General features: G+C 39.2%; 1 protein-coding gene, 1 long non-coding RNA gene and 1 pseudogene across 2 annotated transcripts; 2 read left to right on the top strand and 1 right to left on the bottom strand.

Annotated features, from left to right (window-relative positions):
• The first annotated feature begins 27,442 nt into the window (after positions 1 to 27,442).
• HNMT (histamine N-methyltransferase) lies at positions 27,443 to 120,162 on the top strand. The gene is made up of 7 exons (XM_027561727.1): positions 27,443 to 27,543; positions 79,167 to 79,313; positions 88,769 to 88,821; positions 104,828 to 104,935; positions 106,364 to 106,494; positions 111,571 to 111,664; positions 118,808 to 120,162. The coding sequence occupies exons 2-7, from the start codon at positions 79,177 to 79,179 to the stop codon at positions 119,161 to 119,163; spliced, it is 879 nt and encodes a 292-aa protein (XP_027417528.1). The 5' UTR covers positions 27,443 to 27,543; positions 79,167 to 79,176; the 3' UTR covers positions 119,164 to 120,162.
• On the bottom strand, positions 71,300 to 72,263 carry LOC113904597 (annotated as a pseudogene).
• Positions 120,163 to 129,936: 9,774 nt separating the features above from the next.
• Positions 129,937 to 132,901, top strand: LOC113904570. The gene is made up of 2 exons (XR_003514575.1): positions 129,937 to 130,531; positions 130,935 to 132,901. It is a non-coding gene; the product is annotated as an uncharacterized LOC113904570 (long non-coding RNA).
• Positions 132,902 to 144,179: the final 11,278 nt, after the last annotated feature.

Genomic DNA, 144,179 nt, shown 5'->3' with positions numbered 1-144,179 from the left:
ACATCTGAATGAAGAGTTCCAAAGAATAGCAAGGAGCGATAAGAAAGTCTTCCTCAGTGATCAATGCAAAGAAATAGAGGAAAACAACAGAATGAGAAAGACTAGAGATCTCTTCAAGAAAATGAGAGATAACCAAGGGAACATTTCATGCAAAGATGGGCTCGATAAAGGACAGAAATTGTATGGACCTAACAGAAGCAGACGATATTAAGAAGAGGTGGCAAGAATACACAGAAGAACTGTACAAAAAAGATCTTCACGACCCAGATAATCACGATGGTGTGATCACTCACCTAGAACTAGACATCATGGAATGTGAAGTCAAGTGGGCCTTAGAAAGCATCACTATAAACAAAGCTAGTGGAGCTGATGGAATTCCAGTTGAGCTATTTCAAATCCTGGAAGATGATGCTGTGAAAGTGCTGCACTCAATATGCCAGCAAATTTGGAAAACTCAGCAGTGGCCACAGGACTGGAAAAGGTCCGTTTTCATTCCAATCGCAAAGAAAGACAATGCCATAGAATGCTCAGACTACTGCACAACTGTACCATCTCACATGGTAGTAAAGTAATGCTCAAAATTCTCCAAGCCAGGCTTCAGCAGTACATGAACCGTGAACTTCCAGATGTTCAAGCTGGTTTTAGAAAAGGTAGAGGAACCAGAGATCAAATTCCCAACATCCACTGAATCATCGAAAAAGCAAGAGAGTTCCAGAAAAACATCTATTTTTGCCTTATTGACTATGCCAAAGCTTTTGACTGTGTGGATCACAATAAACTGTGGAAACTTTTTCAAGAGATGGGAATACCAGACCATCTGATCTGCCTCTTGAGAAACCTATATGCAGGTCAGGAAGCAACAGTTAGAACCGGACATGGAACAGACTGGTTCCAAATAGGAAAAGGAGTACGTCAAGACTGTATATTGTCACCCTGCTTATTTAACTTCTATGCAGTGTACATCATGAGAAACGCTGGGCTGGAAGAAGCACAAGCTGGAATCAAGATTGTCGGGAGAAATATCAATAACCTCAGATATGCAGATGACACCACCCTTATGGCAGAAAGTGAAGAGGAACTAAAAAGCCTCTTGATGAAGGTAAAAGAGGAGAGTGAAAAAGTTGGCTTAAAACTCAACATTCAGAAAATGAAGATCATGGCATCTGGTCCCATCACTTCATGGCAAATAGATGGGGAAACAGTGGAAACAGTGTCAGACTTTATTTTTGGGGGCTCCAAAATCACCGCAGATGGTGACTACAGCCATGAAATTAAAAGACGCTTACTCCTTGGAAGGAAAGTTATGACCAACCTGGACAGCATATTGAAAAGCAGAGACATTACTTTGCCAACAAAGGTCCGTCTAGTCAAGGCTATGGTTTTCCCAGTGGTCATGTATGGATGTGAGAAGTGGACTGTGAAAAAAGCTGAGTGCTGAAGAATTGATGCTTTTGAACTGTGGTGTTGGAGAAGACTCTTGAGAGTCCCTTGGACTGCAAGGAGATCCAACCAGTCCATTCTGAAGGAGATCAGCCCTGGGATTTCTTCGGAAGGAATGATGCTAAAGCTGAAACTCCAGTTCCAAGGCCCACCTCATGTGAAGAGTTGACTCATTGGAAAAGACTCTGATGCTGGGAGGGATTGGGGGCAGGAGGAGAAGGGGATGACAGAGGATGAGATGGCTGGATGGCATCACTGACTCGATGGACGTGAGTCTGAGTGAACTCCAGGAGTTGGTCATGGACAGGGAGGCCTGGGCTTGCTGTGATTCATGGGGTTGCAAAGAGTCAGACACGACTGAACTGAACTGAAGGGCTTGGAGCTGATTGATGATACATTAAAAACTGACAAATATAGACATGATGCAAAAGAATATGTAGCTCATGGCTGGGGACAGAATAGACATTCAACAAACATCCTTTCATTACTGTTTTCCTCCTTTCCCAATTACTAACTTTTTAGAATCCTTGAAAACATTTTACCAATTTTTCAACTATTCAAAAACTTAAAGCAATGTCTGATTCAGAGGATAAATACTGACTTTAATTTTTGGAATTAGATGCAGTTTTGTGTATGTCAGGGCTTCTCTGGTGGCTCAGACAGTAAATAATCTGCCTACAATGCAAGAGACTCAGGTTCAATCCCTGGGTCAGGAAGATCTCCTGGAGAAGGAAATGGCAACCCACTCTAGTATTCTTGCCTGAAGAATCCTATGGACAGAGGAGCCTGGTGAGCTAAAATCAATGGGGTCCCAAAGAGTCAGACACGACTGAGCAACTAACACTTTCACTTTGTATATGAGATGGGAATCTCTTCTATTTCTGAGCAACATTGATGCACATCAGTTAGAATACTTACTAAATCACCACCTGCACTACTTATGGCACTAAAATTCACTGTCTTGGTTAGTTTGAGGACTTTTCTAACCCATAAATACTAACAGCAAAGTGTGGCTTTCACATACTTGTATGTATAACTTAAAGACAATTTGCAATGTCATACTAAATAAATTGGGAGTAAAAAATTCAAAGCTCAGTAACTTTTCATACATGTCCATCATTTTGATTATCAACTGACTTTTAAAGAGTATCTGAATAGAAAAGTTACTAAGTACAATGGAATAAAAAGGGATCTTTCACAATTTGCCAAGTTATGCACCACTTATTTTTCAATAAGCATCTTGTTTTATTTTAAATAAGAATAAAGGCAAGAAGCTTCTTCATGCATGCTGTTTCTAATCACTGTTTAAAGACAGACATGAAGAGATGATTATAGAATCACTGCAAAAACGCTGTTCACCGAGGTCACTTCCTCCAGGGGTAAGGTCCAACCTTGTGGTCAATTGTGGTGGGTCAGTAGATCAAGATGGAGGTGTGGTGGGCAATTTAAGTATGAAATTAGATTTCCAGTATAATCAGTCATCTAATTGCACAGCCAAATGTATTCTGCATTTGCACATTTAATTAATTATGTCTTAATTGAAAGCATTCTACTCATAATGATTTGTTCTAATTTTCTTTTAAATCAAATTACCAAGGGAAAAATTTAGTTTGGGAATTCATTTATAGAAGAGTTTATATATGCATATATTGTAAAAATAATGAATTTTCAAAATGTTTCTTAAAAGGAAAAGTCTTTCAGTTTCTTCATAGGTGCAAAGGAAAACATTAAAGACAATCCAGATAAATAGATTTCATTTGAAGGAGCATCTAACCTTGAAGATGGAAAGAATATTCCTTTTACTGTTTTAGATGTGCCCATTATAATATTGGTCTAATTAGTCTTTTAGCTACAACTAAGATTCCTGGGTCAGTGCAAATGGCCTTGTTTATTTAGAAGGGAAATCCTCTGAAAAAGTGTCTCATTAGTCTGGGGTTTCAGGCACACACAGTCTAGTCTACAAATTAAAACAGTCATTTAAATGGCCTTTATGAAAATTGTGCCTCATAGGGCACTTCCACATGAAATGAGGTCTTTACTTCCACATCTAAGCAGTTCCAAAAAACCAGAAAAGGTTGATTTTGTATATTTAGACATGCTACAGTTGATAAATCCTAATATTCAGATATTAACAGTTGGATAGGTTCTTGCACTTACTGTGATTTTAGTTTTAAAGCCATCTATTAACAGTATTACAGAAGAAATGTCAGAAAATGCAGAAAAAAAGTGTTTCCAGTTATGTTTTTTGGCATATAATTGGAAAGAAGTCAGACTAAGCTTTTAAAATTAATTCCATATAATGTCACACAAACTACGTCCTACAGGATGCTCAAAGAGGTCAGTTTGTGATTCATTTGAGAGACATAGGTCTGAAATTACAGACTTGTACATAAAACAGTTTAGCTTAGGCATTTAATTTAGCATCCATTAAAGCTTCTCTTCCATACTGATCCTTGCCCTGAACAAGATGTCATTTCATAAACCTAATTAAACATGGTACTTACTGTGGCTTAAATGCCAAGACAGATTTAATGTATTGTCTAATTTCACAGATCAGCAGTGTTTCTCTCCCTGCATCACTTGTCCATGACAGTAACATAAGTGAACAGTCTGTGTCAGTGGATGTGCCAGAATGAAAATAATAAAAATATGGCTGTCTTGAAGGTAAGACCAGTTGGGAGTTTCTCCTTCAATGTGTCACAGAGTTGTTGGATATAATATGAAATAAATACTCAAAATACATAGATTTCAGCCTTTTTGAAATAAGGCAGAATGGCTCCTGGAAGACAGAAAGTCTCTCTCCAAATTGTTGAATTAAAATGCTTAATCAATAAATAAACTGGTGATATTTTCATCTACATCTGAGTTACTTTTCCAATGTGGTACATTTTCCTGATTAGAAGAGGCTTCCATTTTATTTGCTTAAATAGAGAGAAGTCAACACAGAACTGTTTCATTTTTGTCTCACACTGTCTCACCCCTTCTCTTCTCCATCCAGGTCTTACCCATCATAATGTTGATATGAACTATGTCAGGTAATGTTGATTGTCTAGTTAATAACCACAATCTCTTATTCGCTTAGTTTATAATAATCATATTTTGTGCACATTGCAACAAGTTTACAGAACTTGGACTCCTCTCCCAATCTGAGGGGATGAACCATGATTGGTCTAAGCCATGACTGTTGTGGTAGATTGTCTTATCGGTTCATAATTATTTGTTTCCTCTTTACACTGGTCATAGACATTGCAGAGTTTGGGCTGTACGGGGATGGAACTCATGACCTTGGCATTACTAGCACCATGCTCTAACCAACTGAGCTAACGGCCAGGTACTTGGGCTTCCCAGGTATGGGTGTCCCAGGTGGTGCTAGTCGTAAAGAATCCACCAGTCAATGCAGGAGACCTAAGAGACATAGATTTGATCCCTGAGTTAGGAAGATCCCCTGGAGAAGGGCATGACCACCCATTTCAGTTCTTGCCTGGAGAATCCCCATGGACAGAGGAGCCTGGAGGGCTGCACTCCACGGATTGTAAAGAATTGGACACGACTGAACACACATGGTCATCTAGAAGTGAGATAGCGCCTGTTCTAAGCAAAACTTTTAAGAAGCATCATGTATTTCCTTGCACTGAATTATAAAAATTGTATGTCCTAAGTAGTCTCTGTACATTAACCCAGGTCCAAGATAGAAAGACTTATGAAACACACTTAAACCTCACCCACAGTCTGATGTAGAACTGCTTCAACCAATCCATAAACTCAAAATCAAGAAATAGAAAATATGTTTCTTGACATATTAGTGTGTTCCTTTAGTTGCGTTATTGGAGCACAAACGAATATAAATGTTGATTTAATTCCTCCTTTTCTTTTGTGAAGGAATGAAAAGCAAGCATACTAAAGATAGCAGTGTAGAAAGACAGAGAAAACCCTGGGTGTTTGATAACGTTGTTGAAATGTTGCAGAAAATGTGGTATTTGCCATTTCAGAGGTCTTGTTACATAGAAAAATGGGAGGACTTGATTTCATATTGCCACTATTAAGAAATTCTCTTTTACTCTTCTATTACTTGCAAACAAATCACCAACTTCTATTACTGGCAACCAAATCACCCAAATAATATTATACATTTCTAACAATACACTAAGAAATACAGACCACATGCACACAGAAATTTTTGACTAAAGTAACATACTACATATATTGTGCTATATTTCATTTAAAAGTGCAAAATTATATTCCTATTACCATGGTACCTATACACTGTAAGACCAACATCTTTCATTTTTTTTTAAGTAGCTGCCTAGTATTTTCTATGCATGAATATTCTATACCTTTGTATTGAATTAGTAAGATAGAAGATCAACCTCAGTGAATCATCTGAAAATAAGTTTTTAAATGTATAAAAAGATTTTAAAACTTAAGAAAAAATTAAATGACATGGAAATTAAACCCATAAATCACATATCCACCTAAAGGAGTCACCAAGGGATAGAACAGGAAAAATAAGGAGAAGGAAACACTCAAAAAAATAATAGAAAAAACTTTAATAGGTATAACAATAAAGAAACACATCCTACAATAATAAAGAAACACTGAAACACTACCCACTCAGTGCTAAGTTAAATGACCCTAAAGGCAGGTATGCCTTTTGAGTACATGTATGTGCACATACCTGTGTATGTATACACATAACATTTTAAAAGTTACTTTTATCAACATATCATATATGTACACATAATGATAAAGTTTAAGCTTGATTAATTTTTACAAAGTGAGTAAAGCCATTTAACTATCTGTCAAGTCAAGAAATAACATTTAACCTGCAACTCTTACCCTATGGCATGCTTCATGTTCACTCTGTTATCAGCCCTTTTTTCTTTTCCAAAGGCAACTATTATTTTGATTTCTTACACAAAAGATTAATTTTGCCTGGATACTGAACTTTATATAAATGAAATTATCTATCTATCCATGTATGTATGTGTGTGTATATATATATTATATACATCAAGATGTGTCTATATATTATATTATATGTAATACATATATATTTTATATAATATATATATTATATTATATACATCAAAGTGTGTCTATATAATACATATAATATAATATATAGACACACCGAGGCCTTACAAATAGCTGTGAAAAGAAGAGAAGCGAAAAGCAAAGGAGAAAAGGAAACATATAAGCATCTGAATGCAGAGTTCCAAAGAATAGCAACAAGGGATAAGAAAGCCTTCCTCAGCAATCACTGAAAAGAAATAGAGGAAAACAACAGAATGGGAAAGACTAGAGATCTCTTCAAGAAAATTAGAGATACCAAGGGAACATTTCATGCAAAGATGGGCTTGATAAAGGACAGAAATGGTATGGACCTAACAGAAGCAGAAGATATTAAGAAGAGGTGGCAAGAATACACAGAAGAACTGTACACAAAAGATCTTCATGACCCAGATAATCATGATGGTGTGATCACTCACCTAGAGCCAGATATCCTGGAATGTGAAGTCAAGTGGGCCTTAGAAAGCATCACTATGAGCAAAGCTAGTGGAGGTGATGGAATTCCAGTTGAGCTATTTCAAATCCTGGAAGATGATGCTGTGAAAGTGCTGCACTCAATATGCCAGCAAATTTGGAAAACTCAGCAGTGGCCACAGGACTGGAAAAGGTCCGTTTTCATTCCAATCCCAAAGAAAGGAAATGCCAAAGAATGCTTAAACTACTGTACAATTGTACTCATCTCACAAGCTAGTAAAGTAATGCTCAAAATTCTCCAAGCCAGGCTTCAGCAATACATGAACCGTGAACTTCCAGATGTTCAAGCTGGTTTTAGAAAAGGCAGAGGAACCAGAGATCAAATTGCCAACATCCTCTGGATCATGGAAAAAGCAAGAGAGTTCCAGAAAAACATCTATTTCTGCTTTATTGACTATGCCAGAGCCTTTGACTGTGTGGATCACAATAAACTGGAAAATTCTGAAAGAGATGGGAATACCAGACCACCTGATCTGCCTCTTTAGAAATTTGTATGCAGGTCAGGAAGCAACAGTTAGAACTGGACATGGAACAACAGACTGGTGCCAAATAGGTAAAGGAGTACGTCAAGGCTGTATATTGTCACCCTGCTTATTTAACTTATATACAGAGTACATCATGAGAAACGCTGGACTGGAAGAAGCACAAGCTGGAATCAAGATTTCCGGGAGAAATATCAATAACCTCAGATATGCAGATGACACCACCCTTATGGCAGAAAGTGAAGAGGAACTCAAAAGCCTCTTGATGAAAGTGAAAGTGGAGAGTGAAAAAGTTGGCTTAAAGCTCAATATTCAGAAAACGAAGATCATGGCATTTGGTCCCATCACTTCATGGGAAATAGATGGGGAAACAGTGGAAACAGTGTCAGATTTTATTTTCCTGGGCTCCAAAATCACTGCAGATGGTGACTGCAGCCATGAAATTAAAAGACACTTACTCCTTGGAAGGAAAGTTATGACCAACCTAGATAGCATATTCAAAAGCAGAGACATTACTTTGCCAGCAAAGGTTCGTCTAGTCAAGGCTATGGTTTTTCCTGTGGTATGGATGTGAGAGTTGGACTGTGAAGAAAGCTGAGCGCCAAAGAATTGATGCTTTTGAACTGTGGTGTTGGAGAAGACTCTTGAGAGTCCCTTGGACTGCAAGGAGATCCAACCAGTCCATTCTGAAGGAGATCAGCCCTGGGATTTCTTTGGAAGGAATGATGCTAAAGCTGAAACTCCAGTACTTTGGCCACCTCATGCGAAGAGTTGACTCATTGGAAAAGACTCTGATGCTGGGAGGGATTGGGGGCAGGAGGAGAAGGGGACGACAGAGGATGAGATGGCTGGATGGCATCACTGACTCGATGGACGTGAGTCTGAGTGAACTCCTGGAGTTGGTGATGGACAGGGAGGCCTGGTGTTCTATGCTTCATGGGGTAGCAAGTAGTCGGACACGACTGAATGACTAAACTGAACTGAACTGACTGATGTATACAATATTATATATATATATATATATACACACACACACACCTTGATGTGTATACACACACACACACACACCTTGAAGATGGTTTGGCAACTCATTCCAGTATTCTTGCCTTGAGAATTTCATGGATAGAGAAGCCTAGCAGGCTATACAGTCCATGGGGTCACAAAGAGCTGGACATGACTGAAGTGACTTAGCATGCATGCATACATCTATTTTTTTCTTTCAGATATCTTCACTTAGTAGATTATTTTTGATATTCATCTATGCTATTTTACATAACAGTAGTGCATATTTATTCATTGTTCTGCAGTATTCCATGTACAAGCCAACAATTTATTGTTTTTGTTTCCAATGGCTATTTGTATTGCTTTCAGTTTTTGGTTATTATAAATATTATGCTTTAAATATTCCAATCTATTTTTATGTGAAAATATGAATGGATTTCCAGCTAAACAGCAGAAACTCTGTCTTTATCTCTGGGGAAACTGGATATCTGGATTTTCGACTCTTGGCCAAGATAACAGCAGTGAGATTTAAAATGTGCAATTTAAAGTCAATAAGCATCTTCTAGTGACCTTCAGGGTGAGGTATTTTTGTTTATTTGCTTTTGGTTTGGTTTCACTGCTGGTTTATAATTAGTCTAATTGGTCTGACAACCTACCTTGATTACACAGTCAAGGGGTTATAAAAGGCTGGCTCAATGTTTCTCCTGTGAGTTCTCCAGAAAGCAGGATTCCTAGGACAGATCTTGGTGGTTCAAGCTGGAGACAGAGTGCAATCTGTGTGAGTGAATAAGGTCAGCCCTGTAAAGCTTGCTTGCAGGATGTCTTTCAGGCCCTCTGTATATTACATCCTTTGCATTTAAATGAACATCTTATATGAGTAGGTTCTGTGGAATGTGATGGTTCCTAATGTACACATATACTGAGTTTTAGAAGATAAAGCTTAGGTTTCCAAATGTTGTGCGAGCTTATGCTCCTATCAATGTGTTAATGTTCCAATTTCTCCACATTCTTATTACTCAGTACAGTCTCTTTCTCGCTATCTCTCTCTCCCTTTTTCATTATCCAGTTGTAGCTCTTTAAAAATTTTTTAACTTAGAAATGATTTCAAACCTAGACAAAAGTGGAAAGTAAAATACAAGAAAACTTTTCTTCAACCATTTGACAACACACTGCTGACCTGAAGCACAATACTCCTCAACATTTACTTTGGGGTATATTTCCTATAGGGTAGGGAAGCCTGGTGTGCTGCCATCCATAGGGTCACAAAGAGTTGGACACAACTTAGTAACTGAACAACAACAATATTTCCTACAAAAAAGATTTCTCCTATGCACAACGAATTATCCGCATTGGTGTATTGTCACTGCTGCTGCTGCTGCTCAGTCGCGTCAGTCGTGTCCGACTCTGTGCAACCCCATAGACAGCAGCCCACCAGGCTCCCCTGTCCCTGGGATTCTCCAGGCAAGAACACCGGAGTGGGCTGCCATTTCCTTCTCCAACGCATGAAAGTGAAAAGTGAAAGTGAAGTCACTCAGTTGTGTCCGACTCTTCGAGACCCCATGGACTGCAGCCCACCAGGCTCCTCTGTCCATGGGATTCTCCAGGCAAGAGTACTGGAGTGGGGTGCCATTGCCTAATACCCCGCTATTACCTAATCCTCAGTCCCCGGCATTCTACACTAAGCTACCCCTGTATACAAGGACTTCCCTGGTGGCTCATCGGTGAAGAATACACCTGCCAATGCAGGAGATGTGGGTTCTATCCCTGAGTTGGGAAGATCCTCTGGAGAAGGAAATGGCAACCTACTACTGCCTGGGAAATCCCATGGACAGAGGAGTCTGGTGGACCACAGTGCATGGGGTCACAGAAGAACCGACACGACTTGGTGACTAAACATTGAAGGGAAACCCCTTTACACTCACCCTTCTCGCTCTACTGTGACTCCACCATCCCTCAGCTGTCACACTCAGGCTGTGGTCTGGAGGTTGTCGTGTCATGTTATAATACTCTTTTCTTCCTTCCTGAGCTAACCTCATGTGGGTGCCTGCTCCAGCCTGTTCCAACTCTGACACTCCCCACCAAGCCACACCTCTGGTAATGCCTTTTTCATCTTGCCGGGTTCTAGCATCCCTCACTGGCTTGCCTCCATTTCTCCACTGACCCCTTCTTTCTCCCCTTCCTTGGCTCCAATAGCTAACGTTAGGTATAGCCCTGCAATACAGATGCCCTCCTCACTCTGCTTGAACTCTAAAACCCCACATTGAACTTCTTCCACAGGGACACTTTTTTATTCCCCTTTTTCTTCTGAACCTCCACTCTGTGCCACTGCCCTGACTGGGGCTCTTCTCTCACTGGCCCCTTGAACAGAAAAAACAAATGCTAGAAAATACTTCTATCTGGATGGGCTCCTTCCCTGTTTGGACTGACACTGCATAGAGGGTCACCTACATGCACTGAAGCCCTTACTTAGCTCTGGCTTCAACCCACACAGGCATCCTGCATGTGTAGACACCATGCATTCCTTATTCTGTCCCACCTAATGATTTTAGGACTGAATTATACAAGAAAGGAAGAAAAAAAAAAAAAAAAGGGAAGGAAAGAGAAGGCAATGGGGAAGTGGAAGAGGAAGACAGAAAGTTCCTTTTGGTTTTACTTTACGACTTCCTCATTAGTCATTAGGTCAAGCACATACCCTGAGTTTATTGACCAGCTGGTATCCCACTCAGTGCAGTGCCTATTAAAGGTCTCTTGCCCAACTGTCAAACTTTTTTTTATTGATCTGTAGGAATTCTTTATCAGAGAAGGTGATGGCACCCCATTCCAGTACTCTTGCCTGGAAAATCCCATGGATGGGGGGAGCCTGGTGGGCTACAGTCCACGGGGTCGCTAAGAATTGGACACAACTGAGCGACTTCACTTTCACTTTTCACTTTCATGCATTGGAGAAGGAAATGGCAACCCACTCCAGTGTTCTTGCCTGGAGAATCCCAGGGACAGCGGAGCCTGGTGGGCTGCCATCTATGGGGTCGCACAGAGTCGGACACGACTGAATCGACAGCAGCAGCAGGAATTCTTTATATATTCTGGATATGAGACTTTTATAGTTACATGTATTGTATATATCTTCTTCCAATATGTGACTTGACTTTTCAGGCACCAAATTGAATATATTTTTGAATAGAAGCACTGAATTTTAATGTAGTCCAAATTATAACTTTACATTTGCTGTGTAACAGTGCTTTCCTTTGTCGTTTTTATTTTATTTGTTTTGTTTTAAAAATCTTATATCAACATCACAAGGGTATTCTCACATATTACATTCTAAAATACTATTTCCCGTTTCATATTTAGATCTAGAATTCACCTCAAATTAACTATTGCATATGAGACACCAGTCAATTTTCTTTTTTTCTCCACATACAATTATTTCACCCAACGCTACTTTTTAATAAACATACCTTCATTTTCCACTGCTTTACAATGTCGTCTTTGTTATAAGTCACATATCTATGTTTATGTTGATTTCTTTCTGTCTCTTAATTCTGTTCCTTTGGATTGTTTATCTCTGGAGCTTTTTATGAGGGAAGGATGGATTAAAATTTAATTTTGAACTAATTTAGACTTATAGAACAATTGTGGGAAATTCCATATACCCTAAAGTTTATGTATATCCCACACTAAGCTTTCCTGAATGTTTTTTTTTTTTTTATTTTTTATCTTATATAACCATAGGACAATCATTAAAACTAGGAAACCAGCACTGGTAAAATATTATTGACCTTAGTCAAATTTCATGTGTTTCTCCAGACACAGAGAACAGACTTACGGACGTGGGGTGGGGGGTGGGGTGGATGGGATGAGGGAGAGGGTGAGGGAGAGAGTAAAATGGAGATTTACAGTACCATATGCAAAATAGACAGCCAATGGGAATTTGCTCTATGACTCAGGGAACTCAAAGAGGTGCTCTGTGACAATCTAGAAAGGTAGTGGGTGGGAGAGAAGTTGGGGAGGGAGGGGACATGAGTGTACTTATGGCTGATTCTTGTTGATGTATGACAGAAAACTACACAATTGTGTAATTAACCTTCGACAAAAAATAAATAAACAAAATGGAAAAAAATTCCATCTATTTTTCTAATAACATCCTTTCTACATTCCAGGATTCCACAGAGGATCCCACTTTGCAATTAGTTGTCATGTCTTCTTAGTCTCCTCTAATCTATGACCTCCTCCATTTTTCTTCATTTTTTTAGAATCTTGCCAACTTGAAGAGTACTAGTTAGTTGTTTTGTAGGCTGTGCCTCAGATTTTGGTTTGTCTAATGTTTCCTCATGATTGGATTGAGGATATGAATTTTGAGCAAGAATAATCAAAAGTGATGTTCCTTTCTCAGTACATCACAGTAGGTATAAAGTGATAGTGATGGTTTGTCTTTTTACTGATGGCATTTACCTTCATCACTTCCTTGGCTAAGGATGTATCTGCTAGATTTCTCTATGTTTAAAGAGGCTATCTTCCCCATTAATATACTGAGATACTTCGATATGGTGCAAAAGTCCTTTTACCTCAAACTTTTCCCACTAATTTGTATATTAATTGGTAGATCTTATCACTAATGATTATTTTGTACAGGTTGCCTAATGGGGATTTTTCCATCTTCCTCTTTATCTCTACATATATTTAGAATTTTTCTTAAGCAAGAGCTATCTTACTACTCTCTCCATTTATGTATTTATTCAATTATTTGTATGATTAGAGACTCAAATATTTATTCTATCAATAACCTCAGATATGCAGATGACACCACCCTTATGGCAGAAAGTGAAGAGGAACTCAAAAGCCTCTTGATGAAAGTGAAAGTGGAGAGTGAAAAAGTTGGCTTAAAGCTCAACATTCAGAAAACGAAAATCATGGCATCTGGTCCCATCACTTCATGGGAAATAGATGGGGAAACAGTGGAAACAGTGTCAGACTTTATTTTCCTGGGCTCCAAAATCACTGCAGATGGTGACTGCAGCCATGAAATTAAAAGATGCTTACTCCTTGGAAGGAAAGTTATGACCAACCTAGATAGCATATTCAAAAGCAGAGACATTACTTTGCCAACAAAGGTCCGTCTAGTCAAGGCTGTGGTTTTTCCTGTGGTAAGGATGTGAGAGTTGGACTGTGAAGAAAGCTGAGTGCCAAAGAATTGATGCTTTTGAACTGTGGTGTTGGAGATGACTCTTGAGAGTCCCTTGGACTGCAAGGAGATCCAACCAGTCCATTCTGAAGGAGATCAGCCCTGGGATTTCTTTGGAAGGAATGATGCTAAAGCTGAAACTCCAGTACTTTGGCCACCTCATGCGAAGAGTTGACTCATTGGAAAAGACTCTGATGCTGGGAGGGATTGGGTGCAGGAGGAGAAGGGGACGACAGAGGATGAGACAGCTGGATGGCATCACTGACTCGATGGACGTGAGTCTGAGTGAACTCTGGGAGTTGGTGATGGACAGGGAGGCCTGGCGTGCTGCAATTCATGGGGTCACAAAGAGTTGGACATGACTGAGCTACTGATCTGATCTGATGGAACAAAATCCAATAATATCGTTATTTATTGTATTGCTCAAATTGCTTGAGCTTTAGCCTTTAGGTGCCCCTTCAGGATGTCTGCTATGTTCTTTCAACAAGTGCCCATCTTTTTCTTGTATTTTTTAAATACTGTAGAGCTTCCTCATTTTCTAGGACCATGAGATGTTCTGGGCTCATCTTACGTTTTCCCTACCTGGTCCAGGAATTACCATTTTTCAAATAAGCACTGATACCCTTCATTGAAAAATGGCGTTTAGATACCAAGGTCTACTGCTAGGTGTTCTACTGAAATGCCATTGCTTTTAGTCCTCTCGCTGGAAATATCTACACACATACACTTTCCAAGGCATACTGTAAGGCTAAAATGATGAAACTTTCTCTGCAGAGGAGCTGGCCATCTCCTCACACTCTCCTCCTTGAAATCCTAACAGGATTTCAGGCCCAATAAAAGATCCAACTTTTACAATGTAAATTTGGGGACCTTCTCATACTTGGAACTATAAATATATGCCTCCAAAATTAACTCAGGAAACTTTTACAAGGAGACCATCATCATGTGTAGTCCCTTCTTCCTTGAGGAGATAAGTTATTCTTGCTTCAACTTTGTTAAATAAATTATGTGTAACTCTGTCCAGACTATTTAGTCACTTTTTATGCTACCTTACATTCATGGAAATCTGATAATGCTTACTTAGTGACATGTTCTCTCTTTTATACTGGTTCAGAGGGATCTTTTGTTGGCAGAGCTGTTTATCTCCTTCAATCACATACATACACCTGTGTTTCTGAATCTTCGCTTTAAAGAGATGGACAATGACTCTAGAAAGTTAAACACTGGCTGAAAGGCACTAGGAAAAGAAGAATACAGAAGAAAACAGATTTATAGATTTGGCGGCAAAAATGGAGGAGTTTTTCATGTGAGGCACCAATTATTTCTAAAAAGTGGAAGATAAGTCATTTATGGAAAGTAACAATAAAACTGGAAGAAGTGAAGGTTTACAAAGTTATAATAGTTATTATACATAACGTGAAATAGAGTTTACTTTTAAAAAACAGAGTATACATGGTTGGTGAGCAGTCTTTTGAATGAGTTCACACTGATAACACAGCATAACCTATTTCTTGTTACATAACAAATCACCCCAAAGCAGGCTGTGCTCTGATGCTTGTCAGCTCTCTCCTATACACCGTGGCCCATGGTTCACTACTCTGGCTGCACCTTACATTCACCCAGGCATCTTTGAAGGAATGCCAACAGCTGGGCCCCACTGCCAGAGATTCTGCTGTATAGTAAGTCCCCTACATACGAATGAGTTCCATTCCAAGAGTGCACTCAAGTCTAATTTGTTCATAACTCCAACAAAATTAGCCTTGGTACACAACTAACACAATCAGCAACGCAGTAATAGGTTTATAATACTTTTCACACAAATAATACATAAAAAACAAACTCAAAAAAATGAAGAAAGCAGTTTTAATCTTACAGTACAGTATCTTGAAAAGTATAGTAGTGCAGTACAACAACTGGCCTACAGGGGGTGGCATTGAGTGAACAGGCAAGAAGCATCTGGGCTGGAAGAGGGAGACGAGGTAGGAGATAGAAGAACTGCAAGATTGTCAGCAATAGGAAATGGAGGACAAGCTGCAGTTTCACTCACGCCTGACCTTGATGGAACTCACATTCACATCTTTGAAATTTCACAACTTGAAGAGCTGTATGTAGGAGACTTAGTATAATTGTCCTGGAGTATGATATCAGTCTCCAGAGTTTCAAAGCTCTCTAAGTGATTCTAAAGCACTCTGAAGTTTCCCCCATAACAATGCAATGTCCTCTCATTTTTGTCCAGCATGGACTATAGCTATTCATCACCTGTGAGAGTTTTTGAAAGGCAACACCCCTGCATATTATCTGGTTTGTACAATCAGGACAAAAAGTTATATGACTACACAGCTTCCAGGGTCCAGAAGCTTCTAAGGGATACATGGCAGATACAGACTTGCAGGATGAAGAAATTTATTCTTTTTTTCATTCACTCAATAGATAGTAACAGTCTGCCACATGTTAGGCCAATGAAGGAAAAAAGAAGTTACAAGACTGTATAACCAGTACAATGGTTTAGTGACCATAAGAGTATACTGTAGAAACATCTAGACAAACTTGAGAGGAGGAAGAGAAAGGGATGAGGAAGCACTGTAGGCAGTAAAGAACCCAAGGTTCTAAACTGGCTTCCTGAGTCCAGACTTCTTGAGTTGTAGAATTAGAGTATCACAGGGGATGTTAGTGATCCTAGTCTAATCACCCACTTTTACAAATTAAGAAACAGAAATCCAGCAGTCTTAGAGCTGAAGTGAGTTGTATAGGCCTCATAGCAAGTCAGTGGCAGTGCCAGGATTAAATTAGAATCTAGTTCATTGGCTACAAGCCCAGTGATACTCCTCCGATAAGTGTGGTTCTAGGATCCTGTGAGCACAGGAGAAGGTAAGGCAGCAATAGAGCTGCTGGTGGCCATTGAGGCCTGAACCTGCATCGTGTATCCCAGGCACATGGTACAGCTTTTGGAAAAGTACAGAAGGAAGAAAAGTAAATAAGATCAGAAAAGGAGGACTTTGGAACCTTGTGTCAGAGACAAATGGAGAGGTATTTGGGGGCATAGCAGGCAATGAAGACCCAGAGAAGACATCTACCATCTGAGGTCACACCTAGATAAATTCACAACAGGTCTTAAAAATAAAATCCAGTTCATACAGAGTCAAGTGAAGAGAGCATTTCTCAATTTTCTGTGTTTACAGTTGCTTAAAACCTGACCATATCAGGCAAAAACATCATCTAATGGGGCCATTCTAGAGTTTCTAGTTCTTTTTACTTACCGACCACAGAGGGCTAATACAGAGGAACTCTGTCCATTCAGTTAGTTAGCTTTGGATTCCCCAGTTTCCACATTTGTAATTATAACTCAGGAAACTTCTTTGGTTGGACAAAGATGAAGAAACATTAAAACATAAAACATTTCCCAAGTGTCCACTAGTTCACCCAGTAAGTAATTTCTTCACTACACACCAGGGGTCAGTATTGGCTTATTAATTTACATGAACTATTAATTTTTATTTTCTCAGTTTAATAACAATAAGAAACAAAATTTTAATGATCATTGTTAAGTTGGAACTTTGGTATTAAAAAAAGTCCTTTAAGCAAGCATCGTCTGGGTGGATATGCACAGATCATGAATGACTTAAGAAAAAGAAAAAAAGGACAAGACAAAGCATGCAATGAAAGTGGCTTTTGTTCTTTAGAAAAGCATTCATAACTCATTCCAGGCATAATAATTAAGAATCTTTCACATGATAGTTACCCTTATGTGTGAGAAATGTTCATAACGAATAATATTAACTTGCATGTTTAAAAGCTATTGGAAAGATAACCATAATGTCTAAACACTTAACCCTCTGGTGTTTAGGGCCCAGGGAGTAAGAATCTTATTAAACTCGACATATGTACAATTCATTCTACCCCTTGAATAATATATCAGTTTTAGATGGCAAAAGTTATAGATAATTTGGACAAATAAGACAGGGGTCCAGCAGTATACTAATGATTGTGGTACTCAAAGAATTTAAAAGATTTAATGGAGAGAAGAAAAGACAAATCTGATAGTGGTCTACAGATATATTAAAGGCTTTCTACAGGAAGTGAAGATAGATCTGTGTTATGTTGCTTCAGTCAGCAAGGGGTGGAATGATAGAGATTACAACTCCACATGAGCTAGAATTTTTTAAAAACTATAGCCGTTCCAACACTTTTGCCCAGGGTGCCATAGGAACAGTTCCGGCATGGTCTATCAGAATAAACTAGATGCTAAAATCTTTGCATTTTTAAGGTTATATGAGTATATGATTGTATATGATTGCAATGCCAAAGAGTAAACATTCTTGCAGATTCCACAAATTCTAAGCCTCCTTCCAGGCATATATATTCCTACTATTATGTGCCACCTGCTTTAAAACGTCTCCCTTAATCCTCCAGAACACAGTAAATACTCCTCCAGGACACCATACTTACTTCTAATATTTTAACCATATATTGCTTTTTGTCATCTTTTGGAACCTATTATACATTTCTTTATTATTCAGCTTTAGGTTTCTATATCTTAGGTACAAAATAGGTTCCTCTGTGTGAGTTTATCCTCTATAATACTTACTAGAATACAGTGGAGTTGGTAGAATCTCAGATAATATTTGTGGAGTGAATAGATTTCTTTATCTACGAAGTAACAAGTAAACACACCCACTTTCCCTGCCTCTCCATGTGGTTTCGAGGGTCAAATGAGATAAAGTGTCTAAAAGCACTTTGAAAAGTATAAACTGTTACACAAATGTAAGGGATTATTATTTCAGAGGGGGTTCTCTCAGTTAAAACCTTCCATGTCAGGTTGAAAATAATGGCAATGGAGGAATGGTTTTTGAAAAACTCAATCTGAAAAGGAACTTGTCCCTTCTGGGTGCAAATTATAAGACTCCTGCAAAAAACTGTTTGTGCATATTTTTTGTTTGTTTCTAAATAGCATAATGAGCTATGGTCTTTCAGGGAGAATGTTGCTCTGATAGAAGTAATTCACAATGTAGAAAATTGCCCTTGTGTACTTTCAGAAAGGAATTGCAAACAAATGAGCTATTTTGTTTTCTCAAGCAAAGGGACTTACCGGGCATGGGTGGCAGCTGTTCAAGTCCATCTGGTCAAGAATTCACTAAGATCATAATGTGAAAGTAGCTCAAATAGAGATTTGCACGACAGTCTGCAAATGTTCCTTTAGAGACAAAATTGTTTCTCAGGCCAATAATCTGCATTTTTTTTAAGTCTCTAAATATGGGTTTCTGGAATAATTCATAACAGCTTTAAGGGACAATTATGGTACACTGGGAAAGTCACCCACATTGCATGACCTACTTGTTCTCTTGGCTTGTGAGCATTTGTTTAGACTCAGCCTTGATTATATCAGAATTTTAAAAACAAATCCTTATTTTTTTTTAAGGACAACTTTTCTAGACAAAATATTGTAATCAAATAAAGGATGTGGTTAAATTTTTGAAGACCCTTATTAACTCTGAAATGATATTTTAAAACTTAAATAAGACATGTATGCTCATAAACAAGGGGGAAGGAAAATAATTAATTGAAAATTCATAAAAACTTATTAGGAAATATGCAAATGAGAAAGAGAAAAATGACAGAAGTATGGCCTATAATATAATCGATTTTATTTATATAACCCCTTCAAATATTTCTAGCACTTTAACATGCTTTTTCTTTTTTAAACATTTTATTGATGATAGTTGATTTATAATGTATTAATTTCTACCATATAGCAAGTGAATCAGTTACATATGTGTGTATTTTCATATTCTTTTCCATCATGGTTTACCATAGGATATTGAATATAGCCCCCTGTGCTATACAGTAGGACCTTTTTTGTTTTACTTTCTGGCCATGCCCCACAGCGTGTGGGAATCTTAGTTCCCTGGCCAGGGATCAAACTCATGCCCCCTGCATTGGCAAGGGAAAGCATAGAGTCTTAACCACTGGATGACTAAGGAAGTCCAAGGACCCTTTTCCTTATAAGATTATATGAAGAATGTTGTAAGGTAGAGGGTATATGTTTTACAGATGAGCAAACAGATGCAAAACGGGTTGAATTACTGATCTTGTATTTCCACAGCTGAAGTACAAACATACTCTGGGTTGTCCTTTATGTCTGGGGCCACTGCTTTAGTCCTATTTGCTACAATTCTCCAGAGTACTTGACACTGATCCCACCACCTCTGAGCCCTCTCCTTATCCCCACCGTCCTACCTTCTCTAAGCCAAAAACCTGTCTCTTTTCTTCAGAATCCTCATGAAACTTCAGGAACATAGATAGGCAGGGAGCTTATTTCCAGGCTTGTTTCAGAATTATCCTCCAGTGGACTAGGGCTGCTTTAGAACTGGGAAGAGGAGCCAAAGTGCACGGGAAAGTGGATATTAGTTCTAGAGTTTGAGTGAGAGGCACTGGGGCAATCTCATCTCTCCCTAGGATGTCCTAAAATCCCTGATATATCCATCTCAAGCTCAAATACCAATCCATCAGCCAAAGGCCATGGCCTGTCTTTGCAACTCAGATTACAGAATACCTCATAAATTCTTGGACAGGCACTCTTCACTCAGGGAATTCCAGGGATTTCTCACTTGTCTCCTCAATAAATTAGGAGGTACAGTATAGGGACATCTGGCAGGCATTTCCACTGGAAACCCAACCTCAGCCCACTAGTGCTTAGGGGTTAATGCTGACTTTTGAAAGTTATGGTAGGTTTATCATCAGGGTCTCTTACTGCCTGTTCCAATAAGCACTGCAATCAGATCAGAAAACTTTCATCCCTTCAAGATATCCAGCTCCAGCTAATCCAGAATGGTGAAATGAAATAAGCTGACGATAGATTCAGATGTTTGTGGGGAAACATAGATTTGGTAGCAAAGTGACTGAATTTGCAATTCCCCATTCTATAGTCAATAGGGTTCAAGTAGATCACCTGTGGATTGAGGGAGCAGAAGTCAGGTTCAGAGGTTATCTATTATAAAAGGCTCCTATTGACTTCTTAGGGCCAGGAGATGCATAATACTCATCTCTGGGAGGGGGAAGGTCTGGGCTTTTGAAGCAAGGGTGAATGTCTAGGTGTGACTCACAGTTCTCAGAAGGGACCCCTGGATCCAGGCCCAGTGTGTTAACAAAAACCTGGCATAGCATAGGATTTTGCTGCTGCTGCTAAGTCGCTTCAGTCGTGTCCAACTCTGTGCGACCCCACAGACAGCAGCCCACTAGGCTCCTCCTTCCCTGTGATTCTCCAGGCAAGAATAATGGAGTGGGTTGCCATTTCCTTCTCCAACGCATGCATTCATGCTAAGTTGCTTCAATCGTGCCTGACTCTATGAGACCCTGTGGACAGCAGCCCACCAGGCTCCTCTGTCCACAGTATTCTCTAAGCAAGAATACTGGAGTAGGTTGCCATTTCCTTCTCCTATCGGATTTTGAGCAATATTAATAGAATGAATGTTTATGGAGGAACAACTATCTGACCTATATCTTGGTAAGCAAGATACTTAGAATTCTTCAAACATATTTCAGTTGTTCGCCTATTTATTCTGTCATCCAGAATGAGCTCTTCAAAAAGGAAACTATGTCTTGCTCATGTCCATCTCCCAGTGGCCAATATAATTCCAGACATCCAATAAGCAATCAATGTTTTCAGAAGGAACAAACCAGGTAAATCTACTTACTCATTGTCCTATATCTCAGGTGAAGAAGGGCCAGGATTTGGAAAAAGACTCAAGCACTACATTGGATCTGGGTGAATGGATCCCATAACAGAGGTAAATGGAGACCAAAGCAGCATGTCCAATACAATAGCATGATAGCAGGCAATATTCCAGGTAAGTAAATATCAACAAAGGTTTACAAATGAAATGTTGGCCTATCCACACAGATGAGTGGCTTATGAATTACAGGAAGTATAAGCAAATTGGAATGAGGGGTATCTGTCATTACAGAGTAGGGTCCAAGCCAAAGGTCTAGGATCTAGGACTGCATTTCCCCTTCCAGAGATGGGTGATGGCAGATGACAAAAGAGGACCTTGGGAAGAGGGATAAAGCTGAAGCTTAGTCACCAAACTTAAATGTTTAGAGAACAGGGAAATAAGGCAGTGTGAGACAGATCTATTTAGCAAGACTAAGATATGACATTAGAGTAGAGGCAAAGAAAGCAGGATCGAACCACAGCTTCCAGACATGTCGCCATGTACATCTCCCAGCAACGTTTCAGGGTTAGTGTGGAAAGTCAAGTGAAGTGAAGTGAAAATCTCTCAGTCTTGTCCAACTCTTTGCGATCCCATGGACTGTAGCCTGCCAGGTTCCTCTGTCCATGGAATTCTCCAGCCTAGAATACTTGAGTGTGTAGCCGTTTCTTTCTCCAGTGGATCTTCCCGACCCAGGGATCAAACTGGAGTCTCCTGCATTTCTGTGGAAAGTCGAGGCAGTAGTAAAACTGCAGAAGGGCTTTACATGGCCACAGCTCAGGTAAGATAAGAGACTAGAAACCATCCCTGAACCAACATTTGCAGTACTGGATTTGATTTGGGATGTTTGTTCTAACAAACACCAATTTAATTTCCTGACATTTTCCAGGATGTTTACAAAACCTAATTTCCTTGGAAAGGATTTTTAAACATTAATTATATTATAGAAACTTATTTCACTGTGCACACTTTAGAAAAAGGTGTATTTATAGAGTTGGAGCTTTCTCTACGAGAGAAAGCAGGAGGAAATGTCTTTACAAAGTGTCTACTCCAGCTACTCCTTACATATGTATTCTTAAAATAATTACTTGACATATTTATATGTACATCTTTAGTTTAATATCTTACCTAATTGCCCAACAAGCTAATTCAATGTTGTTGGTGATGCATTAAATGAACAAAAGATAAACTGGGTAATAGAGAATGCAGGGAGCCTAGTGGCCCATGAAATCATTGGATTTGCAAAGTGATTTTCTTCTCAGTGCTGTGCACTATCTGAGAATAAAATCTGTTGGCAAAGCACTTTAGTAGCATCCAATGGATTAGAATATACAAACATTAGGAATGCTGCACGGGGTCAAACCAATGTTCCATCCAGGCCAGACTATTACAGAAGTAACATAAGATGTTTTTGGAGATCAAAGCTTTCTGGTGCAATACCAGTTTATAATGATAGGAGTATTTAATGTATCTTCCTAAAATCCCTTTGTGAACCAACATGTAACCAATATACCATTTTATACAAACACCTGAATTTTACTTCTATTTTCCCCCTTCATGTTGTAAGTTTCATTCCCCTTTTTCTACTTTCAGACTTCTAGACATTTATACTGTTTCCTTAAAATACAAATTCTTCCTGGTATTTCAAACTGTCCCCATCCCACTTAACTCTGCAGCAATAGTTCTCAATATAATATCTCAATATTCCAGCAGCAGAACTAGCTGGAAAATTATTATTAGAAATGCAGGTTCTCAGGCCCCACTCTGGGCCCCAGAAAATTGGGGCTGGGGTCCTGGAACCTGCATTTTATCAAGCCCTCCAGGTGATTCTGTAGTATGCTCACAGGTAAGAGCTACTGCTATACAGCAAATTTATTCATCAATGTTCTGGCAAAAACATATGTATTTACTCTTCATATGTACCTTGGTAACTTTTGATCTTTCAGTTGTCAACAAAAACATTTAAAACTTCATATATTGAAATACAAAATGAAATTGGAGGAGACAATATTGGTAGTAAACAACTATAAAGCAGTTAGTCATTAAGTTCAGGGAAAGCAGGCATTACACCTTAAGAACACAATTAGCATCACATTTTAAAAACATACCCACAAAATTGATAATATAGAGTGAAGATCCTTAATCACAAAGACAGGACATTCATTATATTATAGTATATGCTATGCTATGCTATATGCTAAGTCACTTCAGTCATGTCCGACTCTGTGTGACCCCAGAGACGGCAGCCCACCAGGCTCCCCCGTCCCTGAGATTCTCCAGGCAAGAACACTGGAGTGGGTTGCCATTTCCTTCTCCAATGCATGCAAGTGAAAAGTGAAAGTGAAGTCGCTCAGTCGTGTCCGACTCTTCGCGACCCCATGGACTGCAGCCTACCAGGCTCCTCCGTCCATGGGATTTTCCAGGCAAGAGTACTGGAGTGGGGTGCCATTGCCTTCTCTGATTAGTATATAATATAGTATAAAATATAGTATCATTATATAAAGTCACATTCATTATATCCAAATCCCTTTGATCAAAGAATAAATTATTAAATCATTTTGGAGACATTTTCATAAAAATGAAAATCATAAATGTGTTTCAAAAATAATGAAGCAAACTGAGATACATATTAAATAATTATCATTTGAATATCTGAAGTTGCCAGAAACATGTGTCCTTATTAATCTATTTGTCCTATTTGAAACATAATGTCCATTATTTTTTTTTAATAATTTTATTGTGATAAATATATACAACATAAAATTTACCATCTTAACCCTTCTTAAGTGCATAGTTCAGTAGTATTAAACATTTTCATCATGCTGTATAACCATCACCACCATATTATCTCCATACTTTTTATCTCATAAAATTCAAACTCTATATTCATTAAACAATAACTCCACATTCTCCCAAACTCTATCCCCTGGCAACCGGCATTCTACTTTCTGTCTCCATGATTTTGACTACTCTAAGTAGAATCATACAGTATCTGTCTTTCTGTGAATGGATTATTTCCCTTAGTATAATGTCCTGTATGTTCATCCACTGCATAGCAATTGAAGAATTTCCTTCCTTTTTAAGGCTGAATAATATTCCACTATACATATAAATATTTTGTTTATTCATTCACGCATCAATTAATACTTATTTTGCTTCCACATTTAGCTACTGTGAATCAGGCTACTATGAACACGGGTGTACAAATATGTCCCAGAGACCCTGCTTTTAATCTGGAGGGTATGCATCCAGAAATAGAATAGCTGGATCATATGGTAATTCTATTTTTAGTTATTTGAGAAACTGCCATACTGTTTTCCACAAGGGCTCTACCATTTTAGATTTCCACTCATAGTATACAAGGGTTCCTCTTCTACATCCTTACCAATGCTTGTTGTTATCTAGTTTTTTTTATAGTTGCTGTCGTTCAATCGCCAAGTTGTGTCTAACTTGATAGTAGCCATGCTAATAGGGGTGAGGTAATATATCATTGCAGTTTTGATTTGCAGCTGCCGTCCATGGGGTCGCACAGAGTCGGACATGACTGAAGTGACTTAGCAGTAGCAGTAATTATGTACTAATTATTGAAATCAGGAAGTGTGAGTTCCAGTTTGTTTTGTTCAAAATCGTTTTGACTAAGGTCCACTAATTTTTTAAATTAATTTTAATTAATCTTTAATTAATTTCCATGTTAATTTTAGGGTCATATTTTCTAATTCTGCAGAAAAAAGTCATTAGGATTTTGAAGATGTTTACATTGAATCTGTAGATTGCTTTGGACAGTACTGGCATTTTAACAGTAATAAGTCTACTACTTGATAAACATAAGATGTATTTCCATTTATTTATGTCTTCTTTAATTTTGTTCAGCAATGTTTTATAGTTTCCAGACTAATTATTTTTTTTACTGTACAGATCCCTTAAATCATGTAGAAAACAAACAGTCCAGTTACAAACCAATGTTACAATAATAAAACTTTTTACTATAAAGTTTTTACATTATTATTATATGTGTAATATAAAGCATTATATGACAAAGCTTTTATAATCACTCATGTAGTTACCATTGCTGAAATTTTTATTTCTTGCAACTTTGCTGCTGCTGCTAAGTCACTTCAGTTGTGTCCGACTCTGTGCAACCCCATAGATGGCAGCCCATCATGCTCCCCCGTCCCTGGGATTCTCCAGGCAAGAACACTGGAGTGGGTTGCCATTTCCTTCTCCAATGCATGAAAGTGAAAGGTGAAAGTGAAGTCACTCAGTCATGTCAGACTCTTCACGACCCCATGGACTGCAGCCCACCAGGCTCCTCCATCCATGGGATTTTCCAGGCAAGAGTACTGGAGTGGGGTGCCATTGCCTTCTCCCTTGCAACTTTGAGTTTTTGTCAAATGTCCTTTCATTATTTCACTTTGCAGGAGTCTTGAGCATTTCTTGCAGGGCCAGTCAAGTTAAGGAACTCCTTCAACTTTTGATTATCTGTGAGTTTCTTAATTTCTTCCTCACTTTTGAAGGACAGTTTTGCTGGAAATCTTGCTTAACAGGTTTTTGTTTCCTTTTATATTGGCCCACTGCCTTCTGGTCTCCGAAGTTTCTGATGAGAAATCTGCTGATAATCTTATTGAGAATCCCATACATGTGATGATTTGCTTCTCTCTTCCTATTTTCAAGATTTTCTCTTTATCTTGGTCTTTCAAAGGTTTGATTATAATATGTCTCCATATGAGTCTCTTTGAGTTCATTTTGTTTGGATTTCACTGATCATCTTGGATGTTTATATTCAGGTTTTTCATCAAACTTGGGAAGTTTTTAGGCATTATTTCTTCACGTATTCTGTTTTCCTTTTTTCTCTCTCTTTTCTTCTGGAGCTCCCATGATGCATACATTAGGCTCTGTTTACTTTTCTTCAATCTTCTTTCTTTATGTTTCTCAGACTAATTAATTTTCATTGTCCTAGCTTCAAACTCATTGAGTCTTTCTTTTGTATGCTCAAATCTGCCTTTGAATTCCTCTAGTCACATTTTCAGTTCAGTCATTGTGCTTTTCACTTCGGAATTTCTTTTTGGCTTGTTTTAGATTTTCTATCTATTTCTTGATATTTCCATTTTACTCGTACACTTTGCTTGTTTGTTTTTTGTTTCTTTGTTTTTTTTCTTTCTCCATATTGTCCTTTAGTTCTTAGACTGTTTTAGAGAAGTTATTTTAAAGTATTTGTCTAGTATATATGTCGTTAGATCTTTCTCAGGGACAGTTTCTGTTTATTTTTTCATTGAAAGGACCATACTTTCCTACTTCTTTGTATACCATGCAATTTTTTTGTTGTTGTTGAAAACTGACAATTTGAATCTAACAACACAGTAACTGCGGAAATCAGGTTCTCCCCCTTCCAGACTTTGTCGTTTTATGTTGTTTCTTTGTGTTTTTTTTGATTGTCTGATTGTTTGGTCTGTCTTTGTGCTGAGGGTCAGGTATGAACTTAAGGTCTTTTCTGAGCCTTTTCCTAGGCATATATGGCACTTCCTAGTTTTCCCAGGATATCAGTTCAGTTCAGTTGCTCCGTCATGTCTAACTCTTTGCAACCCCATGGACTGCAGCACGCCAGGCCTTCCTGTCCATCACCAACACCCAGAATTTACTCAAACTCATGTCCATTGAGTCGGTGATGCCATCCAACCATCTCATCCTCTGTCATCCCCTTCTCCTCCCGCCTTTAACCTTTCCCAGCATCAGAATCTTTTCAAATGAGTCAGTTCTTCACATCAGGTGGCCAAAGTATTGGAGTTTCAGCTTCAACATCAGTCCTTCCAATGAATATTCAGGACTGATTTCCTTTAGGATTGACTGGATCTCCTTGCAGTCCAAGGGACTCTCAAGAGTCTTCTCCAACTTCCCAGCATATAGGGTTGTTTTTGAATGTCATTGTCTTTAATGTCTGTCTCCCAAAAGCAAGGAAAAGAAAATGAAGGACAGACTAAAACAGCATTAGCCCTTTAAATGCCCTGGAAGTCACTTCAACAGAGAGGGAGGGACTTGTAACAAAGGAGTAGGTGGGTAAGCAAATGCTGCTTGCCTCTGTGTATGCACTTCTGTGGTCAGAAACAGCTAGCAGTGATCAGAGCACAGATCCTCAATATTTGGAAGACAGGATCACCTTTGTCTGCCTAGTCTCCAACTAGCTGTGTTCAAGGTACTGTGCACTGTTGTCAGCCACGTGATTGTGGTGGGGATGGGTAGGTACTACTGTCCTATGTGCTGATAATTGTAATTAACTGCAATTTACCATCTAGGTACTCCCCTAGAAGTTGTCTTCGACAGACTCCAGAGTTCCAAAATTGTTAGACAGATTCTGCCAGTACAACTGCTGTCTAGGTAGAGAGATAGATTCCTGGTGTTTCTCATTCTGCCATCTTCCTGTTTGTTAGCTTTTAAACATGCTCCAGAAGCTGATGATTTTGGATCAGATTTCACAATGACATTATCTCATGTGATCATCAAGGTGGCAATTTTTACACATAATGCTTTTATTTTTTAGACTGAAATGAAAACTTCATAATCATTGTCTTATTCTGAATTATACTCTCATTACACAAGAGAACTCTGTTTTCATGTTCAGTTGATATTTGTTGAAAGAGAGAATGTGTGCTGGTGTTCTAATGAGCATTTCTGGGGTCACCCTGACAAGAACAGTGTGCCAATCCCAGACCAGCTACATCACAGATTAAAATAATGGCGGAAAAAAATATCTTCTTGAGTCAATATCCTTGCAGAACCAAGTACTCAGTCAGCAAGTGAAGAAACTGGTGCAAAACATTGTTAAATTTAGTGGGGAAAAAGAGTTGTAATTTTCTCATATTCTTTGTCACCCACTGTCTGACATGTTTTTATCCACTCAGTTGTTCTCCAGATTTCAAAAAAGATTTCTAATAATAATATAATATTCACATAATAAATGTGAATAATTCTATCATCAAATTGTTCATGTTCTTTAAATGTCTGTTCTTAATAATTATATGCTAGACTTTGAATGTGAAGATAATACCTCTGATGCAGCATTCATAATGGATATATGCCTTGAGTTATTGTGTTTTGCTAGAGGAGTAGTTTGTATCGATCCCTATCACCACAATTTAAGTTATCATGTGACCAATAGTACCACCTGCACAATGCAAGTGTGGCTTGAAACTTATACCAAATATAGGACTGATCAAACAAGCTGATGTGAGAATTCAGCAAAGGGCCTTTGGCCTCACTAACTACAGGAACTGGCAAAAGGCAGTGGTTCATCCATCACCCATTAAATAGATACTTTATTTTCAGAAAAATTCAAAGGACAAAAATAAAGACTATGTGCTACCATAAGTCTGCTGCTCTGGATACTTGAATGACAAAAGATAAAATCAACGGGCTGGGAGCTTTGCAATGGTCAGGAAGAATTAACAATGTGTTCAGGCAATAAAAGAATAGGAGAAAAGAATGTCCTGGTGACACAAGAACTTAGAATACCATGGAGCATTCTGAAGAAAACAGATGAAACTACAGGATTAGAACAAAGGGAGGTCTTTCTGAGCAAACTGGAGGTACTGGACTTGAAATCCAAGTTTAAGATTAATTCAACATTCTTCTCACACATACTTTTTAGGTATGAAAATTTTAGTAGTAGTAGTAGTGTATGTTTACAAATGTAAACAAATGTGGCTCAGCTGGTAAAGGATCTGCCTGCAATGTGGGAGACCTGGGTTCAGTCCCTGGGTTGGGAAGATCCCCTGGAGAAGGAGAAAGCTACCCACTCCAGTATCCCGGCCTGGAGAATTCCATGGACTGTACAGTTACAAAGAGTACAAAGGGTTACAAAGAGTCGGACACAACTGAGGGACTTTCACTTTCCCAAAGATGTATAATCAAGAATATCAATCCCTGAAATTAGGGTTGTTATAAACCCTGCCTCCTCTAGATACTCCTGTATCATGCTGGTGCCTCATGTGTAAATATTAACAGTTCCCCCATTAGTTCACAAAAGTGAACGGTGTCTTGGTGTGCGTGTGTGTGCGCACGTGCACGTGTGCATAAAGCTTTGGTTTTTGTTCTTTTTTGTTTCTTTGCAAAGTTGGAATGATAGTATACATGTGGTCCTAAAACTTTATTCAATGAATATGAATCTTAGAATCTCTATTTTTTAGTTATTCAAGATAATCCATTTTAACCTACTACTTACTCTCCATTAAATATAGTTATTTAATCCTCTATTAAAAACATTTGCATTGTTTCAAATTTTGCATGACTACAAATAATTTTGCCATGCATAATTTTTTGCCATAACTTCATGCACATCTTAGTATTTCTGTGGGATAAATTTTTGGAAATGGTATTATTAGACTAAAAGCCTAAATTATAATTAATATTCATACAGTACTCTTGCCTGGAAAAGCCCATGGATGGAGGAGCCTGGTGGGCTACAGTCTATGGAGTCACAAAGAGTTGGACAGGACTGAGCAACTTCACTTTCTTTTCACTTCTCAATATTCTCAAGTATTAATTTGGAATCTTCAATTAAATAACTCACAAACTACAACTGTTTCCCTTTAATAATATTTCTATTTTAAACTTAAGAGTTTCATTCTTTAAGTCCACAAAGATTTCAAAGATTGCTAGGCTTCTTTATATATAAAACTAAAATAACCTATCAAACTAAGCTGTTTCATGTACCATAAAATTCATGAATCCTTGGCTTTTATGACTCTGTGAAGTCAGTTAAATAGTCTTCCTTGTTAAACTAGGAGGAATGGTAGGAAGAAGTAGAATATTCTGGAATCAGTTTGCTGGAATCAGTGCAGTGTGGCTGCACTGTTGTGTGTGAAGCATGTGCTGGCTCTGACTCAGAGATACCCACACGGTCATCTTCCTGTTGCTCTGGTGCCTGAGTCTGTTCCAGTCCATTAAGACATGCGTAAAAGGCACACAGGCTGAAACTCCATCCCTTTGTTCCTTTATTTCAGCCTTACTAATTTGCTTCCTTTCTTTTCCCTTTATGTATTCCTCCTTCCTTCCACTTTTATTCCACCCCCAGCTTTTTCCTAAATCATCAAATATATACCAATAAAATGACAAGTATGGGTATTGAAGAAGATACAAGTGACTAAGATGGAGCTCTTGCCCTTGAAAAGCCCACGGTTTAGTCAGGGAGACAGACACGTAAATAAAGAATTAGACAGCCTGATGAGTGCTATAATTATGTATCTAATATCATTAGCAAGATAAAGAAAACTGAGCAACTAATTTAGCTAGGAGGAATCAAGACAGCCCTACAGAGGAGACAGTACTTCTGATGTGTCTGGAAGGTCACTCCTTTCAAGCATGGGAGAGGGCTATTTGGGGACATGGACAGATGGGCCCTAGGCTCAGGACTTCATCAAACACAGGCTGCAACTGGAGGGCAGGTGATGTCGTTCTGCCCTCAGTCTCTAACCCACTTAACACAGACAGTAGTAATCAAGTTGTAATACAGAAGTTTTTCTTGTACCTGAGTATGTCACTGCTACCTGAGGGGGAAAATGCTCCTGAAACAATGGAATTTTAAAAAATGAAGTAAAAGAAGAGGAAGAGGATGAGATATGTGGAGACAGTAGCATGGATGCATATACACTATGCCCCATAGTGTATTACACTATGTAAATAGACAGCCAATGGGAATTTGCTATAAAACTCAGGGAACTCAAACTGAGACTCTGTAATAACCTAGAGGGGTGGGAATGGGTGGGAGGGAGACTCAAGAGGAAGGGGATATATGTACACCTATGGTTAATTCATGTTGGTGTATGACAGAAATCAAACTGATATTGTAAACCAATCATCAATCGATTAAAAATAAATAATTTTTTAAGACAACCTTGGAAAAAAAAGAATGAAGTAATGCCATGCATAGCAACATGGATGGACCTAGAGACTGTTATATTAAGTGAAGTCGGACAGAGAAAGATGAATACCATATGGTATCATTTACATGTAGAATCTAAAATAAGACACAAATGAACTTACCTACAAAACAGAAACAGACTCACAGTCATAGAGAAGAGACTTGTGGTTGCCAAGGGGCAGAGGTGTAGGGGAGGGATGGATTGGGAGATTGGGATTAGCAGATGCAAACTATATAGAATGGATATACGTATCCATGTATAGAACAGATAAACAACAAGGTCCTGCTGTGTATCCCAGGCAACTATATCAATGTTCTCTAATAAACAATAATGGAAAAGAATATAAAAAAGAAAAAATATATAAAAGTACATATTTATGTGTATATATATATATATATATAACTGAATCAGTTTGCTATATAGCAGATTTTAACATAATATTGTAAACCAACTATACTTCAATAAAATAAGTTTTACAAAAAGGAACAATGCATCTAGCTTCTATTGGTTTCCTGTCTTTGTAAAAATAATCTCAGAATCTTGATTTCCTCTCTTTAGAAGTATAATATTTAAATACGTAAAATTTTTTAATCCATCATTTTTGACATTTGTAAGGATTTCTTCATAAATTAGACCAAATGCTTGCATATTCCCATTTTATACACACTGTTCTTCATTCTGGCTTATTCCCAAAGGTCAATACATGGTAAATAGATAGGTGCCAATCATGTTGCCAAGAAGGAACATGGTGAGGCTCATACAGGTAGATGTGTAGCTATAGACATCATTAGAATTGCTAAGCAAAATCACCAGACTGTATCCTACCTCTAGAATGAAGTTTCTGAGACCTATCAGTCTGTGTGCATGAGTGTGTGTGCATGAGTGTGTATGCATTTCCTTCTAAGGAACTGAAAGTGTTTCTCAAACTTTGGGTATTTCACAATAAGTTTAGATATCATTTTTATTACTCATTCAATTTTATGTAATTTGTTATTTAATCATACTGCCTTCATACTAGAGGTAACCTAGTTATATTAATCTGGACAGATTATGCTATGGTAACAAATCCTCAAATCTCAGTGGCTTTAAAGCCTGAAGATTTGTTTGTAGATCACACTGCAGGGAAATTGCATGTCTGTAGGGGCTTTGCTCTGTATTATCCTTATTGAAGGGCTAAGGCTAATGGAGGTTCTACCATCTGGAACATTTCCAAGTGTGGCAGTAGGGGAAGAAGGTTCTAGATCATCTCAGCTGACAATTGTGTGGCCAGAAATGGCACACATCATATCTAGCAGTAATCCATTGTCTAGAATTAGTTGCACAGCCATGCCTAATTTCAAAGGGAGGAGAAGCAAATGCCTGGAAGAAAGCGTGTCAGAAATAGTTTTCTAGGGAGCAGGTGAGGTGCTCATGGCCTGTGACCAGGGCCTGATCCAACTGGGTGAAGTGTGGAGTTTCCAAGGAAATCAAATGGTGCAGTTGGAGTGCATAGCATACCCTGTGTGACTCTGGGTATATGGGGAAGTCAGTGCAGGTCCTGATGGAGGGGTAGGGAGAGGATGGGATGGGATGTACTGAACATGGGGACGGGGAGTGGTTCAGAGAATGGTGGAATCAGCCCTGAGGAACTGCAGCTGAGACCACTCTTCTCAGAGAAAGTTCAATTTCTAGGGATCTCAGGACTTGCAGGGGAGGCCTGGGGTTGATCTGGGTTGCCCTGGTTCTAGAGCTCTTAATTTCAGACTTGTGGGTAAGGAGTCTGGCTCATACCACCTAGCATGCAAACCCCAATACTGGTGGATACCTCACCCATGCCCTACTTGTCTCAGAGGCTCAGCCAGCTGCAAGGAGGGCTGGGGCTGTGACCCAAAGACTGTGCAGGGAAGAGACTGCCCAATGCCAGAACAGGGGAAGGAACTGCACACATGTGGGTGGTAAATCTGTACCTTTCAGGACCCATAGGACCTGCAGGTGGCACACAGAATTCTAGTGCAGAAACCTGGGGGTCCAATCCTCCATCTGCCAAGGCCCGAGGCCACAGCAACCTGAACACACTTTTCCATTGCACACTCTTGGGGCCAGCAACTGCAAGATGTCTAAAATTCATTCTGGGAGACCAACACTGCCTGTTCCTTAAGCCTTTCCCCTGAAGTGCAGACTTAGGGCATTGCTGTCTCTTTCTGATGGTAAAACCAACAGGATTTCCTCACAGTTGGGACGAGGATGTCAGAGAAACAGAGGTATACAGGATGATGCCAAGGGTTTGGGCTTCAGTAGGTGAAAGTGGGGTGGGACTAGGGTGAGGGGAGTGAGGTGCTGAAGACATAGATTTTAAGGAGGCACTCATTTTCAGGGTCATGCAAAAGCACTGTTGGCAGTTGCACAATGCTCTGAAAATCTTCAATTTCATATCTAAGCAACTCACTTGCTTCACCCTGGCTCCAGTCCTGGCCCCAGTAGAATGGTGTCACCAAGAACTGAGTTGGGGTACGCTGTAAAGAAGCAGGTTTTGTGAGAGTGCAGTAAATAGAAGAATTCTGGTTCTAGACATGTTGACTGTGAGATGGCTCTTGAAAATCCAACTGGAGGTAGCAAATGGTCAGTGCAATCACTGATTCTGTATCTCAGGAGAGAGGTCTAGACTAAAGTTATACATCAGGAAGGTATTATAGGGTTAGATAAATGCATGAAAGCAATGAGTATAGACAGATGGATAAGAGGTTCAAGGAGTGATCCAGGAAATATTTTCACTTGTTCTAAGAGAGAAGAGGATCCACCAAAGGACCTAGAAGTAGAGGAGTCAGTGAGAGAAGGAAAACTAGGAGTGCAGAGTCCTATAGACAAGTGAAGAAAATGCTTCGAGGAGTAGGGAATAATCAATCATGTTTCATGTTGCTATATCAAGTTAGATGAGGATTGAGGCTAGAACACTGGCATCCCTAACATGGAGGTCATTGATGATGCTGACTAAAAACATTCAGAGCTGGGAACAAAAGCATGAACAGAGGACATTGATCAGAGAGAGAAGAAGGAGAAGGGGAGTTCAAATTAGCAAGTATTGACAACTCTTTGAATGAACAGAGACATGGAGAGTCTGGAGAAGGAAGAGAACGTAGTTGGAGAAGGCAATGGCAACCCACTCCAGTACTCTTGCCTGGAAAATCCCATGGATGGAGGAGCCTGGTAGGCTGCAGTCCATGGGGTCGCGAAGAGTTGGACATGACTAAGCGACTTCACTCTCACTTTTCACTTTCATGTATTGGAGAAGGAAATGGCAACCCACTCCAGTGTTCTTGCCTGGAGAATCCCAGGGACGGGGGAGCCTGGTGGGCTGCTGTCTATGGGGTCGCACAGAGTTGGACACGACTGAAGCGACTTAGCAGCAGCAGCAGCAGCAGCAGCAGCAGCAGCAGTTTCTCCAGCTTTCCAATCTCTCAAGTCCAGGTTTTGCAATGGGTCTTCTGAAATCCTGAGTTTTCAGCAGGTAGGGATTTGAAATTAAAAACACATTATTCTAATGGGTGAGAAAACTTCTACAAGAGAGTTTTTTCCACCAGGACATGTGTAACAGGAAGTGGTAACATGTGGCAATTCAACAAGGATCAGCAACTTTTTCTCTGAATTTGTTTGATTTGGCAATCATTTGGCTCTGCAACTGAATCATCATTTACCATTTTTTTTAAAGTCTCACATGCTGATGCTAGTTAAGACCAATACATTTTACCCTGCCAACTTCTGCTTATGACTGAGGATCTAAAAGTGTGTTCAGAGGTACTTTGAACAGACTCTTTGAAGATAGTGCATCTTTCAGTAGATCCACAGAATGGTAAATATAACTTGATAATCATGCCAAACATTTCTTTGCATTGTAAAATTGAATCAGCAGCTTTGCATAATAAAGGGCTAAAATTATGAATCACATAAGATTTGCCTGAAAGTTGATTGTTCAGGCTCAGAATTCTCTGCTGAATACTCTTATGCTTGCTTTTGTATTTATCCATTTTCATATGACTGCTTACAGCAGACGTTTCGTTTGCTATCGATTCCATAAAAAATAAACTGCAATAAATACGCCAAAGCCACTCCAATTGCATCTATCATATCACATGTATTATATAGATACATATTTTACCATCATAATTGACATACCAGCAGCTATAAACTTGGTTCTTTGTGGATGCATTAGGAGAAATACTCCTTTATAGAATGTAACATTTTATAATTTTATTCCTTTATTTTTTGCAGTGCTTTACAAAGCAGTTATAAAATTAGGTTCTTTGTGCTGCAAAATGGGCTATCACCAGGGTCGAGGCATAAGAGAAAAGAAAGGAGAGTTAGGATTATGTAGTATTTTTACTTAAAGTGTAGGTAAATTATAGCCCCATGGAAACTCCTGAGAAAGAATCTAGAAAGAGCAAGATCATGGAAAGTTAGTTTTCCTCAAGTAAAAATTCTGGAACAGAATTATGAAATTGCTACTTACAAATTTAATCATCTACCTTCTTATTGAATGAGGGAATTATGGAAGAACCAGGAGTGATCTCTGAATTCATCTTATCTGATCTCATTGTGCAGATGAGAAAGTTGAGCACAGTTATTCTGCAGATCACCGTCAGGTGACCTAAAAAATAATGGAATCCAGGTTTCTGATACTGTTCCAATGCCCATTCGGATGGATATGATCCATCCGACAACTGTTCTGCACGTCCACCTACTACCACATACATTTATCAAGTACCTAGTAGGTACAAGAGCCATTCAATCCCTCTCTGAAGGGTACATACTTGAGGAAAAATACTCTTTGCCCTTAGGAAAACGTCCATTATCAAAGGAGAAGATAAAAATTTCAGTATCAAAAACACAAGATTCATTTTGTTAAGTACTATGGAAGTGATATAATGGTTTTAAAATGGAAAGATAAAATGAAGTTTGGGAAAACCAGTGTAAGTTCCTTCAAGGAGCAGCACTTAACTTACAATGTAAAGGTAAGTTTTCATTAAAGAAAGATGGGGCGGGGGGCACTTTCCTCGTGGTCCAGTGGTTAAGACTTTGCCTTCCAACATAAGGGGTGTGGGTTCAATCCCTGGTCAGGGAGCTAAGATCCCAGATGCCTCACAGCTAAGAAACCAAAACATGAAACAGAAGCAATATTGTAACAAATTCAATAAAGACTTTTAAAATAGTCCACATAATTTTTTTTTCTTAAAAAGAGAGAGATGGAAGAGAGATGGGGAAGAGGGTGGTGAGCCTGGCAGATGGATTATCATTAGCTTGGATGGGAAAGCACACAGTGATAAAGAAGAGAAAGTCACCTTTCTCTTTCTCTGACTGGATTATCACTTACCTTTACATTTTCCTATTAGTTTACTTCATGCTCATAATTTATGGCCATTTGAGGGGGAGGCATGCTGCGTGGCTTGCAGGATCTTAGTCCCCCCACCAGGAATTGAACCCATGCCCTTGGCAGTGGAAGCATTGAGTCCTAATCACTGGACTGCCAGGAATTCCCAAATTAAGGCAATATTTTCAAGGAGCTTAAATATTAGACTAAAGATCCTTGTCTTAAACAGTAACTTACCAAAGTCTCTAAGCTGAAAATAACCTGATCACCATCCTCTGGACTTGGAGAACAAAAACAAGGTGTGCATGCTTTATTAAAAACTTAGAACGCACTCTGAAAGGAAACAGGAAGAGAACCTATGTGCCCAACCACTTGTGTTGGTCATTCATTTGCTCCAGGAGATGGTGACGAACAGGGAAGCCTGGAGTTCTGCAGTCCCTGGGGTCATGGAAAGTCGGACATGACTGAGCGACTGAATAACAACAAAGGCGGTAGCTTGGTAGTGGTCACATTTCCCCTCGGGTTTCAATTTTTGTGCCATCTCTGCTGGAACATGTATCTGCCATTATATTATAATACAGAGTATTTTCACTACTCTAAAGGGCCTTCCCAGGTGGCGCTATGGGAATTCTCAGTGCTTTCTCTATTCATCCTTCTCTCCATCTCCCGCCCCTGGAAATAGCTGATCTTTTTACTATCTAAATAGTCTGCCTTTTCTAGAATGTCATATAATAGAATCATACGATATGTATTCTATTCATATTAGCTTATTTAACTAAAGAATAGGCATTTAAGTTTATTCCATGTCTTTTCATAGCTTGATAGTTTATTTCTTTTTAGCACTGAAGAGTACTCCTTTTTTGTGATATACCACAGTCTATTTATCCATTCACCTACTGAAGGGCATCTTGGTTGCTTCCAACTTTGGGTAACTACGAATAAGTTTCTATAAACATCCATTGTAGGGTTTTATGCAGACATACATCTTCAGCTCCATTGAGTTAATACCAGGAAATGTGATTTTCACGGATCATATGGTAAGCATGTGTCTAGTTTTTTAAGAAACTGCCAAAATGTCTTCCAAAGTGGCTGTACCATTTTTCATTTCCACCAGCAATGGATGAGAGTTCTGTCACTCTGCATTCTCATCAGCATTTGGTGTTGCCAGTATTCTAGTGTCTAATAAGTTATTAATAGTTATACCTTCTTATTGTATCAATTTGCATCTCCCTGATAACATATGAGTAGAATATCATTTCATATGCTTATATGCTATCTGTATATCTTCTTTTTGGAGAAGAAACTCTTTTTCAACACACTCCAGTATTCTTGCCTGAAAAATCCCAAGGACAGAGGAGCCTGGTGGGATACAGTCCATGGGGTCACAAAGAGTCAGACACGACTGAGCAACTAAATACATGTTTTCTTTGGTGAGATGTCTGTTAAGGTCTTTGACCTATATTTTAATCAGGCTTTGTTTTCTTACTGTTGAAAGGTAATCAGTTACTCTTTCTAGCATGCCAACTGTCCCCAGCAGGGATCTGGTACTTGCTGGTGAAATTATTATTCCTACTTCACAGCTGAAGAAACCGAAACTCCAATATTTTCATAAACTTGCTGAAGATCACATAGATAGGAGGGGCAGAGATTAAAAATTGAAATTCCATTTTGTCTATCTTCAAAGTCTGGATTCTGTGATGGATTCATTTTGATATTTGGCAAAACTAATACAATTATGTAAAGTTTAAAAATAAAATAAAATTAAAAAAAAAAACAAAACAAAGTCTGGATTCTAAAGTAACAATTTCTCTCTTTTTGGTAGACACACAAACCCTAGGGTATGTACCACATTGCCATTTCTCTTCTTTTTTTTCCTTTTTATTTTATTTATTTATTTTTTAGCTTTACAATATTGTATTGGTTTAGCCATACATCAACATGAATCAATGCCATTCTCCCAAATCATCCCACCCTCTCCCTCTCCCACAGAGTCCAAAAGACTGTTCTATACATCTGTGTCTCTTTTGCTGTCTCACATACAGGGTTATCGTTACCCTGTTTCTAAATTCCATATATATGCGTTAGTATACTGAATTGGTGTTTTTCTTTCTGGCTTTCTTCACTCTGTATAATAGGCTCCAGTTTCATCCACCTCATTAGAACTGATTCAAATGTATTCTTTTTAATGGTGTAGTAATACTCCATTGTGTATATGTACCACAGCTTTCCTATCCATTCATCTGCTGATGGACATCTAGGTTGCTTCCATGTCCTGGCTATTATAAACAGTGCTGTGATACAGTGGGCCAGGCAGACAGTGCTTTTGGCTCCTAAAGTCAAAATGGCTCTTATGTCAAAGGACAAAGGGAGTAAGATGGGGGCTTGCACCCCACCTGTCACTTATGTTGGTTGATGAATCCAGTTTGGCTGTTATATTTGCTCAATTTCTCATAGTCTGTGAAGCAATGGGACCTTTATAAGTCTGTACAAAGAGTAAGTTTTGTGGGACTTCTGTAGTGATCCAGTGGCTAAGACTCTGCACTCCCAATGCAGGGGGCCTGTTTCTATCCCTGGTCAGGAAACTAGATCCCACGTGCTGAAACTAAACACTCACATGCCACAATTAAAGATCCTACATGTCACAACTAAGATCTGGCACAACCAGGAAAATAAGTAAATACTTTTAAAAATGAGTTAAGTTTTGCAGTTGTAATTTCCCCTCCTTCTCCTTGTACATTTCTTAAATTACTAATTAATGCATCAAAGAGTAAAATTCTTGGTCCTATTTTTGGGTAAATATGTAGTGTTGAGTGGAGGAAAATAAGGGCCCAGTAGAAACTTGGTCTCAGTGAACTTTAGTCTTTTCAGGAATGTCAGCCACAGGAACAGGAATTGTGAGAGGCACTCTCAGGGATCCTCAACTATAACAGCTGTTTTTAAGTGACATGATTACTACTGTAAACAGCTGTTTTTAAGTGATATGATTACTTTTAATTCTACCATAAAACTTCCTCCAGCACCAGATTCATCAAGAATAATTCAGCAATATAAGTGCACAAGCCCTGGTTTGTTGTCCAGGGCTCACAGACATATAATTTTTGGAAAGCACAAAGACAAACGTGTTAAGGTAGACAAGCTCACCTGATGCAGGATGCTAAAGCTCATTCCCTTCTCACTTCAATTCCATGGTATCTCTTTACCCACATGATGTACAAAAATGCATTATGAAATTAAAAAACCTAAGAAATTAAAGGACTTCCCAGGTGGTGTGGCAAAGAATCTGCCTACCAATTCAGGTGATGCAAGAAGCAAGGGTTTTGATCCTTGCTTCAGAAAGATCCCCTGGAGAAGGAAATAGCAACCCACTCCAGTATTCTTGCCTGGAAAATTACACAGACAGAGGAGCTTGGTGGGTCACAGTTCATGAGGTCTCAAAGAGTCAGATATGACTGAGCACACATACAACAACAAGAAATTAAATGGAAAATCATAGTAGGAGTAAGGAACAGTAAGGCAGGAAAGACAAATGCTCTGATGCTTCTGAGATTTGACATCCTGGGATCCATCTGAGCAAGTTCAGTTCAATTCATTCAGTCATGTCTGACTCTTTGTGATCCCATGGACTGCAGCACGCCAGGCTTCCCGGTCCATCTCTAGCTCCTGGAGCTTGCTCAAACTCAAGTCTATTAAGTCAATGATGCCATCTAACCATCTCATCCTCTGTTGTCCCCATCTCCTTCTGCCTTCAATCTTTCCCAGCATCAGGGTCTTTTCCAAGGAGTCAGTTCTTTACATCAGGTGGCCAAAGAATTGAAATTTCAGCTTCAGCATCAGTCCTTCCAATGAATATTCAGGGCTGATTTCCTTGAGGATTGACTGGTTTGATCTCCTTGCAGTCTAAGGGACTCTCCAAGAGTCTTCTCCTACACCAAAGTTCAAAAGCCATCAATTCTTTGGCTCTCAACTTTCTTTATAGTCCAACTCTCACATCCCTACATGACTCCTGGAAAAACCATAGCTTTGACTAGACAGACCTTTGCTGGCAAAGTAATGTCTCTGCTTTTTAATATCCTGTCTAAGTTGGTCATAACTTTGGAGAGACTTTATTTTGGGGGGCTCCAAAATCACTGCAGATGGTGACTGCAGCCATAAAATTAAAAGATGTTTGCTCTTGGAAGAAAAGCAATGACAAATCTGAGCAAAGCAAGAGGGAAAACTGGACTAGCCAAGTGCTGCTGAGAGAGAGAGCAGTTCTCAGTTCTGCACTGTCCTTTTCTGTGAAGAATCACAGAAGACCTGATATGGAGGAGAAATGAGCAGTGTGGTTTGTAGGAAGAATCTAACACAATCCAGCACTTGCAAGCAGGCTAAGCACTGACTTGGAAAGGCCAAGGAAGACAGAGCTTTATAACAAAGGTAACAAAAAGGAAAATTCTGAAAGAGATGGGAATACCAGACCACCTGATCTGCCTCTTGAGAAACTTGTATGCAGGTCAGGAAGCAACAGTTAGAACTGAACATGGAACAACAGACTGGTTCCAAATAGGAAAAGGAGTATGTCAAGACTGTATACTGTCACCCTGCTTATTTAACTTATATGCAGAGTACATCATGAGAAACACTGGGCTGGAAGAAGCACAAGCTGGAATCAAGATTGCTGGGAGAAATATCAATAACCTCAGATATGCAGATGACACCACCCTTATGGCAGGGAGCAAAGAAGAACTAAAGAGCCTCTTGAAGAAAGTGAAAGAGGAGAGTGGAAAAGTTGGCTTAAAGCTCAACATTCAGAAAATGAACATCATGGCATCTGGTCCCATCACTGCATGGCAAAAAGATGGGGAAACAGTGGAAACAGTGTCAGACTTTATTTTGGGGGGCTCCAAAATCACTGCAGATGGTGATTGCAGCCATGAAATTAAAATACACTTACTCCTTGGAAGGAAAATTATGACCAACCTAGACAGCGTATTTTCTGTTGGCTGCTGAGGACCATATTTCCTTTTCTAATCAGAAATTCAACAATTGACCATAGATGCTCTTGTCACTAAATAAAACTTGGGCATCATTAATCAAATATAAATTAGTTAAAAAAAGAAAAAGGTGTAGTGGGATAGATAGTGTCTTCCCAAAATGTATGTGTATCCTGAACATCAGAATGTGACCTTATTTAAAAATAGTCTTTGTAGATGCAATTAGGAAGTAACAAAGAATCTTGAGATGAAATCACCCCAGATTAATCCTAAATCTAAGACAGGTTTTCTTTAAAAAATGAGGGAAGGACACAGAGACACAGGAGAGAAGGCAGAGACTAGGTTTATCTCTATATAAATACCTTCTGGGGCTTCCCCCATGGCTCAGTGGTAAAGAATCCACCTGCCAATGCAGGAGACATGGATTTGATCCCTGGGTTGGGAAGATCCCTTGGAGGAGGAAATGACAACCACTGCAATATACTTGCCTGGAGAATCCCATGGACAGAGGTGCCTCGCAGGCTAGAGTCCATGGGGTCACAAACACAGTCAGGCACAACTTAGAGACTAAAAACAAAGACAAAACAAAACACCTCTTATCCCAGAAACTCTCCATCATCCGCCCCTACTGCCACCAAGATCTTTCAGTGTTCATTCAGACTTTTCAATCCTTCAGAAGTATGAGATGAAACTCCAGAGTATGTTGCTGCTTTGAATTGAGTTATGTTCTAGGCAGTATCAGTCTCTTAGGCAGGGAAAAAAAATCTGAAGTAAATGTACACTTCCAGATATGTATCACCCAGAAAATATCATTCTGGATTTTTCTCACATGCCTCTCAAGAGTGATGATGCTACATATCCCTCACGGTGTCATTTCTTGTTTCTAAATTAACCTGCTTTATTATGTCTCAGGAATTCAATTTTCTGATTAAGTCTTCACTTTGCTCTTGTTGAACTGTAATGACTTTAGGATGACTGCCCTTCTTGGGGATGATTTGATGATCTAATTCCCACAGTGGTGGTGGAGGCTTTAGTTTGGGAGGTCTAGATATGCGTGTTGCATCTTACTCCTCCAGGAGATAAATTTAATGTTTAGAAAATGTGGTCTTTCATGGGACATGGCTGTCAACTACAGTTAATCTTAAGAGCTGATTCTTTTCTTTTTAATTACAAGGTAAATACAAAAAGTGTTTCTAGTTAAGTACTGTTATTTTTGAGATATAAGATCTAGGCTTTGGAAACTGGAGACAAATTGCCCTAAGGCCTGCATGACCTGATGAGATGTGTTAGTTATCATGAAAATAAAATATCAGTTTCTTAGTTTTATCATATTTATACCACAACTGAGAAACCTTAACATTTGTAAATACATGTTCACATTGCTCATAAACCCACATACACATGTCTTACATATAACTATTTCAATATAGCTTCATTTAACAGATGAGCACACTGAGGCTCAGGTGGGTTATGGGACTTACCCAAGGCTACAAAGGCATACATTAATGCCTTTAGCATCAATGACAGCTTAACAGAATACCTTGAGCTCTTGTTTCTCAAGCTTTTTAAACAAATATTCACTTCTGAAAAACAGAAATGCTTTGTGAATTTGCATGGAGTTTCTTATAAACAAATCCTCTCACTTCCCCCATAGTTCAGCTCCTTTAAAAATCACTGGTATACTTAGAAGATGGCTTATTTTCTCTGTACATTAATCAGACTGAGCTTTTATTTTCTGGGGATGAGAAATAGATTTATTTTAAAATTTATATATTCTACCCTGATCCTTCCTCCATTACCCTCAAAATACCACTTAATGGGGCTTCCCCGGAGGTCCAGTAATTAAGAACCCACCTGCTAATGCAGGGAACAAGGGTTCAATCCCTGATCCAGGAAGATCCCACATGCTGTGGAGCAACTAACCCCATGAGCCACAACTACTGAAGCCTGAGCACTGCAACTACCGAAGCCCATGCACCTAGAGCCCATGCTTTGCAACAACAGAAGTCACCACAATGAGAAGCCCATCACCCCAAGGAAGAGTCGCCCCCACTTGCCATAACTAGAGGATGCACACACACAGCAATGAAGACCCAGCACAGCTAAAAGTAAGTAAATAATAACTAATTAACTTTCTAAAAGTTTAACTCTTCTCTCTTTAAAAATCTTAAAAAAAAAAACACCAGTTAAGAATGGTACCATTTTAATTACAAAGTTCTTTAGTTATACTTACAGCATATTTTTTATTTATAAATGTTGAGGTGATGGGTCCAACTTATATAGACAACTGCTGATGATTGTTACAAACACATGTAAACTTTTAAATACCCTAGCTCCAATTTTTGGTTCTTCAGTTATATATGTCCCAATTCAGCCCTGTGCTGGAAGTCTGTTCAGACTAAGCCAAGTTAACATTAGGCCTTTAAATAAGATGGCTGTTCAGGAGTATGTTGTTTAACTTTGACTTCTTTTTTAATTTTCTAATTTTCCTCCTGTTATTGCTTTCTACTTTATGCCATTTGGTGGTAAAGAATACTTGATATGATTTCAGTCTTGTGTTTGATAAGACTTGTTTTGTGACTATCAAATGATCTATCTATCCTGGAGAAGGTTCCATGTGCACTTGAGAAGAATATGTATTTTGCTTCTGTTGAATGGAACCTCTGTATGTCTGTTAGGCCTATTTGGTATATATTGTAATCAAATACCAACATTTCCTTATTCTTTTTGTCAGGATGAGTTATCTATTGTTGAAAGTGTGGTGTTAAAACCCTTTACTATTATTTTACAGCTATCTATGACTCCCTACAGTTCTGTTAATATTTTCTTTGTATATTTAGGTGATTCAATGTTGGATGCATATATATTTTCTATTTTATATCCTCTTGATGAATTGACCCCTTTATCATTATATACTTACTTTGTTGACTTTCTGTTTCTATATTATATTATAAAACTATAATGATCAAAACAGTACAATACTAGCATAAAGCAGACATACAGACCAGCTGCAATGTCCTCTTCTTATTAGGATCAGTCCTACTGAATTAGAGCCCTACCATAAGACTTCATTTGACCTTAATTACTCCCTTAAAGGCCCTACATCCAAGTAAAGTCACATTGAGGGTTAAACCTTCAAAAGATAATTTTTTTCATGGGAAAAGGCCACAACTCAGTCCATAACAATGATGTACACAGTCTTTCAGAGATCCAGAGTAAAAGAGAATCCAATATCTTCACTGTGCAGCTTCCATGGTCTCCCTGAGTGTCAATACCAATAGTAATAACAGACAAAAAAGGACTGAGGACAGGAGGACAGTCATCACTTTTGCTCATATCCTACAAGCCAGATGCAGTCATATGTCACCTAACTGCAGGGGAGGTTGAGAAATGTTGTCTAGAATGTGCCCAGGATAAAAGAAATCTCTAGTACAGCCCTTAGGTACTCTTCAGTTCAGTTCAGTCGCTCAGTCGTGTCCGACTCTTTGCAACCCCATGAATCACAGCACGCCAGGCCTCCCTGTCCATCACCAACTCTGGGAGTTCACTCAAACTCATGTCCATCGAGTCGATGATGCCATCCAGCCATCTCATCCTCTGTCATCCCCTTCTCCTCCTGCCCCCAATCCCTCCCAGCATCAGAGTCGTTTCCAATGAGTCAACTCTTCGCATGAGGTGGCCAAAGTACTGGAGTTTCAGCTTTAGCATCATTCCTTCCAAAGAAATCCCAGGGCTGATCTCCTTCAGAATGGACTGGTTGGATCTCCTTGCAGTCCAAGGGACTCTAAAGAGTTCAGATGTGGTTAAAAAAATAATAAAAAGAGTATTTTTTTATTAGCTCTTCCAGAGCTCTAGCTCACATTGCTTTCAAGTTCTTTTCCCAAAATTTTCCACCTGCTTTTGTCTACAGAGTTTTGTGAGTCAGGATATGCATTAGCAATGTGTTCATATGGGGGAAAGGATATGTAAGACCACATAGATTTTATGTTTCAGATCTAGAGAATAATAGATGTCAGCTTGAGTATGTATGTACAATTCTGGTAAAGAACATCCAGCTCCTTTTTTTCTTTTATTAAATTGAAGTATAGTTAATTTATAATGTTCTGTTCATTTCTGCTGTACAGCAAAGTGATTTTCACACACATATGTATGTGTGTGTGTATACATATATATGTGTGTATATATATACATTTTTAATATTCTTTTCCAATATAGTTTATCACAAGATATTGAATACAGTTCCCTGTACTACACATAAGGACCTGTTGTGCTTCATCTGCTTTCATCCAAGTCATGAAACCCTCACACTGCATATGCAGAGTTACCAGATTTGTGTACAGTATCTCTGTGTACACAAGAAAAGCGAAGCAAGCCCATGTGTGTGCTCCACATTTTCTGTCCTGGTGGAAAGGGGTGGGAGAGAGCTAGAATAAGACCATGGAAAGGGGCAGTGAAAAACCAGAGATAACTTCTGTCATCCCCTCTACTATTTTTCCAAGAAATTCCATGAAAAGCTTAAGAACCCTACAAAGCCCTGGCTTAGACACCTTTGACACCTTTGATACACCTCAGTATCAAAGCCCCAAGCCATTCTCCAATGCCACTGGGGTCCTTTCAGGGCACCACTCTCAGTATAAGCTACTGGATGGGTCAAGTATGCAGGGGATGGCCTAGTGTCACTAAGATAATGTGATAATCCTGGTGTCCCAGCCTCACTGGTCCATCTGAGGCAGAGAGGGCTAGGTGTGCCATTCATTCCATGATGAGAAATTCAAAAGAACAGACTCCCCGTTCTAGTTAATTCTCCTGATTGAATTATACTCAGTGTTTTTTGCTCTTCTCTAAAGGGTACATTGGTGTTTGAGTGAACTCCGGGAGGTGGTGATGGACAGGGAGGCCTGGCATGCTGCGATTCATGGGGTTGCAGAGAGTTGGACACGACTGAGCGACTGACTGAATTGAAAGGGTACATTAATGAAGGCCCATTTTTCCCCCAACACTCTACAATAGTGTTGTACAATAGTCTAAACATTTCAATTTTTGGTTTCCTGAATACAGTAAAATTCCATGACCATGAGGTCTTTCTCCCCCCACCACACAATCCCCTTTAACTATGCTTTCAAAATAAGCCTTTTTAATCACTCTGAAGTGATTCTGTCTTTAGGCTGTCAGTAAAAACAAGCTGGCCTCTTTGACTCAGTTTGCTGAGATATGAGTGTACCAAAATGTATTGCCAAAGAAATATTGGCAATATTTCTTTTGTTCTATTGGCAACAGAAACATTGCCAAAGTTGCTCTTTTTTGATTTATGTTTGAGCCAGAAGAGTCCAAGGAGAATTCCACTTGTGTAGGTTGCGTAAGAGCTGACAGACAAAGCTGAACTGGATAATAGTGTAAGGAAAATGAGAGAAGCATGAAGTGCAATAGAGGCCACAGATACTGCAGGAGAGTGAGGTTGTGACAAGGTGAAACAAGAGGCTGCAAATTTATTAAATTTATTAAGTGGCTCAATCCTTACTGAGAGCTCTCTGCCCTATCTCCTTCACACAGATGCAGATTTTGCCTTTAGTTTTACAAAGATTAGAGCAAGAAAGAAGCTGCTTTAAAACAGATGGAAAACATCATTTTCAGTGAACTTGCTGTAGTATATCCTGACGTACCCCATTATGGACCATGCAGCATTTTATTCACACATGATGCCAAGTATTTGCATGCATGAATGCGTGCTAAGTCGCTTCAGTCATGTCTGACTCTTTGCGACCCTATGGACCGTAGCCCTCTAGGCTCCTCTGTCCATAGGATTCTCCAGGCAAGAATACAGGAGTGGATTTCCATGCCCTGCTCCTCAGGATCTTCTTGACCCAGGGATCAAACCAGCATCTCTCATGTCTCCTGCATTGGCAGGTGGGTTCTTTACCACTAGTGCCACCTAGAAAGCTCTGCCATGTATAGTATAGTACAGTAGGAGCTATACTATAGTATGGTAGGAGCTTAATAAATGTCTGCTGCATTGCCCAATTTCCTATGAATTCATTATGGGGAAATAACCCATACTATACGTCATTTCTTTTTTTTTTTAATTTTATTTTTTAAATTTACAATATTTTATTGGTTTTGCCATATATCAAAATGAATCCACCACAGGTATACATGTGTTCCCTATTCTGAACCCTTCTCCCTCCTCCCTCCCCATACCATCCCTCTGGGTCGTCCCAGTGCACCAGCCCTAAGCATCAAGTATCGTGCATCGAACCTGGACTGGCAACTCGTTTCATATATGATATTATACATGTTTCAATGCCATTCTCCCACATCATCCCACCCTCTCCCTCTCCCACGGAGTCCAAAAGACTGTTCTATACATCAGTGTCTCTTTTGCTGTCTCGTATGTCATTTCTGTGCATAATTTAAGTTTTATACTTTGAACTGATAAACCCAAAACATTTTATAAGCCAATCACCAGACTCATTTTGTCCACTCTACCATCTCTAGGCAGAGCTCTGCTAAACCTATCTTGATTAAATAGAAACATTTATATTGGGTTGGCCAAATAGTCATTCAGGTTTTTATAACATCTGATGGAAAAATCCGAATGAACTTGTTGGCCAACCTGATAAATGACTTTATGATGGTTGTAGCACAAATTGCTCTAAGTAACGGAAAGCGGTATCAATCAGCAGTTACTTTTAGGAAAGTTCTCCAAGTTAACTTGGATTCCAAACATCTAATGCAGAAGAGTGTGTGCTTCTCTCTTCCTGTGTACTTAGCTTTTAATGATTAGGAAAAGAACTAAGCTGTGCATGAAGCTTGCCGACCACACAATGTGCCTTTTCAACTTCGGGCTGATCAAGACATGAAAAGATAATAATTTGACAGCTTTTCTATATAAGTGCTTATTTTCACAGCTTTGCTTCAAGACTTAAGCTCCTCCACTGATTATTAATTGCCAGGAAATGTCTGCCCAGTCTATCATAGTGTCTTAATTAAGCAAAAGCACAGAAATTACATGGGGCCAGAGGCCCATGGCATTCACCAGGTGTAATGAATTCTTAAGAAGCAGTAGCTATAGATTTCCCAGGGTGTGCTAATTATACACATGAGGTAGAGGACAACAGCATTAAGGATTCTTTTTTTCCCCTCCTTTCTACCAATCTCTTCTAAAACATACTAACTCTTCAATCTTTAACTCTCAGTTTACATGTCTGCTTTCCAAAGAACTTTCCAGTTTTCATTTTCTGCCTTCCATTAGGGCCACATTCAGTGACCCTCCTCTGTGTTCTGCCAGTAAACAGCATTGCCATTGTTCTAACCACATGCTCTGTTCTTAGGATCTTGTAATCTGTTTGTCACCCCCCAGTAAGTCAATGGCCCTGTCCATCCCTTACATTAAAATATTACAAGAATTATATAAAATGCCCAGTCCACAGTTATCTCTCTGAAAACTGACTAGTGAAATGAAATGTACAAAATCACCATTGTGAGCTCCCCAGAGCACTTTAGAAACAAGAGGAGCAGGAGTTGTTTATTTTTAACTTTGAAAAATTATGCTTATGAACAGAACCTGCACTGGGCAAACCTTCAGCTAACTGCCTATTTTTGCCAAGCTGGGAACTAAAACACTGTGGATGACGTTTCCCAGTGGGCTGCTGCGTTTTTCCATAACTCACTCCTCATAGAACTTTACCAACAGGTGGGGGGCAGAGACGGACCCACTGGTGAAGAGCAGATGCCCAGAAGGCCTAAGGCATGTCTGACACATGCATGTTGGAGAAGAGGGAGAAAGGGAGCAGCAGTTCCTGCCATGACATATTTAAGAGCCTCAGGAGGTGTATGGCTTAAAAATGACTGATCCTAAGAAATCGTTGCTGTAAATGGTGTGTGGGATGTGCCCTTCTGTCCACATCAATGCAGTTGGTAAACACAGAGAAATAGCGTCTTCCCTGAGTACTTGAAGTTCAGAGAAATGTCAGGAGTAAGAAAGTGCAGATGGGATCCCTGCACAACCTGGAGCTCTCGCTTGAAGCCAAGAGAGGAAGCAGCAGTTAAAAGTGAATAGGCTGGGGCATCAAGCAGCAATGATATGTGACTTGGTGCTTGTCTCAAGGAAGGAGATGAAATGTTCACTGCTTTTGAGAAAGTCAAGTGCTTACTTTCTGAGGACCTGGCCTTCCAAGAAGAAATAATTGAGCTGCACTAGATGAACAACTTCTTTCTCCAAGAAGCTGAGGGTATGGCTTCCTGAATCTTGAAAAAGAAAAAGGAAGTGTAGCCACTAATGTTCAAAGAGAAGGAAAGCCAGAAATGACCACATCGGTGACTTGCAGAGCTATTCCCGGGATGTGCATGTGTATGCGGGATATGCACCCTGAGGAAAGGCACTGACGCTATTCAGGGAATATTAATTTGGGTAATACTGGGTGAATTTCCACTCCCTTTGGCATTTGAAACAACAAAAGCTATTGGGTTGACCAAAAAGTTCATTCGGGTTTTTCCATAAGCTATTATAGAAAAGCCTGAATGAACTTTTTGGCCAACCCAATATTAATCATGTATTTTAAGCAAGGTAGTTAGGGATTACAAGAAGCGAGAGACATTCTCTGTCCTAAAGGACCTTAAGAACTTTTGTTAAGATTGTATAAATAGATTAAAACTAACTATGGATGTGAGTTGGACTGTGAAGAAAGCTGAGTGCCGAAGAATTCATGCTTTTAAACTGTGGTATTGGAGAAGACTCTTGAGAGTCCATTGGACTGCAAGGAGATCTAACCAGTCCATTCTGAAGGAGATCAGCCCTGAGATTTCTTTGGAAGGAATGATGCTAAAGCTGAAACTCCAGTACTTTGGCCACCTCATGTGAAGAGTTGACTCATTGGAAAAAGACTCTGACGCTGGGAGGGATTGGAGGCAGGAGGAGAAGGGGATGACAGAGGATGAGATGGCTGGATGGCATCACTGACTTGATGGACGTGAGTCTGAGTGAACTCTGGGAGATGATGATAGACAGGGAGGCCTGGCGTGCTGTAGTTCATGGGGTTGCAAAGAGTCGGACACAACTGAGTGAATGAACTGAACTGAACTGAACTGAACTGAACAAACCATGGTGCATATGCTTGGCATAGAATGGGTGGTAGGTTAATACTTACATGGATTTATGCTTAGTGATAAATGGTAAAGTCTAACTGCTAGATATTACTAGATGTTAAGTACAAAGTATCACCTACATTTTGCTCAGTCCAGCAAAGGGTGAGGCCTGTTTTTGGCACTGCCTCCTCCTTAGATCTGTACACAGAGTCCCTGTGGTTCACTGTTTTCAGGGACCTCTGCCCTTTGGTCTCATGAGGCCTATTTTAGAACCTGACCCCTTGGCTCCATCCTGCTCCCTTAGTCTGGCAGCCCATTGCTGCTATTCCAGTTTACCCACCAAAAGAAACTAATCTGTGTGATTGTGAAAGTCTGTACTAATAGATAGATAAGACTGGGATCATGAGTGATGATTATGTTTAGACAGAGATTGATTAGATCTAATGCAGAAAGAAGATACCATGCTTGGAGTCAAAGTACTATCAAAGTACTTTGTCAAAGTACAGAAGTGCAAAGTACTATCTGGGTCAGTCTCTTAGGAGTGCATGCCCTTGGGTAACTCACTGACTCAGAGAGTCCAGATTTCCTCATCTTTGTAGAACAGGAATCCCAAAAATAGTGTAGGCTTTGCCAGGCCAGTGGTGTGAGTAGACAGCCTTGAGTTCATACTGCATGAACACCAGTTTGACTCAAAACACACATGTTCCTGGAAGTCCTTCACTGGTGAATGTTGACAAAGTCAAGTAAAATACAGGTTATAGCCAATGATTTGACTTCATTTGGGCCAGTTTCACGGAAACTTGGGAAATGCAGGTTACATATAATGGGAAAATATATAATTTTTCCCATAAGGTAAATATTATGACCATCTAATAGAATCTCATTGATTGCCCAAACATTTCTTTTTTTTTTCACTCTTGGCAGATTTATTGAGATACAACTAACAATAAGGTATACATGTTTAAAATGTGCAGTCCCCAAACATTTCCTGAATCTATTTTATTAAAATCATTACAGAAAACTTTTTGTTGATAGTAAAAAAGAAGGCTTAGGGTATAGGGAGTAATCTGAGCTTTGTATTCTTAACCTCAAGGCAGTGGCCACACATTCTATGTTTCCTCTGGAGGTCACCCCAGCCATCAGCTTTCAGCACCTTGACACATTGATTCCATTCTATTTATTTATATGCCCTCCACAACAGCTCATAAAGTGACTTATGCAGTTCTCTACAGATGTGCCAAGTGAAAAATGAATAAAATTATAATTAGAAGTCCATAACAGCAAGAAACAGTCATACTAAGGCAGGCAACATGGTGTTTGCTGAGGAATTGCTTAGGAGCCCAGTTTGGAAATGCTATACTCATGGGTGTGCCATTAATTAATGAACAGCCAAATGCTGAGTTCAGGAACAAGAGAAGACAATTATTCCTCAGCTGCTGGTGAGGCAGTTCTTTCATCAACACGTAAGCCCTGCGTTTAGTCTTGGTTATTTCCATTTTAATAAAAACAACCTTGGAGAATCAAAGAGAAGAGAAGAATATGTTCTTTATCCCTGACAGTTTGGTTGTCTCTTAATATGAGGTTCTGCCACCTTGATGCAAAATCCTAGTTGCCAGTTTTGTTTACATTTGCAGGTACCTTCTTCTTAGCCCTCTAAGTGATGGGAGAGAGGTTGTGGGTACTCCCACCAGGCCTCTTTCCACACTATGTATAATTAGATTTTAGTCTGAGATCAGAGGGAAATGGGTAACTGGGGCAAAATATGACCAAGCCAGCCACTTTGGCATATGACTCAGATTCTTAACTCAAATGAACTCAGCCTCTCTTGCAGAGAATCCTGCCTCTGCGGAACTTCGTCTGCCCCTCCCACTGGTTCCCCCACTACTAATGGCCCTTTGCACTCAGCAGTCTTCTTTGTCACTATGTTCTTGGTAGACCCACTGACTCTTTTCCCTTTAGATCTCTGACTAAGGATTCTGGTTTCCAGCAGTCTTTGCAAGATTTTGCAACTCTAAAAGAAATGCTCTTAAGTTAATAGTTATCTGTGGATTGGCAAGAACTGAACCATAGTGGGATAGTTTTGCTGACCCACATCAAGGATTCAGTCAGAGATAAGCTGGAAAATTAAAGGCATTTGTTTGTTTGTTTGTTTATTTAAACACCATGCATGGAGAGTTCAATCAAGATAATTGAGATGCATCTGTATGCTGAAAGCAGTCCTGTAAGTGCATTTGAGCCCTGAGAGGGGAAAAGATGACACAGGATGGAACCTTCTTTGTCCAAGTGATGATGCTAAAGAACCTCAAGGAATTTGTTATCCTTGTCAATGCTGTTTTCACCAGGGGCTTAGGGTGGACATGAGGGAGGTCAGCCAGAGTCTGAGTTAACTCAGTGACCCTCCACAGTACTGACACAAAGCCAAAGAGGAGTTAAGACTGGTCCAAGTTCAGTGAGTAGAGAAGGCTGGGTATTCTTGAAAAGCAGAGACCATATCCTGTGGGAAGGAGAGACTTCTGGGGATCAAGGGTTATGGACAAGGACAGCAGGGGTAGGGTAAATGCCCTAAAGCAATCAAGGGAAGGAATAAATAACAAATACAATATGGCCTTTTTTAGTTTTCTCTTGTTGCCGTAACAAATTACTACACGCTTGGCTTAAACAACATGGATTTTTGATCTTACAGCTGAGTCATCCAGAAGTTCAAAGTGCATCTCACTGGGCTAAAATCAGGTGTTGACCAGGCTGCCTTCCTTTCTGGAGGATTTAGGAGAGAGTCCATCTTCTTGCCTTTTCCAGCTTCTAGAGGTGTCTGCATGCCTTGGTGCATGGCCCCCTCCATCAAATTCTTCTCATGATGTCATTTCTCTGTTTCTACCTCTTCCACTTTTTGGTTTTTTACCTTTTTGCTCTGCTTTTGAGGACACATCCTTCATTTTATTTTCTGACATTTCTATTGCATTTATGTTGGCTATCATATTTTTAATTTCCTTTGTCGTAGCACCCTAGTCCTATGGATATAATAACTTCTCTTATCCATTGGAGATTGCTAATAATTGTATTATTTTGCTTTGTAATCTTTCTTCCTTTTTTGGATGATCTCTATTTCCTCCATGTTCTGCATATTTAACCTTAGGTTCCTGGGCATCCTTTCTTGCCTTGCTTCCAGAGCAGTGACTGGCAGTCAGGAGCTATAACCCTGGGTAAAGGTGGAGAAATAGAGATTTCTCTTCTAGAGAAATAGAAGAACCCCAGAAATTATTTCTGCATATCATCAGTACAGGGATCCTTGATTAAAAAAGAAAGTAAAAATTTGGTAAACCTCCCTGATAAAATCTACTAGCAGGCAAACTCTCCCTATGCACCCTGAGTGAGACTCTAAGACAATATTTAGAAGCTCAGGATTTATGGGTACAGGCATGTTGATATCTACATAAACTCTGTCTTCATTCTCTAACCTCATAAGAAAGTTATGTCTAGGTCTATCACACACTTATGCAATTTCTTCCCAGAATTATCCTTCTGAGATGTGATAGCTGCTATCTATTCAAGCAGCTATCAACTAAAAGAATATCTAGAACACAGAACTGAAAGACAAAGTGTTTGATCTGAAGAAGCCCAAGCTGCAGTGACACTGATATGCATTTAAACTGATATAATATACATTGTTTTGATAGAAGTATAATGAGGAGTTGATAAGAACCTAGCAAGATGAAAACAAAATGCAATCACTGGTGTCACAGAGGGAAGAAATGTCATCTCTGTTTGGGGAAAATTTCAGAAGGCTTTCCGCATGAGGAACCTTGGAACAAGGAGTTTCTGAAAGAACAGTGTAGATAGTAGGGTGAAATTTTCAAGCAGCAGGTAGCATTAAAAAAGGTACCAAGAAATCTGAAAATGGCCTGTTATTCTTGGAAAATGATAAGAAGTTATGGGTGATGGAATATTGGCCTTGAGGGTAAACAGTCACTCTCAGAATCAAGATCATCAGCAGTTATGTACTTATATCATAATGTTATTATACTTCAGAAAAAATCAATTGTGAACTTATTCCTTGAAAGATTTTGGGCTGCTCATTTTCATTTTCTCTCTCACTGTGCCTCTGTCTGCCCACTTATTATTTCTTTCCTTAACTACACTGGTTCTTAATGTCTTCCACTACTCAATAATTCAGGATAGATATGAGGCTTATTGAATCAAAAGGAAAGAGAAAGGGGATTTCCCTGGTGGTCGGGTGGTTGGGACTTTGCCTTCCAATGTTGGGGGTGCAGGTTCAATTCCTGGTCGAGGAACTGGGATCCTACATGCCTCATAGCCAAGAAACCAAAACATGAAGCAGAAGCAATATTGGAAGAAATTCAATTAAGACCAAAAAAAAAAAAAGGAAACAGAAATGAGTAATTCAAATATATGTGATGGGATCTGTGGATTTAATTCACGTCTACTGCTATCAGAAATATTGTTGGATTCCAGCTTTGGCTATGAATTTCATAAGAAATCATTAAAGTATAGATATTTACGGCTAGCATAAATTTTTGCCATTATGGATGGCATCACCGACTCAATGGACGTGAACTTGGGTGAACCCAGAGACGGTGAGGGATGGAGAGGCCAGGTGCCCTGCAGTCCATGGGGTCGCCAAGAGTCAGATATGACTGGGCGACTGAACAATGACAACATTTATGGCTAGACAGTCTTTACAGACTCAGTTCAGTTCAGTCACTCAGTCATGTCCGACTCTTTGTGACCCCATGAACCGCAGCATGCCAGGCCTCCCTGCCCATCACCAACTCCCAGGGTTCACCCAAACCCATGTCCATTGTGTTGGTGATGCAATCCAACCATCTCATCCTCTGTCGTCCCCTTCTCCTCCTGCCCTCAATCTTTCCCAGCATCAGGGTCTTTTCAAATGAGTCAGCTCTCCGCATCAGGTAGCCAAAGTATTGGAGTTTCAGCTTCAACATCAGTCATTCCAATGAACACCCAGGACTGATCTCTTTTAGGATGGACTGGTTGGATCTCCTTGCAGTCCAAGGGACTCTCAAGAGTCTTCTCCAACACCACAGTTCAAAAGCATCAGTTCTTCAGTACTCAGCTTTCTTTATAGTCCAACTCTCACATCCATGCATGACCACTGGAAAAATACTAAGTATGTTATAATGTCGCACAAGGTGACCTGACTCTTAATCCTTGTGCTCCAAAAACTTAGATCTCTTTGTATATCAGCTCAGCGTTCTTTCTATTCTGTTTCAACCCTGCTTAGGTTTATAGGATCCAGAATCAATAAGATTTCTTCCTTCAACGTAAACAATATCACAAGCTACTAGGTGGCAGTGATTGTTTAAAGTGGATGAAAGTCAAGAATATTCTGTACTCATTGTACCTCTTTTCAGTTTGGTCACATTTGAAGACTCTTACATGTTTTAAAGCTTCATCTGAAAATCTAGCCAGATCTTTGTTTTCTATATGCCATTGTCTCAATTTCTCAGGTAAGGAAATCTGAATGATATTTCACCCTTCTAATTCTTTTATTATTATCCAATTAATCTTTACTTCTCACTAAAACAGTGCTGTTATATGAATCTTCTCAAATACTTCCAACGACTTAACTACCGCTCAGCATTAAAGCACTTCAGACTAATAACCAGTGCTCTAACAACCCTGGCCTTTATATATAACTATAGAAAAACCCAGTGTTGCACTTTGAAGGTGCTTAATAAAATCTGTCCTTTCAGTGATACTCATATATAATTACAAATAAAGAAATTTATATAAATGAAAATGTAAAGGATAATATCTTTCAACTATATTATTACTGTTGGATCTCTCTGTAAATAATATACCAAAAGCAAATGTCATTCAGAGCCTATAGGCCCTTTAAGTATAAAGATTATATATTGTAAAATTTCAGTATCATCTCAGAATTTAACCACAGACCCAGGAACACTATACATCTTCCTGTGATACTGCTGCTGCTGCTGCTGCTAAGTCACTTTAGTTGTGTCCGACCCTGTGCGACCCCATAGACAGCAGCCCACCAGGCTCCGCCGTCCTTGGGATTCACCAGGCAAGAACACTGGAGTGGGTGGCCATTTCCTTCTCCAATGCATGAAAGTGAAAAGTGAAAGTGAAGTCGCTCAGTCGTGTCCAATTCCTAGCAACCTCATGGACTGCAGCCTACCAGGCTCCTCCATCCATGGGATTTTCCAAGCAAGAGGACTGGAGTGGGGTGCCATTGCCTTCTCCGCCTGTGATACTAACCAGCTTTTTTTCCATTGGGTTAACTAGTTTAGTTCATTCATTTCCAGGAAATAAATTCACCAACTGATCCGAGATTTCATGCTGACAGTAACTGTAATAATAATTTCATCTTGCATGCATATAATAGTTTATAAGTGCATAAGACACCTTTACTTACTATATCATTTAAATTTATTATGTCACTGGAGCCTGCAGGTCTCATATGAGGTTAATGGAAGAGTATTAGTTGTTCTGTTTTACAGAAAGGTGAATATAATTTTAGTGGGAATAAGGAATTTGCCTGTGGGGACATTGCTAAGAAATGGCAGAAATATGACCTACACTTCATCTCCAGATTCCTGGTTAAAATATAAACTGGATGAACTTTGAATGTCAGAAAAGAATAGGTGGTCACCTTGGCTCACTTCACTACTAGAATATTTTACCCAAGTCTGGAAGAATAGCTTTGTATCTGGGGAAAATGTAGGAAAAAATTAATGGAATTTGGTAGAAACCAAATAACTTCTTCCCTGAAACCCAAATGAGGTTTGCATACTTTTTCTTTGGCAGCAGAAACCCTTTTTCATAAGAAAACATTAACTGGAACTGCTCTGATTGAAGTGGGTAGAGAATCCAGAGAAATGCAGGCTTGCATTACTTTGTCTTCTCTACATGGCTCCTGGGGTACCCACAGAACCACAAGATTCCAAGAAATACAGTCATTAAAAAAAAAATAAAAAGCACTTGCAGCATTCAAGATCTCCCTCCCTTTACAAGCAAAAGAACCGGATTCTAGCTGATCTAGGCAAAAAAGGCATGTGTTATTCACTTGAATCTTCTGAAGGAATTTGATTCTCTCACAGGAGGCCTGGAAAAGTGAATTTGAGTGCAGCTTGCCAGAAACAAGCCATGACTAATGCAATAAGGATACCACTGCTGCTGTTAAAACTGATAATGTGATGGACTTACTTCCACTGCTACACCAGAAGATTATTCTTGGTGTCAAAGCTACTGTCAGCAGAGAGACCTGCTGAGACCTTAGAGTCCTGGGGTCTCCAGTTTCCATTCAAAATCCAAGGCTGGTGTGTCCGTTTGGAAGAGCTTCACTACAGGTCCTCATGACCTTCTAGCTACAAGGGAGGCTGTGGAACCTGGGAAAAGGTGCTGCCTCCACCACAATTCACAAGGTGAGGAATTCCCCGAACACAGAGCCCAAGATCTGATTCTACTGGGCAGGCAAAGCAGGTGACCAGAGTTTGTCATACATTTGGTTCACAGGCATCATTCTGAAATGGCTGCACAGACAAATCACATGAGATTGCTCTGAAAGCAAATTAAATGACAGCATACCAAGGAAACCAACTGAATCTGAATCCCTGCACATGGGACCCAGGCTTCCATACATTTATTTCTGTCTCTACTGGGAAATCTAACACAGAGAGAGGGTTGAAAACCAACAGCTGAGATGGATTCTAAAGTAGTTCTGGCTCTATTTTTAGGATTCCATTATAAATCCAGTGCTCCTTCCACAACTTTTCGCATTTTACTTCTTAAGAAACTGAGTTTCTCACAACAAAAATGGAACAAAATCAAGAATAATCTGGGGAGAAGGGATAGTTAGCGAGTTTGGGATGGACATGTACACACTGTTATATTTGAAAAGGATAACCAACAAGGACCTACTGTATAGCACAGGGAACTCTGTTCAATGTTATGTGGCAGCTCGGATGGGAGAGGAGTTTGGGGGAGAATGGATACACGTGTACATGTGGCTGAGTCCTTTTGTTGTCCACCTGAAACTTTCACAACAATGTTAGAATGCTGTTAATCAGCTATACCCCAATACGAAATAAAAAGTTAAGGGAAAAAAAACAGGAATAATCTTCCTAATTTCTGCCTTTGAGCTGATTCAACCTCCTTAAGAGAAGACATTGAAGATAGAAGAGTGGCTTTATATTCTCCCATGGTTGCATACACCCCTGGGTGGCTACCTATGTACCCACAATTGTCTGACATGAGACACATTTTTCTTATCATATAAAGGGAGGAATGAAAGTGAAGGAAGAAAAGTCTTCTGCTTATAAAGGGAAGGCAGCCCGGCAGTCCATTCGACTGATTAACCTATCTCACGTGCCAGGGACTGTGAGAGACACTAGGAATACACAGAGATCTACACGCAGCTCAAACACACAGTTCCTGGCCCTTGTGGTATTTCAAGCTAATGAAGATTTTTATAGATGCTTTGAAGGGAAAGATCTGTTATATTGGAGAATAACAGGTTGGAGGATGCCAAGAAAAGGACTGGATTAGAAGGGGCAGGGTGGGGCAGGGTAAGGGATTGTCCCTCTGATAAAATGACTTTCGGGTATTAGTGAATGTGACCAGATCAGATTTGAAACAGAGCCACTAATTCTCTTCCAAGTTTTTAAGTCAAAAGCAATTTCTTTATCTCTATTTAAAAAGAGGAGATCAGACAACCAGATGGGCATTTGCTCAACTGATTTGCTATTTATACTTTGAAACATATTGAGAAATACTGAATCCATTACAGACAGCAAAACACACCACATTTGGCCAAGGCTCTTGAGAAAATTTCTCAATAAGTGCTGGGGCCCATCTTCTGTGAACTATGTTTGTTTAATAGGACTAGATCTGGGTTCGCCTAGCTGGCCTTCTCAAATTATTTGTGTAACAAGGAACAGAATAAACACATATATTTATCTCTATTTAATTACTTCCTGCCTCCTGAGGGAAAACCTGCCTGACATGTTCATCTTTAAGTTGGTCAAATCCTTCTCCTTCACCATATAGGAGAAAAGATCTCACGCACTCTTTTTTGGATTTTCAAATTGATGCTGCCTATTGTGGAGGTAGCCTCTGACTGAGAGAATGCTGTCCTAACCCAAGCTACCTATATTGATGGCTTTTCTAGACCAAATTAAAATAGTAAGAACAAACCCATCAATACAGCACTGGCTGAAATGTCATTGCTAAAAGACACACCCAGAGTGGAAACTGCTGACTCATTGCCACCCACACCCCTTGGGCCACCGCCCACAAGGATTTCACTGGGGGTACATCACTGTCAGTAGCTCTGGACTCACAGCGTGTTGGCAGAGGCTACCTGGGGTTCTAGACTGAAGTCATTGCTAAGAACCAGGTGTAAAACAAAAAATGGTGCCCAGTGTCCAGTCCTACATGAATCAAGTCATTAACCACTCAGTTGCTGACCTACAAAACACCCTGAAAGGAATTCAGAGTGAAAATCAGGATTAGGCACTCTGTGCTCTGGGAGAGCAGGCAAAACGGGCCCCTAGATAGTTAGAAATCTTTTAGGAAAAGATTTTTATGAACCTGGATTCTTCCCTCTTTTCATACTTAGAAAAGCACTAAAATCCCTTACTGAGATATCTGTTCCTTGTGACTAGCAGTAATCTAACTAGTTGTTTCCTCGATTGCATACACGCCTTCTTCAGCATCACATATATGTTAGTCTCTTCCCCCATCTCTTCAGAGGGGTTCCTCAGAATGACCAGAGAAGTTGTCTCCTGGGAGTACAGTCTTCAAATGAAACTGAAGTTCACAAGTCTCATGTTACATGTTTTCATTTCATTCAACACAAGAATCCTAGTTCACATACAAGCTTTTTCACATACTAGCCCTATGACCACAGGAAAACCACTATTTGGGGCCACAGTTTCTTTATCTATAAAATGGGGAAGCAGATGGATGGAACATTAAAGGAGTTAGTTTGAGATTAGTATATTAATAAAACATAACACACTTTAAAAATGTAAGGCAGGATTATTAAATCCTTCTCTTCATTTCTTCCCTGCTTCCCCTCTTTCAGGGGTCTTCCAGGAAAAGGAGACCCCTCCCCACCACCCTTCTGTGTGAAGCTTTTCCATCAGCACAATTTCTCCACCTGATGCTCTATCCCAGGTCTGAATTTTTTTCATCATTTATTTGAGGCCTTGGTTAGCAAAGGCTTTTGTTTTTTTACAAAAGAAGATAAATCAGGAAATCATAGCAAGCCCTGAGGAAGAGGGGAAACTGAGGAGAGGAAGGAGAGAGGGGGCCTTTGAAATCATAATTAGGGAGGTGGAGGAGTACCAGCAAGATGTCAAGTCTATTGATGGACTCATTTAACAAAATGCTAAACTGATGCACTTTTTTTAAAAGTCAAAGTAAAAATGTTTGCTTGTTCATTTATTTTAAAATTTACATACAGTAAAGAGCACTCATTTTTTCATACAATTTTAGAAGTCCTGACACATATCACAACTATGCTTAGACTACAGAATGTTCCTATAACAGGAGGGAAGTGGGGAGGGCACTACCTTTAAAAGAATGACATAGTCATAGGACATGACAAAAACTGGGTAGAACCAGCTAGGTCCAAGATGGCAGATGAGTTGACTTCCACTAGACCTTGAGGCTCATTAAACACACACTGTAACACATCAGCAAGCTAAATAACACACCTACCAATGCCATGAGAGTTCTGAGGCTAACTATAAAAGGCCAAAACGTGGGTGGTGACCCAACTCCTGGAAATGTCCACCTTTTCCTTGAAATAGTTTGAATAATCCTCCCCCTCATTAGCCTATGAAATCACCCAGCCTATAAAAATGAACCATGACATATTTCAGGGTCTCTCACCTTCTGAGAAGGCCAAACTATTGTCTGTGGAGTGTATTTCTCTCTAAATAAGTCTACTTCTTACTTATCACTTTGTCTCACAGAATCCTTTCTCCAAAAAGACATCAAGAACTTGAGCTTCATTAAGTCCTGAGACCAGGTATGTGATATCAATTAACAGACTGTGGATTCAAGTCCCAGTCTGGCTCCTGACTGAGTTGGAGTCCCAGCCCAGGGGTTCAAGTCCCAATCTGAGGTGCACGGTTTCAGTCCCATTACCCTCAAAATACTCCCTCTTGTTGTTCATTTATAGTCTAACCCCCCATCAACTTTTAACCCCTGGCCACCACTGATTTTGGGGGGGGCTCCAAAATCATTGCAGATGGTGACTGCAGCCATGAAATTAAAAGATACTTGCTTCTTGGAAGAAAAGCTGTGACAAACCTAGATAGCATATTAAAAAGCAGAAACATTTCTTTGCCAACAAAGGTCTGTCTAGTCAAGGCTATGGTTTTTCCAGTGGTCAGGTGTGGATGTGAGAGTTGGACTGTGAACAAAGCTGAGTGCCAAAGAATTGATGCTGCTTTTGAACTGTGGTGTTGGAGAAGACTCTTGAGAGTCCCTTGAACTGCAAGGAGATCCAACCAGTCCATCCTAAAGGAGACCAGTCCTGGGTGTTCATTGGAAGGACTGATGCTGAAGCTGAAACTCCAATACTTTGGCCACCTCATGCAAAGAGTTGACTCATTGGAAAAGACCCTGATGCTGGGAGGGATTGAGGGCAGGAGGAGAAGGGGACGACAGAGGATGAGATGCTGGATGGCATCACCGACTTGATGACTTGATGGACATGAGTTTGGGTAAACTCCGGGAGTTGGTGATGGACAGGGAGGCCTGGTGTGCTGCAATTCATGGGGTCGCAAAGAGTCAGACGCAACTGAGCAACTGAACTGAACTTGAATTTTATGCTAAGAAAACAGCCTGTTTTTAGCCTATCAAACTTACAAAGTACATCTGTTTTAATTATTATTACTTTTTTTTTTTTAAGAAAAAGGCATACTGAGCAAAATTGACTGAATGACTGAACTGAGCTGAACACCACTGATCTGTTCTCTGACTCTACCAGATTTTTAAATGCAGAAATGAAAATTTCCCACCTGGATGGTAAATGTAGTTTCCTTCTTTTCTCAGCATTGCATTACCCTTGGTCTGGATTTTGGCTTCTACTCTAGCTCAAAGTAATAAAGTTCAAAGAAGAAGGATTGCCTTCTAAGCATCCCTATCATTGTTTTGGCAAATGCTCTTCTGTCTGGGTGCCAGAGGAAGGTCCTAGGGGTGGTGATACATTGTTTTTGGCAAAAATGAACATGATCTCATAGAAAGGCCATTTTCAGCACAGAATCGCAAACCTGGTATAAAATTAGAATTGCTTCTCAATGAGAAACAGCCTTTGTTAAAGAAAGTACAAATTCTTTCAGGAGAACCCTAGGTTTGATATAACTTTTAATTAAGTTTCTCAAAAGCTGGAGCTCATTTATTCTTCCCTCTGTCTGCCATCTAACTGCAGTGAGACAGCCCCATTTTCACTGAGACCTTGCTTTGAATTCTAATTCCAATTTGAGTTCTTATACATAATTTTGGTTCATTCCATGGGTTTTCTAAAATTATTTGCTTGACTATCATCAATATTTATCTCTCCTTCTCCCTCCATTTTCTCTATGAAAATCATTCTGGATAAGGCTATTAAGGAGTGTGAGCTATCTCTTCTCAATACTGGATTACAGTTAGTATTTTAAAACCAAATTAAACAAAATGAATTCCCTACACAAATGAAATTTCAACATGCATTCATTTCTTTTCCTGACTGGAGATAAAAAGCTGATAACATGAGACTTAAGAAAATGATTCTAGCAGTAATATTATGAAAAACCCATGAAGTTTTCAGTGTTTATCTGACTAGAGAAAGGCTAAACACTGTGAGAAGTTTTAATCAACTTTGGAATTCCAACCAGTGTTTCCTTTGGCATCCAAAAAATTAAAGGCAGACTATGAAACAGAGCAGGCATTTGTGGAAGGTAAATATCACTCTGTGATCATTTTTTAGGGGCGTGGGGTGGGGGGGAGTGGTATGATGTTTCAGAGGCAATATAGCCCACACATGTATTCCGAATTCTCCAAAGCAAATTTCCAAAGGAACTAAATTAATACCATATACTTTAACCATCTTTGATCTAGTCTACATTTTGCTGCTGCTAGAACTGTCCCAATTTGAAGTATTTCTTTGGACTAACAGAACAGAGAGGTTTCTTATGTACTTTGTATACACGATGCCTCCTCCGTAAATCATGTGTTTACTGATTGCAAATTTCACTTCACTGCACAAAATGCATTCAGAACTGGCAACTCGGAAATGTAACAGCAGTTGTGTTTATGGGAGGCTGTCTTCTAGCTACTGAAACTGGCTGAAACTCTGTGTATAAAGTCTGATTACAAAACTTCCTGGGAAAAGAGCTAGTTCCTCAGGTTCTGTAGGTAACTACAACTCTTAGAGGCCTATATAAGAAATAATAAAAATAGACTTTGATGCTTTTTGGTTTTAAGCAGCCATCTTGATAAACAGATCTTAATTATTTTCTACTGCCTGAGAGCATATGGGTAATTACTATAATCTCCTTATGTTTTCCAAATAATTAGTGCATTATGATGGTATCATTTATGCTTAAAAATGGAAAATAGCTTGAATTTAGTGAAAGAGGAGCACCAAAGAGTCAGAGAAGGAGGCATACAGAGGGCTAAATTTCTGAGAAGTGGCACCCTGCTTTCCCACCTGAAATCTTAGCCACAACCTGAAATCTTAGCCACATCTCTGAATGACAGGTTTAAAACCCAAGTGATCTTAAGAATTTTATAACCAGAAGTGGAAGATGGGTCAAGCCCAAATGATTTAAGTACTTGCACAAAGTCATACATGCAGTTAGTAAGCAGAGTTGCAAGAAGTAGAACCAGAAGTCACATGCTGCTCTACTTACTAACTCTGGGTGCCAGAGAAGAAAGGGACTTCTTTTCTTTCTTCTCTGGAACCTGGCTGGCTCTGAAAAGGTCAGAGAACAGAGCAGTACCAGGGGTCCCAGCCCACTGATGGCTCTTTCTGCTGAACTTACTGAACCCTGACAGATTTCCAAGAAATACCAACCAAATATCCTCCTCCTAAAACAAAGACAATCTTCCTTATGACTGGAGGGAATTAATAATCACATCTCAGCTCCTTTGTTTTAAAATTTTATAATTACCAGTCTTCTTTTGACCCTGTAAGCTATAAAAACTAAAATAGTATCATATAATATATAACATATGTAATAATGCCACAATAGTTACAATAATATATAATACAATGAAAATAGATTTTATTTTCAAGATTTTACTGTGATTATCTGGCATTCATTGAGCATTTTAAAAAAAATTTTCTTGAAGTATCCTTGATTTTAATTGAACATTTAATATGTTCTAGATGTTTTGCTTTATACCATTTAAAAAAAATTTTTTAACTCTCACAATAAATTAACCTAGTAGGCACTTGTGCTAATTATTATTGCCTGTTTGCTGTCAGATTTACTTCTGGTTTTTCCCCTGCTCTGTGCAATACTGAAAGGGGCTGAGTCCTGCAAGTTACATCACCTAAGCTTTCCTACCAACTGGTTTTCAGTTAGTTTTAGTAAAGAAGGAAAGTGATAAAGATGAGAAAGTAGAAAAAGGAGAGATGCTGGGCATTTCTGCCCATTTGTTTCATCTTCAGGCAGCATCTTCAAGAGCACCTGTGTCCCCTCCATTGTTCTGGCTTTTACTACACAGGCTGGGCTTCAGGGCTTTGGTAACATGCATTCTCCCTTCATCCCTCCAACCCTACAGGTGGTAGGAGCTCCTGGTGGGGTATCTCAGCATCTCAGTTGACCATTTCAGCTCTCCTAGTACCTTTACAGTTAGCTCCCAATATTGAAAATTTCCTCTTTCCTGGTGGCTCAGATGGTAATGAATCTACCTGCAATGCAGGAGATGGGGGTTTGATCCCTGGGTTGGGAAGATCCCCTGGAGAAGGTAATGGCAACCCACTCCAGTGTTCTTGCCTAAAGAATCCCATGGACAGAGGAACCTGGTGGGCTACAGTCAATGGGGTCGCAAAAAAGTTGCAACTTTCACTTCACTTCACTTCACTTCACTGGACCTCTTGACATGGATTCTGTTATTTGGACTTGAATCTCATGATTGTCTTCATCCTATAAATGAAGGCCATGAAGGTTGGAGAAGCCTGTCTCACCCCAGAGATTGTACCACGTGTTAGACACTGTGCCAAGCACTTTTATACAGTATATCTCATTTTCACAAAATACAGTGAGGTAGATATTATTTCTATTTTACAGACAAGAAAATAAGGCTCAGAGAACATAAATAATCTAACTAACATCTTACTATTTATAAGTAGACTGAAGCTATGCTTGTAACAGAGCAGGATCCTACAAGGTCTGACCAGGGCAGACCCCTCCCCCATATCCTCTGTCTTAGCTCCTCTCTAAAATACCAAGATAATAGTATCTCATGCATAGTTACTGAGTTTTTCAGATGCTAAAAACCGAAAGGAAGAAATCAACTACTTGATGATCATAAACATATAGCCTCCAGATCTACTGGCACTCACCTAGAGACTGATAATGCTAACCCTATGACACCACCTTGTTACCTCATCAATCAGAGAACTGTGCACAAGCTGGTCACGTACCCTGGGGACCCCCCCACCCTCCCACCCCACCTGCCCCCCCGCCACACATACACACACCTGGCCTTTGAAAAGGCTTTGCAGAAACACTTCAAGGAATCTGGGGTTTGGGGAGCCTGAGGCACGAGTTTCCTCACCTGGCTTTGCTCCAAACTCTGATGTTTCAGTTTATTTGACCTCACTGTACATCGGGCACATGGACTTACATTTGATAGCATACTAAGATCAGCCTCTAGATCATGGTGAGCATACAGCCAATTAATTAAGATACGCCTGAAGATGGTACTACTTTTTCCAGAGTCTGATTGATCAAACTCTTCAGTAAGTTCACACTGCAGGCTGGAAAGGGAGGTCTTTGCTGCATTAGCCAAATCAGCCAGTTTACCAAAAGGCTGTCCATATCACAGGTCTAAAAGCAGCTATGTGCTGCTAATTGTTTCACAATCCACCCTCCAGGAGAAAAAGTATTGATTCCTTTTGTTTGCCAATTTTCATAGTGTAAATATTCCCCATACGGCTGATTTTAAGCAACAAATGTGATATCAATCAGCTCTTGAGATTCCTGAAACTCCAACAATAAACTCCACTACTCCAATGGCTAAAGGAATAAAAGGTACATGGCTAGTTTTTGTTGACTTCGTTCTATTAAGCACATGTATTTTCAGATTAAGTCAGGAACTAAAAGGATAAATTGATGAATTTCTATTCTTCAAAAGACATCATCAAAAAATGAACAGCACACCACAGACTGGGAGAAGATAGTTCATGTATACACATACATTTATAAACATATGATAAGATGTCTAGAATATAAAAACAAATATTGCATAAATCAATAAGAAAAGGGGCAAATAACACAGTTTTAAAAAATGAACAAAAGACTTTAACAGGCTCTTCATTAAAGACTATATCCAACTCTTATGGTTCACAAGTATTTGAAAACACTCAGAATCATTACTCTGAGGGAAATGCAAATTCAACCACTATGCAATATTGCTATGATATATTCCCAGAGGGTCAAAGCAATAGTGATGGGTAATACCAGGATGTGGAGATGAGAATACCAGGATGAGGATGTGGAGAAACTAATATCCTCATACTTTGGCAGTGATTGTGGACATTTGCAAAACCTTGTTGCAATGCCTCCTACAAATAAACACGTGCTTACCCTATGACATTTTAGTCATGGTAACAAAAAAACATGCCTATCTCCATCAAAGACATGTACAAGAATGTTTCTATCAGCTCTATTCATAATAGCCCAAGCCAGAATAGCCTATATATCTATTAAGAGAAAAAAGGTTTAAAAGTTATGAAATAGTTATACACTATAATGTCTAGCATTAAAAAAAGAATGAATAGCTGAAGCCCCACCCCTACAAAAATATGGGTGAATTTTAAAAATATGATGATGGGCCAAAGATGCTAGACATAAAAGAATACATTCTGTGTGGAGCTTTCAAATGAAGTTCAAGAACAGAAAAAACTAATCTATGGGGATAAAAGTCAGAATGGTGGTTATCTAGAGTAGGGGGATAGGCAGTATTATTGATTATAGGCAGTAGTTAGAGACCTGGGTTCGATCCCTGGGTTGGGAAGATCCTCTGGAGAATGGAAAGGCTACCCATTCCAGTATTCTGGCCTGGAGAATTCCATGGACTATACAGTCCATGGGCTTGCAAAGAGTTGGACATGACTGAGCAACTTTCACTTTCAATCTTCTAGGATGTATACATCCATAAGATTTCTTCAACCTGTACACTTGAGATTTAAGTATTTCATTGCATGTAAATTATAACTTTGATTTTTTAATGAAAGTAATTTTGGGACCCCTTGGGCAAGTGCATCCTTTTAGTCTTCGAATCATTCACAGCCAAGGTCCCAGGTGGAGGGATGTTTTAGCTGAGAATATTCCTGAGCACGTGCCCCTGCATCAAATGCCAGAGAAGTTTGCTTACCACGACTGCTCTCTTTATAAAAATTTATCTTACATGAACCCTTAACCTTCACTAGATCCCTAATTCAACATGAGACCTAAAGCTTAGGGTCACTGAGTCAGTAACTGAGATGATCTGTATTACAGACTCAGGGAAAGCATGTTGGATGAGTTGTATTATTTTATGTTTTTCTTTCTTTCTTTTTTTGTCAATTATCTAGTTCCTGATAATTTACCAGGTTCTAAATACTTACCAACCTCTGTCTTTGCAAGGAGATCTAGACTTTTTCAGGTAACTTTTAAAATTGTTGGTTTATTAAATAGGAACTAAGTTATTAGACTATTTCTTCTTTGTCTTATCTGATTATCACCCTTAAACATTTTGTACAAGCTTTATGTCTCTAGAACATCACTCTTTACTCATCCACAGATTTTAACATTATTTGTCTGCACAAAAAACCCTCTTCCTATTAAGTAATAATTCCCCAAATATTTCTTCTGCATTATTTTGTTTGGTTTGTTTCATCTCTAGGTATTGTGGAACTTTTTTTTTTTTTTTTCTGTTATAATTTAATTAAAACAAGACCATGTTAACAAAGTGTGGTTGAAACAACTGTGCCATTAAAAACAAGACATATGACATATCATCGCTTGTGTGAGCTTCAGCAGTTTACATTAATAAAATATGGCCAATTGTTACCTAGTCCAGTTCGGTCAATAACTGGGACTATGCCAAAGCCTTTGACTGTGTGGATCACTATAAACTGTGGAAAATTCTGAAAGAGATGGGAATACCAGACCACCTGACCTGTCTCTTGAGAAATCTGTATGCAGGTCAGGAGGCAACAGTTAGAACTGGACATGGAACAACAGACTGGTTCCAAATAGGAAAAGGAGTACGTCAAGGCTGTATATTGTCACCCTGCTTATTTAACTTATATGCAGAGTACATCATGTGAAATGCTGGACTGGAAGAAGCACAAGCTGGAATCAAGATTGCTGGGAGAAATATCAATAACCTCAGATATGCAGATGACACCACCCTTATGGCAGAAAGTGAAGAGGAACTAAAAAGCCTCTTGATGAAAGTGAAAGTGGAGAGTGAAAAAGTTGGCTTAAAGCTCAACATTCAGAAAACGAAGATCATGGCATCTGGTCCCATTACTTCATGGGAAATAGATGGGGAAACAGTGGAAATAGATACAGAAACAGTGGAAACAGTGTCAGACTTTATTTGGGGGGGCTCCAAAATCACTGCAGATGGTGATTGCAGCCATGAAATTAAAAGACGATTACTCCTTGGAAGGAAAGTTATGACCAACCTAGATAGCACATTCAAAAGCAAAGACATTACTTTGCCAACAAAGGTCCATCTAGTCAAGGCTATGGTTTTTCCTGTGGTCATGTATGGATGTGAGAGTTGGACTGTGAAGAAGGCTGAGCACTGAAGAATTGATGTTTTTGAACTGTGGTGTTGGAGAAGACACTTGAGAGTCCCTTGGACTGCAAGGAGATCCAACCAGTCCATTTTGAAGGAGATCAGCCCTGGCATTTCTTTGGAAGGAATGATGCTAAAGCTGAAACTCCAGTACTTTGGCCACCTCATGTGAAGAGTTGACTCATTGGAAAAGACTCTGATGCTGGGAGGGATTGAGGGCAGGAGGAGAAGGGGATGACAGAGGATGAGATGGCTGGATGGCATCACTGACTTGATGGACCTGAGTCTGAGTGAACTCCGGGAGTTGGTGATGGACAGGGAGGCCTGGCATGCTGCGATTCACGGGGTCGCAGAGTCGGACACGACTGAGTGACTGAACTGAACTAAAGTTGCTTTTTTCAGAAAGTCGAGCATCTGAGAAGATGGCAGCCTAGGGTCCTAGAGTGTCATCTTATGAGGGTCTGGGTGCTAGTTTCTTTTATAGAGCAAAGAGGAGGTGAGGAAGTAAAGAAAAGCCTGGGGGAGGGGATGTGTTAATTTCTTCTTTCCTGTAGCCTTTCACAGACAGGCAAGGTCAGAAAGTCTCCCTGTGAGCTGAACAAAGGGACTTTAACATTCAGGTAGAGGAGCAGGGTTCCCCAAGGTCATCATGTAGGCTTATAGCTATAGACAGCATCTTTTTTTTTTTTTGTATTCATAGATAAGCTTTATTCCAATGCTTACATAAAAATGAGTTGATGTCGAACAGGAAAAGGTTTTTACAAAGGGTTAAAATTTATCAAACAACAGAACTTGGTCCTTCCCTTTAGTTTGAATTCAGTTGGCTGAGGCATCGTTATTAGTACCCGCCCTCACTAATCATTTTCATCACACACAGTATCTAAACGTCTTCGGGTGGCACTTCCTATTTCCCTGGAAGTCTCTTAAACTGCTTTCAGTTACAAGAGAAGGGCAAGGATTTTATCGGCTCATACTCTACTCCACTGGAGGCAAAGATACATCCCTCAATTCTCTTGTTTAAGTTGTGGTTGTTGGCAAAGTGTCCAAATGAAGAATTTAATGCTAACACACAAAGAACACAGTATAATCTATGTATAACAGTACCTTTGCTTCAATTTTTTTTCATTAAGAATTATTTTTATTATCTCTCAAGGAAGTTATAAAAATACCTGTAAAATCATTGAAAAGGCTCTTTAAAATCCTGGAATGAAAAATTCTGAAGTATAAATTATGATGCATTGTCTATGATTTGCAAATAAAGAATAAAATAAATACTACAAGTTGGAATTTCTGAATGATTTTTGGCAGGAATTTACCAGAAGGAGCCAGAATATCAAACCTTAACAATTTTCTATTTTCATCCCAACTGAGTTTTTGAAAAGCTGTATAATCTGATGACAGGTACAGTCCACAGACAAACTTGCTTCTGCCGTTAATGATGAAGTCAATCTGAAGGACAGAGATTTGTAAGCTGGATGCACCAGGCTGTTCCATGCAACTGACTGGTCTTATTTTTTTCCATCATGTTTTAAATAAAAGTAAATATATATATATATATATATATATATATATATATATATGGTAAAAAATTTAAATGGTACAAGAAGATGTAAAATACCCAGTAAATATCCTTTTTGCCCATAACCTAGAAAATCTGATGTCTTCCAAATCATCAGTCACATGAATAACTTGCAAAGTGAAGTCAACCTTAGAGTCTCTTCATCTGAAAATTATTCTCAGGATTTCTGGAATGTGTTGATTCTCTCATATATTACCTCTGTTACAGAGGAAAGCCATGCAGTCTTCTTCTGAAAAACAACTAACTACGAAAGCAACTCGCACGCTCTGCTTCGAGAGAGCAAGTCCAGGCAACACCTTGTATTCCGTGGATCTGGTCCTGGCTACAGGCAGAAGCTCTGGTATCAACCAGAGACTCTGGCGGGTGGCCAGAGCTCAGCCAAGCCTTCCTGAATGCCTCGGATCCTCCGGGCCAGCTGCACATCCTTCGGGAAGAGCGTGACGCGGCCGGCCTGTAAGGAGAGGAGATAGGCATCCTCGAAGAGATGAACTAGAAACGCTTCTGCCGCCTCTTGTAGGGCCAACAGGGCCTGGGCTTGCCAACTGAAGTCCACACAATGAGTAAATTGAACACATATTTCTCCTGCCAGGCGGCAGAAGGGGGTCTTTCTTAACAGCAGGTGTGTGGTCTTCTGAAGAGTTCGGATCTCTGTCTCTGGCGAGCAAGTGGACAGGAGGACGTGCCTAAGGACAGGGGGGCTGGCGGGCAGTGGGAGCCGGGCTCACGGGGTGCCTCCTTGGTGTTTTGGGCTTTCGTCTCCGGCGGCGCAGGCCCATGGTGGGCGCGCAGGGCTGCGGCCCCACAGCTCCTTCTAGATCTTCTGGGTACCGGGGCAGAGGCTGGGAGGGCCGGGGCTCCCCGGCCGCGTGCCCTGGCTGGGTGCTGTTCGAATTGCCCGCACCGTAGACAGCATCTTTTACTGATTATAGCAATAAAAGTAACAAAAAGTGGAAGTCCTCAGTGTCCGACTCTTTGCGACCCCATGGACTATGCAGTCCATGGAATTCTCCAGGCCAAAATACTGGAGTGGGTACCGTTCCTTCTCCTAGAGATCTTCCCAACCCAGGGATCGAACCCAGGTCTCCCATATTGCAGGTAGATTCTTAACCAGCTGAGCAACAGGTAATGGAAAGCAAAGGTTAAAGTAAAAGAAACAGATCTAACAGGGAGTCAGATTTTGTGCTTACCTGTTTCACAATGACATCTTATATAAAGTCAAGGGCTGCCTATCCAGAGACTATCTTTAGTTTATCAATTATTGACAGTCTTTTGATACAGTGGCTGTACTAGCTATGAATCTACTTTTAATTTCACGAGCCCACAATAATTTTTTTTAAGATGAAGACTAATCAGGACTTCAAGGAATATTAAAGTTCATCTAGTTCACCTTCTTTCTCCACATTTACATATAACACAGAAAGTAGGGGAGGAAACTTACATCATTTATCCAGTGTTGTTTAGTTAGTAAGGGGTTAAGCTTGTATAGCACTGAGTCTCTTGCTTTTTAGCTTGTTTCTATACTCGTGAGAAATTTAGCCAACTGTCCTGCTGAAACTAAGATTCCTGATATCCATTATTTTTGCCTGAAAATGCCAATCTATTTGAACTCTAAATTTTTGTGTACTATGATTTCCTGATTTCAAACCTCCATTCAAGGCCACTATTGGCAACTTACTTGCTAAACTTCAAAGAAACAAACACATCAAGTGAGCCAATCAATCTGTATAAAATACCTTCTTCCTCCTTTCTTGCCAAGAGAAAACAAAATGGAACTCTTCTAACTATTTGATTATGATAATTTAACAATATTACCATTGTCATATACATATATGCTAGGCTATGCAGCATATTACTAAGGATAGGATAAGAAGCCAGTCCAATAATAACAGTGTTCAGAAGACTATATATCAGGGTGAATGGAGAACCAAAGAATTCTATGTACAATAAAAATGGATCAATTTAGGATTTTGCTAATGTTTATCCTTCTCTTTTGTTCCTTTTTCTGTTTTTTGGTATAGAAAATACAGACTGATAAGAATAAACAAGGGAAACCCTTTGCTTTTTGACCTAGCACAGAGAGTATTATATTTAGAGATAACTGGAACAATACAGAATTACTCCACTTTTTCTTTGTTCTAACTGTCTCTAACATGGAACATAATCTTCATGTTGGAAAGGTACAAAAACAGTGAGAAGTAATATGACGTAATTTTTAAAAAATGATACATGGAGTTCAACAACATAAATTTGGATCCAGACTCTTCTTTCATGAATTATATGATCTCATACAACTTATTTGCTCTGAGTCTTGCTTGATGATATCAATAGTTCCATCCCCAGAGGGTTAGGAGTATTAAGTAAGATAATGCATGGAAGGCACTTTGACACAGTAACAGTCCAAGGAGTGGCAGGTAATAGGCGACAGAAGCCCAAAGTAGGTTAAAAAATATCTAAGAATTCTAAATTTAACAATCTTTCAAGGCCTTGAAGAATCAGATCCTGATGTACTAAAATAATTTCTAACAGCAATAATGATGCTATTGCCACCAATCTTGGAGACGTCATGGCAAATGACAGATGTGCTAAACTGCTTGCCCACATTTTCAAAAAAGAGGGGAAAAGAGGGTTCTCAAAATTTAGTAATTCCAACCAGCAACTAGATGTTTTAATCTCCACCACATTCCAGATGAGTTACAGATTATGAAATGGATATTCTAAATGCAATTTTAAAAGGAAGTTGTGATTGCTAAAACCAGCATTTAGTCAAGTGCAAGTCATGTTGAAAGCAACAAGGTTTCCTCTTTCTTTCTTGGAGGGGCTAAATGCCTAATCAGAGAAATGCCACAATGTATCTGCATTTCAACAGGGTATGTTAAGAAAGGGTTCAGAAACCTTTAATATACACTTATTAATATCCAGAGGGAGCTATTAAAATACAGTACTTTCTAGATTATTTGTCATAGTGCCTCCCCCCCCGCCCCTTCCCCGCCATCTGTAGAGCAGCTGAAAGAAATTAGGTTAGGCATAACATTGTAGAGAAACACAAGTCTAGTCTATCAAAGCCTGGACAGCAATACTTGCACTGGTCAGGTAGTCTTTGAGATACTGTTTATCTCCAAACATCATTTTTTAAAGAAACTCTGATAAACTAGAGTATGTCCAAAGAGGAGACCAGTGTAATGCATTATATAAAGCTATATATTTTTAAAAATGCAATATATTATAAAGAAAATAATTAGGACATGTTATGGACTCAATAACACTTATTAAAGCTCAACATTCAGAAAACTAAGATGATGGCATCTGGTCCCATCACTTCATGGCAAATAGATGGGGAAACAGTGGAAACAGTGTCAGACTTTATTTGGGGGGGCTCCAAAATCACTGCAGATGGTGACTGCAGCCATGAAATCAAAAGACGCTTACTCCTTGGAAGGAAAGTTATGACCAACCTAGATAGCATATTCAAAAGCAGAGACATTACTTTGCCAACAAAGGTTCGTCTAGTCAAGGCTATGGTTTTTCCAGTGGTTAGGTATGGATGTGAGAGTTGGGCTGTGAAGAAGGCTGAGCACTGAAGAATCGATGCTTTTTGAACTGTGGTGTTGGAGAAGACTCTTGAGAGTCCCTTGGATTGCAAGGAGATCCAACCAGTCCATTCTGAAGGAGATCAGCCCTGGGATTTCTTTGGAAGGAATGATGCTAAAGCTGAAACTCCAGTACTTTGGCCACCTCATGCGAAGAGTTGACTCATTGGAAAAGACTCTGATGCTGGGAGGGATTGGGGGCAGGAGGAGAAGGGGACGACAGAGGATGAGATGGCTAGATAGCATCACCGACTCCATGGACGTGAGTTTGAGTGAACTCCGGGAGTTGGTGATGGACAGGGAAGCCTGGCGTGCTGCGATTCATGGGGTCACAAAGAGTTGGACATGAGTGAGAGACTGAACTGAACTGATGGATTCAATATTTGTGTACCTTCCCCACCAAAACCATACACTGAAATCTTAATTCTTAAAATGATTGTACTTGGATGTGGGGGGTTCTTTGGAAGGTGTTAGGTCATAAGGGTAGAACCCTCACAAATGGGATTCATACTCTTAGAGAAATTTCAGACAGCTTGCTTATTCCTTCTTATGGGTAAAGATGTAACAAGAAGATGGCTGTCTAAGAACTAGGAAATGAGTCCTCACCTTACATGTATCTGCTAGGTCTTGATCTCAGACTTTCCAGTCCCTATTTCATGAGAAATAGGGGCTTCCTTGGCAGTCTAGTGGTTATGAATCTGCCTTGCAATGCAGGGGACATAGGTTTGATCCCTGGTTGGGGAACTAAGATTCCACATGCTGTGGGGCAACTAAGCCCTTGAACCACAACCCCTGAGCCCAAGAGCTACAACAGAGAGAAGACTATGAGCTGCAACGAAAGATTCCAGGTGCCAACTAATACTCAACATAGCCAAAAATAAATATTTTAAAAATGAATTATGAGAAATAAATGCTGTTGTTTAAGTCACTCATTCTGTAGTATTTTTGTTAGAGCAGTCCAAATGGACTAAGAATTACTATGAAAGAGACACCTTTGGGAGTAGGGCTATTCCATAAGTCAATTTCAAAATTTTTAATGGGTTAGTTATATGGACAAGGAATTAGAATCATTCTGTTTAAATAACCAGAGATAAGAGTGTTATGTAGAAATTATAGGGAGGTAATATGTGCAGATTTTGGCTGAATATAAAGACTTTTAAGAGCATTGGTCTTGGGATTTGACAGACTGGAGTTACATGCCTAGCCTACCACACCCTAGATACACTGAGTAAAGGACCCAACCCCTCAGAATCTGTTTTCTTATCTGCCATGTAGGAACATTCACAGAAGGACTACAAAGTAAAAATCTTATACTGAATTTGAAAAGTTCAGGCACATTAGCAGTCAATAAATGGAACTCTGATTGTGTTAATAACAGTTAGTGTCGTCCAACAAGAAAAAGGTTGAAGAACCTGATTATGGAAAGCATCTTCAGAGTGAAAATGATCAAGCACATTTTTAATCATTTAAAATAACTGAAAGCCTACTGTGAGCAGCACATGTCAGACAGAGTAGTTGTGACACAGTTTCTATCTCTCTGGACTAGCAATCACATGGGGAGCAGCCAGGGAAACGAGGCAAATACATTAATAAACCATGACACAAAGACAAATGCTATCAAAGTTACAAGAGGCTCAGAAATTAAGTACATGAGTGCTAATCCTTTGGAGGGAAATATGGAAGGCTTCATGAAAGTGGTAGCTTCAGGAGAATGGGAAAAATTTTCGTGGGTGGGGCAGCAGAAGCAGCAGCACTTTATATACAGGGAGGATCTATTATGAAGAGAGGTCCAGGCAGGCAAACACAGGGACATATTCAGATAAGCAGCAGAGTTTGCAGGGATCCAATGCAAGTCTCAATAAAACTGAAACATAAATCTACATGATTTGGAGGTGGGGGTGGGTCACAGAATGAGTCTTGGACTTGGAGATCAGTGAGGAGACAGACAGTAGATATCTGGGGGGAGAGGAGTGACTTTATCAAAACTGTGCTTTCAAAAACTGAATCTGGCAGTGACAATAAGCTTGGCTAGGATCTGTGTGACTCCTAGTGCAGGAAAGCCAGTAAGAAAAATAGCACAATAGGTTAAAAAAAAGGGTGGGGGGCGGGAAATCTCAAACATCATGGAAGCAATGAGAATGGAGAGGAAATCCTTAGTGAGTCACATCTGTAAAGCAGGTTGTTGGGGAAGATGTGACAGTAAGTTAGACGGTGATGGCCTCAAGTGAAGTTTTAGTTAAAGGTAGTTTTCTGTAGGAAGATCAAGATTAAGGCTAATTTTTCTCAGCAGAATAGCACACAGTAAACCCTTATTAAATATTTGTTCAGTAGATAAATTACTGAATGATCTGGATTGAGGTCTAAATAGAAGAGTGAAAAACGGTAATAGATGAATTAAAGCTTGTGGGAGTCAGTATGAAGAGGGTGAGGCTGGCTGCATAGAGATGGGAGTTAAGCAGTTACGTGTATGGAGGGAGGCCTAGGAGCTAGATTAAGGGTCTGCTTACCGATGCAAGAGATGCAGAGACAGGGGTTCATTCCCTGGTTGGGGAAGAGCCCCTGGAGGAGGAAATGACAACCCACTCCTGGGTTGTCTAATACTTCTGTATTTTTGTCTGGAAAATTCCATGGACAGAGCAGCCTGGAGGGTACAGTTTACGGTGTCACAAAGAGTCAGACATGACTGAGCACAAGCACACAAGGACAACCAGAGCCCATAGATCAAATCCAGGCCAGCACCTGATTTTGTGCAGCCCACGAGCTAAGAATAACTTTTGCATTGTTAACTGATCAGAAAAACATCTGAAGAAAAGTAATATTTGGTGACAAGGGAAAACAAATATTAAACTCAATTTTCAGTGTCCATAAATAAAATAACTGCTTTTTGGTTGTTTTGTTATTGCAGAAAGGACCAGCCTGCCCCTTAAGCAGTACTAACATGCTAAAAGGACTTTATAAATATTATCTATATAAATCTCACTACAACCTATGAAACATAACTCATTCCCATTTTACTGATGAGCAAACTGAAGCTCGTATTTCAGTAAAGTTCCCACAGTTCATTCCAGACTTCCCATTCCCCTTGGATAAAAGCCATGGCTCTAAGTAGTGAGACCATGAGGTGCTTATAAAAGAGGGTTGAGGAGCGTGCTGAATGCTTACAGGACAGCTTTGGAAGAGAATCAGAAGAGGAGAATGGTTTAGGCAGACACATTTCTAAGACTGGTGTATGAATTAATTTAATTCTCATAACTGCTCCGTGATTTGGATTCTATTATAATTAATATCCCATGCTGGTATAGGGGTGGCCTTCTTCAAGACCATTTCCTAGATAAAAGGCTCAAACACTTTGAGTCTTTTGACAGGGGACACCATATGGCCTCCAAAGACTCATCCAATCCTGGAAGTCTAGAATCCCTTGTTCAGAAGTACTTAGGCAAGGCTTCCAATGGATTGAAGGGTTCCAGTGTCCTGCATTCTTCCCCTGCGACTGGGCTCTCATATTCCTCATTCCCAACTCCACCCTCATCCCCCAAACAGGCTTCTCAGACCTTTCAGTTAATTTGACGTTGGCTGAAACATTCACTTAGGGTTTTGGTATAACATTTTATGGAAAAACCCGAATGACCTTTATGGCCAACCCAAAAGCTCCGTTCCTGAATCACAGCAAACTAAGCAGCACCTGAAGAAATGCGGCAGAGTTTAAAGTTTAAATGTGCTGGGGTGTGAAGGCAGGAAACTCTCCTACAGAAAGCCTGGAGGCAGATGACAATCTTTTGTCAAAGATTCAGCAGTTGCCTCTAGAAAAGAAGGAAAGCCTTGAACTGGCCTGTTTCTTCTGTCATTGTTGTTACCGCTTTGGTGGCCAATTTCCCACTGGGAACTGCTGCCAGAACAGGAAGTGATTTGAATGTTGTCTGCTTTTACAACATTCTGAACTTGAGTTTTAAAGCAAGTTTCAGCAATGGATTTACTGCTCTGTGTTACCACCTCCTCTTCTTCTAAGATAACTGTGGCCTAAAATAAATAAATTTATCTTTTAAAAAATTAAAAAAAAAAAAAAAAAAAAGATAACTGTGGCCGGGTGAAGTCTCAGGGGCAAAGTCCTGTGCAAATACTGATTTAGTATCAGCTTTTGCACACTCAGCCTTGGCAGCACTTTCAGTTCAAAGCAGGCCTGTTGTGGGGTTTGGTTTGTTTGTGGTTTTTTTTTTTTTTTGGATAGAACCCGGTGGGGGGGGGGGTGGTGAGGAGAGAAAGAAGGAACTAGGAAGGGAAAGGAAGGAAGTAAAACGTCCCTTCCCTCCCTGTCTTTCAGAAAACCAAAAATGGCATCTTCCATGAGGAGCCTGTTTACTGACCACAGCAGATACGTTGAGTCTTTCCGGAGGTTTCTCAGCAATTCCACGGAGCACCAGTGTATGCAGGAATTCATGGACAAGAAGCTGCCGGGCATAATAGCAAGGTAACAGCAGCAGAAAACACAGGCCGTCTTTTGTGCAAGGGACAAGCCTGGGCGCGCTCTGTGCAGTGATAGATGGGTCATGCCCGGCAGGCAGGCTGGGCTGCGGGATAAGGGGAACTGATAGCAGCTTGGCTTGTCCCCGAGCGGCCCTGCGCCCCTGCTGCCGCGTTTCAGTGAGCCGATCACTAGAAACATTCAAAAGCTCTGATTTGTGCGGATTTCAAGCTGCTCAGAGATAAGCGTTAACCCTTTGAAGGCACAAATTCACGTTCTTATGGGAAAAGATAAGATCCAAATCTTTGAGATGAGATTTTTTCGGCTCTCCTCCAAATTTTATGTTTCAAAAAATCCCAGAGTCTAGTGTTCTTTGAATTAGAATCAAATAATTACGAAATACTGTTTACCCCTGGGGATTGAGTGGATGCCTCTCAATTCTTCTAACACCCATTTAAATTCATTTTCCATATCCATTATCATAGTTACCACTCTCCAAAAGAAAAATTGTCTTTTTACTTCAAGTTAATATTAACAATGTGGCCCTACCTAAGCATTTTTCCATTATCAATGAAACTCACTAGTTCTTATCCTTCTGGCAGACTGCTTTTGGTTTGTTTGGTTTTTTTTGGTGATTAATGTGTTCAATTTGTGCCAGAGCTGATAAGCATTATGAGAGTAACAGATTCCACATGGTAAAGATAATCAAATCACCTATCTGGGGGCGGACTGCTGTAACCTGACTCTGCTTCAGGAAATAATGATGGAAAACTGGAAAAAATGACTGTGGATCCAATTTGCAATAGCAAAAAAAAAAAAAACACACACAACAACTGATATTTTAGTCTTTGTGTCGGATTTTTCTGTTATAGGCCTGAAATTCTTTAACCAGGGCAGTTAAATCTGCCTGACTAGAGAAGGCATTGTTGGATGTATAATTTATGGAATTTTGTTTCCTTTTCTATCCTTTATCTGTCATGGTTCAGTTTTCAATTTTTTTTTAACTGAGTGTTATATATTAATAAATAATAGGGTAATAGGACTTCCCAGGTGGCGCAGTGGTGAAAAATCCACCTGCCAATTCAGGAGATGCAGAAGACACAGGTTTGATCCCCGTGTGGGGAAGATCCCCTAGAAGAGGCAATGGCTACCGACTCTAGTATTCTGGAAAAATTCCATGGACAGAGGAGCCTGGTAGGCTACAGTCCATGGAACTGTAAAACGTTGGACAGGATTGAGTGACTGAGCACACATACAATAGGAAAATAAAGCAAAAATCAAAGCAGACAGCAAATAAACAATTTTCTATCCAAAAACAAATTATAGTTTCTTTGGGTCTTTTTGCTCATTTCCAAAATTAAAGGTAATGAGTTGATTTCTGAGTTCTTTGCAGTACTAAGCATCTGTGTTCTAGTCTGTGGTTATGCAAATCCTTAGTTTACTTCAGCCATCAGTTTGGTTTGAAGACATATGATGGATGCACAGAACATAATGAATGATGACCCCCTGTCCTGTCTTCAAGCGTATACAGTCTAACTGGAAATACTGAATGTGAAATCTGTGAACTACTGAAGAATTTTCAAAGGCGTAACTAAGTTTGCCTTATAGTAGTAAGATCCAATTAGAAATCATCTGAATCATATTTTTTTAAAGCATTTTTTTTCTGAAGGTGATGTGAAATGAGATTTAGCTAAAGGACTTTCAAAACTGCTACTTAAAGTTGTTTATCAATTATCAATAGGCAACATGTCTGCTTAATTTTTCATTTTTATTAAAGCAAGATGTGCTCATATTTTTAAAAATCAAATGATTCTGAAAAGCTTACAATAACAACAACAACAAAAACAGTGGTTTCCTGCCTTAACCACTCTCATTCCTGATTCATGCTCTCTATAGAGACAATGACTTTCAACATTCTGAAATCATTTAGTTATTTCTTATGGAATTTTCTTTCCTAATTCTAAATAACATGTTATTCTCTTCCTTAATTTTAATGTATTAAAAGTGCTAAACATGCACATCTGTCTCTCCACCATGTCAATATAATATATATGTACATATATAGCATGTATATATATGTGTGTGTTTATACATGCATATATACCTTACATGTGTCTAAATTTTTATTAGTTTATATCATTTTGTCTGTACATATTATTCATAACTGAACAATGCATTTATACTATCATTACATTTCATTTCAGGTATAACTTTTTGTTTTTCCTAGAGTTACCTATTGATTTTAGTTTATCTTAGTTTTCTATGTACTTAGAAACTATGTATCTTAGTTTCTTAGTTTCCTATCACTATTTATACCCTAAACAGAAATATTAATCTCTCAATATATTCCAACAGATCAAGTAATCTGTTAGTTTTTCCTCATGGGAACACTGTTTCTGGACTTTTCTGTTCTTTTTTTTTCCAGTTTGGCTTGATTTGGTTTTGGCCTGATAAGGGAAGTTATTTCACCTTATAGAAATTCTCTTCTCCTCTCTCTAGTACTAAATTCTCTGATTCTGAATTCCATGTTGTGTTTTTCTTGGTTTCTTTAATCTTTCTCCCCCTCCCCCCTGCTAATCCTTTAAGGGCTTTCTAAGAAAGAGTGCATGGGAAGTAATGCCTTCTCTCTGCTCATCTTTGTTAGAGTTAAATAGTTAGGGTATAAAACTCTGCACTGAAAATGATTTTATACCAGAAATTTAAAGATATTTTTCCATGGTCTTATAACCACTAGAGGGCTTCTCTCATAGCTTAGTCAGTAAAGAATCTGCCTGCAATGCAGGAGACCCAGGTTCAATTCCTGGGTTGGGAAGATCCTCTGGAGAAAGAAATGGCAATCCACTTCAGTATTCTAGCCTGGAAAATCCCATGGACAAAGGAGCCTGGCAGGCTACAGTCCACAGGATTTCAAGAATCGGACACGACTTAGCAACTAAACCACCACCATAGCCACTAGAGTTACTACTGAGAAACCTAATGCCATTCAAATTCTTCATCTTTAGCTTGTGACCTTTTGCTACTGTGTTTTGTTTTTGGTTCCTTTCTAGAATCTTCTCTTGTATCTAGTATTCGGAAATTTTAAGATAATAATTTATGGTGTGGGTGTTTTTCACCCATTTTTGTGGGTAGTCCCTGGGCCATTTCAATTAAGATTCAGATCCTTCAGTTCAGGGAAGCTTTGGTATTATTTAATCATTCCTCCCCTCTTTTTTTGTCTTTCTGGGACTTTTATTCATCAAACAGAGGACCTCCTAAATCAATTCTCTAATTTCCTTATGTTTCCAGTTTCTCCCAATTTTATCTTTCAGCCCTCTATCGTTCAGTATTGTGTTTTTAATTTCCAAGAATATTCCTTTTTTATAGCATCCTGTTCATCTTTCATAGATAGTCTACTTCCTTTATCTATTATAAAATTTTCCTTGGCTTTCTGAATGTTTCTTCTGAATTTGCCTTTTCTGTTTCTTTTGGTTTCTCTGTCATTGCTTTCCTGGTAGCTCAGTCAGTAAAGGATCAGTCTGCAATGCTTGAGACCACCTGCAAAGCAGGAGACGCTGGTTCAATCCCTCTGTTGGGAAGATCCCATGGAGAAGGAAATGGCAACTTACTCCAGTATTCTTAGTTGGGAAACCCCATGGACAGAGGAGTCTTGTGGACTACAGTCTATGGGGTTGTAATGAGTTAGACATGACTTAATGACTAATTAGGGGAGCTCCCCAACTACCTGATAAGCCCTGGTTGTCCATCCAGTTAAATATGAGGCACTAAAAATTGGTTCAGAACCTCTTTGTGTACGTACTGAAATAGTCTGTTGAGTTGCTGACTCGTAGTAATTAGATGTGGACTTAGCTCTTGATGGAGGATTCTCAGGTACCAATATAGATAAGTTTATCGGTGAGATGGGTTATTTCCTCAGGGAGGAATTATTCAATCACCTGTCAGGAGGTAGAGAGCAGAGTGGGGAGGGCTATAGTATATAGCTATAAATAGTAGCTTATTGTTGTTGTCATCATGAGTACATCATGAGAAACGCTGGGCTGGAAGCTGGAATCAACATTGCCGGGAGAAATATCAATAACCTCAGATATGCACATTATACCACCTTATGGCAGAAAGTGATGAGAAACTAAAAAGCCTCTTGATGAAAGTGAAAGAGGAGAGTGGAAATGTTGGCTTAAAGCTCAACATTCAGAAAACGAAGATCATGGCATCTGGTCCCATCACTTCATGGGAAATAGATGGGGAAACAGTGGAAACACTGTCAGACTTTTTTTGGGGGGCTCCAAAATCACTGCAGATGGTGACTGCAGTCATGAAATTAAAAGACACTTACTCCTTGGAAGGAAAGTTATGACCAACCTAGATAGCATATTGAAAAGCAGAGACATTTCTTTGCCAACAAAGGTCCATTTAGTCAAGGCTATGGTTTTTCCAGTCGTCATGTATGGATGTGAGATTTGGACTGTGAAGAAAGCTGAGTGCCGAAGAATTGATGCTGTTGAACTGTGGTGTTGGAGAAGACTCTTGAGAGTCTCTTGGACTGCAAGGAGATCCAACCAGTCCATCCTAAAGGAGATCAGTCCTGGGTGTTCATTGGAAGGACTGATGCTGAAGCTGAAACTCCAATACTTTGTCCACCTCACGCAAAGAGTTGACTCATTGGAAAAGACTCTGATGCTGGGAGGGATTGGGAGCAGGAGGAGAAGGGGACGACAGAGGATGAGATGGCTGGATAGCATCACGGACTCGATGGACATGAGTTTGAGTGAACTCCGGGAGTTGGTGATGGACAGGGAGGCCTGGTGTGCTGCAATTCATGGGGTCGCAAAGACTCGGACATGACTGAGTGACTGCACTGAACTGAACTGATTGTTGTTGTTACATGTAATGCATTTAGATCCTTGCCTGGAAAAATAGCAACTTTTCAATAATTCTTAGGTATCATCATACTATATAAAATGGAATAATAATAGTATCTAACTCACAGAGGTGTTGTAAGAATTCAAAGGGTTAATTCATTACAGATGGCCAATGAAAAGTGTGAAAGTGTTAGTTGCTCAGTCTTGTCTGACTCTCTGCACCCCCATGGACTGTAGCCCACCAGGCTCCTCTGTCTATGGGATTCTCCAGGCAATAAAACTGAAGTGGGTTGCCATTTCCTTTTCCAGAGGATCCTCCAACCCAGGGATAGAACCTGGTCTCCCACCCACAGGGAGATTCTTAACCTTCTGAGTTACTAGAGATAGCCAATCAGTTCAGTTCAGTTAGTTCAGTTGCTCAATCATGTCTGACTCTTTGCGACCCCATGGACTGTAGCATGAACGCCAGGCCTCCCTGTCCATCACCAACTCCGGGAGTCCACCCAAACCCATGTCCACTGAGTTGGTGATGCCATCCAACCATCTCATCCTTTGTCATCCCCTTCTCCTCCCACCTTCAATCTTTCCCAGCATCAGGGTCTTTTCAAATAACTCAGTTCTTCGCATCAGGTGGCCAAAGTGTTGGAGTTTCAGCTTCAGCATCAATCCTTCCAATGAATATCCAGGATTGATTTCTTTTAGGATGGACTGGTTGGATCTCCTTGCAGTCCAAGGGACTCTCAAGAGTCTTCTCCGACACCACAGTTCAAAAGCATCAATTCCTCAGTGCTCAGCTTTCTTTACAGTCCAACACTCACATCCATATATAACTGCTCGAAAAACCATAACTTTGACTAGATGGACCTTTGTTGGCAAAGTAATGTCTCTGCTTTTTAATAAGCTGTCCAGTTTTGTCATAGCTTTTCTTCCAAGGAGCAAGTGTCTTTTAATTTCATGGCTGCAGTCCCCATCTGCAGTGATTTTGGAGCCCCCAAATATAAAGTCTGTCACTGTTTGCATTGTTTCCCCATCTATGTGCCATGAAGTGATGGGACCAGATGCCATGACTTTAGTTTTCTGAATGCTGAATTTTAAGCCAACTTTTTCACTCTCCTCTTTTACTTCCATCAAGAGGCTCTTTGGTTCTTTGCTTTCTGCCATAAGGGTGGTGTCATCTGCAAATCTGAGGTTATTGATATTTCTCCCAGCAATCTTGATTCCAGCTTGTGCTTCATCCAGTCCAGCATTCTCATGATGTACTCTGCATATAAGTTAAATAAGCAGGATGACAATATACAGCCTTGACATACTCCTTTCCCAATTTGGAGCCAGTCTGTTGTTCCATATTCACTTCTAACTGCTGCTTCTTGACCTGCATACAGGTTTCCCCACAAAGCCTGAGACAGAACTTTGGGTGTCTTCTGAGGAGGTATGGGTCAGCAGAGGACTGCTGTGGGGGCAGGGGCTTTGGGTGCAGTAGACTTGGTTATGGCATAAGCCCTTTTGGAGGAGGTCACCATACACCCATCATAGAGCCGCCAGAACTTACACGGGACTGGGGAAACAGACTCTGCAAGGGCACAAACAGAACCTTGTGTGCACTAGGACCCAGGAGAAAGGAGTAGTGACCCCACAAGAGATGGCCAATAGGCACATGTTAAGATGCCCAACATTACTAATTCTTAGATAAATACAAATCAAAACTAAAATAACGTACCACCTCACACTGATCAGAATGACCATCACTAAAAAGTCAACAAATAACAATTGCTGGAGAAGATGTGGAGAAAAGAGAATCCTGCTACACTGTTGATAGGAATGTAAGCCTGTGCCCTCACTATAGAAAATAGTATGGAGGTTCCTCAGAAAGCTAGAAACAGAATTATCATATGATTCCAGCAATCCCACCCCTGGGCATATATCCAGACGAAACTGTAATTCTAAATGATATGTGCACTTCTATGTTCAGAGAAGCACTAGTCACAATAGCCAAGACATGGAAACAACCTAAATGTCCATCAACAGATGAATGACTAAAGAAGATGTGGTGTATATACACAATAGAATACTACTCAGTCATAAAAATGAACAAAATAATGCCATTTGTAGTAACATGGGTACAACCAGAGATTATATTAAGTGAAGTGAATCAGAAAGAGAAAGACAAATACCATATGAGATCTCTTATATGTGGAATTTAAAAAATGGCACAAGTGAATCTATCTGTGAAACAGAATCATGGCCATAGAGAACAGACTGCTGGTTGCCAAGGGGGAAGGGATTGGGGAGGGATGGAGCAGAAGGTTGGGGTTAGCAGATGTAAGCTTTTATAAATAGAATTCATAAACAACAAGGTCATATAGCACAGAGAACTATATTTGATATCCTGTGATAAACAATAATGGAAAAGAATATAAAAAAGAATGTATATATCAACATATAATTGAATCACTTTGCTCTATAATGGTAATTAACACAACACTGTAAGTCAACTGTATTTCAATAATAAAAATTTTTCATATATGAAAAAGATTCATATAAATGATTCAGAAAAATGATTCATATAAATTACTTAGCTGTGCTTAGAACAATAATAAGTTGGGTACTTGTCATATGCAGACACATTTCTAAAGGATTCACATAAATTATGTCACTTAATCCTCACAGCTCTTTCAAAAAGCAGATACTATAATTATAGCCCTATATGGTAGGAGGTATTATTATCCTATTTCTTAGTAATAAAGGTACAGAGAATAATTCATTCATGGTAACATAATAGTAAGCTACGATTCCAACCTATGTGCCTAGGTGCTCTGCTCTGTAACCTCACTATTCTATCCACAGATAGAAGCATATTCAAGAATTAATCAAGTGCACAGACAGCGATGGATATATTAAGACTCATGATCATGAGCTGGAAGATAATTAGAGGAAGGCAACTCATTCACAGATGTCGTTGACTCTATGCTTTCTAGTATTTTTAAGAACCCTGGTTGAATCTGTGTTCTTCCTATCTCTCTGGGCAGGCTCCTCACTTTAGCCAAAAACCAAGCTTGTTTAGCATCCCAAAACACAAACAAGCACCATTCTTTCAGTTCATGTTTCCCCTCCAATCTCCTCTTTTTCCTTTTCACTCTTTCATCCTTTTTCAAAAATCTCTGTATCTTCTTTCTCTTTATCGATTTCACTTTTAATCCCACTGCCATCTGACTCCAGCTCTCAACCTCCTTTAAAGCTGCTGTTATCAGATATTCATATTGCCAAATTCAACGAAGAGTTGTCTTCTTTTTTTATGACTTAGTTGTACACTCTTATGCCTCTGACACTATCGTTGGCTTTTTTCCTTCTCTAATTCTCTGATCACCTCTGAATTTTGCTGTTTCCCTCTGTGTCTTCTTTGTGTGTTCCCCCATTATCCCATTACTTTTAAAACCTGGCACTGTGTCATAATCCCACTACTCTTGTCTTTGCAATATACTTGGGTGATAGAATCTATTCTCTTAGTTTTGACCATCACTCTATGATAATTCTCCAGAATGCATCGTTGATCCCAATCTCTCTTCTACCCAGCTTCAATATTGCATATTCAAATATCTGCTGAATTCAGATTTATCAAAATCCTAAAAACACAAAACAAACAAAAAACTGACAAAACATAAACTTGTCATAAAATTACATCCCTCAGCATCTTTTTTGATACCGCACTTCACCTGGTCATCCAAACTGGAAACATGTGGCAGTCACTGTGCATCTCCTACTTTTTTCTGACCCATTATTTTTTTTTTTAATATTTTACATCATTCTAAAGAAAGTCCTACCATCACATCCCAGTCCATCAAGTCCACTCTATTCCTATACAGAGTCATAAACTTGGCTTTTCTTATCTCACAATTCAACTTGAGAGAAAAGTAGTATCTTCCTCATTTTTATATATCAGTGCCTAGGACAAGCACATAATAAATGTTTAATTAACATCTGTTTATTGAAAGGAAGTTAGCAAGAGGAAGGAAAGAAGGCAACTATCATAGAGATAGTATGAATCACCTCAGCTTTTCTCCCATCTACAATGAAAGAAGTGTGTGTCACTCAGTCATGTCTAACTCTCTGCGATCCCATGGACTGTAGACCACCAGGATCCTCTGTCCATGGAGTTCCCCAGGCAAGAATATTGGAGTGGGTAGCCATTCCCTTCTCCAGAAGATCTTCCCAACCCAGGGACTGAACCCAGCAGGTGGAGTCTTCATCATCTGAGCCACCGGGGAAGCCCATTTACAATGAATGGCTTATTATAATGACCAGACTCAAAAGTCACTTTTTCTGCTTTTATTCTCCAAACAGTCTTTAAACAAATGCCATTTCCTACCTCTGAGATGTTTATAGTGCTATTTCTAAAAGTATCCCAGTTTAAGACTGTTAATGAGTGGAATCTTTACTTCCAAAGATTTGTAAAGACAGCAATATAACCACTGAAATGATCAACACCTTTCATGTTGGCCTAATTTTTGTTCACTGTAATTTCATCTGTTCTCTTTAACTAGACTTGATAATCAGATTTTATAAACTGCCTGGCACATTTTTCTTAAACTACATAATTTTTTTTTTCAGGATTGGAGACATAAAATCTGAAATTAAGATTCTAAGCATTGGCGGTGGTGCAGGTATGAACAATGCATTTTAAAATTTGTATTTCACTCCAGACATCATGAGCTTCCCTCATAGCTTAGTTGGTAAAGAATCTGCCTACAAATGCAGGAGACCTGAGTTCGATTCCTGGGTTGGGAAGATCCCCTGGAGAAGTAAATGGCAACCCACTCCAGTATTCTTGCCTGGGTAGCAGGTTACAGTCCATGGGTTCACAAGAGTCAGACGTGACTTAGCGACTAAACCACCAGACTTCATACTGCTTGATGGCAATTTTGTCCATTCTTTAGAAAAGCCATTTTCCTTTACTTTTGGAAGATATTAGTTTATTAAAACTGCTGCTGCTAAGTTGCTTCAGTTGTGTCCGACTCTGTGCGACCCCATAGACGGCCGCCCACCAGGCTCCCCCATCCCTGGGATTCTCCAGTCAAGAACACTGGAGTGGGTTGCCATTTCCTTCTCCAATGCATGGAACTGAAAAGTGAAAGTGAAGTCACCCAGTCGTGTCCGACTCTTAGCGACCCCATGGACTATAGCCTACCAGGCTCCTCCGTCCATGGGGTTTTCCACGCAAGAGTACTGAGTGGGATGCCATTGTCTATTAAAACTAGTAAGAGCCATATCACTTCAACTAAGATTAATGTCCCCATATATTTATGGGGTCTAGGACATCAGATTTCATTATTATCTGTAATAGAGATAAGTATGATTTTATTTTTTTAAACATATAAAAAGCATGGGAAAACATAGAATAATTTTGAAGATGACATTGAACCAGATGATTTAACTGTTCATAGTAAAGGAAAATTTCAAAAGACATTCCTTAAGCTTGTGCCACTTAAACGAGATCCATAGACTGGTTGGTGGTTTGCGAACTATTGCTGGTGCATGAGGAGATAAGCATGCCCTGGAATGTAAATCAATGCACAGCTTCTTTCATTGAGAAAGTATCCTATGCAGAAAAGTATGCTTAATGACATAGTGAATTTACCCTCTCGTGGCCCCATTCTTTGAGTTTCCGTGGCCTAAGCCATTCCTTTCCTCTGACTCAGGTTCACAGCTGCCCTCTAAGCATTCTGCACACTCCCCACCTCCCTTTCATAAGCAGTTCATGGTCTCACTACTTAGAACCGGTACTTTTACCCAAGGGGAAATGTGAAGTTTGGATAGGCAGATTAATGAGGGTGTAATCTCTAACTCTGCCACTAATGAACTGTGTGAACCTGGCTAAAACGTAAGCTTCAGTTTGCCCATCAGTAAAATGGGGGCAACGAATTATGTCTCATAGGTTGTAGTGAGATTTATACAGGTAAATTTATAAACTGCTTTTATAAGGTGCAGGTAGGTCATTTCTACAAAATAAAATAAGAAAATTTATCTCCAGACTTTGCCACATATCAAACTCCTGAGTAGTGTTTGATTTAAAGTTGCTAGTCGTCTGAAAGTCTGAGTTAATATAATGATAATATATATAGTATATATAAAAAAATATATATAACATAATATATAGTCACATTATTTATGTTATATAATGTATTAATATATAATAATATAGTCATATATATTATTTATGTGTTGATATCCTTATTATTGTTTTCTTTTAAAACAACCATGGAGTGATGGTTAGTAAAGGTTACCACTTGGTAACAAGTGATCACTACATTACCACTTGTCACACAGTGTTAAATACTGATTTCTTGAGTCTCTTAAGTGTAATTGTTCTAACCCTACATGAATGAGTTCAATTGTGGCAACACAACACATCTTAACACAAAGATAACCAAGAGCCCTCTAATGGAATAGGATAGTTTTTTATGTCATCTAGTGCTCATTTTTCATAAAACACACTGTGATATAATGTAATAAGGACTGACTGTTAAAGTAGTTCTACTTTATTATCATCTTTCAGCAAGAAAACAGAAACCAACAAGGACAGGTAATGAAAGATACTGTCATGAATGATCTAATACATTGTGTTTAAGCTAAAATACTCTATTATTGCTTGTGATATTTTATGTCCTAAGGATTATAAGATTGATGAATTGCTCAAAGAGTGTCCTATTAATTCATTTAACCAAGACAGTCATTTCCAGTGTGTTTTGCATATGAATTTAAGGCAACCACAGGCAATGAGACTTATCATTTGATAGTGCCACTTGTGCTTGGACAAGAAGAGAAGCCCTACAAGGAAAAGTAATTAAAAACAGTCTCTACCATGGCCAAGTTAATTGACCTTTTAATATAAAGTTAATTGAATTTCTAATGTAAATTTATCCAGATGCTTATAAGCTATCTAGAGAAAGGAACATTTGCCCTAAACAGTGATTCCTTACATAAAGGTGCAAATAGGGGCTAATATAGAGAACTTTTCAGAACAGAGGGAGTAATGCTTGGTGTTCTTCTGACTGAACCTTAACATTGTATTAATAACAAGCTCTGCCTGAGGGGAATATGGGTGCCCTTTCAGGTCACTCTTCATAAGACACTGGTCAAAAACATAAGAACTGCAAGAGAAATTCAAGCTGTAAATACTTAGCCCTCACTGCTCAAGTAAGATATGAAATCAAAAGTAATACACTTAAAATTCCTAGGTCTAAAGGCCCTTGGCATGAAAGAGCAGAAAGGTGTTTGAAGGGAAAGGACACCCCACTCAGTTAGTTTGAGTGTTTATGTACCAACTGGGAGATACTTATCTAATAGTTTGTCATTGACTAAATGCAAGTACTGGGTGTGCAGAAGAAACACACTTTATTATATAGTGAGGAACACTCTGTCCTTGCCTTAGAGAAATGGTCTCCCTGCATGTTTCACGATCTACAGTGTTCCTGAGATTTTGCATTATCCTGTGGCTTATGTATCCTTAAAAATCCACTGCTGAACTCCAGTCCCCAGTAGATAAGGCCATTGGCCTTGTCTTATACCTTGTGTTCTGCTCCCATAATGCATCTTACAGGGTTCTGCTGCAGTCTTAGCTTATGAGCCTCTCTGTTTTCTCTTCCTAGATGTTTTCTTCTTGGATGCCTACGCACCTCTAGGTCATATTCTGCATATATTTAATGCAAATATTCTCTCTGCATTAATAATGGTGCTACCACTTCTTACCACCACAATGAGAAAAAAAAATCTACCAAAAGAAACAAACTAAAAACTTCCCTAAATCAGATTCGGCATTTATATTGCTTAATGTTCATGCTCTTTGGGGACCTATTTGATTTTCTTCTCAGAACCATGAGTAGGGCTGCTATGCACCCTTTCTGTCTTCTGTCTCTTCTATTTGTTGTTGCTGAGTTGCTTCAGTTGTGTCTGATTCTTTGTGACCCTATGGATTGTAGCCCACCAGGCTCCGCTGTCCATAGGATTCTCCAGGCAAGAATACTGCCATGCCCTTCTGCAGGGTATCTTCCTGACTCAGGGATTAAACTCATGTCTCTTACATCTTCTGCATTGGCAAGCAAGTTCTTTACCACTAACTCGATTGGTATTTGGGTGGAGAGGAATTTCATAATCTGAGGGAGAATGTAAGAATTTTGAAAAAGGCATTTGGCAATTCAATTCAGAAACCAACCAATTATTAAGGCTCTGTGCAGTTCAAAAGAAAGGGAACTGATGGAAAATTTCCCGATGTTACCCATAACTGATCTACCACATCAATAAAATACAATTAATAAGCAACATTATTATTCATAGATTACATGTGTACTGTTAGGAGAATGTTTGAAATAAATACTATGGATATTCAAAGAAAGAAAGAGAGGAAATCATGAGGAAAAAATCATGTACAGAAATACAGACCATGTAGTTTTTACAGAGGCCAAATGGTGGAGGCGGTGGGTAGTCACTAAGTCGTGCCCGACTCTGGCGACCCCATGGCCTGTAGCCTGCCAGGCTCCTCTGTCCATGGGATTCTCCAGGCAAGAATACTGGAGTGGGTTGCCATTTTCTGCTCGAGGGATCTTCCCAACCCAGGAATAGAACCTGGGTCTCCCACATTGCAGGCATATTCTTACTAATTGAGCTATGAGGGAAGCCCAGAGGCAAAATAAGGAAGTGTAAAGTTGTATATGTGCATGAATTTGTGTGCTTTAATGAAATAAAGTGAGCAATGGGAATGCTTTACTTGAGGTATCACAGCATTTGTATTGTGCTGATTTCAGCAACTGTTTTTAGATATTGAGAGCAACCACATTGTATTCTAAACCTTACAGAATATGCTTTTTGGTCCATTGTCAACATTGATGCATCCTAAAATTAAACTACCCAATGGAGCTTCTTTACTGTTCAACTTTTAATGAGTATTGTCTTTATGTTTGATGGTACATAGAGAAAAAGAAACCCATATTCTTTTTGCTATTAATTTGCAGTGCACACCCTTATACATGGAAAAATGTTCCAGAAAGCAGTAATAGGCAATGTGTTCTCCTTGCTCTGGGCTCTGCTAAAGGAGAATCATTTTATCTGTTTCATTGTTCCATTCTTATGTTCAAATGCCAGAAAATTTTATTAGGTTTAAACAGGACTATAACTTAAATAATCTCATTGTATCCAGCTTTCTACTTCTTTTTATTAACCTATTATGTACCAAATCAGCTGTCATACCTTATATAATAGTGTTTATATTTATACAAAATTTCAATCCACTGAAGCAACTCACATATGAAATACAGGTGGTATGGACCCTCTTATATAATTTTTCCGATAATAATTATGCTGACATGTTGAGAGGGGTTAGGTGGTTTTCTTCTATGACATATAAACATCAACATTAAGACAGAGATTAAAATATAGAAGAGAATTTAGAGATCATCAACACCCTCATTCTACAAACTAAAAACCTGAGAACAATCAAGAAAGAATAAAACCTAGGTCTGTTAACTAAAAAAGCAGTCCAACAAACTGTACTATACAGATATAAAAGTTAATTATTGACTTGGCAAAAGGGAGACTGGGTATTTAGTAAGGACCAGCCATTTGGAAATCTAATGTTATCAGATTTTTAATCTTGTTTTCTTTCGTAAATGACATGTTAAGGTGACCCTGAAGTTTAATTTTCTAAGTGAGGTGAATAGAAGTAGAAATGAATGTAATTAAGGCAAGAACTGGAAAAGTTGGTCTATCCAGTTTAGAAGCAGAAGCTGGTAGGAAGCAAAGGTTAATGTTTCCAGTGTCCAGGTAAGATGCCAGTCTACATCAGCAACTAAGGAATGATTGAGGAAATACAAGGAAATGGAGGATTTTTTTGCCTGAAAAAAAAAAAAAAAGAATTTGAATGTGCTTATTGCCATCTTCAGATATTTCCTATTAAGCAAACCACAGAATATTTGGCCCTAAACAGCCAGTGGTTGAAAGAGAAAGTCTTTTGTTGAGTTTCAGTATTAGAGTTTATAAATGATCAAGATATGTACTTTCACTTCTGAAAGCACGTATCTTTGGACATAAAGAGCTACCTGTCATGTTAGGAGTATTAGCTTAGACTGGAAAAATACTTTTCACATATGCTATTCAAGGGACTCAGGCACTGACATCTTGGGTATTTGGGCTTTCAGTCCAGTGAACCCGTGATCTTATGAGTAACCTTCTAGAAAGAGTGGTGTGGCACCACTTTTGGTTATACTGCTGCTGCTAAGCCGCTTCAGTCGTGTCCGACTCTGTGCGACCCCATAGACGGCAGCCCACCAGGCTCCCCCGTCCCTGGGATTCTCCAGGCAAGAACACTGGAGTGGGTTGCCATTTCCTTCTCCAGTGCATGAAAGTGAAAAGTGGAAGTGAAGTTGTTCAGTCGTGTCCAACTCTTCGTGACCCCATGGACTGCAGCCTACCAGGCTCCTCTGTCCATGGGATTTTCCAGGCAAGAGTACTGGAGTGGGGTGCCATTGCCTTCTAAAGAAGTGAAATTCAAATAGAACTTCTAGACACGCAGATTATTTTTAGTCTGGATTTGAACTGCTTTATAACTTGACCTGAGTAAAACTGGTTCACTTATGTACAGCACTTCCTTCACAAACAGAAGGATATGGACCTGGGCTCAAGTTAATCGTTAGCATGTAGGATTTAGGGCTATCTACTTCAGATAATTTGGGGCCTCAGATGTAAAGTATTCTTAAAGGTATTCATAACTGTGCTATTTTAAAATAAACTATTCTCCATATGTAAATTTACCAAAAAGGTCTACCTCATTGTATTGTATTTAAAACTTTGAGTGAAGTATTGTTAAAGACAGGTATACTACAGAACTGAGAGGCATGAGCATAATACTATAGTATCGGCACCACTGTCATTAAAACCAAAGTAAACAAGATTGTTTTGGCTAATTCAATAAGGCCTAAAGCAGGAAAACAGGGATTAATGAGCAGAGTGAAGACAAAAGTATCATTATCTGCAGATTAAATGACTGTATACTTAGAAAAGCAAATAAACTCAGTTGTGCAGCCTTACAATTAATAAGAATGCACAATAAGAATGTAGTAATGGCCTGATACAGGTAAAATAGGAAGAAAGCAATATGGCAGATCCGCATTTGTTTCTGCCAGCATTTTAATGTTTTTCATTTACAGGTTGGCTATTTACAATGTACTTAGAAAGTTCATGGCATGTGGCTATCTGTAATTTTGCTGAGGGACAGATTTGTATCTTCCCAGTTCTTATGCCAGTTTAGGACCCATTCTCTTAGTGGGTGAATGTTCTTCTACCTGACATGCACTATTGAATAAAATTTTGTGATTTAATACACACAGTCATATAACCCTGGTATAGGTTGACTATTTCCACCCTCATTTCCATCCTAATCATATATGCCACAAGGAGGGTGGGGTGGGGAGCAGTCCTAGAGATTGGGGGTCAAGACCCAGGGTCTTCTGAGGCTTTGTCTCTATTAACAATAGCAAACTGATAGAAATGGGGAAAAATATTGGATGAGTAAGCTACTAACATACAAAATATAAGAAACCTATTTGGAAAAAAATTTTTACTGAGAACAAGTTGACAAGATTTAAAAAGCAAATATGCCATAATGAGGTTACAGTGGCATGAAAGCTTTCATGTACAAAAGCTAAGAGCAGGAAATGAAATTTTCCTGAAAGTAGCATGGCCTTATGTATTAAGAACAGTAGAACAGTTCTCATATTCATCTAATGCACAAGGAGCTTGTGACACTAGTTGTTACAATACTGGCATAACTTCGTGAACAGCCAATCCCTGCGGTCCCAACAAGGCCCCTGCTGCTCTTCAGTCCCTCCTTGTAGAGTCTGTACATCCTCCCCATTCTATGTATCTCAGCCCCCGACCTCTAAGGTACCCAGCAATGGGACTGGTCTTGCCTGCCCAGGGGTCTTCTGAGAATCTGCTGTAGTTCTTCAGCCTGTATTCTTTGAAAGAGCTGGCATCTGAGACCTGTTGTTTTGGGTTTTGTTTTAATATCACCAAAGATCAAGGTTCTCATTTTAACCATTAATTCTGGTTCTTGGTATGCATATGCAAAAAGATTTTGCACAATAATTCATGGTTCATTGTCAGATGCCTCATAATAGCAAAATGTTTAAAACTAAGTGTAGCTAACTCTATACCTTTTAAACATCACAATATTGTAAGTATAGAGTTTACCTCTCTATGTAATGTACTGAAGCAGCAAATATCTTTGTATTTAAAAAGTCTAAATTGAAAGGTAAGGCAAAATTTAGTCTTTTTTTGAGTTGTTTGTTGAATATGACTACACCTCATTGTTCAGAACCCTTTGGGACATTTTCTTTAAGTTTGTGTCTCAGAGAATATTTTGGTAGTAAGGCTTTTCTTCTGCAGTTGCAAAGCATTCAGGCGATATTCTTCCTGGGCCAACAGCCAGAAGACACGAAAGCAAATGGCAATGCCCTTTTCCGCTCAGAATTTATATTTATAATCCCCTTCCTGAGACTCTCCAGCTATTTTAATATTCTACTCTCATCTTTCCATACCAACAGAACTGCCTCCATACTGAGGCTCCCAGTGTAGAGGTGGGTGGAGAAAAGAGAGAGAGAGTATGGGGGAGGGAGAGAGTTGTGTGGGGGGGCGGGGCACAAGAGAGAGAGACACAGAAAGGGAAAGGGAAAAGAAAAAGACAAGAAAAGGGATCTCATCAATAATCTTTTATCTTTTGCACTGCAGCTCAAAATCAAGTCTGATTTTGCCCTGGTTGCAAACTCATAGCTGAAATTATTTTTCATCACTAAGCAGAGAGTTATCTGGGCAATTTTTCTCCCTAGAGACAATTTTGTGTGTGTGTGTGTGCCTGATATTCTGGTAGAGGGAACAAGGAAGATCGTAATCTTAATGCAACATGTAATAGAATAAATTTTTTCCTGCTGATAATCTAAAGAACTCATATATATTTTGATGTGAGAAATGAAGCTAGAGTAGATGGAAATCAAATGGCTGGAGATACTGTGACTAGCCTTTAATCCTCCATTTTCTTGACCTGGAGGATGTTTTTATTTGGGGCATAGCCTCGGGGTTCTCCAGCTGGGCTTTGTGTTTCATTTAATGTAGCTCAGTCAGAAAGACAAGCCATCACGAATACATGATGAGTGCTCTTTCAAACTGTCTTTTTATTATGGAGCTGCCCATTTATAAAGGCACATCTTCATTTCCTTCTTTCCCAGCCTCCTTCAGACTTCTCTTAAATATCACCTTTTCCAGGAAGCTTACATGACCACCCAATTGAAAATCACGAACCCTCCCATCATGGCTTCACCTCGCTCTTTTTTCCCTTGGTTTTAGGACTTATCACCATCTGTAAAGGTTGAATGTTTTGGTCTATTTTATTCATTGCTGTATCTCCAGTGATTAGAACCTAGCATTTAGTAGGTGCTTAAAAGTATTTGTTGAATTAATGTATGGTAGCTTCAACTTATTGAATTATTACTATATATCATGAACTGTGGTAAATTATATCCATATAATGCCTTTAACATTTACAATGACCCTGCAGCATAGACCATATTATCCCTAATTTAGAGATATGTAAAGGGCAGAGATATTAACAAATTTGCATATTTCCATTGAATACTAAATTTGAGTCCAATTTTGTCTCTTTATAGCCTCTAACTTTTCCTTTTTTTTTTTTTTCCTTTTTAATCCAATGACCTTGGATTTTAAGCAAAAAGGCAACATTACTCTGCTATCTCATTAACTATATCCTTGAAATTCAGGAAATTAAGAAAAGTTGTCTGGACAATATGGACTCCACTCTTTCCATATTGAAATGGGAAACCAAGTTCTGTTCATGGACCTGGAGCTGAAGAATGAATTCTAAAAACTTGTAAACATACAGGCAAAGTTAATTTTAAAGGATAGAGATACAAAACTCTAAGCACAGACACTGAGAAGGGGTGAAGCACCCCAAAAGGTGCAGAGAACGGTAGTTTATATCTTTATTAGAATTGACCTGTTTGTTTTTGGTTGGTTCGGGGCCAGATGCATGTAATTTCTGACCAGTCAGTTTATATGTCGCAGTATCTAGTTTGTCATTTTTATGGCTTTCTTTTGGTTCCCAGTTTCTCAGTTTCCCCAGACATTGTGTTGCCATCCCTCGACCAGTTCTCAAGACTCCAGACCATCATTTAGGGACCAGATGTATGTTTATGAGTTAGTGGTCCACCTGGAGTTTTTTTCCCTTGATAAACTGAACAGCAGTTAATGATTGTCTTGTCCTGGGTCTGAATGTATTATGACCCTCCAGACCAGGGAAGCATTCTTCTGAATGCCTAGAAACTGGAACAAAGAGTTTAGCTTTAGGTTAAAGAAGTGAGATGCTTACTTGAGAAGACAAAAAATGAAATTAAAAAAAGGGAACTGAGGTCTCAAAGTCCTATACTGTCTAACAATTTCTGCCTCAGTATTTTTGAACTTTTTCTTTAAGTTCCACTATCAGAGGTTTCAATTATATATCCCTCTTCAAATATAGGCATGATGTGTTTAAAATATGGCCCATATGAAAGCAAGATATAATCACAAAAATATCTGACTGTAAAATTAAGTGAAACACTCAACGTAGGTCAGAAAGGAGACATGTGAAGTCATTCTAAAGTTGTGGCTGATTTGATGGACAGGGTAATACAAAGGAAAGAGATTTGCAAAAGACAATTTAAAAATTTTAGTTTTCATTTAACTTGCCAAATCAAAAAGCATATTCTATTTGATAGAAAGTAACACAGGAGTGAACAGAAGAGAAAAAACGAAAAACAAAAACCACAAACCAGGCTAATAGAAAATAATTTTTGATTCATGCCAACACATGTTAGGATTTCCTAACTTTGTTCAAGCTTCACTTATTGATAAACTGAGAAAATCAGTTAACCTCATCATAAAATGCCAAGACTCCAAAATCATTGATTTGCTTTGGTAGACACAAAACGAGGTGAGGGTGAGAGAGAAAGAAAAAGAAAACAAAGGAAGATTGTATATGGGAATAAAGTTGCTTAATCACTATAATTTTCCATTTGTCACAGGAAACTTTGCAGATTTTGTTCCAAAACTAGAAACCCACAGTAAGGTTTTATCTAACTAACTGAAACAGCTACTGGCCTAAAAGCTTAGGATGTCAACAATAAGTAGTCTACAATTGTCAGAATCATCATTAAGCAATAAGAGATCATATTAGAACAGAGATTGACCATAAAATGAACAATGAAATGTTCATTATTTTATTGTTCATCAACAATAAAATGAATAAAGTATTGCTTTATCCCCTTTAAACGTAGTCTTCTGGACCTGACAGTTAAGATTCCCAGAAGGCTTTGTTATACACAATAAAAGCAGCAGGCTGCTGGCTTCCACATTTCTTCTGTTTACCCCTGAATTTGCTGAGAATTTCTGAATTATTTGATTGAGTCACTTCTAGCTACCTTCCCCCATTCTTTCAGCATGTTAATTTGGCTTGTGTGCTCTTTTTTAAAAATTAATTAATTTATTTTTGCTGCACTGGGTCTTCATTGTGGTACACGGGCTTTCTCTAACTGCATTGTGTGGAGGCTTCTCTCTAGCTGTGGTGCATGGGCTTTTCATTGTGGTGGCTTCTCTTGTTGCGGAACTTGGGCTCCAGAGCGCATAGGTTTCTGTAGTTACAGCATGAGGGCTCAGCTGCCCCAGGACATGTGGAATCTTAGTTCTTGAACCAGGGATCAAACCCATGTCCCCTGTACTGGAAGACATATTTGTAACCACTGGACCACCAGGCAAGTCCAGCGTGTTGTGTGCTCTTTAAAAACATTTATAGGGTGCTTAATATCTAATATTGGAACACATTCATATTATTATGGCCCCTGCTCAGAAGGATTCAGTTGAGAAAGAACAAATGATCTTCTTCCTTTTTTTCCCCCATTGTTTGAATCTCTTACTGCTGGCTAATGGTACTTCCCTGATAGCTCAGTTGGTAAAATAATCAGCCTGCAATGTAGGAGACCCTAGTTTGATCCCTGTTGGGAAGATCTGCTGGAGAAGGGATAGGCTATCCACTCCAGTATTCTTGGGCTTCCGTTGTGGCTCAGCTGGTAAAAATCTGCCTCCAATGAGGGAGACCTGGGTTCAATTCCCAGGTTGGGAAGATCCCCTGGAGAAAGGAAAGGCTGCCCATTCCAGTATTCTGGCCTGGAGAATTCCAAGGACTGTATAGTCCATGGGGTCACAAAGAGTCAGACACAGCTGAGTGATTTTCACTTTCACTTTCATGGCACTATAGTCTGTTGACCCTTCATATGCCTTTCAGTGATTGATGATCAAAGTTGCTCAGTTGCTCAAACTAGCATTTGAGTCCTTGATACCCTTTAACAAACTCATTGGAATCAAGCCTTTGCTTGTTTTACTTAATTTTACAGTAAGATATTTTTTGTGATTATATCTTGCTTTCATATGGGCCATATTTTAAACACATCATGCCTATATTTGAAGAGGGACATATAATTGAAATCTCTGGCAGTGGAACTTAAGGAAGAATTAAAAGGTTTCAGATTGATCGGGCCAGCTTTGGAGAAAACTGTCGCATAGATTTCCTCATTCTCCACTTTAGTTTCCTTCCCCTACTTCCTCCCTACCCTCATCCCCACCCACTGCCATCGCCAGCACCTGGGACATTCATTATACCATTAGACAACTCTCTTTTCCTAGTCAGGCATCTTTTGTTCCTGATTTATCTTCCTCATCTCCTTCTTCCAGCCTGCTCAGTCTTATGACCTATGCTTTTTTTTCATCTGCCATATCTAACCTTGGAAAGGTTCTGTTAATGCCATTTATGCCAAAATGTTAAAGACCAGTGTCATTTTCATATGCTAGTCTTGCCAGCACATAAGTATTTTAGTGAAGGTCAACATCATAACTAAGAGAATAAAAGTGCAAAACTTAATTTGGAGGCATTAGTAATAGGGAAAGAAGAGAGATTTTTAAAGACAGGGACTCAATGATAACAATAAAAATAACGAACAGCTAACATTTATTAGGTGCCAACTCTCTTTTGCAGTGTGCTTTATGTGCATTGCCTCATTTAATCCTCACACCCAATAAATTATGTACTATCATTATTTCTGTTTTTCCGATGAGGAAAATACAGTTTGGAGAGAGAAAGCAAACAGCTGAAGGTCGTAATATCAAGTCAGTGGATCAGACAGAGGTGGAATTCAAGTCTATCCAATTTACCACAGTCTCTCTCACATCGTCACCTATAGGCTAAAGTTTCATCAGGGCAGGTGTTTATTTGCTCCTCTTATCATTTGCCTAGTTTAGTGCCTGGCACACAGTAAAATAATCAATGAATCACTGGTACATGAGTGAATGAATAAATACCTATTTTGCCATAACCTCCTTTCCATTTACTTGTCTGGAATCACCTCTTTCTTGGAGGCCCTGCCTTACCTACACATTCTAAAACCCTAAATTGCCAGCAGTCCTGTATATACAATTCCACTTCCTGTCCTCTGCCTGTAATTCCCATTTCCCCAAAAGTCCCCAGGCTAACTGTGTTACTTACCCTGTAACACAGAGCTCAAGAGTGGTCTGCCATGCAGCTTTCCATCTCTCTGGCCTCTTGTCTTATCCTCTCCATCACCATTTCCTTCCTTCTTCCCTCCATGGCCCAAACCAAGCCAGGGTTCTTTCCATGTCCGTCTCTTCTACGAGAACATGATGTTTTTGAGGACACATGTCTCATACAATTTTTTATCCTTCTTTTATACCTGATATATTTTATATGATTCTGATCTAGCCTAATTTATCAATTCTACAGCATATTTTTTCATATTTTAATATCACAGATTGGTATATATCTTCCAGTTGGTGAAATCTTACAATTATAATTGACAGAGTTGTTTTTACTTTATGACTTAGTGATATAAAAGAAGGGTTATTTTTATCCTATAATCAATAGCATCTTAGATTTTACTGTAATACAGTCAGTCAGTCAGTCCAGTCACTCAGTCGTGTCTGACTCTTTGGGACCCCATGAACCGCAGCTTGCCAGGCCTCCCTGTCCATCACTAGCTCCCAAGTTCACCCAAACCCATGTCCATTGATTTGGTGATGCCATCCAACCATCTCATCCTCTGTCATCCCTTCTTCTCCTGCCCTCAATCTTTCCCAGCATCAGGGTCTTTTCAAATGAGTCAGCTCTTTGCAACAGGTGGCCAAAGTATTGGAGTTTCAGCTTCAGCATCAGTCCTTCCAATGAACACCCAGGACTGATCTCCTTTAGGATGGACTGGTTGGATCTCCTTACAGTCCAAGGGACTCTCAAGAGTCTTCTCCAACACCACAGTTCAAAAGCATCAATTCTTTGGTGCTTAGCTTTCTTTATAGTCCAACTCTCACATCCATACATGACTAATGGAAAAACCATAGCCTTGACTAGATGGACATTTATTGACAAAGTAATGTCTCTGCATTTTAATATGCTGTCTAGGTTGGTCATAACTTTCCTTCCAAGGAGTAAGCGTCTTTTAATTTCATGCCTACAATCACCATCTGCAGTGATTTTGAAGCCCCCAAAAATAAAGTCTCTGACTGTTTCCATTATTTCCCCATCTATTTGCAATGAACTGATGGGACCAGATGCCATCATCTTAGTTTTCTGAATGTTGAATTTTAAGCCAACTTTTTCACTCTCCTCTTTCACCTTCATCAAGAGGCCCTTTAGTTCTTCTTTGCTTTCTGCCATAAGGGTGGTGTCATCTGCATATCTGAGGTTATTGATATTTCTCCCGGCAATCTTGATACCAGCTTGTGCTTCCTCCAGCCCAGCGTTTCTCATGATGTACTCTGCATATAAATTAAATTAGCAGGGTGACAATATACAGCCTTGATGTACTCCTTTTCCTATTTGGAACCAGTCTGTTGTTCCATGTCCAGTTCTAACTGTTGCTTCCTGACCTGCATATAGGTTTCTCAAGAGACAGATCAGGTGGTCTGGTATTCCCATCTCTTTCAGAATTTTCCACAGTTTACTGCAATCCACACAGTCAAAGGCTTTGGCATAGTCAATAAAGCAGAAATAGATGTTTTTCTGGAACTCTCTTGCTTTTTCCATGATCCAGCAGATGCTGGCAATTTGGTCTCTGATTCCTCTGCCTTTTCAAAAACCAGCTTGAGTATCTGGAAGTTCATGGTTCATCTATTGTTGAAGCCTGACTTGGAGAATTTTGAGCATTACTTTACTAGCGTGTGAGATGAGTGCAATTGTGTAGTACAATAAAAGGTATTAAATACAGTTTACCACTTCTGTTTCAATGACTACACTAAAGCCTTTGACTGTGTGGATCACAACAAACTGTGGAAAATTCTTAAGGATATGGGAATACCAGACCACCTGATCTGCTCTTGAGAAACCTATATGCAGGTCAGGAAGCAACAGTTAGAACTGGACATGGAACAATAGACTAGTTCCAAATAGGAAAAGGAGTACATCAAGGCTGTATATTGTCACCCTGCTTATTTAACTTATATGCAGAGTACATCATGTAAAATGCAGGACTGGATGAAGCACAAGCTGGAATCAAGATTGCGGGGAGAAATAACAATAACCTCAGATATGCACATAACACAACCCTAATGGCAGAAATGAAGAGGAACTAAAGAGCCTCTTGATGAAAATGAAAGAGGAGAGTGAAAAAGCTGGCTTAAAACGCGACATTCAAAAGACTAAGATCATGACATCTGGTCCCATCACTTCATGGCAAATAGATGGAGAAACAATGAAACAGTGTCAGACTTTATTTTTCTGGGCTCCAAAATCACTGCAGATGGTGACTGCAGTCATGAAATTAAGACACTTGCTCCTTGGAAGAAAAGCTATGACCAACCTAGACAGCATATTAAAAAACAGAGACATTACTTTGCCAGAAAACGTCTATATAGTTAAAGCTATTTTTTTTCCCTCCAGTAGTCATGTATGGATGTGAGAGTTGCACCATAAAGAAAGCTGAGTGCTGAAGAATTGATGCTTTTGAACTGTGGTGTTGGAGAAGGCTCTTGAGAGTCCTTTGGACTGCAAGGAGATCCAACCAGTCCATTCTGAAGGAAATCAGTCCTGAATATTCTTTGGAAGGACTGATGCTGAAGGTGAAACTCCAATACTTTGCCCTGACTCATTTGAAAAGACCCTGATGCTGGGAAAGATTGAAGGTGGGAGGAGAACGGGACAGCAGAGGATGAGATGGCTGGATGGCATCACTGACTCAATGGATATGAGTTTGATCAAGCTCCAGGAGATGGTGAAGGACAGGGAAGCCTGGTGTGCTGCCGACCATGGGTTCACCAAGAGTTGGACATGACTGAGTGACTGAACAACAACAACAACATGAATGAATGAAAGGCAATCATAACCCTCCTCAAATCACATTTTTAACCTAGTTGTTCTTCATCATAGACACCGTGTCAGGGCAACAGCTGAGTATTCTTCTTTATTTATGCTGGACTTTCCTAGAGATAGTAAAGTAGTTGAAATTGTTCTTTTCTATTCTATTCTATTCTTTTCTTTCTGGGCCAAGGTGAACTGTTCTATATGCTTTTCTTCAGGTGAAATTGATCTTCAAATTCTCTCCAAAGTGCAAGCTCAGTACCCAGGAGTTCATATCATCAATGAAGTTGTTGAACCAAGTGCTGAACAAATCACCAAGTACAAAGGTACTTGTAACCCACGATGTGTGTGTGTGCACATTCAGTTGCTTATGGTGCTGTATATCAAATCCTATTCTGAAAGGCTTGTCATCCCACATGCATCCCTTCAGTCACTAACAACATGGTGACTGTGGTACATTCTTTGTAAGCTTATTGAGAGAAGAACCTAATTACTTTTTTGGCAGGCATGACTTAAACACCTCAGAATATAAATAGTAACTAGAATACTGTCTCTCCATCCATCCCCTGGTCATCAACCATTATTTTTGATGTTTATTTTAGAGACAGTCATTAATTCATTCAGAGATATTTAAACAGAAACCTTACCCTAAAAGCTTATGTGTAATTGGTAACAGCAAGAATCAGCACACTTTTCTCTGAAAAGGGCCAAATAGTAAGTATTTTAGACTTAGGCCACCTATTCAGTCACTAAGTCGTGTCTGACTCTGTGATCCCATGGACTGCAGCACACCAGGCTCCTCTGTCCTCCACTGTCTCCCAGAGTTTGCTCAAATTTGTGTCCACTGAGTTGGTGATGCTATCTAACCATCTAATCCACATGATCCCTGTCACAACTAATTAGCTCTGCCACTGAACACCAAAGGCAGCCAGAGACAATCCATAAACTAATATGTGTGGTTATGTCACAATAAAATTTTACTTGTAAACATTCAATTTGAATTTTATATCATTTTTACCTATCATGAAGTATTATTCTTCTTTTAATTTTGTTCAACCATTTAACAGTTTAATGGCACAAAATATGAAGGACAGGAGCATGAAGTCGGGAAGAAGAGTAATGTATATTTTTAGCTTGCAGTCTATTTAAAAATAGGTAGTAAGACAGATATGGTCCATGCCACAGTTTACTGATTCCTGAGTTATAGAATCATATCACCTGTTTTATGTAAATTCTCCATTGATAAAATCCACCAGTTTTTTTCTCATTAACACTTGAGATAATGTGCCTATACACAGCTTTCTTGGTGACTCAGTGGTAAAGTATCCTCCTGCAGTGCAGGAGAAGCAGATTCAATCCCTGGGTCAGGAAGATCCCCTGGAGAAGGGAATGGCAACCTGCTCCAGTATTCTTGCCTGGGAAACCCCATGGACAGAGGAGCCTGGTGGGCTACAGTCCATGGTATCGCATAAGAGTTGGATGTGACTTAGCAACTAAACAACAACAATATTGCCTGTGTCTGATCAGAATTCTCATAATTATTTTTTATTGGCTCTTTAGTTATCTCTAATTTCATTTAATGCTAGAGGAAAAACTAGGATGAACTCTCTGGTCTTCTGGAGCTGCATAAAAAAGAAAAATGTGCTTTATATCTGTTGTGTATATAATATTGATTGCATTAAAATTCTAAATGGAAATGGGTTCCAAATTTGCAATTAAAATTGATGGTGAGCTACCTTTTCTCCATATTTTAGAGCTTGTAGCCAAGACATCAAACCTTGAGAACATAAAGTTTGCTTGGCATAAGGAGACATCATCTGAATATCAAAATAGAATGATGGAGAAAAAAGAACTTCAGAGGTGGGACTTTATTCATATGATTCAGGTAGGAAATATTTATTGTTATATACTCTCAGAAAAAAAAGATTCTTCAGAAATATTTCAGAGTGCTTAATATTCTAACTTCTAAAAGATAAATGAAAATCTGATTTCTGATTTTATAAGTGAACATTATCTGTCCAAACTCAGAATGGACCAACATCCCAGAGTTTTTCTGAATCCACTTGCTTTTGCCTTCTGTTCATGACCTGGCTATTGTGTATGCGACAAAGGGGCAGGCTGGATGATTCCTCAGGTCAACAAAGTTTTACTGACATCAGTCTTTCTGCCAGAATTTATTTCCGTGGTCCAGCACTAACAGTGTATTTCTTAGAAATACAATAGTGTATTTCTTGTAAAGGGAGTGACTCTTCAGCAGATGATATGGGGACATATTTCCAGAGGTCACTGATGTATCTGAATAGCATGTAGGTGTATAGGCTTTGGGTGTTGGCTACCATTAGAAGATGTACATGTTTTAGAAAAACCATGATGAACAAGATGCTTTTTGCTTTCTATAGTCTACAAATACAGTCATCCCAAAGGAATAAACATTTTTGTAGACATTTTAAAAATTGAAATATAACTGATGTACAATGCTGTGCCAATCTCTGCTGTATAGCAAAGTGACTCACTTATACACCTATAGACATTCTTATTTTTATATTCTTTTCCATTGTGGTTTATCACAGGATATTGAATATAGTTCTGTGCTATATGTTTGGACCTTGTTGATTATCAGTTCTAAATGTATTAATAATAGCCTGTATCTACCACCCCCAAACTCCCAGTCCATCCCTGTCCCTCCCCACCTCCCCCTTGGCAACCACAAGTCTGGTGTCTATGTCTATGAGTCTCTTTCTGTTTTGTAGCCAGGTTTATTTGTACCGTATTTTAGATTCCACATGTAAGTGATGTTATATGGTATTTGTCTTTCCCTTTCTGACCTACTTCAGTTAGTATGATAATTTCTAGGTCCATCCATGTTGCTGTAAATGGCATTCAGTTCAGTTTAGTCACTCAGTCGTGTCCGACTCTTTGAGACCCCATGAATCGCAGCACGCCAGGCCTCCCTGTCCATCACCAACTCCTGGAATTCACTCAGACTCACGTCCATCGAGTCAGTGATGCCATCCAGCCATCTCATCCTCTGTCGTCCCCTTCTCCTCCTGCCCACAATCCCTCCCAGCATCAGAGTCTTTTCCAATGAATCAACTCTTTGCATGAGGTGGCCAAAGTACTGGAGTTTCAGCTTTAGCATCAGTCCTTCCAAAGAAATCCCAGGGCTGATCTCCTTTAGGATGGACTGGTTGGATCTTCTTGCAGTCCAAGGGACTCTCAAGAGTCTTCTCCAACACCACAGTTCAAAAGCATCAATTCTCTGGTGCTCAGCCTTCTTCACAGTCCAACTCTCACATCCATACGTGACCACAGGAAAAACCATAGCCTTTGAGCAGCATTCCACAGTATATATGTACCACATCTTCTTTATCCATTTGTCTGTTGATAGACATTTACATTATTTCCATGTTTTAGCTGGTGTAAACAGTGCTACTGTGAATGTAGGGGTGCATGTATCTTTTTGAATTATGGCTTTGTCCAGGTATATTCCCAGGAATGGGACTGTTGGATCATATGGTAACTCTATCTTTAGTTTTCTAAGGAACCTACATATTTTTCATAGTGGTTGTATCAACAGTGTAGGGGGATCCCTTTTCTCCACACCCTCTCCATACTTGTTTTTTGCAGAATTTTTAATGATGGTCATTTTGACTAGTGTGAAGTGGTAACTCATTGTAGTTTTGATTTGCATTTCTCTAATAATTATTGATGCTGAGCATCTTTTCATGTACCTAATGGTCATCTGTATGTCTTCTTTGGAGAAATATCTGTTAAAATATTCTGCCCAGTTTTTGATTGGGTTGTGCTTTCTGTTTTTGAGTTGTATGAACTGTTTGTATATTTTAGAGGTTAAGCCAAAAGGAATAGGCTTCTAAAAATTACAGGAAGAAATTACTTCAGGGTTGGCATATCTAGGCAATTCTACATCTTTGCTTTCTTAGCAGACACAATCCTTTAACTATAAGGGAGTGCTTTTAACATTGCCCAGCAAACCTAAGACGTTTCTCTACTAGACTTACTTTTCTATCTTCTCATATAGTTGGCCCTTGCACAACACAGATTTGAATTATGTGGGTTCATTTGTATGCTAATTTTTTCTATTTAATTTTTTTTTTCTTTGACCACATCACAGGGCTTGTGAGAGCTTTGTTGCCCAACCAGGGATTGAACCCATGCTCCCTGTAATGGAAGCACTGAGTCCAAACCACTGGACCTTCCCTGGATTTTTTCAGCAGTAAATGCTGCATGACTGGATGTGGAACTCCAGAAACAGAGAAAATGCATATGTTATATGTGAATTTTTGACTACACAGAAAGTTGGTACCTAATCCCTGCCTTGTCCAAGGCTCAACTGTATAACTATTTCATACCTTCATCTCTCTCCTTACAACTCCTGTAATCCCTTCTTTGCCACTGGTTTCCAACTGATAACTTCCCTTCCTACTCTATAGTGAAAAGAGAAATGATCAGGTAGAAAATCATCTTTTACCCACCACATTTATAGAGATGCACCTGTACCCACCATTTCTTTCTTTCTTCTTATTACAAAAGCCTCCCAGGAATCCTCTTGTACTGTGGGTGGGAATGTAAACTGATATAGCCACTATGGAGAACAGTATCGCGGTTCCTCAAAACAACTAAAAATAGAACTATCATGCTGTGCTTAGTTGCCCAGTCACATCCGACTCTGCGACCCTGTAGACTGCAGCCAGCCAGGCTCCTCTGTCCATGGGGAGAATATTCCATGTATTCTCCCCACAACCCACTCCAGTGTTCTCCAGGCAAGAATACTGGGGTAGGTTGCCATGCCCTCCTGCAGGGGATCTTCCCAACCCAGGGACTGAACTCAGGTCTCCCACATTACAGGTGGATTCTTTACCATCTGAGCCACCAGGAAAGCCTGAGAATACTGGGATGGGTAGCTTATCCCTTCTCTAGAGGATCTTCTCAACCCAAGAATCAAACTGGGATTTCTTGCATTGCACGTGAATTCTTTACCAACTGAACTACCAGGGAAGCCCAGAACTACCATATGACTCAGCAATTGCACTACTGGGCATATACCCAGAGAAAAACATAATTCAGAAAAATACATGCACCCCAGCGTTCATAGCAGCACCATAGAGACAGAGGTGTTGAGAACAAATATATGAACACCAAGGGGAAAAGGGGTGGGTGGGATGAATTGGGAGATTGGGATTGACACATGTACACTACTGATACTATGTATAAAAGCTAACTAATGAAACCTACTGTATAGCGCAGGGAACTCTACTTAATACGCTGTGGTGACCTGAATAGGAAGGAAATCTGAAAGGGAGGGCATATATGTATATGTATGTCTGATTGATTTTGCTGTACAGTAGAAACTAACACAACACTGTAAAGCAACTATACTCCAAAAAAAGTTAATTCAAAAAACAACAAAAGCCTCCCTTTATCAAAAGCCAATCTCTTCACATATGCACTGAATCCCATTCCTCACTTGCTATAAAATGTTGCAGCTTCAGAGATCATTCTCGTTTCTCTCCAAACCTCCACCTTTGTTCTTTCTTTCTTATCTCTGCTTCCTCTGCACTACTACTGTCTTCCTCTCTGTCTACTCTGCATTTTTGTTATGTCTCTGTCTCTCATTTTTCCTTACAGTCCTAACATTCTCATGGCATCTTTCAACTTAATATTCATAGTCAACTGCAGAGAATCTGTGTCTATTAGATCAATTTTCAGAGCATCTGCTATGATCGGCCTCCTCTTTTTGAGCTAGGTCATGTCAAGGATTATTAGTGATCTTGTGGACTAGCTGCATCTGGGTGCCTGTCTATGTGGTCCCTGTGGTGAACAGCATGGAGTGACATGATACTAAATATGGCCTCTGAGACCACACAGACCATGTGCAGGTCCCTTGTATTTCATTAATTCATGTGAGGGAGGCAGAGCTCAGGTTATTTTTGCTTTATGCAATAAATTCTATCATGTGTGTGTACATGCTCAGTCATGCTCAACTCTTTGTGATCCCATAGAGCCTGCCATGCTCCTCTGTCCATGGAATTTTCCAGGGAAAAATACTGGAGAGGGTTGTCATTTCCTACTCCAGGGTATCTTCCCAACCCAGGGACTGAACCCATGTCCCTTGCATCTCCTCCATTGGCAGGTGGATTCTTTACCACTGCACCACCTGGGAAGCCCATAAAAAATTGAATAAAATATTGAATTTTTGTCTAAAAGAGTAGAAGATGAGACATAAAAAATAAGTGTCTATGTGGGGTAGATTCCAGGGCTATAAGCCCTCAGGGGAAAATTTCCATTGCCCATGTATAATTCCAGGCTCTATCTGTGTTAGGTGGAAAGACCTTTCCCTGCAATTCACCAGAGATCATTCAGAGTTATTTAAAATGAGTGGACTGACACCTATCCCCTTGTGATGATGCTGCAACCTAAGGCTTTATCCAGTCCATTTTCCTAGAGAATCTGTCAACATCAAAGCTTGTCGCATTTTCTGTGATTTAAAAAAAAGCATTGGTGAGCATATGGTAAAGCTAGTGCAAAGGGCTTAATTTTGAAGCAACGTTCCATGAAATGGAATGTTTTTATGGTGCCAGCACCATTTTCTCCCAGAAGAACTACAATTCACAAAATATAGAGAAAGCACAGAATCAATGCCCCCATGTGGAGTAGAGACTGTCTGAAGCTATAAATGTTTGTGTTACTGAAGCCAGAAAGAGCAAATTTTAAACTATTTGATTCTTGTTGAGTAAATAACAGTTTCCCCTATCCCCAAATATTTTCTCTCATTATTATTCTATCTCTCCATATAACGTCTTTAACTTCTAAATTTCTTACGTGTTTTGTTGAGTAAAAACCCACTCAACTTGAAAATCAAATCTTCTAGTGAGTATCTAGTCTGAGCAACAAAGACATTGACATAGAAAAGTGCCTCAGTTCTCTTTTCCTTCATTTCTAGATGCTGTATTATGTTAAAGACATCCCAGCTACCCTGAAATTCTTCCATAGTCTCTTAGCTACCAATGCTAAGATTCTCATTATTATTGTGTCAGGTAAGTTATTTTCCTTCCACCTACATTTTAAAAAACCAATAGTTCATGTGTTTGAAGGCTGATGGTATATTTCATCTTCATTATGAAATTCTTGACCTGGCTTATGGTCATAGTCAATTAATTAACACAGTATTAGGAAAGTCCTTCAAACTTTCAATTTAGGACTTCCAGTGGAAATAAATATCTGTTTCTTCTTCCTCTTGAGAAAGTATATCTTTGTTGTCCATATATAAATTATTTTTTATATAACATAGAGCAAATACAACTGATAGGAATTCTTTAGAGGAGACTAAAAATAGAAAATATTTCTATGTACCTCCTTTTTGTCCCTTAAATGTCTCTTTCCCTTCTGTGATGTTTAAGTAAAGGTTGAAATATTTGTGACACTGTCATATTTGATTAATTTGCATTTCTAGAGTCACTGTCAATGTTGCTCATTATAGGTTTTCTCAAATAACTATCAAAAATAGCTAGTGATTCTCTTGTTTGGTTTTGTGTTGTTGTGTTATTTTCCAAAGACAGCATTTGATCATACTTTGTTTCCAGTGATACAATTATGACACAGAGAACCTAAATAAACAGATTAGCAAATAAAACACTGACACTGTTGAATTCATTAATTCACTCCTTCATTCAGCAGTCTTTATGGATTGTTCACACAGTGCTATTCCGGTTGACTCTAGATATACAGCAGCTTCTATCTTCCTAAATTTATATCAGACCCCATAATCAAAAACCACGTCATAAAATTCATTTATTCCTAAATATGAGGAATGGCTTTAAGGATTGCAAACACAGTTGTTGCCTATAATCCTAGCTTTGAATTTATGTGGGATTTTGGCAAATGAAAGTTCCTGTACACAACCTCTTCTGCAAGAACATTTGATATACTATTTTTATCTCAGGTTTGTTAAAAATACTCATTTATGTGAGAAAGTTCTAACTTCCCATTTAGGAGGGCTTATGTAAACTGGATTTTTCCCACTAACCTCTCTCCAAATGAGGACACTTGGATAAAGCACTTTGAACATTTAGGAATACAGAAGTGAATTTAGTTATCGACACTGAGTTGATAACTCAGTCTATTCTTGATAATCTGTATCAATAATACAGAAAGTGTTGCAGACAGAAATAACAGTTCATCCAGCAGTCATATATGTCTGATTTTAGAATATACTCCACATCAAATGAAGATCCACTTTATTTATATTTAGTTTATCCTTAAATATTTTCAGAAGTTATATATTTGAGTGTCAGAAGGCAGCTCTCTTGTGAATATATACCTACTAATAAGAAAAAACCAGCCTAAGGTTTACAAAGTAGCATGAGTAGTCTACAAGCAACTGAGAATTGACTTGGTGCTCTTATGGATACAGTATTTTGCTGGCTACATCATGAATACAGTTACTAGAAACGAAAACCATTTCAGTTCAGTTCAGTCTCTCAGTCCTGTCTGACTCTTTGAGACCCCATGGATCACAGCACACCAGGCCTCCCTGTCCATCACCAACTCCTGGACTTCACTCAGACTCACGTCCATCAAGTCAGTGATGCCATCCAGCCATCTCATCCTCTGTCGTCCCCTTCTCCTCCTGCCCCCAATCCCTCCCAGCATCAGAGTCTTTTCCAATGAGTCAGCTCTTCGCATGAGGTGGCCAAAGTACTGGAGTTTCAGCTTTAGCATCATTCCCTCCAAAGAAGTCCCAGGGCTGATCTCCTTCAGAATGGACTGGTTGGATCTCCTTGCAGTCCAAGGGACTCTCAAGAGTAATTCTTCGGCGCTCAGCCTTCTTCACAGTCCAACTCTCACATCCATACATGACCACAGGAAAAACCATAGCCTTGACTAGACCCTTTAGCTTTCATCAAAAAAGTATTCTGAGTCAAAAATTACTCACTCTGCATTTGATGGTAGAAATATTTTACTAACTTTTTCAGTATAGAGCTTACACTTCTTCATGACTGCACACAGTGTGGGAGGCAGGTGTCATAGAGAGGAAAACATTGTTAACAGATAATCCTTTTAGCTCAGTGCTTTTCCTAAGATACCAACTCTTCACTTTCCCCTTTCACCCCTTCTTACTCGTTACATAGAGCAGATTAACTCCCCTTTGCTCTTCCTCTCTGACCTAGATAAACCTGTTCACCTATAAACCTATCTTAACAATAATGTACTTCTCTGAGAAAAATTGTATCAGCCCCTTGGTGTAAGGAAGTAGCTGAAGTTTCCCTTTTTAAAAAGAGCAGTAATTGCCTTATTGCATTAAAAAAGCTGATACAAGTATATATGGGTCAGCTTTTAGAAAAATAAATTATGGTCAATTTCCAACAGTGAAAACAAATTTAGTCACAAGAAGATTTGTCTTATATCACTGTCAATTAACATGTATAGAATTGATCCACATTGTCATTAGTAACTTTTTCATTTCACAGTATCACTACAAATCCCTATGAGCCAGACCAGTCTGCTAACCTGTGGATAGTAGACAGGTGTGACGAAACTCTCCAGGTCATCTGAGATGCCTGATCAACTTCCTATCTCACTCCTATTTAATGAAACCCATTATCCTAAAATGCCTTCTCAGCCCAAACTATAATTCTTGAAACCCCATTCTCCATACTTGCCCAATGAAAACATGCCTTAAACTTGACTATTACCTTAAAACTTGGAAGACCTACACCAAAATGGTTCACACAAGGCTCTGTTTTTACTCAGGTTGTTGAGGTCACTTTGTAAATGGAATTTGGTCATTATTACCTAGAAGTGTCTCTGGCTTGGTGGTAAAGAATCTGCCTGCCAATGCAGGAGACCCAGGTTCAATATTGGGTTGAGGAGATCCCTTGGAAAAGGAAATGACAACCCACTCCAGTATTCTTGCCAGGGAAATCCTATGGACAAGAGGAGCCTGAGGGCTACAGTTCATGGGGTGGCAAGAGAGTCAGACACGGCTTGGTGACTAAACAACAACAGCCTAGAAGTGAAAAAGCTTGTTTGCATATTTCCTTCGTTTCAGCAATATTGTCATCCATAGCCTCATGGCAATATAGCAACTGAGTGCTCCTTGCAAACAGACTCAGAGAAGCCTAGCACTAGTTACTCAATTAAATTTCCACGAGTACTCAGCGAGCTAGTATCTCAGCAAGGCACATAGTGGTATGTCTGGATTAACATGTTGCTCTAAAGGTCATCTTAAATATGCTCCATAGCTAAGGTTTCTTCCTGTCTATCCCAGTTGACAGTGACCTATGACTGAACTGATGTGTTGTCTCTCTGAGTAAACTGAATTACTCAGTTATTCAAGTACCATATGGAAACCCATTTTTTGCAATTTATTCGATTGTAAGATAATGAAATATGGGATCTGCTTCTAGATTTAATTATGCAGGGCACCTAGCTTGGTTAAGGTGACAGGTGCATTCAGCATATTCAAAATATGGCTTGTAGTCTTGGTCTCAGGCTGTCTGAACAGGATAGCTATTGTGCAGATTTGGTTCATTCAGCTTTTATGGAGCTCCTCTAATCCATCATTAGGTAGACATAAATTTGAGCCAACTCTAGGAGATAGTGGAGGATAGAGGAGCCTGGCATGCTACAGTCCATGAGGTCACATAAGAGTTGTCCATGACTTAATGACTGAACAATAACAGTTCATCACTGCTAGGCTCTGAGGTTGCAAAGATGACTATTACTCCTCCTCTGCCTTTGATAGACTCCTAATCCAATGGAAGATTGAGAGGTGTAAACACTTTCAGTAGTGTGCTAATTTCCTATCAGAGGCAACTGGGGAGTTTTTAAGAAGAGTTCCTGGAGAGCAGGAGTTCTGTTCTCTAGTCCCAGATCTTTGCAAAACCCTTGGCACACAGAAGAACACACCCAGTGAATGTATTTGAATTGAAAAATGAAAGTGTTAGTAGCTAAGTAGTGTCTGACTCATTTGTGACTCCATGGACTGTAGCCCACCAGGCTCCTCTGTCCATGGGATATCCCAAGCAAGAATACTGGAGTGGGTAGCCATTCCCTTCTCCAGGGGATCTTCCCAACCCAGAGGTCGAAATGAATAATTATTATTTTTTCTTTACAATATCCTAACTATAACCGATTCTGAATGTCCATCCAAAAAAAAAGAGAGAGACCATGTTTTAGCTAAAATTTACTACATGATAGACATGGAATCAGGGAATATAGAGAGTGCTAGAGAATTGAAGATGGATTTAATAAAAAGGAATAAAAGGCTCAATGAAGAAGATACACATATTCACACACAAACAGTGCGTGCTGAAAGAGGCATACAAAAGGACAGAAGAGTAGGCAAGTGAAACTAATTAGGAACAGGAAGAGAAATTATATTCAGAATTAAATGACAGTGTTTTACTGGTCAGCCTATTTGAATATATGGTGCTTGAGGGAACAGAAGCTTTGCTCTGGTTCCAAAGAACCCACTGAAGAATTAGCCCATATGAGTAAACAGTCATTTATTTAGAACAGAAGTTTCTGATTATAGAGATTAAAGATCTGATTTGGGGATGAAAAGAAGAGAAATAAGAAGAGGTAGACTCTTAAACTGAGTATCCCACACTAAAATAAAGTCAGTGGCACGTTTTTCGGCAAATACAGTAGCCAGACATTAGCTGAGAGAGTTGCTATTAATAATTAAAATGCAACTTATCTGGTTAAGGGAGATCAGTGACGTTTTCTTTCCTGACCTCTCCTTATTTGACTAAGGAAGGAGGCAAATTGTAGTGTGTTATTTTTAATACAGTGTGTGGGGGGGAAGGACCTGGTTTATATCATGTTGAATACAAAAGTAACACCATATGTTGTGCCCACTGAGAGCCATTATGATAATTTATCAGTCAGAAAGTGTCTAATTGCTCAGCTTAGAAATGGCACTGAGTCACCAAACACTGACACCAACAAATGCTCTGCAATTAGTGTTTGGTTCTTTTCTCTCTGCCAAGTTTAAAAAATAATAATGATAATGCTAACAGAGCTCCTCCTCAACCACTGAAATATTTATTTTCTTATAAAGTCTTATTTGTAGGCAAATTCTTATTTGGGCAGACAATCACTGTCTTTGGAATGAAAAATTTTTTTAATACATACTCATGACCCTGATTTTTTTCATTGAACTGAGGTTTCTTATTTTTTAATTTTTCTGCTTCATTCCAATTCTACCTTCTCCTAAAGCTTACCCTGAAGTTATCACTCTCTTCTGGAATATTAGTGGAACATAAGACCACCCTTAATGCACGGTATTCACTGTATATTTAACAGCCCAGTATTACATGCTTATATTAGAAGGTCCATAAAATTCTCTTTTGTTTTAATTTTTATTATTATTATTATAGATTTTTGAATAGCAAGTTTGTTTTTTTCACAGTCTCAAGGCTACAACCAGTGGAAATATCAAATTAATTCCATTTAATGTTCATTTATTTTCTAAGTACATTTTACACATCTGCTATGTGCTTACCATTGTGCAATGATTTACTTCAATTATATTATTTAATATTCGCAGTTGCAACAAGTATAGTTATCTCTGTCTTATAGATAAGAAACCAGAGGTTCTGAAAGACTTAATAACAAACCTCATGTCATTCATGAAGAGTCAGAGGAACAATCCAGCCTCTGTCTCCCTCAGATTCTGTATCTCTTAGCTGCTACTCTGGACCAGATTTTCAATTAAATACATCATACACTGCTAATATACCCTCTAAAGCTGGGGACAAAATTTGTAAACTCAACTGAGGTGTTGCAGTCCAAGGCAGCATCTTGTAAGTGTACAGACCTGAGAGGCTATCTCATCTTTGGTTTGAGCAAACTATCATTGTATTTGCTGTGCTCTTTCTTCCATTTCAGTTTTTACTCAGACCCTCTCCTCTGAACCAGACTAACATAAACAATTGCCTTCCTCTTATCACAACCTGAATGGCCAAGAGATAGCTCAACTTTTATACTTCCAAAATAAGATGCCTGCTAACACATTGAAAAATGTTCCTCCCTCATTCTTCCCATTTCTAATGGCAGTTCTCTCTTTTCAGATGCTTGGGCCAAAATCACTGCGGTCATCATTGATTCTTTTCTTTCTTTCACTATCCAAATTGTTATTGCTAACAATATACAAGTCATTAGCAAATGGCATTGGCTCTAGGAGTGTAATATATAATGTGTGTGTGTGTGTGTGTGTGTGTGTGTGTGTATGAAGCAACCATTTCTCATTATTTCCAATCTTGCTGTTTCAACTTACCATCATCTATCACCCAGATTTTTGCAGTAGCTTTCTTACTGTTCTTCCTGCTTCTGTCCTTATGCCCTTGTTCTCATCTGTGTGGCCAGAGTGACCTTAAGAAAATGTAAATCAGGTCAAGTCACTCTAATGCTGTGTCATCTGATATGTAAGTCATAGTTGGCTATTGAAAGTGAAATGAATTAAAATGAAATAGCACTTAAAATTCATTTCCTTAGTCAGACTAGCCATAGTTCATGCATTCCAGAACCATAAAGTGGTTAGTGGCTACCATATTGGACAATGCAAATTTGGAACATGTCCAAGAGTCCATAACAATCTATTAGACAGCACTACAATGACTTCCTATCTTTTCCTATATGATTAAGCACCCAATCCACTCCTCACCATCACCCAACCTCATCTCTTTCCATTTTCCCCTTGGTTCTATTCCAATCTCACTAGCTCCCTGGCTAGTTCTTAATGTGCCAAGCATGTCCCTGCTTCAGGTCCTTTGCAGTTGCTCTTCTCTCTACCTGGAGTAACCTTCCCCCTGATAGATTACTACATATATATGTGCCTTGCTGTCATGTCTCTGCTCAAATGTTACATTATTAGAGAGAATGTCTGTGACCATCCTATATAAAGCAGCAATCCATCCAGCTCTCTGATCCCCCTTATCTCTTGCTTGGATTTGTTTTTCATTAGCACTTTGCACCATGTGATGTATAACTTATTTACTTAACTTTCCCACCAACCCCTTGCACTCCTTGAACTGAGCTACAAAAGTCTTTTTAGCTTTTTGAATGGACTTTTTAAATGGACTGCTCTATTCCAAGCATCTAATGTACTGCTTGCAGAGTAGGTAAGTGAAAAGAAGAATAACTGAAAGCATGAATGTTTTTCTGTTGCACAGGAGCCAGCAGCTGGCAAAAGCTATGGGAAAAGTATGGATCTCGCTTACCCCGGAATGACCTCTGCCAGTATGTCACATCGTCTGACCTCACTCAGATGCTGGATAAGTTGGGGATTAAGTACGAGTATTATGACCTTCTGTCCACCATGGACATATCTGACTGTTTTATTGATGGCAATGAAAATGGAGATCTGCTTTGGGATTTTTTGACAGAAACCTGCAATTTTAATACAACAGCACCACCCGATCTCAAAGCAGAAATTATGAAAGATCTGCAAAAGCCTGAATTCAGTATAAAGAAAGAGGGAAAGGTTCTTTTCAATAACAGTCTGAGTTTCATAGTGGTTGAGGCATAAATACACATCATGAGAATGTTAAAAAACTATAATTTGAACGATGTTGGTCATTCATTTGTGTGTTAAAATTATAAATATATCTCATAACGTATATCTTCTCTTCTACAGAAGATAGGATATATATATATATATATATATAGATAGATAGATAGATATCTATCTCTATATATAGAGATATAAATATATCTCTAACGTATATCTTCTACTTATCTTCTCTTATATGTAAAACCTAGAAAGTTTTAAGACATTCTTGGACTTTCATATAGAATCATATATGACACTGCTGGTCTTATCTCTCCTATAGGTAAAGAGAGGACATGGGCTACATACCAAGTAATCTGAAAAATGAGACAACTAGGTTTCAGGGGGCTTACTGACAATAAAATCGACTCCATTTATTAACTGTGATGGAATTTGCTAGAATACTAATAAAATATGTGCTATTCAACTGAAGCGACTTAGCAGCAGCAGCAGTAAAATATATGCCTACTGATACATTAGACATTAAGAAAGCATATGTTTATTGACTTTCCCCTTTTGTAGAGAAGTATTTGTCTCTATACATTTCTTTGCTATAGTTTCTATCCTTATCTTTAGTGATTACTAAAAGTAAAAGCACTTAGGATGTTACAAAACTAACGCTGTCATGTGCTGTCATTTCCTTCTATTTTGGTTTCTCTTTTAACTTTGTTTATGATGTTGTAGTGTTTTGTTTTTAGATATACGGAAGTTTTCTTAATTCATTCAAATTTAGTTGTTTTTTTTTAATTTCTGGATTTCTGAAAAATTTTAAAAGGCCTTCTAAATCCAAGGTCTTAAAATAGTAACATATTTTATCAAAATGATTGTATAATTTCACTGTATAAAAGTCTTTGATCTGTTTGAAGTTTACATAAAGAGTTGAGAACAAAGTGATTTTTCACAAAAATAAAACCATCTATATCAACACAGTTGACAAAAAACAACGCCACTTACTTAAAATAAATCTTTTATCATTTACTAAATTCCTAGAAAATATTTGAGTCTATTTCAATACTTCATAGTTCCTTCTATGACAAAGATCTCCTCTAAGAGCAAGAATCATCTTTAACAGTAAGATTTCAGAGAATTTTTGAAAAGTTTTTGATAACCTTTAGTTGGTTAATCCAGTGCTATTAGAATTTAACTTTGAAAGGATTCCTAAAGTAGCTGAATGTTACCAGCTCCCAGAGAAAATTAAAACCTTGGTAGTATGATGTGGTTTCATGGTATAAAATAGATTCTTTAATTTTATATGCAAATTTAGTCTAAAGATTAATTAATTATATTATTGAAGATCAGTAGTAGCCTAAATATTGCATGTAAACCTATTAGATATGGGCTCCATATCATGGCTCAGTGGTAAAGAATCTGCCTGCAATGTAGGAGACACTTGATCCTTGGGTCAGGAAGATTCCCTGCAGAAGGAAATGGCAACCCACATCAGTATTCTTGATGGGAGAATCCCATGGAAAGAAGAGCCTGGCAGGCTATAGTCCATGGGATTGCAAAAGATTTGGATACAACTTAGTGACTGAACAGCAACAACTAATTTAATAATAAACATCTGTCATTCTTTAAAAAAAAAAAGCATACCTCTTAATTGAGTAATTTTATAATTAATAAATTATAAAAAACTTAGATATTTAAAGTAAGTTTCAAAGAATGCTCAAACTACCGCACAATTGCACCCATCTCACACTCTAGTAAAGTAATGCTCAAAATTCTCCAAGCCAGGCTTCAGCAGTACGTGAACTGTGAAATTCCTGATGTTCAAGCTGGTTTTAGAAAAGGCAGAGCAACCAGAGATCAAATTGCCAACATCCACTGGATCATAGAAAAAGCAAGAGAGTTCCAGAAAAATATCTATTTCTGCTTTATTGACTATGCCAAAGCCTTTGACTGTGTGGATCACAATAAACTGTGGAAAATTCTTCAAGAGATGGGAATACCAGACCACCTGAATCAAGATTGCTGGGAGAAATATCAATAACCTCAGATATTCAGATGACACCACCCTTATGGCAGAAAGTGAAGAGGAACTCAAAAGCCTCTTGATGAAAGTGAAAGTGGAGAGTGAAAAAGTTGGCTTAAAGCTCAACATTCAGAAAACAAAGATCATGGCATCTGGTCCCACCACTTCATGGGAAATAGATGGGGAAACAGTGGAAACAGTGTCAGATTTTATTTTGGGGGGCTCCAAAATCACTGCAGATGGTGACTGCAGCCATGAAATTAAAAGACGCTTATTCCTTGGAAGGAAAGTTATGACGAACCTAGATAGCATATTCAAAAGCAGAGACATTACTTTGCCAACAAAGGTCCATCTAGTCAAGGCTATGGTTTTTCCTGTGGTCATGTATGGATGTGAGAGTTGGACTGTGAAGAAGGCTGAGCACCAAAGAATTGATGCTTTTGAACTGTGGTGTTGGAGAAGACTCTTGAGAGTCCCTGCAAGGAGATCCAACCAGTCCATTCTGAAGGAGATCAGCCCTGGGATTCCTTTGGAGGGAATGATGCTAACACTGAAACTCCAGTACTTTGTCCACCTCATGTGAAGAGTTGACTCATTGGAAAAGACTCTGATGCTGGGAGGGATTGGGGGCAGGAGGAGAAGGGGACAACAGAGGATGAGATGGCTGGATGACATCACTGACTCAATGGATGTGAGTCTGAGTGAACTCCGGGAGTTGGTGATGGACAGGGAGGCCCGGCATGCTGCGATTCATGCGAAGAGTTGGACACGACTGAGCGACTGAACTGAACTGAACTGAAATAATTATCTCTGTTAAAAACAGAATAAAAGTAAGGTTTTACTAAAGAGCTCATAGACCCCAATTCTCCAGTGATGAAGCCTTCAACGTGGTATGATAGTCACTCTTTCACATCACAGAGCCACCACTTAATGCTGCAGTATCGTCACTTAAAAGAGTTAATGCCCCTCCTTCAGGCCCAGAGAGTACACTGGAGTACAGAGTCTATTTACACCAGCAAAGTACCAAGCTTTATTGTTCATAATAAGTAAAATTGACTTGCAGGCTCTATTCTTGGACAACTTCATCAATGTTTTTTGAATTGCCAGTTCCAACAAATGAAACGACAGTTATCCAATCACATTCCTGAATACGAACCCTGAACCATTAATCATACTGATATGTACTACTGACAAAGGAAATCTGTGAAGCAGGCATGATTGATGGATATGGACCATGACAACCTTGAACGACTTCACCAAAAAGATAGAAATCAAAACTGCAGAGCAAATGATGGCTGTTTCTAAAAAGCACATGTGCAAAGTAAGAATAGAACTAATATGCTGTTTCAAGATGAAAAACAATAGCAGTATATAGATGGATGTTTGTAAATATAGTCTTTTTTCCTCATATAGTCTTTACTCTAAAATACAAGGAAAAATAAATTCTCATCTGCTTCAATCTAATACAATGGGAATAACCAAGTCTTTTTATAAAGAGAAAATCCTCAAGAGTTCAGTGCCAGTCAGTGATGGAAAGATACAAGCGTACAAGAGGGGCAAGGGGATGGAACTCTTGGCTTCTGCTTGTATTGCATATTACAAAGGGCTTGAGACAGTCACATATTTAATTTTCTAGTCTGTTGTTGGGCTTCAGAAAAAGAAGCCTACAAGATGAATTTGGAATGTTGTTTTATATATCACTGTACATCTCCCAGTGTTTAATATGGGGACTTACCTGGTGGCTCAGATGGTAAAGACTCTGCCTGCAATGCAGGAGACCCAGGTTCAATCCCTGGGTTGGAAAGATCCCCTGGAGAAGGGAATGGCTACCCACTCCAGTATTCTTGCCTGGAAAATCCCATGGACAGAGGAGCGTGGTGAGCTAGAGTTCATGGGGTTGCAAAGAGTCAGACACGACTAAGGGACTTTCACAGTCATGCATATGGAAGATGCTAAGTAACAGAACACTCAGTGAATTCTTTTTCAAGCATTTATCTTATACCTATATGTTTATACTTTTATTATAACCAGAGCTTGAGAAAACCAGCAAAGTTGTCTGTTACACTCAGTATAAACCTTAACTTTTTTATAGTGTTTCTGAAACCTTTCTGTATTTGCTAGAGAGTACTGCCAAATCCAAAGAGGAGATATTAAATGGAGAAAAATGTTTTAGGACCTTGACTTTGTTTACTATGAAAATTGGCAAATTTCTTAATTGAAAACTCTGCCAAAAATATATAATGGAGAAATGACTCTTCAGCAAGTCATTTTGGTAAAACTGGAGAGCCACATGTAAATCATTGAAGTTAGAACATTATCTCACACCATACACAAAAATAAACTCAAAATGGCTTAAAGACTTAAATTTAAAACACGACACTATACAACTCTTAGAAGAGAACATAGGCAAAACATTTTCCGACATAAATAATAGATACCAATGTTTTCTTATGTCAGGCTCCCAAGGCAATATAAAAAAAAGTCAAAAACAAATGTTCTTTAGTTGCTCAGTCATGTCCACCTCTTTGGTGGACATGCAACATGGCATGCTTCCCTGTCCTTCACCATCTCCCAGAGCTTGCTCCAACACATGTCCCTTTAGTCAGTGATGCCATTCAACCATCTTGTCCTCTGTCATCCTCTTCTCCTCTTGTCTTCAATCTTTCCCAGAATCATGGTATTTTCCAATGAGTCAGTTCTTTGCATCAGGTGGCCAAAGTATTGGAGCTTCAGCTTTAGCATCAGTCCTTTCAATGAATATTCTATTGATTTCCTTTAGGATTGACTGGTTTGATCTCCTTGCAGTCCAAGGGACTCTCAAGAGTCTTCTCCAACATCACAGTTCAGAGACATCAGTTCTTTGGCATTCAGTCTTCTTTATGGTGCAACTCTCACATCCATACCTGACTACTGGAAAAACCATAGCTTTGACTAGATGGACCTTTTTCAGCAAAGTAATGCCTCAGCTTTTTAATACGCTGTCTAGGTTTATCACCAAGGAGCATGCATCTTTTAATTTCATGGCTGCAGTCACCATATGCAGTAATTCTGGAGCCCAAGAAAATCAAGTCTGTCACTGTTTTGATCATTTCTCCATTTGCCATGAAGTAATGGAATCAGATGCCATGATGTTAGTTTTTTGAGTGTTGAATTACCTAATACAGCTTATAAGCTTTGTATAGCAAAAGAAACCATAAACAAAATGAGAGGACAACCTACAGACTAGTAGAAAATATTTACAAATTCTGCAACCAACAAAGGTTTAATTTCCAAAATATACAACTCATACAACTGAAGAAAACAATAAAAAATTGGTCCAGTACCTAAAGAGACATTCCTCCAAAGATGACAAACAAATGCCCAACAATTACATGAAAAGATGCTCAACATCACTAATTTTTAGAGACGCAAATCAAAAATACAATGAGGTATCACCTCGCACCAATCAAAATGGTCATCATTAAAAGCTCTACAAATATCAAGTGCTGAAGAAGGTGTGGAGAAAAAGGAACCCTCCTATACTGTTAGTGGGAATGTTAATTGGTGCAGCCACTATGGAATACAGCACGGAGGTTCCTTAAAAAATGAAAAATAGAGTTACCATGTGGTCTAGCAATCCCACTCCTAGCATATATCTGGAGAAAACTAATTTGAAAAGATATACGAACCCCAATGTTCATAGCAGCAGTATTTACAAGAGCCAATACAGGGAGCAATCTCAATGTCCATTGCCAGGTAAATGGATAAAGATGTGATACATATACAATGGAATGTTACTCAGTCATAAAAGAGAATGAAATAATGCCGTTTGATATTTGCAGCAACACAGATGCACTTAGAGATGATCACACCAAGTGAAGTAATCAGGACGAGAAAGACAAATACCACCTATCACTTACATGTGGGACCATAGTATGACACAAATGAGTTTATCTATGAAACAGACTCACAGACATAAAGAACAGACTTGTGGTTGCCAAGGGAGAGAGAGGTGGGGGAGAGATAGGTTGGGAGTTTGGAAGTAGCAGATACAAAGTAATATATATATATATATATATATATATATATATATATATATATACACACACACACACACACACACACACACAATAGATAAACAACAAGGTCCTACTGTATATCACAGGGAACTATGTTCAATACCCTGTCATAATCATAATGGAGATGACTATGAAAAAGAAAAACAATATATATATAATTGAATCACTTTCCTGTATACCGGCAATTACTACAACACTGTAAATCAACTATACTTGAATAAAATATTTTTTAAAAGCCCAAAAAACAAAACAAAAGAAGAAAACTCTGCCAATCTGGACAAAAGAAAACCTTTAAATTTCTGGTGTGTATCTATAAAAACAGATGCAAAGGTCATAGAAAACACTAGATCTTACATCTGTGAAATAGTACAGTCCCAAGTGAATATTTAATGTCTTTATAATATTTCTTTAATAAAAATAGCTTACACATAATATTTTTTTTCATTTTAAAAGCACATTTGCATGTATTTAACCCATCAGAATGTTATTTCTAAGAAAATAAGGACTTCTTGCTAAGCCCCACAGGGGACTGAATAAAACAGTTTTGTTAGATGGTAAGGTAGAACCAGATTTCCTGGGTTTAACTCCTGGTTCTGTTAATTACTCACTGAGAGATCTCAGGCAATTCATTTTCTCTGTATTCTTACATTTCTTCATCTTCAAAATGAAGATCATAATCCTAATAGCCACGTCAGAGGGCAGTCATGAGGATCCAGGAGTTAAGCTGCATAAATACGCTCCTAAAGTGGCAGGCTCATAGGGAATTCAAAAGTATTGACTATGATTATTATTAACAGCTCATAAAAATTCAACATAAAATGCAGAATGAATTTTTTAAATTTAAAATTAAGGAAAATTATGACTGAGGCCAGAGAGAGAGCAAGGACCTGGCGGAATCAATCCAGTCCCTGACCATGACATTTCTAGCCAAAGGTAGATGGCCTCTCTGTTAGAGCTGAGCTGGTGCTTCACAAAGCCCAAGTGCCACCAGAGCTGGGCCACTCAAGCCCCACCTGAGGGCATCTGCCTTCCTGATGCTATAAGTACCAGTGCTCTGTACTATGAAAAGGGGCCCATCTCAATCCTGAGAAGACCAAAGGTGGCCAGCTGCCCCAAGGATGGCGCTTCATAGGCTGGCCAGAAATTGACTGCAGTAGCTTCTCTTGAAAAAAACAAAAGTGATCCTTATAATTCTGTTAGAACTTTAGAATTCCAAATCTAGGGAAATTAAGCATTCCTTCTTGCACTCATTCATGAAATATACATTCCACCAATACTAATTGTATGAGACTCTGTTCTAGGCAAAGGTGATAATGCAGTAAAGAGAGTTCCCAATGTCAATGAACTGATTTCTAGCAGGAGGGTGAACTGAAATGTAAGTATTTGTCAGATAATGACAGTCACGATTAAGAAAACAAAACTAGATAAACGGAAAAGCATACTGGTGGGGATAATACTAGTTGGAATGGTCAAGGAAGGCTTATTTGTTTTTAAAGGTAAGATTTGAACAGAGATTTAAATGAATTGAAGGAGTGGCCATGCAGACTTCGGAGATGAGCATATCAGGAACAAGGATGTAAAGTACAGAGTCCCTGATGTGGGAATGAGCTTGACACATCTTAAAGACAGTCAGAAGGCTAGGTGAGTTTCTACAAAAAGTGAGCTGAATCTAGTCCAGAGTAGCCACTGCTGTGGCCATATGTGGGAGGACCTTACTAGGATGCCACAGTTAGGGAGAAACAGAGCAGACCCACAGAGATAAGAAGACCCCATAGCCTTTGAACAGGAAATGCACACTGGCTGTCTTAAGTCATGCTCCTTACCATTTCCAATTCCTGTCTGAGTTCAGCCTGAAAACAAGCACCCCTTTCTCCAAGGTATCCATATGGGTGTATGACTCTTGCCCACCAAATGTCCTAGTTAGAAGAGCATGTAAGATCTCACTTGAGTTCAGTTGCTCAGTCATGTCCTACTCTTTGCAACTGGATGGACTGCAGCATGCCAGGCTTCACTGTCCATCACCAACTCCAAGAGCTTGCTCAAACTCATGTTCCTTGAGTCAGTGATGTCATGCAAACATCTCATCCTCTGCCATCCCTTTCTCCTCCTGCCTTCAATCTTTCCCAGCATCAGGGTCTTTTCCAGAGTCAGTTCTTCCCATCAGGTTGCCAAAGTATTGGAGCTTCAGCTTTAGCATCAGTCCTTCCAATGAATATTTAGCACTGATTTCCTTTAGGATTGACTTGTTTGATCTCCTTGCAGTCCAAGGGACTCTCAAAAGTCTTCTCCAACGCAAAGGTGTAAAAGCATCAGTTCTTCGGTGCTCAACTTTCTTTATGGTGCAACTCTCTCATCCATACATGACTACTGGAAAAACCATAGCTTTCACTAGATGGACCTTTGTCAGCAAAGTAATGTCTCTGCTTTTTAAGCCGGTATCTAGGTTTGTCATAGCTTTTCTTCCAAGGAGCAAGTGTCTTTCAATTTCATGACTGCAGTCACCATCTGCAAGTGATTTTGGAGCCTGAGAAAATAAAGTTTGTCACTTTTTTCATTGATTCCCCATCTATTTGCCATGAAGTGATGGAACCGGATGCCATGATCTTAGTTTTTTGAATGTTGTGTTTTAAGCCAGCGTTTTCACTCTCCTCTTTCACCTTCATCAAGAAGCTCTTTAGTTTCTCTTTGCTTTTTTCCATAAGGGTGGTGTGCATATCTGCATATCTGAGATGATTGATATTTTTCTCTGCAATCTTGATTCCAGCTTGTGCTTCATCCAGTCCAGCATTTCGCCTGATGTACTCTGCATAGAAGTTAAATAAGCAGGGTGACAATATACAGCCTTAATCTACTCCTTTCCCAATTTGAAACCAGTCTGTTGTTCCATGTCCGTTTCTAACTGTTGCTTCTTAACCTGCATACAGGTTTCTCAGGAGGTAGGCAAGATGGTCTGATATTCCCATCTCTTGAAGAATTTTCCACAGTTTGTTGTGATCCACATAGTTGAAGGCTTTAGCACAGTCAAAGAAGCATAAGCAGATGTTTTTCTGGAATTCTCTTGTTTTTCCTATGATCCCGTGGATGTCGGCAATTTGTTCTCTGGTTCCTCTGCCTTTTCTGAACAGAGCTTGAACATCTGGAATCTCTTGGTTCAAGTGCTGTTGAAGCCTAGCTTGGAGAATTTTGAGCATTACTTTGCTAGTGTGTGAGATGATGTAGCTCACTAGGTAAAGAATCTGCCTGCAGTGCAGGAGACCAGGGTTCAATCCCTGGATTGGGAAGATGCCCTGGAGAAGGAAATGGCTACCCACTCCAGTATCCTTGCCTGGAAAATCTCATGGACAGAGGAGCCTGGTGGGCTGCAGTCCACGGGGGTCGCAAAGAGTCTGGCACAACTGAGTGACTAACACTTACTTGCTAGTGTGTGAGATGAGTACAATTATTTGGTAGTTTGAACATTCTCTAGCACTGCCTTTCTTTGGGATTGAAAACTGACTTTTTCCAGTCCTGTGGCCACTGCTGAGTTTTGTAAATTTGCTGGCATACTGAGTGTAGCACTTTCACAGCATCATCTTTTAGGATTTGAAATAGCTCCACTGGAATTCCATCACCTCCACTAGCTTTGTTCATAGTGATGCTTCCTAAGGCCCACTTGACTTCACATTTCAGGATGTCTAGCTACAGGTGAGTGATTACACCATCGTGATTATCTGGGTCATGAAGATCTTTTTTGTACAGTTCTTCTGTGTATTCTTCCCACTGCTTCTTAATATCTTCTGCTTCTGTTTGGTCCCTACCATTTCTGTCCTTTATTGAGCCCACCTTTGCAAGAAATGTTCCCTTAGTATCTCTAATTTTCTTGAAGAGATCTCTAGTCTTTCCCATTCTATTGTTTTCCTCTATTTCTTTGCATTGATCACTTAGGAAGAATCTCACTTAATTCTTACTTAATGAATTTGAAAGACTGATTATGATTATCCCATTTTTGAGGTGAGACTTCCCTGTTGGCTCAGACAGTAAAGAATCTGCCTGAAATGCAGGAAACCTGGGTCAAGAAGTTCCGCAGGAAAAGGGAATGGCTACCCACTCCAGTATTCTTGCCTGGGGAATCCCATGGACTGAGGAGTTTGGCAGGCTAGAATTCTGTGGGATTTCCCAGGCAAGAATACTAGAGTGGGTTGCCATTTCCTTCTCCAGGAGATCTTCCCAAACCAGGGATCGAACCTGCATCTCCTGCATTGCAGCCAGATTTTTTTACTGACTGAGCCATCAGGGAAGCCCTGGTCATCATAGATGCAGATTATTTTACAGAATTAAGACTCATCAGACTATATTGCCTTTGCCCAAATGTCCATCTGCAAATTGAATGGGATCTCATTGCAGAAAAGAAGAAACAGGATGGTGAAAGGGTAGTATAAAAAAAAAAAAAATCACTTCCTTGAATGGTGAATTAGCACTCTTCCTAAACACTATGCTTCACTAATAAGTTAGCTTTAATCCATTCCCAAATGCCTGGGTTCTCTCATCCATTTGCTTCAACTTTTCATTTTTTTCTCCATTCCTACCAGGGGGCTTCCCTGGTGGCTCAGTGGTAAAGAATCTGCCTGCCAATTCAGGAGACATGGGTTTGACCCCTGGGTAGGGAAGATCCCCTGGAGAAGGAAATGTTAACCCCCACTCCAGTATTCTTGCTTGGAGAATCCAGTAGACAGAGGGGCCTAACAGACTACAGTCCATTGGATTGCAAAAGAGTCAGACACAACTTAGCAACTAAACAACAAAAACAGAATTCCTCAGGTCCCAGGCATCACCCATTTGTTTCGTGTTTAAATAACCTTTTCACCTATATCCTAGATTCCCTGTGATTCATATACTGTGCAGTATGCACTCATGGTATGCAATCAACTAATGCAGGGGGATTAAAGCTGTGGATTGCGTAATCCATTTCTCAATGCGATATACACTGTGAAAAGGCAACTGCAGTAAAAGGGAGGCTGATTTAAGAGGCTCCCTGGGCAACAAGAGCCACAATTTCCAAATTTGCCAAAAATTCATTAGGGCTCCATGTCAGATTGCTGCACTCTCTGTAGCAATGGTTTAATAAACACAGTGATGCACTGTTCTAGAGGCTGCAAAGACATGTTGTGGATATTTGATATGAGCAGTGTCTTCTTCCCATGATCATATTCTTCTCTTGTAGAATTATCCATGTTTCCTGATTTGTCTTAATGATACCTGAATGACTTTGCAAACAATCTGCCTATGGTAGAAATTGTTGAAATAAATCACAGAGGCTATCAACCACAGTCCAAGCTTGGTGAGTTCTCCAAAGACACTTAATACAGAAGATGCCAGAAAATGTCAGCACCTCTATTTATGTCCTACAGCTAACTAATTTTATGCTAATTTCATTTTGATACTGTGATTCCTTTTTCTACGTGTTGATGGATGGGTTTCATGAGTTAATTCTCTAGTCTCTGATGCAGGCGGACTGGACATAAATCCTAGGGTTTTGTAGAAGAGGCAGTTGCGCCATGCTACTTATTATCAGCACAAGCACATGGCAACCTTGGCTTATTTTTCAAGAGACTGCTACCATTCTGTACGTTTTCCAAATGCAGACTTCATCTACCCCACAATAGTTTTTAATGGGAGAAGTGTAACAGTCTTTGTGGTTTGTTTATTATTATTCTTATTAGGTTTTTCTTTTATTTCTCCAGGTGTGATTGGGAGAAGAGTTTGGATTTCTTTCTCAGTTTATAAAAGATAATGAGAAAATGGCACAAGGAAATTAGCTAGGGCTTGCTGCTTCAGAAGACACCTCATGGGAATGATTTGTCTGGACAAGGTTGGCAACCCATGGGTTTGCCATCTGTGTGTCCTAGGAATGGTGGAGTAAATATTGGCTTCCGGGCTTAGCTGCTTCACTGTATTTCCTTTGGTTTCTCTAGTTTATAGATTTCCAGCTTGAAAAAGAGTTGATTGTGGAGAAAGAGTCTTTGCTAAATAAAACAGATCTTAAAGAATTTTGAGGATTTCACATTAATAATAGTTAATATTTACTGAGAGATTATGTGTTAGGTATTGTGTTACATTATTTAATCTAATCCTTGTAATGAGCTTAGGCAATAGTTATTATTTTTATCACAATTTCACAAATAATGAAATTTTATAAAGTTGTTTATATAACTTACCCTACATTCTCACAGCTAATGCCAACCCATACAGATAAAAGCCCAGAGATCATTTTCTTAGTCTTCATAGCTTGGCTGTGTGTAATGGTGATCTTTGATTCTTCCTTGATTCCTTTCTCTCCTGACTCTCTAAGATTCCTTATAGGAATTATCTCCTAGCTTTGAATTTTCATTGTATCTCCTGGGGACTGATCTCATCTGGTGGCTCTGGTACAAAGAGATCACTTTTTTGACTTGATCAACTTTGATCCAACATTTTATTATTTTCAAAAGCAGCTCCTATGTGGCTGTGCCTACCTTCTTGTTCAGAGGACAATCCCAAAGGGCTGATTTATTATTTTAATCTGTGTACACATATTTTCACTTAGTATCCATAACACAAGAAACTTTGCAATGGAAAATCATAAGGCCTGTCCAGTTCCAGTTGGCAGAGAGTTGAATGTAATATGGCAGATATTGTTTCCTAACAGCAATTCTTCCTTCTTCTGTGATAATATAATATCTAATATTAAATGAGGTACATGGCTTCTTAGAGGAAGACTACATTTCCCATACTCCCTTTGTGCCACATATAGTCACATGACTGAGTTAAAGCCAATGGGATGTGAGAAGTAACATTGTGGTATATGCCAACAAAGGAAGATACATGTTATCTTCATCCAATTTTTTTTTTTTTTTTTTTGCTTCTGGATGACTGGAATGTGGATGTGATAGTGAGCTCCTTCAGACTATGCAGACAAGAGTAGCAATGCACTAGGAAATGCAGAGCAACAGGAGCTGGGTCCCTGGCACCTGATGGAGCAGAGTTACCACATTAGGGAGTGGACTGTTTACCTTCAGACTCTTATGAGACAGAAATAACTCTCTGCCTCGTATATACAAGGCTAACTTATTTGAAATAACAGTGACTGACTCCATGCCCTATCATAACCAAGTCCTTCCCATCCTTTTCAGAATTTTTTTTAATCTATAAGGCACTCCAAAGATATATTGAAGATATAAGAAAAAAAAACTTTGAAAAATACAACACAGATTAGGTCTAGGAGACTATTTTTGCAAAAAAAAAAAAAAAATCATTTTTCCCCAAGTAGAGCCAAAATATCAAGATAAGTGTACCTATTTTATCAATTACCTGAATTCTAGATGCTTAATCTTCATGATATCAAATATTCACCTAGCAGATTGCTTAGTTATTCATCACAGTATTGATATTTATTTCAACAAGTTACAGAGACATCAACATCAATAAATTCTGTCAATCATACTCGCTCCCTACTTTTAAAAATTTCAGTGGGCAGAAGAATCACCTGGGAGGCTTATCAGACATGCAAAATTCTTGGTTCCACCCTCGATCTGAACCATGTGTGAGGCCTAGGAATCTGTCTTTTTATGAAACAGCCAGGTGACTGTATGGCCCACCAGAGCCTCAAAACCTACAAGATATGGAAGTTTGTATGGAACATTGGCAATAAAAATATGTAATAGTAATTGGACTATTGTAATCAGTCCAATTGTAGTCATTGGACTCCCCAGATGGCACTAGTGTAAAGAACCTGCCAATCCAGGAGACTTAAGAGACGGAGGTTTGATCCCTGCGTTGGGAAGATCCTCTGGAGGAGGGTATGGCAACCCACTCCAGTATTCTTACCTGGAGAATCCCATGAACAGAGGAGCCTGGCAGGCTATGGTCTGTAGGGTTGCAAGGAGTCAGACATGACTGAAGCGACTTAGCACAATAGTAATAATTATAGAAATATTACATCATTCACTGATATATCTGGACCAGTATCCTCTAAAAATTGTAAACAACAACATATAAAATGGAGTGAGCACTGATTATGTATCAGGCACTATATAAAATTTTTGACATGTAGTTTCATTTAATTTTCAAAATAAAAAGGCATTTTTATTTTTTATTTTAACATTCTTAACACAATTTTTAATGATGGCATTAATATGTCATTGGTTGTAGGTATTATAATTTATCCTGCTGATGGACCTAAAGATTGTTTTCAGTTCTTAATATTATATATATCTAGTTTTATTTCTGATCAAAACAGTCTATTGGACTCTGTGGAAGAGGGAGAGGGTGGGATGATTTGGGAGAATGGCATTGAAATATGTATAATATCATATATGAAACAAGTCACCAGTCCAGGTTCGATGCACGATACTGGATGCTTGGGGCTGGTGCACTGGGATGACCCAGAGGGATGGTATGGGGAGGGAGGAAGGAGGAGGGTTCAGGATGGGGAACACATGTATACCTGTGGCAGATTCATTTTGATATATAGCAAAACAAATACAATATTGTAAAGTTAAATAAAATAAAATTTAAAAAGGCATTTTTAAAAAACAAACTGTTCTCATTTTATAGAGGAAGATAATGAGGTTTGATCAGTTGAAATGGACTTGAATACAATCGAAGACACGGCAGATCTGGGTCTCTGCTCCAAAGTCCAAGACCATAACTCTGAGATACTAAGGCCTCTTCACATTCTTAGCACTATCGTTGATCAGGGAGAAAAGCCATGTTTCAAAAGCTATTCAAGTAAGGACAGTAGTGAGTACATGTGTGTTCATTATTCTACACCTGCCATTTGCAAGATACCATATCAGTCTCAGGAAAAAAAATGAATTCAGGAATTAAAAGAAAGGGCATTAAAAATATTTTTTCTAAGTTTAAAACTCAAGCTTTCTATAAAACATGTTTGCCGTTAACATGTTCATACACACATTTGATAGATGGAAAAATGCTTTCAGTAATTCCCCAAGATTGTATCTGCTCTGTTTCATAGTTTTAAATACACTATCATTTAGCTCAAAATCCTTTAGTGAATTGTTTCATTTTTTGTAATTTAATTGTATTGATTTTTTTTTTTTTTGGTTTATACTTGGCTAAGCTGTGGTAAGCATTATTCAATTTTGTCAGTTTTTGTCTAAGTGTATATATGTATATAAACCATATATGTGTGTGTGTGTGTCTGTGTGTGTGTGTATGCCAGCCTCCAACCTGCCCATTTACGCACAAACATAAATCATTTATATGTGCACTTCCACATATTACAGCTATCAATCTCTGTGGAAAGTAGAATCATGATGTGGATTACAAATTCATGTTAATTTCACATGTATACTTGTGGATTTTCTTAATTTAAAATAATACTTACATAAGCAAGACACCAGAAATAAATCAAATCTTAAGTGGGTCCCTAATTACAGCAGGAAGTTAAAAAAGAAATTAACATGCAAAAATGTTACATTTAACTCAAAGACATCAATATATCTCATGCTTCTGTTTTACAGCAAGAATTTTTAACCAACAGTGCTACTCAGGAGAGAAAAAGTCTCCATTTTCAATTTAAAAAATGCTAAAATTAAATAGATTAATATCTAATTTTATACCTTCATTTATATTATGCACAAAATTATCTTAAATATTTGTTATGGATGAAGAGGCTTTCTACCAAATGGGGCCTTTTCATAGTAGAAAATGTTAACATAAATTGTTGCATAAATCATTGCCTTGTAGAATACCAGAAGGCGCATATAAAAACCCATATCTTTACTGCACATATTTCCCATTAACCATAATCTATTAGTAATTGAAGTTCATTACAAATTCTTGTAGACTTTATTGCTATCGTGCTGCATGACATACCGAACCTGGCTTGCATAACAAGAAGTCCTTGCTGGGAAATATCCTATTAACAATGACAGTGCATTTGTCATTGTGATAATAAACCCAAGAGCTGCCTGTAGATTATAAATTATCAAGGCGCCATTTGTGCTGCCCTGGCTTGAAGGTTTGTCTGTGCTTCCATTTTTAAACCCTGATTTTCAGTGAGTTGTAACTCAACTATCAGAATCTGCAGTGAGCTGCAACTCTGCATCCAAGGACTCAGCTCAAGACTCTTTTTGGAACAATTCTTAAGTGTGATTTACATTTTCCAATCAAAAAGAACAGAAGCCTGCTGGCATGTTCACAACAGTTTTGAAGGGACCTGTGAGACATAATCATTTTCCACCAAAAAAAAAAAATACGTTTAGATCTGGCCCAGATACCTAAGTATTTAAAATCAGAGTTTATAACCATCACAATTTTGTGCCTTAAAAAGACATTATTTAATTTTTGCCTAAACTCAAATGTCAGGCATTCAGGGTAATGACATATGCCAAGTGATTTCTCCTTCTGTGCAAAGAGCCCCCCATTTCTACCCCTTTCATAAAATAACCTGATAAGTAAAAGAATTTACATGGTGTAGTGAGAAAACATTACTGAGAAGGGAAAGGATCATGGAGAAAGCAAATGTAATATTGAAACAGAAATAGCTACAACTGTGTAAATAGATATGCCTTTGGCTTACAGGCGAGATTTATCAGTCTGTAGTATTTCTCAGCCAAGGAGCTGGAAGCCTGCAGGGCCAAAAGGGGCTTTCTGCATTACAAGGGCAACTGGTTCCATAAACTTCGATCTTTCTTACTTTAAACTGGGGAATTAGATAACTACAGTTACCTGAACATGCATTTCTATGACTATGATCACTGTAACCAAGAAACTCAAGTCTTGGGGTTCTGCACAGAGGGAATGATTGACAGGGGCTGACTCTGGACACTTGTACACAAGACCAGAAATTAGATTTGATGGGAAAGTGCTGGTGAAGAAGCTCAATCTGTCTATGACAGCAGTTACTAACTGCTCAGGTGAACTGACAATTAAGAAAAATATAACACAAGATAAAGTAAGCCAGAAATGCAAAACTGAGCTGTAGAAACTACTTGGGGGAATGTAACACAATTAACTCTTACTAGAGAATGAAAGAAACAAATTTCAGAGACAGGACAGTTTTGTGCAGGATCTTGAAGAATTACATTGCTTTTTTTTTCTTTAGTGAGTCTGCTCCCACCCCATCACCTAGCACAAACCCCTTTTCTGGGATAAGTCATAAAAAAGAGGAGAATAATAGAACCCTGTTTCAAGAATGACCATTAACTTAGGGTTGGATGGACTAATTTCTGCTTGCCCAACTTGTAGCCAGAATGTAGCAATTGCTTAGAGGGAGCGAGGAGCAACTAAACTGTAGCCAGAAGGAATAAATCTGCTTTTTATTTCAGGGAAACTCTAATATTAGGTCCTTCCAGTCTCTTTCAATGGTACGTTGAGCCTTCAGTTTTATTCAATCATTAAGTGGAAAAAAGCAGAGCAAATGGACTCTTTTATTGAATTTATTCCCAAATGTCTTTGAAAGAAAAGGCAGATAGTTCAGGGGATATCAGGGCAATCTCTGCATAGCATCTTCACTAAGGACTGGATGCAAAAATCCTAAGCTCATGTCTCAGATAGTATGCTAGGCAATTTATGTATCTCACTGTGTTCCTGTAAATCATGAAGGTTTTAATATTTCCATTTTATAGAGGGAAAAACTGATACTTTGGCAAGCTGTAGAACCTAAAGTAGGTTAAGATTTGCCTACTATCATACAGCTATTAAGTGGCACAGTGCATCTATACCACACTATATACAGGCTGTGCCACACTCTATTCTCCCCAATTGCTATTTTTAAAATTAATCTCAAGAAATAAAGTTGAGCATTGAGAGAGCCAGCTTCCACCAGCCAAAATTTAGTTTATGTTATTAAGTACTGTGTTTTATTTTTCCTTCCTCTTCCCTCCCTTCCTTCCCCTCTCTATTTCTTTCTTTTCTCCCTCCCTCTTTTTCTCCCTCTTTCTTTCTCCAAGTAATTTGACTGATGCTTTCATTCATGTATCATTCTGCCCTCTTTATTCTCAAGAGCTCTTCCAAAAATACAGTGATTTTATATTTAACTACAGGCAAAAAATTAAATAAATGTTGTTTACTCAAACATTATTGGTTCTATCAAATTTACACAATATTCTGTTTGACTTGGGCTTCCCTTGTGGCTCAGCTGGTAAAGAATCGTTCTGCAATGCAGGAGACCCCAGTTCGATTCCTGGGTCGGGAAGATCCGCTGGAGAAGGGACAGGCTACCCACTCCAGTATTCTTGAGCTTCCCTTGTGGCTCAGCTGGTAAAGAATCCACCTGCAATGTGGGAGGCTTGGGTTTGATCGCTAGGTTGGGACGATCCCCTAAAGAAGGCAAACGCTACTCACTTCAGTATCCTGGCCTGGAGAATTCCATGGACTGTATAGTTCATGGGATCGCAAAGAGTCAGACATGACTAAGCGACTTTCACTTCACTTCACTTCTATTTGACTTATTTAGAACAAAATCCATGGTTCCGGACATACTTTTCACTTGACAATGCTTTTGATCTCTGTAACAATGAAGCATGTAGAGTTTTCCCATACCTAGATAAAATATTCTGCCATCTTAACTTCAAATTTCACAATGTGCTCAGACTCTTCCTTTCCTCTGTTAGCCTCTTTGCCATCTGGTGATAGATCTCTGTTCTTTCAAATGCCATCTTAGTGCTCTAATAAATCACATTTTTTTCCTAGCAAGTTTTATGTCCTCTTTATAACGGTAAACATGACTTGCATAGTACACAGAGTACTGGAATATTCTGAACAAATGGAGTAGGGTCATTTTGATTCCAAATATTTGCCCAGGCAATAGTTTGCCATTTGGAACCAACCTGGAAGCCAATGAAAGCATGATGAACCATCTGTTCATTCTCTCTTTCCCATATTCAAGAATTTAAAACAATTATTCCCATTACCATAGCACCTTTCTTGCAAAAATTTTGCCAATTGCCAGGTACTTTATTTCATTTATCAACCCAAGCATCTTATTAAAATAAAAAATATATATTTCAGGAGAATGTAAAAACCTACTATGTATCACATCCAATGATATCGCCAGAGTTTTCTCATCATGGGAACCAAAGAATAAAGATAGCATATATCTTACCCAAGGATAAAGCATATGACTTCAGTAAATAATGATTTCCTCTCTGCCCAAACAAATCCCCATGTCTTCATGAGCTAAAGATGGTTTGAGTTCAGAATGGTTATCGGAAAAACAGGAATGTTAGACTTGAGAGAATTCTTGTTATTGGGGGATGGAAAAGAAACACATAAGCCCAACTCAATGTCAAATATGTAAAGTAACGCAAAAGATCCTTTTTAAATATGGAGATCTGAGAGTACAGTGTATCTGGGTCTTCCACCCTGGGTCAAAGCAGGGGAGACTGCAGTCCTCATAGACCAATCTTTCTATAACCATAGGCATCTATGCAAAGTAAAACTGTTGCTTCTAGCACAGCATGGCTCAACCTGTAAGAGCAAGAGGGAAATAGAAGACACTGCACTCCAGGGTGTTCTCAAAAGCCCAAGAGTGGCACAGAAAAGCATTTCTAAGATCCCTATCCACTCTGGCCTCTAATACTCAGGGTGTGCAAGGGTCAAGAAATAGCCAGTAGTCTTCATCAGATATTTTATAGATACTGAGAAGAGGCACCCAGAGAGGGTTGCTTGGGGAGAGGGGCTGGAACACACTGAGAGCACAGTGGATGCCAGCGATCAGGAAACATTGTTGACAGAAGCTGCAGCACTGTTTTGTCTACTTGACTCTTACTATGCAGATCAAATATCAGTGCTGATGCTCCCTTAGAGGGAAACCCAAACTCTCCCTACCTCCAAACTTACAGAGAGGGATGGGTAGAGAAAGACTTTCTGAATTTGAAATTTTCCTCCCATGGCTAAGTAATCCATTAGTTGTCTGAATTTGGACAAATCAATTATTTGTCCCACCCTTGTTAGTCACTCAGATGCATCCAACTCTTTGCAACACTTTGGACTGTAGCCCGCCAGGCTCCTCTATCCAAGGAATTCTCCAGGCAAGAATACTGGAGTGGGCTGCCATTGCCTTCTCCAAGGGATCTACCTGACCTAGGGATCAAACCCAGGTCTCCTGCAATGCAGACAGATTCTTCACTGTCTGAGCCACCAGAGAAGCCCTTTTCACACTCCCATCCTTAGGTGGAAATGAAATTGAAAAAGACAGGGACTAAGTCCAATTTGTGAAAAAATAAGTTAAAGTTCTCCTTTTGTGGTGGTGATGGTGGTTTAGTCGCTAAGTCATGTCTGACTCTTTGTGACCCCATGGACTGTAGCCCACCAGGCTCCTCTGTCCATGGGATTTTCCTTGTGAAAAAATGAGTTAAAATTCTGCTTTTGTAACTTGCAAAATATCTGTCACTCATGGAAGAATTCAACTAACCCTTGAAATCTATCAATACCAGGCCATGACATGCTGTCCTTGATGGGAGAGTGGGAGTATTCCAATAACAATAAGACAGGCTTGATTTCAGATATGTTGTTTTACACTCTAATAAGCCCTTCTTCCCACTTTCATAAAAATTTCTTTTAATCTGTAGAGATCTTGCTATCCTGAGCCAAACTCTGCTTTCCACACAATTTCCATACATTATTTCTTAGGCACAGTGCATCACAGTGCAGAGATTATTGATAAACACAGCCCAGTACATATGTATTCAGGCCTATGCATCTTGCCCCATGAGAAGAAATTAGTTCCTCCATAATTAGACAAAGCTATAAGAAAGCCTTCTTCAGCGATCAATGCAAAGGAATAGCGGAAACCAACAGAATGGGAAAGACTAGAGATCTCTTCAAGAAAATCAGAGATACCAAAGGAATATTTCATGCAAAGATGAGCTCGATAAAGGACAGAAATGGTATCGACCTAACAGAAGCAGAAGATATTAAGAAGAGATGGCAAGAATACACAGAAGAACTGTACAAAAAAGATCTTCACGACCCAGATAATCACAATGGTGTGATCACTGACCTAGAGACAGACATCCTGGAATGTGAAGTCAAGGGGGCCTTAGAAAGCATCACTACGAACAAAGCTAGTGGAGGTGATGGAATTCCAGTTGAATTATTCCAAATCCTGAAAGATGATAATGTGAAAGTGCTGCACTCAATATGCCAGAAAATTTGGAATACTCAGCAGTGGCCACAGGACTGGAAAAGGTCCGTTTTCATTCCAATCCCAAAGAAAGGCAATGCCAAAGAATGCTCAAAGTACCACACAATTGCACTCATCTCACATGCTAGTAAAGTAATGCTCAAAATTCTCCAAGCCAGGCTTCAGCAATAGGTGAACCGTGAACTTCCTGATGTTCAAGTTGGTTTTAGAAAAGGCAGAGGAACCAGAGACCAAATTGCCAACATCCGCTGGATCATAGAAAAAGCAAGAGAGTTCCAAAAAACATCTATTTCTGCTTTATTTACTATGCCAAAGCCTTTGACTGTGTGGATCACAATAAACTGTGGAAAATTCTGAAAGAAATGGGAATACCAGACCACCTGATCTGCCTCTTGAGAAATTTGTATGCAGGTCAGGAAGCAACATTTAGAACTGGACATGGAACAACAGACTGGTTCCAAATAGGAAAAGGAGTTCGTCAAGGCTGTATATTGTCACCCTGTTTATTTAACTTATATGCAGAGTACATCATGAGAAACGCTGGACTGGAAGAAGCACAAGCTGGAATCAAGATTGCTGGAAGAAATATCAATAACCTCAGTTATGCAGATGACACCACTCTTACGGCAGAAATTGAAGAGGAACTCAAAAGCCTCTTGATGAAAGTGAAAGTGGAGAGTGGAAAAAGTTGGCTTAAAGCTCAACATTCAGAAAACGAAGATCATGGCATCCGGTCCCACCACTTCATGGGAAATAGATGGGGAAACAGTGTCAGACTTTATTTTTCTGGGCTCCAAAATCACTGCAGATGGTGACTGCAGCCATGAAATTAAAAGACGCTTACTCCTTGGAAGGAAAGTTATGACCAACCTAGATAGCATATTCAAAAGCAGAGACATTACTTTGCCAACAAAAGTCCGTCTAGTCAAGGCTGTGGTTTTTCCAATGGTCATGTATGGATGTGAGAGTTGGACTGTGAAGAAGGCTGAGCACCGAAGAATTGATGCTTTTGAACTGTGGTGTTGGAGAAGACTCTTGAGAGTCCCTTGGACTGCAAGGAGATCCAACCAGTCCATTCTGAAGGAGATCAGCCCTGGGATTTCTTCGGAAGGAATGATGCTAAAGCTGAAACTCCAGTACTTTGTCCACCTCATGCGAAGAGTTGACTCATTGGAAAAGACTCTGATGCTGGGAGGGATTGGGGGCAGGAGGAGAAGGGGATGACAGAGGATGAAATGGCTGGATGGCATCGCTGACTCGATGGACGTGAGTCTGAGTGAACTCCGGGAGATGGTGATGGACAGGGAGGCCTGGCGTGCTGCGATTCATGGGGTCGCAGAGAGTCGGACACGACTGAGTGACTGATCTGATCTGATCAGTCAGTAGTTACAGAAATTCAAAGTTTCAATAAAAGAAAGCTACCCCAGAAATCCTGGTCTCCACCATTACACAGATCATATAGAGTTCATCATTCTCTATATTTCATATGTAAAATCCCACAAAATCATTTTCTGAGCATATCTTCTAACTGTGCTTGTGCTCAGTCGTATCCAATTCTTGGAACTCTTTGGACTGTAGTCCATGGAATTTCCCAGGCAAAAATACTGGAGTGGGTTGCCATTTCCTCCTACAGGGGATCTTCCCAACCCAGGAATCAGACCCACATGTCCTGGGTCTCCTGCATTGCAGATGAATTCTTTACCACTGAGTCACTGGGGAATCCCCCCAGTTCCTAAACTTTTCCACTGCTACTTATCGAATGCCCAGTCTATTATAACTGAAGATCCCTGACTCTCTCTCGAGAATACCTCTTTCCCCATATCCCTTTCAGATGATAACTGTTCGCTCTTTTGCAGTCTACTACACTGGGCTTATAGGAGGAATGAGCGTCCTTTATCCCTCATTGCTCCTTTCTTTGTATTTTCTCTTCCTTCTCCACAAAAACACTTTGATTCTGAGATGATTAGGTGTTTCCACACACCACTTCTCCCTGTAGTGATCATCAATCCATACTCATGCCACTTCTGAATTTTGGAAGATTTTTGATCCTGGCTCTTTATCACTTTCTTTTGCACCACTTCTGCTTCTTGGTGATATCAATGCTCTTCTAGTCCAATATGATCCTTCTAGTACCCCAGCTTCTTAGTCCCTGAGCTCTTCTCTTCCCAGGATCCACTCCTCTGTATTCCTCAGCCTTCTGTTCTCATGAATATTCCATAGACCTTGTCTTTATCTGAACTGTGTCCCTTCCATATTCTATGTTCCCAGCGTCACACTCTCTGATAACCACCTATCTTTCCATCCCACTCCTTCCAGTATCTTCCCTCCAACCTACGTTTAAGTCCATTCAGGACCTAAAATCTATCAATGAGAACAATGATTCATTTCTCCTGATCCATTTGGATTCACTCCCTTTCTCATTCAGCCTAGTTCTGTGACCAGTAATTATAACCCCTCCTTTGCATATATCCATGGCTTCTTAACCCCTCTTCAGCTTCATTATAGGCAAAAACACAGCCCTTAATCAAATCCAACTGTTGAATCCATGCCTGCGACTGTGCATCTCAACATGACTGAAGAAAAGCATAAAACTATGATAAATGGCTTCACCTTCAATTCATGACCACTTATCTCAAATGTGCTCTTAGTGCTAACTGGAAATTATATTTCCATATCTGTTTCTCTCCCACTCTACCAGTGGACTATTCCATACTTGAAACCTCCAATACCTCTTCCCCCATCCTCTTTTGTTAGTTGATGACTTGGTTCATCCTTCTCAGCTTCATATTTTACTGAGAAAAATACAAGTCATCTAAAGAGAACTCCTTCGATCTCCCCCCACATTTCTTACCTATTGGTAAGAAGTGGTATCTCTTGGTACTTTGGATGCACAATCCATGCTGTTAGCTAACAGCAATGCCTCTACTTGTGCCCTGGGTGCCAACCCCTCCTGTCTGCTCAAAGACACTGCAATTACCCCCTCTTTTTCCTGAATCATGATTTTCTTTTCTCTGTTAGATCATTCTTATCAACATCATAATTTACTGTTTATTCTCCTATGTTAAAATGTCTTAACTAATTCTACCTCCCCCTCTAGCTACATTTCTGTCTTTCCTTTTACAGAAACTTTCCTCAAAAGTTTTCTCTATGCTCACTGTCATTCATTTTCATAGTATTTCATTCTCCCATAAGCCCAGTCTCTTTAATTCATGCTACTCCACTGATTCTGCTCTTTTCAATATCACCAGTGATCTCTGGATGACTAGATGTAATAGTAAGCCTGTAGTCCTCAACTTATTCTGTTTATTAGCAGCATTGTTACCTTCTATCTTGAAATACATTGCTGTGACTTTCAGGACACCTCTTCATTTTTGCCTTAAACCTCATTTGCCGCTACTTCTAAGCTTTTGTGTTAGTTAGTTTTACATGTCAACTGACTTGGCTGAGAGATGCACCAATAGATGGCAAATCCTTATTTCCAGGTGTGCCTGTGAGGGTGTTTTTGGAAGAGATTAACATTTGAATTGGTAGACTGAGTAAAGATCATTGCCTTGACAATGTAGGTGGACATCATCCAATCTATTGAGTGCCCGAATACAATAAAAAGGCAGAGGATGTAAATTTGTTCTCTGCTTAAACTGGGACATCCATTTCTCTCTGCCCTCAGACATCAATGCTCTCGGTCTTCAGACTCAGACTAGGACTTACACCACTGACTCCCCTGGTTCAAAGGCCCTTGGATTTGGCCTGAAACTACACTATCAGCCTTTCTGGGCCTCCAGTTTATGGGCAGAACATCATGGGACTTCTTAGTTGCCATAATTATGTAAGCCAG

The sequence above is a fragment of the Bos indicus x Bos taurus genome, chromosome 2, assembly GCF_003369695.1.
Source record: "Bos indicus x Bos taurus breed Angus x Brahman F1 hybrid chromosome 2, Bos_hybrid_MaternalHap_v2.0, whole genome shotgun sequence".
Lineage (NCBI taxonomy): Eukaryota > Metazoa > Chordata > Mammalia > Artiodactyla > Bovidae > Bos > Bos indicus x Bos taurus.
The sequence above is the reverse complement of the archived record's forward strand: the minus strand, read 5'-3'. Positions and strand labels throughout refer to the sequence as shown.

Coding starts and splice junctions, on each gene's coding strand:
- HNMT (XM_027561727.1), top strand. CDS start 79,177: ATGGCATCTTCCATGAGGAGCCTGTTTACTGACCACAGCAGATACGTT. Junction 79,314..88,768: donor CTGCCGGGCATAATAGCAAG/GTAACAGCAGCA, acceptor TTTTTTTTTCAG/GATTGGAGACATAAAATCTG. Junction 88,822..104,827: donor AAGCATTGGCGGTGGTGCAG/GTATGAACAATG, acceptor GCTTTTCTTCAG/GTGAAATTGATCTTCAAATT.